This window comes from Barbus barbus (genome assembly GCF_936440315.1).
Source record: "Barbus barbus genome assembly, chromosome: 11".
NCBI classification, from domain to species: Eukaryota; Metazoa; Chordata; class Actinopteri; order Cypriniformes; family Cyprinidae; genus Barbus; species Barbus barbus.
Window position 1 is genome coordinate 3,641,881 of NC_136739.1, and position 139,988 is coordinate 3,781,868.

At 37.3% G+C, this 139,988-nt stretch overlaps 4 protein-coding genes across 5 annotated transcripts; 2 read left to right on the forward strand and 2 right to left on the reverse strand.

Moving 5' to 3' along the window:
* Positions 1-5,601: 5,601 nt before the first annotated feature.
* LOC306876765 (parapinopsin-like) lies at positions 5,602-39,043 on the forward strand (the record flags this gene model as incomplete). The annotated part of the gene is made up of 4 exons (XM_079428167.1): positions 5,602-5,971; positions 27,935-28,260; positions 32,737-32,970; positions 38,828-39,043. 4 exons carry the CDS (start codon positions 5,602-5,604, stop codon positions 39,041-39,043), a joined length of 1,146 nt encoding a protein of 381 aa, XP_079284293.1.
* On the reverse strand, positions 33,602-88,814 carry LOC306876764 (beta-galactoside alpha-2,6-sialyltransferase 2). Its single transcript, XM_079428166.1, has 6 exons — positions 88,592-88,814; positions 51,128-52,108; positions 45,522-45,619; positions 44,617-44,718; positions 42,767-42,941; positions 33,602-36,690 (listed from the first exon to the last, which is right to left on the reverse strand). Exons 2-6 carry the CDS (start codon positions 52,035-52,037, stop codon positions 36,443-36,445), a joined length of 1,533 nt encoding a protein of 510 aa, XP_079284292.1. The 5' UTR covers positions 52,038-52,108; positions 88,592-88,814; the 3' UTR covers positions 33,602-36,442.
* A 27,236-nt stretch (positions 88,815-116,050) lies between these two features.
* Positions 116,051-124,645, forward strand: LOC306876881 (Golgi pH regulator-like). 2 transcript variants are annotated; one of them, XM_079428322.1, is made up of 14 exons: positions 116,051-116,239; positions 116,556-116,615; positions 116,698-116,801; positions 116,885-116,991; positions 117,263-117,364; positions 117,558-117,678; positions 117,765-117,845; positions 118,422-118,531; positions 119,065-119,153; positions 121,081-121,173; positions 121,270-121,365; positions 122,037-122,126; positions 122,360-122,425; positions 123,735-124,645. In XM_079428322.1, exons 1-14 carry the CDS (start codon positions 116,198-116,200, stop codon positions 123,939-123,941), a joined length of 1,368 nt encoding a protein of 455 aa, XP_079284448.1. In that variant the 5' UTR covers positions 116,051-116,197; the 3' UTR covers positions 123,942-124,645. The 2 variants fall into 2 exon arrangements, with proteins under 2 accessions (XP_079284448.1, XP_079284449.1); XM_079428323.1 differs by lacking the exons at positions 121,081-121,173; positions 121,270-121,365.
* Positions 124,646-128,122: 3,477 nt separating this feature from the next.
* LOC306877048 (Na(+)/H(+) exchange regulatory cofactor NHE-RF3-like) lies at positions 128,123-139,395 on the reverse strand (the record flags this gene model as incomplete). The annotated part of the gene is made up of 8 exons (XM_079428571.1): positions 128,123-128,194; positions 129,164-129,490; positions 133,073-133,270; positions 133,420-133,616; positions 137,351-137,546; positions 137,962-138,098; positions 138,848-139,076; positions 139,189-139,395. The coding sequence occupies 8 exons, from the start codon at positions 139,393-139,395 to the stop codon at positions 128,123-128,125; spliced, it is 1,563 nt and encodes a 520-aa protein (XP_079284697.1).
* Between the last annotated feature and the right edge of the window lie 593 nt (positions 139,396-139,988).

A 139,988-nucleotide genomic window follows, 5' to 3' on the forward strand; every position in this document is an offset into this window, starting at 1 on the left:
CAAGTCATGGGTATCCAAAATTGTGTTGCATTGAAAAAAAGTCAATGTACTAAATGCTTTAAAACTGCAGTAATAGTGTCTGAATTTTATTTTATTAGCACAACCTTTTTGAACACTTTTCTTTTAATCGTGAAAATACAGACTATATATTTTTGAAATAGATCATACACTGCAGTAGAATGAAAGCAAACTCTCTAATCATGTACCACAGGGCTTGGATTTCTTGGTGATCCATTAACACTCGCTTAAAGACATTAATCACTGTTTAGTCCTAAACCCATCTGCTGTGGAGGCCTTTGAGGACAACACTTTGTTAATGAACCATGCAGCAACTGCTAATGATAGAAGCACAACTTTATGAGAAGGGCTCGAGTTGTCTCGAAACTCCAGTCTGGCGATATCCTAGCAGCACTGGTTATAAACAGCTCTTTTTTCTCTGATTTCGGGAAACAATCTCTATTGCTTATTGCACATTTTGCTCACTTTTATAGTGAAATATCCATTGAGTGGCAGCAAAAAGCGTCTTCAATATTTTTCAAAACAGATGAACACGAATCTGGTAATGTTTTATTACATTGGTTAATGTATCGCAGCAATTTAAATTTTTAAATAATGCATGCCACTTACAATATACCCTAAACCTAACCGATAGTTTAAAACAGATAACAACAAATTTAATGAAACAACCATGCCATTTTAGCTTGCTTCTACAAGTCTTTCAGCTCTTTTAAGTGTTTAGCATTGCAAATGGATTGCTGTACTAGGTGAACTACTGAGCAAGTTTACATAATAAAAGCCTTTTTAGTAGAATGTACTTACGATGACGCTACTTTTACATTGATTAAAGAAAACTATTGACTGTTGAAAATATTTATTTTTGTACTTAAAGGGGTCATTAGATGCCTTTTTTTCACACACACTCCAACAAACAGATTTAATTGATTTCTTTCATAAATTGCAGTGACTGCTCTAAAATATGAAACACCAATTTTTTAGAAGTTTATAACTTCCAATAACTCTAATATTTCCTATATGGATTCAGGTATATGCTTTGTTTTTTTAAGATTAACTAATTTTTCTAAGGCATTGTTAGATCCAGTGTTTCCTGTCATAGCTATGCAAAGATTTGATTTCAAAAACAATATCATAGCTATTAAATTATTTCTTGTCATGATTTTAAATCTGTATTAGCATTATTTTAAAGCAAGTCTGATTTTGTGGTGGCTGTGCTTCAAAGGGGACATCGTATACCCATTTTCCACAAGGTTATATGATTCATAAGGGTCTTGTTGAAATGGTCTCAGTGGTCGTGTAAAACAACACCCTTTTTACCTTGCCAAAAACTGTTCACAGCAACTCATTTCGGTGCATATCTCTTTACATGCGAATGAGCACTGCTCACCCTGCCCCTCTCTTCTGTGGAAGTGATCCAACCTTGAGTTTAACTTTTTAACTTTTAAGCCTGCCTTGAATTGTCCCTCATTCAGAAAACAGTCGGGAGTAAAATGATTTGCGCAGCCAGGCACAAACAAATTTAGTGAAAGTGAAGTGACGTGTGGCCAAGTATGGTGACCCATACTCTGAATTTGTGCTCTGCATTTAACCCATCCAAAGTGCACACACACACCGTGAACACACACCCGGAGCAGTGGGCAGCCATATTGCTGCGGCGCCCCGGGGAGCAGTTGGGGGTTTGGTGCCTTGCTTAATGGTCTCACCTCAGATGTGGTATTTAAAGTGAAAGAGAGCGCTGGTTATTCACTTCAAAATCAAAATGGCTTGATAATTGAGACTGTTTATATAAACACACATTTATATTCAAACAACTTGTAAAGCGAATTTTGCATCTGATTCAAGATTTCATGATTTTTATTTGTCACATACACAATTACACAGAGTATAACAGCAGTGAAATGTAGGAAAAATAAAAGGGAAAGGGAAGTGGTGTGTGGCCAAGTATCGTGACCCATACTCGGAATTTGTGCTGTGCATTTAACCCATCTATGTGTACACATAGTAGTGAACATACACCCGGAGCAGTGGGCAGCCATCGCTAGGGCGCCCGGGGAGCAGTTGGGGGTTCGGTGCCTTGCTCAAGGGTCTCATCTCAGTCGTGGTATTGAGGGTGGAGAGAGTGTTGGTTATTCACTCCCCCACCTACAATCCCTGCAGGACCTGAGACTCAAACCCACAACCTTCAGGTTACAAGTCTGACTCTCGGTCCATTAGGCCACCCTTGTGCAAGTTTGTACCCATTTAAAGTATTTATGGATTTTTAGAAGCAGCTTGCACTTTTATCCATGAATTGATAAAACTAGACACTTTCAGCACCGCCATATGGTGCATATACTGTGACAAAATCAGAAGAGGATAATTTACATGAACTGAGGATTTATGGCACATCGCTCACACTCTCCATGTAAGTGTGTGTGAGAACAGCTCCCTGGGGTCATGTTTGGTCTCTTTGTTTTTGAGGGGTGAGAAATCTCCTCTGATCATTTAAGCATTCTGCTTACTAAACATGGCTTAAAGGCTTTATTTGAGATGCCAATGCAAGGCAGTTCTTCATGTAAAATGAACAAAGTGAATTTATAACATCAAACTAAACAGTCTTAAACCACCAATACAAACAACACCGAATGGACAACACTCTCTTTCACTATATGCATAAACTGATCGAAATCTGGACAAGGCTGCAAGTACACAATGACGAATTTGGGATTCTTCTGTGTTTATACAACAGGACCTGAATTACAAACAGACACAGAATAAAACAGTATGACAACAACTGTATAATAGAACAAGATCAACATGACAAGCTGAGTAAACACCATTCATTACAATATATTCATTTATGACATCATGTCCTCTAGATGTGACACCTTTAAATGTATAAGCTGAATAGAGTTAGCTGTATAGAAATTAAAAGAAGGTCACTGGCCTCTACAAAAATAAGCACATGTATGGAATGTTATTATTATTACCATCATCAGAAAATATATATCTTTAATTTATTTTAGTGTTTCTAATACCATTCACAAATCTTTTCTTCTTCTTGTTTAAAGCATATATATAACATTTTTATGCTTAAAAAAAAAAACTAAATAATTTGTTGATGGGGCAAGAAATAATCTAAATAACTTCTATATAAATGGTGTAGATATGTCTGGCTAACAAGGCAAAAATAATTGTTTTCAGTGAGTGCTAAATCTGATATTTCAAAATATAAAAAGAAAACAATATGTATAATATATTTTTGTCCTAAAATGTGTGGAAAAATACCATCTCTCATGAGCATTTCTAGTTTATTTTAATACAGCAACACTGAAACATGTCAATCATGAAACCAAAATAATACCTTTTCCTTTTGTGTTTAACCTCATAGCTGGCTTTTTTCCCCACATGTTCTTTCTGTAGCTTGGGTCCTTTGAACTATGGCAGTCTGAGTGCATTTAATTCAGAGCTTGGTCATTCTCTCTGACTGTTCCCATGTTTAAATATTGCAACAGCAACAATTAACCTTAACATGCATTTCTAATGAGAACAGTAACAGCTAGAGGGGCAAAAAATCACATCCTTCTGCTTACAGAGGAATATTTCTTTTGAAGTCTCAAACAATACTGCAATAAAAAAAACAACCACACACTTATCACTAAGACAAATGACCTGAGGTTCTTCCTCACTCCCTTTTTACATTGACAGATATGCAAAATGCTGAATGGTTAAGTAGGTGAAAGCGTATCCATCCGGTAGTAATCTTTGCAGGCTTTAGTCGGCAGTCAGCTATAAGCATTTAGACCTGTGATTCTGATCCCTGGCAATGTGAGCTCCCTGAGGGGATGAAAGATGTGAACAGATTTAGAGACATCAGTTTCCTACTGTTTTCATATATATATATATTTTTTTTTTTTTCACAGTACATGGAACAAACAACAGGCTTTGAGATCCTGCTATTGTTGACATTATTTGAAATGCTGGCAGGTTCTATGAAAGTGATGTACTTTACCAATACACTGATAGAGGAGTATTACAAAACTAAAAATAAACAACAGTACATCATGTGCCTAGAGCGACCATTAATATTACAACTAAATTAAGTCCAACATTACTGAGAAAACAGTAGTATGTAACCTATGGTGACACAGAGGAGAAAACATTAAAATAACATGAAATTGAGGATGGATGACGAAAGATGGGATGAAAATAAACGAAAAACAGCAAAATAGAAATCTTCATTTAAATCCATCAAAACCACAGCTTTTAAAAGTATCATCAAGAAACAATCTCCCAAAACCATCTTCTTTTATCAAACAAAACGTTGTTGCTATTAGCGTGATGTAGCTAAATCACACCAAAATATAAAAATATTTTTATGGCAAAAATATTTAAGATATTAAGTAAAGATCATGTTGCATGAAGATATTTTGTAAATTTCCTACTGTAAATATATAAAAACTTAATTTTTTATTAGAAAAATGCATTGCTAAGGACTTCATTTGGACAATTTTAAAGGTGATTTTCTCACTACTTTGATTATTTTGCTCCCTCTGATTCCAGATTTTCAAATAGCCTAGTTGTATCTCGGCCAAATATTGTCCAATCATAACAAACCATACATCATTGGAAAGCTTATTTATTCAGATACTTTCAGATTATGTATAAATCCCAATCTCAAAAAATTAACACTTATGACTGGTTTTGTGGTCACATATACAGTAATTTATGGAAGAAGAAAGAAAGAAATTTCATGTAGCCTAAATCATGTTCGTTGTATGTTATGTATAGGTTTATATCTTTATTTAATATATTCAGATGTATGTGTTATGATGTTGCTAAATAATGCACATCAATGTTTATTAGTCATTCACTGTTCATGGAAAAACAAAGTTTAATGCATTTAAATTCTGGTTTACCACCTGTATGATGGTGGTTATCTGTAGTAGCCTATTTTAACATAAAAGGCAGAATTTATAAGTTCGAGTAGGTTGGTGTACCTTGTTAAATGCATCGGAATTGCCAAAGGTAACTGAATTTGTGGTAGGTCGCTTCCTGTATGTCAATTACAATGAGCTCATATCGCTCTCTCGTGACGTCAAGATGCCTTTATATTACACGCCTGTTGCGCGTTCAGCAAAGCTCGCGCACTCAGCTGGAAAAGGGTTCACAGCTGGGACTGAGAAGAGAGAGCATTTTCCATCTAGAATGCAACAATGTGCAGACAAATAAAGTAGCACATGAACGGACACCAAACGGTCAACATTAATTTGCAGCGACACGCGCGACCGCGGTCACGCGCGCTGCGACCTCGTTAAAAGGCTGATAACAGTTCATTCAGCAACTCTGATGGATACTGCGGACTTTAATGAGCAGAACTGTCTGACTGCTACTTAATCAGTTTGCGTGCCTGTTTTGAGCGTCAAGCGAAGCCCACCTGTCAGCAGTCCAAAGGTGAAGCGCGCTGTCAGTGAAGACCATCATCTGTACCGAGTCATGATGCTGATGCGCTGAGGTGCTCATTAAACGAGAAAAACGGGTAACAGAGGCTCTTACCTCACGAAATTCAGCACTGACTCAAAACAACTTTCCTAACTATTCGCAAGGATGTTTTTCGAGCAGGCTGATTTAAACTACAGCTTTAACATGAGCGAGGAAGACCGGTTAACGCTTCTGGACGGGAACTGGAGCGACGCGCCGGTGGAGACGCTCTCACGCGCGGGCTTCACTGCTCTGTCCGTGTTCCTAGGATTCATCATGACTTTCGGCTTTCTTAATAACTTTGTTGTTTTAGTCCTCTTCTGTAAGTTTAAGACGCTCAGGACGCCGGTTAACATGCTGCTTCTCAATATTAGCGTCAGTGACATGCTGGTGTGTTTGTTTGGGACGACCCTGAGCTTCGCGTCCAGTGTGCGGGGACGGTGGCTGCTCGGGAGGCACGGCTGCATGTGGTACGGCTTCATCAACTCCTGCTTCGGTACGTAGCCTACTCAAAACACATTATTAAGCAGCTTACAGGGGTTTTGTTCACAAGTTGTAAGTATAGAGTTTCAAAACTCTCACATTTGATCACACTTGTAACAGCTCGTCATTTAAAACCTGTCGTTTTTGTGCTTTCATTGGGATGCTTTCATAAAACCATTGTTTCAAACACAAGATTGTTATGACATATACTGAGAACATTTTAATCAACACACCAAATTATTAAATTTTGAGTTGGTAGTCTATTGTCAACAATCAGGTAGTTCAATTCAAACACTTCAAAATGTTCACAAATCACATGCATTCTCTAGGAATCAAACCAATGACCTGCTGTTGCAAGCGGCATGCTCCACTGTTTCAACTACACTCATAAGTTTCCAAAACGGGGTTTTGCAATGATGCCAAGTGAAGTTATTAACGTAATTACGCCCATCTAATCTTCCAATTAATATCTGGGTATAAAAACAGCCTCTTACCATTTCCGTTGTTTATTCTTTCAGCATCCCTCCACCTCCCCATCTCCTCCTTTATGCATTCCTATAGGGGGCTATGGGAGCTTGAGTAGAATAGTCTCTCTTAGCACTCCATTGCAGACATAAAGCCAAATCCGTTTACCACTAAAGCTAAGATTATATGGGTACACGAACTCTTGAAGTACCGTTTTTGGTTTCCCAAAGAACCTTTAGTGAATATACCTTAAAAGAACCCATAATGTAAAGAACCTGAAGGACCTTTTTACCTATGAAGAACCTTTAGTGCAATGGAAAGTTTATATGAATGTTAAATGTTCATGGCACCATAGATGCCAATAAAGAACCTTTATTTTTAAGTGTGTACATAAAAAAAATCACCTTTGTCAAGTCTAAATAATCAAACATATGCAAACTGACACAAAAACCGTAATATCTTTATTATCTATCCATTGTTGTCAGCCGCAGGTCTTACACCTCAAGATGTTGAGATAATGTGGTAAACCTACTTGGATGGATATGAATGATTCTAAAACCTCCAAACATCATATCATCTTTAAAAATATCTAGAAACTGGGATGCACCATTAGAGTTTTGGTTTACTCATAAAATTTGTTGAGCTTATTTTACTTAAAAAAGGAAGTAACAAAGAAGGTATCAGCTTTTTTTCAGCCGGTCTGTACTCACATTCGGAGTATAATGGTATAGCTAGATTATTTTCTGCATTTCCAGCATTACCAAGGTAATGAGTCTAATTATAATGGAATGCATGAACTGATAAAATCTGTAGTTTGAATGCAACATAAAAGTCTCCATAATGTAAATGAATATAATTGCATTTTCATCACAGCCTTTATTTGAAATGTACTGGGGATTATCAGTCAGGAAGGATGTTAGCTAAATCATGTAATGGAAGCCTCAAGGGGAAATCTGGACTGACAGCTAAAATATGTTTTATTTAATTTTTTAAGCATAAACATGTACAATTTAATTTCCCAGTAACATTTCAACTTGCATTATTACATGCTATTTGTAGTAGCAAGGTTTATAATGCTGTTAGAGCAAAATACAAGCTGCACTAGGCTTCTGTCACAAACTAAGGATAATGTCTACAATATCTATAGAAAAACATTGATATTTGAGATTTCTTAACAAAACAGTCTAAAGTTGCAGGTTAGACAGGCAGTTTGAAATCATGTTTCATAAATTAGATCACAAAGTGAAGAGATGATTACAGCCCTATTGCTCTTTTTGATCAGGGTCTCAGGTAAGGGGTGAGAAAGAAAGTCTATCCAATATGTTGGGTAATATACTCTGCATTGCTCTAAATGCCTCAAACTACCCTTTATTCAGCTGTTTACATGTTTGAGTGTGTATTTACACTTGGAGTTCGATTCTCTTGATTCTTTTGTTCTGGACCAAAAAAAAGAAAAAAGTTAGTTCACTTAGCATTCACACTCTCAATTTTAACACCAAACCGAATTTTAATACGGAAAATGATACAAAACAGAAGGCATAAGGATGTATGTTGCTGGCCCTATTTAGAAGTGGACCGAGACCCCCTGAAAATGTCCACCGCTTTTTTGGTGTGCAACAAGGTTCAGATGGAGGCATTCACACCTATTCAAATGAACTGCACTAAAAGAGCAATCAAGTTTTTTTTTTATTATTAACCAAACCTGCCAAGTTTGAATACACCTTAAATTGGGTTATTTGGTCTGGATGCTGTTGACATTCTAGGTAAAGGTGAAAAAAGCAGGACCTACTGCCTTACTGATGATCTAAATACTACTGTGGGCGATCTGTTTTAAGCCCTAAACACACTGCACGATTTTCGGCTGTCACAGACAAAAGATTGGTATTGTGAAACAATCGTGGCAATTTCTGTGATCGTGGCTCCTAATCAGTGGTTCTGTGTTGTACAGTGAGCGAGGTTCAAAGACGGCAGTTGTCGTGATCTTGTGACCAAAGATAGCCTGCGATACAGCATGATCATCGCACAGTGTGTTTGCTGGTACGATCCATGTTTACTGACCAACCAATAAAAATTAGACATGAAATCTGGCACTAAAACATAAAACTGCTTACCTCAAGCACTTATGCATTCCTCTTTCGCTGCTTTTTCCAGCACACATAAAAAAATACATCTGCTAAAATGTGATTTATCATGCTTTTTGTTTACTACGAGCGCATGCTGATGACGTTTCATTCTTCTATAGAAACGTGCATCATAGCCTATTAGTCAATAGATGTCATCAAAGTACAGTCTACACACACGTCATAGCCAAGTTTATTAGATCCATGTCGCACAGTGTCACATCCAGTGATCTTATAGGATTTCTTATATCGTGCAGTGTATTTAGGGCTTTACAGACCTAATAACCCCAAGACAGGAAATTGGTGTATCCTTTACTGCACAGCATGTGTGTGGGTTTGTAACACGAAGATGAGAACTCTTGCAACTCACTGTATAATGATGTTTGCCCTATAGTGGGAAAGAAAATAAATGGCTACACAATTCCACACATTTACCACAACAAGTAGCTTCCCCAAGGTTTTAATTGTGTTTATGAGGAAAAGACAGGCATGAATATTTATTATATATTATGTTGTGCTTTTTCTTGCTCTAGGTGCTTGTTTTTTCAAGCTGTGATGCCTATATAGACTATATGGCAAGTTCAAACGGAAAGATGCTGTGCTTTGTCACACAGTGGTTTATGCCTTATCAGTAGATTCAGGCTGTATTCTGCAGCTTTGGCTATGTCAAAGATTGCATTTTGAGAAATCCAATCCCATCTGAAATGTAGGCTATAGTAAAATGTTGCATAAATATTAATGTAACAAAAATAGGAATGTTTTCTATTGCAAAGTTTATGATAAGAATATAAAAGGCATGCTCGAAGGTTTCAGTTTATGACTTGGATGCATATATACAGTCACTCATGGGATTGTAACATGAATGGTCTGCTGTAAAAGTCCTTGTTATCTCACTGGAGCTGTATAGAAACAGGTGGAATATATAAATCCGACAGAAAATATTTTACATTCAGTCATACTCTATCTTTGTTGTTCTTTTCTGAGCTTCTAAACCTTTTTGTCTGCCTGGTTTTTCCACCTCTCAAGCTAAAACGCAGAGAACCTTGCTGTGTAATTTAGCTATTTTACATTTGGTGGTCTTAGGTGTGCTGAACTGGCTCAACCATTAATTAAATGGAAGAGAAAACACCAAGGGCAATTTTAATAGGCAGAATTGCTGACCTCTGTTTTGGACATGGGTTTTAGCTCCAGCTTTAACGCCTCCAATGAAGCATAATTTTTTTTTTTTTATGTATTTTTGTAGCATATTTTTTTTCTTGTTCCTGAATGACTCAATGAGCTGAATAAATGATTCAATGACTCATTCATGAAGACAGTTCCTGCATCCAAGTATGCCTACTTCACTATATACGTAGATGAAAAATAGTGAAGAGAGTAGTAGCCTACATGTGACTTCACTGTGTTCCACAGTTTCACAGGAGAGGATTTATAAATGGCAGTGAAGTGATAATGCACTAATGGTGGATTTCATTCATACTACTCGCATTCATACTATATACAACAGACTTTCTATTGGTTGCAAAGTACATCTGCTTTGAATGAATCCACATTTTGAATAAGTCCGTATAGAACAGGGGTGTCAAACTCAGTTATTGGAGGGCCGCAGCCCCGCAGAGTTTAGTTCCAACCCTGCTCCAACTCACATACCATGTAGGCTGTGTCCAAATTCAGGGTCTGCATCCTTCGGAGTACTCATTTGAAGGATGTTACGTCACAGCGCCGCGACGAAGGCTGTCCAAATTCGTAGGATCCTTCAAATGCGGCCCACAAATACGTCCTCCTTTTCCCCGAATTGGAAGGATGGGTGTGGTGGATCCTTTCCCGTCCTACCTATCCCATAATTCTTTTCGGCAGAGCGTAATGGCGGACGAAGCGAGCGGTAGCGGAGTGGGAGAGGAGTTTCTCTGACAAAACAAGCTAAAGTTTATGCTTCGGCTCAATGAATTTGTAGGAGAAATTAGTAGAATACTTAAAAACAAATAAAAATAGGCTATAATGGCTTACCTGGATGTGACTGTCTTGTAGTCTGATATAAAAAACTCTCCGACAACGAGCAAAGAAAGTATTTAATTTATTTAATTGCTTTATTTCTTCCAAAAGAATTAAAATGAGGAGAATAACTCTTTGTTTGTCCATTTTCCCGCTTCTTGCTTGGTGCTGTCACGGTTGCTAGGCGACAGGATACGAGCAACGGGTAAGGGAGGGAACTGAAAGAAGGGTAGGCTGTCCAAATTCACAAACACCGACTTCCGGGTTTTGCGGACTTCGGAGGATCCCTCCTCCTTCAACCGGGTAGGAAGGATCCTAAGGAGGATGCAGACCCTGAATTTGGACACAGCCGTAGTTTTCAAATAAGCCTTAATGACTTGATTAGCTGGATCAGGTGTGTTTAATTAGGTTTGCATCTAAATTGTGCAGGGCTGTGGCCCTCCAGGAACTGAGTTTGACACCCCTGGTTTGGAATGATCCAAAACTTACAGTCTGAATAAAACAAACACAGACAAGCAGTGATACAGACAGTGAAATGTTACAGTGCTGTTGGACTGTTAAATCAGTGCTCACTGGAACACTGTTCGACCAATCAGATTCAAGGATGGTGTAACTGTCGTATAATGTGTCTTCAAAATGTCAAATGCAACTCTGAAACTAGAACACGAGAAGTCAAGCTGATGCCTAGATTAAAATATTTACTTTGCAGAAACACAACTGGCTGGCTGTGTTTTTATATACACATTTGAATATGTGTTAAATAACTGAATCTCCTGCACCCACTTCTCCTGTAGCTTTAAAGGTGTATTTCACTTAAAATGCTTAAAATCATAATAATGAAAGACTCGCACGAGAACACTGTACTTTAGTGTCTATTTTTTTGTCCTTTTTAGGTGTAACTCAAATGATATCTTTATTTAATTTCTTCCTCTCTGTTTTTCTTCTTCCATGCATTTCTTTGATTTCTAACCAGCCTTTGTGTGTTTTAATGTCTGAAACCATATGCTTGTGCAGGTATTCAGTCTTTCATAATCAGGAGTCTGCTATGAGAGATGATGAGAGGTGCTAGAGGATGAGCCCTGAATTCCAGAAGAGTCATCAGACAGATTTGCTTCATAGGGGTGTAACGGTACGCGTATCGAACCGAACGGTTCACAGGGCAAATTCCAAATGGAAGTGATCATCCCTATCCTCTTGGAGTGGGGACTTTGGAGTGAACAGGGCACGTGCGTGCCATTATGCAGTCGTTTGGAATGCACTTGGCAAAAGGAGAGATGTAATTTCCTCATTATCTGCAGCTGGGATGTTCCCGTGACAACGCAGCACGGTGTGTGTCAGTCATTCCAAACGACTGCATAATGGCACGCACGTGCCCTGTTCACTCCAAAGTCCCCACTCCAAGGGGATAGGGATGATCACTTCCATTTGGAATTTGCCCTGTGAACCGTTCAGTTCGATACGCGTACCGATACACCCCTAAAAACAACAGCTTTTCACTTCACAAGACAGTAATTGATGGACTGGAGTGGTCCACATGAAAAAATACTATAGTGTTTTTGAACCATATTAGAGTAAAGTGTATTATACTGTATATATTATATTATTTACAACCCTTTGTTAAGGAATGCTACAGCATACTGTAGTATTAAATATAGTGAACTGATAAACTGAAATAAATACTGTAGTATACTTTAGTTTTTACTACAGTAAACTGTAGTGTATTGTAGTATAATATTCCCTAGAAAACTTAGTACAGTATTGGGTAAAGTAATTTGTTTATATTACTATAGTTGTTATATTATCACAACAACTATAAAATTAGTACAACTAATTAATTTGAGTACTTTACTATAGTATGGTTCAAAAACACTATAGCATTTACTATAAATTACTATAGTATTTTTTCATGTGGGGTGGCAGTTACTTGTGGATTATTGTGGTGTTTTTATCAGCTGTTTGGACTCTCATTCTGACGGCACCCATTCACTGCAGAGGATACATTGGTGAGCAAGTTATGCAATGCTTAATTTCTCAGAATCTGTTCCCATGAAGACACAAACTAATTTTAAATAAGCTGTAAGGATGTTTAGATATTTCTGGATTTATTTAGTAGTGCAAGAAAAAAAAAACCTGAAACAAAATTATTATCTGATATTCAGTTGAAAAATATGAAAACCTATTCTTAATAATATAAAAATCTTCCTTCTAATATGATTTAGCACAACTAACTCGCCTAAATTGCTATTATATTTTATTTTAAAAGGGTTTTCAGTGAATGGCCCATGAAAATGAAAATCATAAGGCATTCTCGTTGTAATTTAATATGATTCCTTCATAGAATGTTGTGGGAAAAATCTTCCAAAAGCAGCACATCCATTATTAATCTTGCTATTTCCATTTCTTTCCTAAAATATAAAGATACAAAGCCTGAATGACTTACTTCTCATGTGAGAACTTAATACTCAAGGGTGGCATTTTACTTTGAATGTGTATGTGTTTTGAATGAGTTATTAATCTTGACTACTTGAGTGTGCATGATAAAGGACATATGCACTTTTTGAAGCCCATGCTGCTTGCAGAATTTCTCCCACAATGCCAGAGGACTTTTTCTTGTAGTGCTGGAAGACCATGTACATTTCTTCCATGTACCAAGGAACCCCTAAGAGAGCACAACATTTAAAACAGTGGTCACCAATCTTTTTAAGCCCAAGATCCCTGACCTCGACCTTTATGAAAGACAAGATCTATCTAATGAAGAATTGATAAAGGCATCCCAGATTGTACTTCCAATTTGAGGCCTTTTATTTAGTATTTTAATTAGTGATGCACCGATCATAGCCGATTTATTGGCTATTTGCTTTTTAAAATCCAAACTGGCCTTAAACAAAAATATCTGTAGCCATTTGAAATTAGTGGCAACCACTGCATTTTAATCACAATACAATCAAAGATACAACACACGTTGCACGAGAAGTTGTTTTTGATTTGAATTAGATTGTATAATTTCAGGATTTGAGACAAAAACAGAATGGTCTGACTTTAGGTTTATTTATTTATTTAATGTTTTTGCAACATAAAACATTTACATGAAACATAAACAGCGGGTCTGAATGAGACGCAGATTTATTCTCTAACAGCAGGTGGCGCTTATGAACCAGCCACGATATAGGTTACTGCTGTAAACAAAGCAGAGCTGCGTTTTATATGGAGGTAAGAGGAGAAGAAAATGCTATTTCCATTGAAACTTTTCTCAAGACAGTTCCCTTCAGCGATACATTAATATAACCCCATACTCCCAATTCATTATTTATATTTTCTTCCTATATTTCGATTCTCATGCACAGCTATTGTTCTCTTTCTGTTACAGCATTTTCTCCTCTTTGCGCTCGTCTTTAGCATCTCTGGCCTCTGTTAACATCCTGTTTACAGACTCAGGCGTGATGTGTTTTTCTATATCACTGTTCCAGTAGCGACCAAATATAACAGAAAAATACAGTACAAAGAATGGAGAAATTTTATGCATTTTTTTTTATACTTATTTTACTGTTATTTTCAGGATCTACTGGGACTGATAAAGATCTACCAGTCGATCGCGATCGACTACTGACCACTGATTTAAAGGGATAGTTGACCCAGAAATTAAAATTGTCTTTATTTACACACCCTCATATTGTTCCAAACCTGTATTAAGAACCAAACCATTTTGGTTACCATTGACTTCCATTGTATGAAAAAAAAAGTCTTCTGTCATGTCATTTTAAGAGTGCAGGGGTATGTTCTTGCAAATTGTACAGTACTTCAGCGGTCAAGTCCCAGAAAGAGAATAAGTTAGTGTTTGTATGTTTTTTTTGGCCTGCTATCCGTGTGTGTATAAGCTGTGCATTTTATTGCCTGGGTTCCTAGAGAATTGTGAAAGGCAATTCTGCTTCATCCCGATGCTTCTGTTATTCTATGGGCCACTGCTTGCCAGATTCACTTTCCTGTCTCATGTCAGTTCATATCAAAACAAGTTCTTTCTGTGCTTTTTTTGTCATCTTCCCGATCAATCCCTCCCTGCCTGACTTATACCTTAAGCTCCACCTAAACTGCAGACTTGACTGAAAGACAACAAAGCTAAGCCTTACCAGACTAAAAAGAGGCTTATCTCACAGAGTTTGAGCAAAACTGTAAAATGTTTTTTAAGGTTCATCAACAATTTAACTAATGCTACACTACAAACCTGCTCTGGGGAAGAGTTTATACACCATTCAAATGTTTGGGGTCAGTAAGACACTTGAAAATCTCTTATGCTTATTAAGGCTGCGTTTATTTGATCAAAATACTTTAAAAAAAATTTTTGTAACATATTATCAGTGTTGCAGTTGTGCAAGCAGTTATGCTTTTTTTGGTGGAAACATACTGTACATGGTACATTTTATAAAATCATAAATGTCACATTTCTCAGTAAGAATCTCAGAAGAAAATTTTACTGACTCCAAACTTTTGAAAGGTACTGGACAATAGATCCCTAAAAGATACAGGATCAATCAGCAGTGTGTGAAGTCTCTAGAATAGATCTATTTTCTTCTTTCATATAATATAGGCCTTTTCTTTATCACTTGGTATTACTACAGTAACTATAAAGATTTTGTACATTAATAATACACAGCAAAAGCAGAAAATGCGTTCTTCTCCTTTAGAAATGGATATCTATGCATTTTATCCACTGGGTGCCACCATAATGACTCCTAGCTTCCATTTCCAAAAGTATGGTGGGCCAAAAGTTTGGTGCATTTGCATGTAATAATGTTAGAAATTAGTCAAATTCAGGCACAGCACCAATGACAATGTACAATACTTCCACACAGTCCGTTTGCCCTCTTACTGGTAATGAAACAAAAGAACATCATCATCATCATCATTTGATTGGCAGCTTTGTTTACGCTGGCCTGTGAGTGTCAGATGTAAACAGACTAGCTAAAATACCTCAAATCAAATCAGTCACTGCCAGATTGCTTTAGATCCATCAGAGAAAACTTGATGTTACCAAGAAATTTTCACTCAGAAACAAAAATCAGGGAAAAGGAATTGGCCATGTCCCCATTAAGTTCAAAACTGATACACACACCTTGAGAGGCTAAAAGGATAATGCATAATAGTGTGGCAGCATCCAAAAGCTATCAGGCAAATATGTTGCAGGCTGTTTGCTCCCAAAGGTACCCGACGAAGCTGATTTCAGATGGGCTTCTGAAGCAGCATAAAGTTTTAATGATCTATGTACAACTAAATACAGAGAGCTTTGGTAATGACTAAGCTAGAAGTGAAATCAGAAGTGAAAAAACTTACATTTACACAGACTGACCATCAACCACAACTATCAAATGCTATTTTATTTTCAGCTGTACTGTCATGGAATCAAATGCACAAAATTGTGGGATTTTATAGGCAGTGAAGGATACATCTGTGTTGCCTTCAAGAAACGGATCAGATAAGGGTATCTCAGTAGACACGATCAAGGGATTCAGACATGTCTGTCTCCTTATGCTTCCTACAGAGGCTACATTTTTCAGCTTCTCAGAAATTGACAGAGCGTTTTAGCTGTTTGGATGTTATCAAAACTCCCTTCTTATTTTGTCACACTCTACATCAGTTTCACAGAAGTGCTGAGAGCATGCAGTGCACATACACTATATGAATGCACAAACCCATTTTAGTCGGCTTACGAGTGAACATAAAGAAAGCGAAAGGATAAGAAGGGAAGCTTCCAAAACATGGCTGAGAAATAGAGAGGGATTGCTATGTGAGGTTTACACACTATGTGTGATGGTTTGTTTAACTGTATTAGTTGATGGACTTATGTCATTCTTGATGTTGTATTTTTAAATGATTTTTTTGTTTGTTTTTGTTTGACAAAAAAGAAGGGCAGCTACGATTTTCAGTACCAACTTCTTTTTTGATGTGATGAGGCCGAATTCTTAGACTTGCTTTATAGTCATGTATTCAGGGTTACTTACCTAAAATGAGTTTTTGGGGATTTCTGTAAATTATTGATGAAAATGATTTAATCATTTCAAAAGTAATTTTCAAATAAAAAAATTAATTAGCAAAATGTACTGAAATTAAAGTAGTGATCATTTCTAATCAGTTAGCTTCAGTCACACTCTAAAAAAAGGTGCTATATAGCACTAAAAGTGGTTCTTGGCTCGTAATCATAGGGGAACCACTTTTGGTGCTATATAGCACCATATCTATACAGCACCTTTGTCAAATGGTGCTATGTAGAACATAAGAGGTGCCATATGGCATTGTATTTCTTCAACAAAAATGGTGCTAAACGGCACCAACAGTAGTTCTTTGGCTCGTAAAGAACCTTTAAAGGGGCTTAACAGGTTCTTTGTACAGCAGTGGTGCTATATAGCACCTTAATCACCCCAAAGAACCACTGAAGAACCATACAGGAGCTTAACAGGTTCTGTATATGGTAGCAGTGCTTTATAGCCCCTCAGTCATGTTGAAGAGCCGCTGAAGAACCACTGAAGCACGAGTTATAGGTCATAAACGGCTTAAGCATAAACCCGTCGTAGCAGGTAGTTTTTTGCCTCTTACTCCAATTTCGCGCAGCATGCTTTCTGTCAGCTTATTGAAGTGCGCATGTGTGAAAGGAATGCATTGTTAGTGCAGATTTAAGCGCATCTAGACCGAGCAAACGTCTCGCAGTAAAGAAAGAAGGAAATATGGTTGTTTTAATAAGCTGATATTTGTGATTTATCAGCTTGTCATCTGTACATGAGACTTTTCAAAATCGCAAAGAAAAAACATTTCAGTTTTTAGTACAGTTGTTGTTGTCCGATATTAGGGAGTAAAAAAAAAGCCTGATAAAGTCTGATATACCGGACGATATTCTTTGTGTACATTATAGTATAGTACCAGTCAAAAGTTTGGACACATTTCCCATTCGTGTGTCTTTTCACTGGTACTGTATATAGAATACAGTATATACATAAACAGAATATACATACATAACGGAGATATGTCTTTTAAAATTCTGGCAGTTTAATGCCTACAAAAACGGCTCGTAGGGACTACAACGAGCTACTTCCCAGGTCCGTTACGTCATGAACCCAGATAAAATATGAATTGCGATTCTGTTTTCTAACGATTCTAATGGATTCACAAGTTTCAATATCATATGTTCTAGCAGTGGTTCTTAACACTGTTCCTCACATCCCCCTGCTCTGCACACACTCTGCATCCCTCTCTCTCTCTTTGATTCAGATCGTCAGATCAGCTCCAACAAACTGTTCCAATTATACACTTATTCACACAGCAACGAGAAGCGTTATACATGGACATGTGTGCAGTTTCTGTGCTGTATTAAAGCTTTAATCAGGATAAAACCGTATATTAAAAGCTGACAGAAGCAGTAGCACTTACAAATAACAGCTTATCTAAAAGTATGAGACAACAACAAACAAAAAAAAAAACACCATTAAGGTTCTGCGCAATCCTCTTCACTAATATCCTCTGCGTCTCAATCCGGCACAAATTCATAAGCAATGTTGACAACGCCATTGTTTACAATACAACCGGAGCACATGCTGCTAAGGTGAGGGGCGGGACGTTTAGACGATTTAGCGAATCACAGCACACTGGGACAGCTAACTAATCTGAGCTCATCACGTATTTCTGAGGGAGGGGCTTCATAAAACCAGGAAATAATTGGGGTGTTTATCGGAGAAGGGACAGAGCGGTGTAGAATAAAGGTAAATTATGTGAAAAATAATGCGTTGTTAAAAAAAAAAAAAAGCACAAACACATGTTCAGCTGCACCCCATAAACACAATCAAGCCTAGAAAAAAAGTCAACCACCCCTTTAACAATTTAACAATAAACTTTATTATCCAAAAGGAGACTGACATCAGTGAACTTCACATCACTTATTATAAATACCTTTAAAACACAAAAAAAAAAAAATATTTTTTTTTTATATATATACAGTATATATATAAAACTTGAATTAAGAAAATACACAAGGTAACTGTGTAGGGCAACATGCTACTGCCTATCCAATAGGGGAAGGTTTAATAGTAAAATGAATAAATATATGAATAATATTTTTTTTCCCACAAATTCTGCGTTGTGTATTTTTTGCTAATCAAATGAACATGCAGAACAAGAGGATTCATATTAAAGTCTTTTTGCAGTTTAATATTCACAGACACTAGTCTATATTGCGATTTGATTTAAGTGTACTGACCTGTTTTAAAAATTTTCATAAAAAATATGACACATTCCGTGAAATATTAAATTATAATATGCATTTATTTTTTACCTTACTTGCTCAACGACTCCCAAACGATTCGCTCAACGATTCATTTTTCCAAACCCCTCCTTTGCGTGATGCTAATCTGTGGTGATTGGTCGATTGGTCTCATTTTCATTTCATCATGCCTGTAATGCCTGAAAAAACAGCCTTTGTGAGCTCAGTGCGGCTTTGTGTACAGCGTTAACGGGGAAACCGCTATTTTTACCGCTCCAAAAGCAGCACCTAGTGGCAAAGAATTAATTTGCATTTTCATTCAGACCAAGCAAAAAGACCAACAAGTGGGCGGGAAATATGCTAAAGTTGCATGTTGACGTCAACATGAAATGACTTGGGATTCGTTTTAAAAACGACTCGTTTCAATTATTCAGTCAACTCTCTCTTTTGAGAGACAATAACTTTAAACATGATTTAAAATTTTGCAGGATGTTTCATTCACTTAGAGCTGAGTTACTCACTGCATGAAAGTTCATTTTCAAAAATGCATAATAGGGTCACTTTAATGTTATCAGATCATGCAGCATTAATTTCTAATCTGTTGAAATGTGTATGTCTGAAAACACACCTTTCAGAGAGGAGTTTATTTTGTGTGTGTTTCCTCTTGTATCATTTACTAAAACACACTGAGATTACATAAAAAGTTCAGGAATTGTGTATTGAATAGTCCCTATGTCACAGACTTCATTATGTGCTCCTGACATTATCTGACACACACTGTTCCCCCCTGGTGATTAATTGTGACTAAGGTTGGACTGAAAGCAAATGGGTTTTGATAGCATTTACAACAAAAAAAGGGAGAGAAAAACAGCGAATACAAATCGATGAGAAGAACAGCAAGAAATTTCTCACAGCAGGCAGCAGGCAAGAAACAATGATTACAGATTATTATTATTATTATTATTTTTTGGCATTTTCAGTGTTCAGATTTTAATTAGCAAAGATTCCATAACAGACCATTTTAGCTGCTTGTTAGCACCACAATGCAGAGAAAGATACAGATAATGAAACATTTTGCTCCCATGATGCATTTGTTTTTCGCTCAGGCCTAGTCAACTAAATTTGCTTGTAGCCAGTGAAATCTGCTGTAAGTATTTTCAGATATATGCATATATCACTGAAATAAGTGTTCTGAGAAATCACATATGAAGCGATGGGGTGGTTTAATTTAGTGGCTTAGATCCAAGGCAGTGTGCCCTGTTTTTATTCTTAACATGCTACTCCAGCAAATGTATTATCCCTGTCTGTTGGGAATTAGATTGTTTTTCTTACAATTACCATGTCTTTTGTTATTGGTTTTATTTATTATGTATTTACTGTGCTTCAAAATCAGCCTGTGATATTTCTGCTCTATGATCTATTGATGATCACTCTCACAGCTGAGTGGTACTTGTGAACATTCTGAGATTACGTGCAGCTTCTTTGCTTCCAAAATTTAAGTCTTATTTTTTTAAATTAGTTTATTCTTGTATTCTTCATTTCTAATTTACTAACTTTAACATCTGAATCAATACACAGTCAGTTCATGATTCATAATGAAAATTTGCATTTAAAACTCTTATGTGACGTAATGAAATTTGGCCCAAGAATGAAATTTGAAGAAGCTTTGAGTGATAATCGATGAAATCCATGTTACATGTAATGGAATTTCTGTCTTCTGTTGGGTATAGAAGAGAGGAAGAAAAAGTTATTGGCATGAAAATTAGTCAGGCACCTGGAGCTCTGTGTTTATTGATTCCATTACAGTTTAATTGTTATTGTGTTAAATGCTTACAGTTTCATGACAAGCGAACAGACTGAGCTTCAATAACATTGATCCTTTCTAAAAGTATGGCCCTTTTATTCAGAACAACTAAGAAAGGTAAAAAGCAGACAAATAACCTGGTTTTAGGTGATTTCCCATTTGTGCATTAGCAGGCCAGATTTGTGTTATTGTGGAGAAGTCCTAGTATGACAGGGGTTTATAATCTGTCTCCTGGAGGCTCACTATACTGCAGAGTTTAGCTCCAATCCTAATTAAACCCACATGAACCAGTCAGGATCACTAGAAACTTCCAAGAAAGGTGTTGATACAGGTTTATGTTGAACTCTGCAGGACGCTGACCTTCCAGGAGCAGGTTTAGACACCTCAGTACTATTTTAAATGAGCCTTGGCCCACAGGACACAACGGCACTTCTGGACCATGCTCGCATATGGCTTACTTTTTGCATGACAGAGCTTTAGTTGGCATCTGCAGATGGCACAGCGGATTGTGTTTACCGACAGTGGTTTCTGGAAGTGTTCCTGGGCCCATTTAGTAACGCCAATGACAGAATCATGCTGATGAGTAATGCAGTGTCGTCTGAGGCCCCTTTTTTGAGACCTGTAGCAGGCATCAAATTTGAAATGAGCTAAAAAAAAGTGTAAAATGTATCTGTTTAAACATTTGTTATGTTCTCTATGTTCTATTGTGAATAAAATATTAGTTCATGTGATTTGAAAGTCTGTTAGTTCTCATTTTATTCAAATTTTAAAAATGTCCCAACATTTCCAGAATTCGGGTTGTAGTTTTATTTAAAGCTGAGCTATTCAGCTCCACGATCCACAGAGTTTAGTTTGAACCCAAATCAAACACATCTGCCTACAATAATCAAGTAATCCTAAAGACCTTTATTAGCTGATTATGATGTGCTTAATTGAAGTTAAAATGGAATTCTCCCTCCAGGAATGAAATTTAATAGCTCTGGTTTAGCTCTGGGAAGTAAAGCCTCATCACCCTGGTGGTGGTGATGACTAATAACATCCAGCCCCAGACAGCATGGAATTGTGGAATAGGTCTTAAGTAATTTTCGTAGTCCTATAAAGATAACTCACAGCTATGGCTTACTATAGCCTGCAGAATCAGAGGGACTGTATAGACTAACTGTGTCCTAACCTACTGAAGTCTACTGAAGTCTTGTGTAATGATTCTCCAGACCATTTTCTTTGTAGAACTTGGCATGTGAAATCTGATTCTGAACTTCCTTGTCTCTGCTCATCCATGTTTGATGTTTAATATACACAAGGAGTGGTACTTCGCTCCAGTGAGATTTTATTTTGTGCTGTGCTCCCCACTGTGAACACTTCAGTGAAATAGTTTTACAGCTTTTTAGTTGAGTGTTATTACTTTCTTTAGTTCTGAAGCCCCTTCACTACACATTTTTTTTTTTTGGTTTCATGTTTGGATAGGCTTTCATGGCTGATATAACTCAATATAAATGCATATGTAGTCTACATACTCCTGAGTCAATTAGTTCTCAGTGTCATCACTTTTTGCTGTGTATTTGACAGCGGCAGTCCTGTCAGAGGAAAACATGACAGCAAGGTTTTAGGGTCAGTAATCCACACGACCATTCAGTAATCACATTAACATAGGTTACTGATACTAATGTTGAAATCATGATATTTAAGTTACTGATGTTAACTCAGTAAATGCTCTGACTGACTAGCGAATTTACACCAGTAGTGGTGTATTAAAAGAACCCGCTCAAATGAGTCAGTTGTTCATGAACCTCACTGTATGTGCAGTGTGTTTGTTGCAGCTTGCAAAGACAGCATTCACACTCACAGCATTCAAACTCACATTCACAACTCAGGTAAATATTATTGGAGATTAAGCTAAGTGGAAACCCTGTCATAATTGCAATAAAACTGACATTTGAAAGCTTTTTACTTTTATATAGATATTTTGCTTTACTGAAATATTGCCCACCACATACTAGTATCATGGTTCCCTGTTTGAGACAAGCAGAGTTGCTCATGATCTCAGCTGAATGCTTGATGCTTTTGGCACCCTAAAATAGAAATAGCCTACATTTGTGAAGGCAAAAGTCGAAATCTGATTGGCTGACTTCTACAAGTTTTCAGGGGAGTGTAGTGTGCAGCAATCTTTAACAGTCCGGCGGGAAACAAAAGCAGTGTTTACACGTTCTGAGTATGCAGCAGTGAGTACTTCAGAGTACTAAATACTAGATTTAAAAAAATTTGTGAAGTTTATGGCACATTTAAACAGTTTATTTGTTTGAGGCACAGAGATGAGTTCACATGATTTAATTTGGTTAGTTATCATGACAACTCTGTCATATCCATTACTATGCTAAAATCTTCAATGTTAATGTATGTTAATGGTCTTGGCTGAATAGATGTTTCTGAATTGCTGCTGCTGTTGGTTCTAGCTGTAATTGTAGATTATTACTGCTTCTGCAAGCAAGTACGGGAACTTGCTACTGCCAATGCATACGACGATATGGTGCTGTGAATATGGAAGACATACTGTTGCTGCACAAATAGCATATAATATAACCTGCAGTAGATCTCTACAGGTGGAGCTGGGGAAGGTGGAGGGTTTCAGAGGAACTCTGAAAGCACGCTGCTAAATACTCAAGTGGTTGCAAACCAGCCATTTAAATGTAAAGCAGAAAGCACATTGGCTGCTTATTCAACATGAACCAATCAGCTTGTGCCAAGTCATTTTACACTGTGAATATCAGTTACGTTACGACCCATCAGCCTGCACCATCTAGAGTTTCATGAAAGAACTAGACGTTTGTTGTGTCACATTTATAATGGCGTATCAGGTGAAGTAACTCACTGAGAAGAGAATTTCTGTGGCATATGCAGGGAAACATTAAAGTACAGAAGTTCAAAGATGCTAAACACTCATTCCACTATAGAGCCCAGACCTTATGTTGTCAGGCAAAGGTCTGGCTACATGAGACTGTGCTGCTTGTTGATTTATCACGCTACGTCTGGTTAGGCTATGATGTAAACTCATCCTCTCTGTTCACCATCTGTCTGAAGTTGACCTGGTATTGCAGTGACAGATTGAAATATTGTCTCCAGTGTCTCTCTTATGAGTACATCTGATACATTTTCTTTTTAGTAACACACAACATTACAAACTGTTGTTCCTACCTAAATGCCTGAAATTTTCAATTTGCAATTCTTTTTAACTATTACAAATTACTCGGATCAACCCATTCTTATAGATTTCAAGGTTAGTGCTTACCTTTAATAATGGCTATTATTATGGTGAAGTCGTGACCTAATGGTTAGAGAGTCTTGTAGGACTTGTAATCCAAAGGTTGCAGTTCGAGTCTTGGGCCGGCAGGGATTGTAGGTGGGGGGAGTGAATGTCCAGCGCTCTCTCCACCCTCAATACCACGACTGAGGTGCCCTTGAGCAAGGCACCGAACCCCCAACTGCTCCCCGGGCGCTGCAGCATAAATGGCTGCCCACTGCTCCGTGTGTGTGTTCACTGCTGTGCGTGTGCACTTTGGATGGGTTAAATGCAGAGCATGAATTCCGAGTATGGGTCACCATACTTGGCCTTATGTCATGTCACTTTCACTTTTATTACTCACATTTAGGGTCTGTTCATTTGTTGCTTGGTTGATAGTGCCTCTGTCAGGAACTCTTATCACAGTGAATGATGTGTAGAATAATTTAAAGAATAAACGAAAAAAGAAAAACAAACTTTTACTACAGAGAATACTGCTGTAATGATATACTTTAATTGTTAAAGGACTATATCAGCTTAAATGTATCTTTATTTTGACAGAGACTCATTTTAATTCATCTCTCAAAGTGTAAAAACATCAAAAGAAAGACACCAGAGAAAGACTCTTAAAACTGAAGATTTTGGGGTGATCACAATAATCATTAATAATGTACAGTTTCTACGTCACCCTGTTTAATCTTAACACTTAACCGTAAATCATATCTAGCTTGCATTTTGTGTCTAGATTCAAAAATGGTTTGTCAAACCCAAGAGCCAGATATTCAAGACTTGAAATATAGTGCACGCGTTTCATGATCCACTTTTATGATATTTTAGTGGAATATTTCAGGATGTACGATCCATTCAAATCATACTATAGCAGGAGCTATAAAAGACTGTGAAAAACTAGCCTCATTGTGTTCCTACCACTCTATTTTTTTCTTCCCGTTCTGTTTTCTGTCTTTCACATGTTTTATTCTCCTCTGTTTCTCTCTCCTTATTGATTTCACCATCATGTCAGGTATCCTGTTACCATTCTTCCCTCAGTCTTCTTTCTCCCACCCATTCTTATATAAATTGAACAGATCACTCAACTTGTCTTAATATTCTGATAAAAATGTATTGCCGACAAGTTCTTCAAATACAGTAATGCTATGTGAACTTAAAAGGTTAGTTCACCCAAAAATATTAATTCTGTTGTCATTTACTCACCCATTTTTCTTAATGTTGTTACAAATCTGTATGACTTTCTTTCTTCAGTGGAAGGCAATAGAAGATAATTTGAAGAATGTTTCAACTGTTTAGTTAGCAATTTTCTTCAAAATATTTTCTGCTGTGCTCCACAGAAGAAAGAAATGACACAATTTGTTGCTTAATAATCTTTAGTACAAATTGCAGAACAACACATTAATCTCCCGTTCTACTGAGGGACCAGAGCTCATTAAGCCTGCTTCTCTAACATTTCAAGCTTATATTACATCATTATGATAATAAGAGGGCATTTGTACAAATGTGTATACAATTTTTATCAACAATTAGCCTTAAGTACATCAGTGTTTATCGAGAGGTCTGTAATGTGGATTGAAGAGCGTCATACTGTTCTGTCTTGCTACTTAGTTTTTCATTACATATACGATTAAATTGATTCTGTTGTTAAGGAGAGATAGGACCAATATTTCTGCTGTAACAGGGAGTGAAAGGACATAATGAACAAATGCTCCATTTTTAGAGATTTTTTTGATCGATTTTGAATGCAACCTTGCATTGATAACTTACTGCTATAGCTTTTTGAGCTCTTTATGGTTGATGAGTCCTGAAGGACAGGAAATTTGGAACAGAGACACAAGACACAAACTTTGTGACTAAACAGCGAAACAATAAAGAAGATGCCAAAGAAAATTTGTGTCTGTGTGTGTGTACTGAAAAGGTCTAAAGGTGAAACTGCTAAAAGGGATTTTTGTGGTGGCAAAAGCCTTGAAGTGACAAATATGAAATGGCAGTTCATGTCCCTATGTGCCTTTTTCATTGAAGACCTCTAACAAAGCTTATTTTTTCAGAGTTACACATTCACTTGTACAACCTTTTGGACTTGGCCTTCATTGGTGCACTGGAGACAATATCTACAGTGACAGGAATCTACAGCGGCCCCAAATAGTCACTGGACACCAGTCACACGAAAGTCTTAATGTCACAACAAAATATCAAACCACATGGAATCAACAAACAAATGTGGCTATGTCTGTTCTAACTAACTTCACTTTTTGTTCTTAAGGCAGCTAGTAGGTCATAAGCTCTCCGTAAAGTTATATATAGTCGCATAATATGGCATTTACCCCCAATGATTCACTAGCAGCTTTCAAGTGCATGAGCAGAAGTTGTTGAAAAGCTATGAATCTGAGTTTATGCTTAATCTTATTTTGACTCATGTAATTAACAGTAAACATGTTTTCATTGAAATGTGACACTACTTAATCAAACATCATATTATTTTTTTGCCTTTACTAGTTTTTCTGGCTTTCCTTTTCAGCTGGTGAAATTCATGTTCAATCAGATTTAAATCTGGAGATTGACTTGGGCAATCTAAGACTTTCCATTTCTTTGCCCTTATAAATTCCTTGACTGAACTGGCAGGGTGTTTTGGGTCATTGTCCTGATGCAATATGAAGCACTTCCCAGTGAATCTGGTGGCATTTTCTTGAATATTGGTAGGCAAGATGGTTTTGTACCCTTCCAAATTCATTCTGCTACTGTCATCATACATTAAGTCATCAGTAAAGTTGAGAGGGCCTGTTCCAGAGGCAGCCATGCATGCCCATGCCATGACACCACCTCCACCATGCTTTACAGATGAGGCTGTATGCTTGGGATCATTGCGGTTACCTTTTTTTAGCCACATTTTTGCTCTCCCATCACTTAGATAAAGGTTCATCTTTGTCTCATCGGTCCATAAACACAGTTCCAAAACTCTTCTGGATCACCTTTGTGCTTTTTTGCAAATTCTACTCTTGTCTTTCTATTTTTGGTGCTGGTCAGAGGTTTGCATCTTGCTGTGTAGCATCTGTAATTCTGTGTCAAAGTCTCCTGAGGACAGTAGATTGTCAGAGCATCACCCCAGCTTTCTGGAAGTTGTTGGTGATTTTACAGACACATCTTTTAGGATTCATTTTTACAGCTTTTATGATTTGTCTGTCATCAACTACTGTTGTTTTCTCAGCCAATCAGGTCATTGTTGGTTGCTGGTGTTGCTAGTGGTTTCTAAACTCTTGATTTCTCCATGCCTTTTGTTTTTGCTAGAACTCTAACTGACTTCCTCTTTTCTTTTAGCATCCAAATTGCTTGCTTTTCAATCTGTTATTTTATTCCAACCATTACTCCTCGTCAGATGCTTTTGTAAGTATTATGTTTATATGTAGAATTATATTTCAAATAAGTTTAATGATGCAATGCAAACATTTTTTAGCAGTAAGTTAGTGGCCCTTTACATGATCAACTAACATTTGACAACCACAAACTACTTGAAATGCATAATTGCTTTGTTGAAATGTTTTATTTCAATATCTAATGCAAATACAAAGTTCTGGCATGAAACATGAAAAGATGCCGCAGTCCAATAGGTCAAACTCAAGTTGACAATGATATGGAGAAGCTTGTTTTTTTTTGTACCAGCAGACAATGAGATTGCTGCTCAACATTCAAATACTTGGCTAGTGCTTGCTGTAGCAGTTGCAGTGCACTTAGATCAGCTACTGATTCACATATGCTATATGGGGGTTATTTCATATATGACATATGTGCAGTAGCAGTATTTCTTACATGCTCACAGCAGCAAGTCAGAACTTACAATCAGAACAGCGTAGCAGATCTATTCCACCAAGACCAAACACATTAACATTAACATTGTCATCTGCATCACCATGCCAATCGCTCCGAGAGTCATGACATAAATATATTTAAATATTTCTAAGCTTCACTAAAGTGCTTCGGGGTCGTTTTGAAGTCTACAGCTGCTCTTCACACAAAAATGGCCCTCAGTTTCAGCTAAGTGCCACACTTACCCTATGTTTTCTCTCTCTCTTCTCTCTCAGGCATTGTGTCTCTGATATCCTTGGTGGTTCTTTCTTACGACCGCTACAGCACATTGACGGTGTACCATAACCGCGGCCCAGACTATCGCAAACCTCTTCTGGCAGTAGGGGGTTCATGGCTCTATTCTTTGATCTGGACAGTGCCCCCTCTTCTGGGCTGGAGTAGTTATGGGCTGGAGGGGGCGGGAACCAGTTGCTCTGTATCATGGACCGAGCGCACAGCCCAGTCTCATGCCTACATCATCTGCCTGTTTATATTCTGCTTGGGCTTACCAGTGCTCATCATGGTCTACTGTTATGGGAGACTGCTATATGCCGTTAAACAGGTAAACTGCTGTTCTGTGTTGTGCGTCAAAACGGTTTGGGATTAAAAGCTTCCTTCATTTCTGTTACTGAATATGTAAAGGCTCTGACAGGATCTCTAGATGTTTGGAAGATTCTGCCAATTCTGTGAATGCACACTGATTCATCTAAACGCAGAGAAACTGAAGTGCTAATTCAGAGGAACTAGACTTTTTAATTGGTTGCTGGAACAAAAAATTGGTTATCGAACGTTGTTAACTTAGTTTAAACCCATTTTTTTGGAGTCATGAGGAGGAGAAGAAACTTGTAGAACTTTCTTTCCAATGCCTTGCATACATTTACACACAAAACAACAACAACAGAGAACTTGCCAGAAATGGGACTGCATGTTATATCATCTTAAACACTGAAGTAATTTACAGCTGCATTTTTAGCAAACGTAGTAGTGGAACAGACGCTTATTTGATCCAGTTTGCAGTATATTCTAATATTCTGGCCAAAAACAGCCAACTGGACAAGACATGTCCTCAAGACAGTTTTCTTTATTTTAACCATAGAAAAATATCCTTATCCATTTACAGCATGTTCTGTACAATTGGCTGTTCATTGAGCAACCTGTTAAGAGTTAATCAGGATTGCAGTGTGATTGGACTTTGATGCTGTATTATTTGGGTGTCCCAGTCACTGGAGTGTAATTGAGTTCAGTTGGCTGCTGTGTGGAGGATGACATACAAATTTGCACTCTGGCTTGATAGATTTATCCATCCAAGCCAGTGTGACAGTTCCCCGTGTGTGCAGTTTATCATGTTGACTTTCTGATGTAATATTAATCAAGACATTTTCTCAAATCTGTGACTTGCTGGGTGAAATATGAAGCTTATATATGATGCTTCATGTATAATGTGAAGGGTACATGCAATAAATTGGGTACTATAAGAAATTCAGACATTCATGATCCCATCTACTCAGCATCAGTCACATGCAGAGAAATTTGATTTCCACAGAATGCTTGTAATAGATAAAAGGAAGATCAGGAAGGAAGATGACTTTCTGTAAATGACAGTTATAGTGACTGTAATTATAGGGCCTTGCCAATTTCATTAGTTACGTTTACATAGAGCCTAATAATTTAAGAATTCAACTCATAACTCTTTAAGCTTGATACAAATGAAATTGTATGCATTCTTATTTATGAATTCTTATGTGTTAAGCTAGCACCATGACAAGGAAGTTTTCTTGGCATATTTTATAGATATTAAAGGGGTCATGACATGGATTTATTATTTTATTTATTTTATTATTTTAATAAGTCCCTTGAGGTTTCCTTACAATGTAAATATTCCCTATATTTTTAACCCTCATTCTGACCCTCTCTCTAAAATGACCTGTTTTAAGAGGCTTATCAGGAATCGGCCACTGTTATGATCGGCTAACGTTGTTGCATAGGAAACAGTATCAACGTCCCCTCGCTATTGCGTGTGAGTGTTTTGAAAACATGCTAAAAAAAAAAAAAAAAAGTAATTTCCAGCCAAAGCATTATTAAATAATTTACTCATGGTTTGTGATGCAGTTGCAGTCAGATCTAGTACGGCTTCATCTTTCAACAAATGTTTCTTTATGAACTCTCCATTACACCGTGCCCCGTTTACAAAACAAAATACCCCGATCAATCCTCTGACACGATCCGGGATGCCTTTAAAAATAAACTATTCTCTTGTTCCTTGCGCTAGGGTCCTTCTGATATCTGTACAGAGATACAACGTTCTTTCACTCTATTTATCCTGAAGACAGACTCGAGGGCATTGACTGTGTCAGAAAACTCTGTTTTTGGAGCTTGATTAAATAAATGTTTTGTTTATAATGAGGAGGATGTTTTAAGCCATGCAACTTGCAGAATGTTTTAATGGTACAAAGGCCTCTTATATGCCAAAGGATCAAGGCAAATTTGATTTCTCATGTCATGACCCCTTTAATGTCATTTTTTTTTTCTTTTTAGAAAAAAGTATAAATAAATGATAAAGCAATGCTTTACAAATGTATTAGGCCACCTTTCATAATTAAGAGAGAAAACTAAATTTTCTAATTTGTCAAAATCTTGTCTAAAACTAAAAATGGTATTGTCATTTATTAGGCAAATAAACTGAAACAACAACAAAATCTCCACACATAATAACCAAAAAACATTATGTGTTTTATTTTCATTTTGTATGGTCTCCTTTGGCCTTGATAGCTTGCATTCGTGCTGCCATTGTTTTTATGTACTTTTCCACATTCTCTGTTGTTATTGTTTTCCAAATATTTTCTAGCTGTTCCCAAAGACTTGCTTTTGATTCAACTTTTGTGCGATCTATATTTAAATCCCAACAATAATGATATTTTAGCATTAGAATCACTACTGTGACTAAACAGCTTACATATACTGGTGTGGATTAGCCATTTCAGAAATAGGAATTTTTTTTTTTTTGATATTTTTGGTAATCAATACTGTTAGTTTAGGGCAGCTGTGGCACAAACCTTACATTGGATGGTGGTCTAATATGTGGTCACTGTGATCAGTGAAATTTATGTATTTGAAAGAAGTCTCTTATGCTCACTAAGGCTTCATTTATTTGAATAAAAATAAAAACAGTAAAATTTGGAATTGTTATTGCAGTTTAAAATGACTATTTTCTATATTTAATAGATTTGAAAAGTTAATTTAGTGACTCTGATGACAAAACTGAATTTTCAGCATTATTACTCCAGTCTTCAGTGTCACATGATCCTTCAGAAATATTTGAATATTAATATGTTGAATTGCTGCTCAAGATATTTTCATTGAGAGTGAGTAAACAATGACAGATTTTTTTTGGTGAAATATCCCTTTAATGTTCTTGTGGAAACGGTGATCCATTTACTTTTTCAGGATTCTTTGATGAAAAAGTTCAATAGAACAGAAATTGTTTTTGTAATAGGCACTAGGGGTGTAACTGTACATAAATATGACGGTTCAGTATGTACCTCGGTTTTAACATCACAATTTGCTATGATTTTTTTTAAACAAACAGTGGTTTACTGAACAAGTTGCTCTTTCTTTAAATACGTTCAGTTATAGTTTACATTTTCTTAGTGATACAAATCGACCTCAAACTATTCTTAAAACTATAGGGAGCCAATAAGGTTACAATTAGGCCTAACAACTTAACCCAAACTTCAGACACCAGGTATGGTTGTAACATGGGGAGAGTTGTAACAAAACCATTTCCACCTACCAGGGATAAGCTAGGAGTCCTATGATAATTTCATTATTTACCTGCACCTTATTATTTACCTTGCCTGCACTCTAGGATTAAAAACATTTGTTTGACACCATTGTGACTCTGATAAAATTCATACATACACATGATCTCACATACAAATTGACAGTTTTTTTGTTAGAGCTACATATTCTTTAACTGTGTTACAACCTACCCTGGCAGTGGGGTAGATTGTAACAAGTGAACTCCATGTATTTGACATCGACTTATAAGGGCTGTGATATTCTTGCAGAGGTTTGAATTGGTGCCTTTTATAGTGAACATATGTGGGTACTTTGTATAAAATCTTTAGCACTCTAGCTCAAAAATTCAGTGAGTTACAGATGTTGAAGCAAAAAGTGTTACAACCATACCCGGTCTCCCTTATAAATGCCTTTACTGTCGTAAACCCAATAAACCCATTAATTTCTTTAAAAAGAAAAATTCTTACTGACCTCAAACTTATGACCATAGTGTATACAGCTCAAATACTCCAGTGCATTAATGGCTATTTATAGGTTGCAGTGAATTGTAAATCATACATTTTTAAGTAAATTCATTCTTTTATAGATAATGCTCTAATTTACATGAAACAGCCTACAAAAGTGAAAACCTTTAGCAAAAGTTTTTCGTTCTTAGGCATTGTGTTTGAGTGTAAAGTCACTGCATTAACTGAAAAAAACAACAACAAAAAAACAAGTGATATTAGCAACATTTAAAGGTGCAGTAGGATATCTTGGAAAATGCTAACTTTAGCCTGATAGCACTGAGAACACGAACATCCCTCCCTTTCTGCAAATCGCCGTTCAAAGCCACGCCCCGTGAACGCATGACCGCTCGCAGATCAGACGAACAGAGACAACATTACTACAATACATCATGTCATTAATTGGTGAGAAAATTTATAGCACAGTTAATAAAAGTACAATAATATCAAGAATATAATATCATATGCTGTGCAAAATAATATCAATGCTGTGCAAATTTTACTTGCTACGCCACTGGTTTTGGCCTACAAAAATGTGTCATCCATGCAGCACTCCATTTCTTTAGAATGTTCGTCAACCAATCAGAATCTATAATTCTACAGCCCTGTGGAATAATGTTCACAGATGAATTGACAAAGATGACAATAAGTCAATGTTAACATAGCAAAACACCATTTTTACAATAGATATTTCTCTAGACACATCACAGATGTCTCTCTCTCTCTCTCTCTCTCAGGTAGGGAAGATACGGAAGACAGCAGCGCGGAAACGGGAATACCATGTTTTGTTCATGGTTATCACCACGGTGGTGTGTTACCTTCTGTGCTGGATGCCGTATGGGGTCGTGGCCATGATGGCTACATTTGGCCGGCCAGGAATCATCTCACCCGTGGCCAGCGTGGTTCCGTCTCTCCTCGCCAAGAGCAGCACGGTCATCAACCCACTCATATACATCCTGATGAACAAACAGGTAACAGGCTCATATGCATGTATAAAAGTTTCATGCAGTAATTATGACACAGCTGCTTGTCAAACTACTTTTTTTATTAACAGAAGCTGTGCATTGATATATTAAATTAAATGACCATGATATACTTCCGGAAGTTTCAAGAACTGTATATTCTTAAATAAACACACGAGTTCTGGATGGGGGAAAAATAAATATAATTTCAGTTTGCATTTTAATTCGAATTCATTTTAAAGTTATGCATATATAGTTGTATTCACTATAAAAACAGTAAAATATGCATAAATACAAGCAACTAACCCTAAACCAAACCCTAGCTATGAATCCTATATTACGTACATGTAGTTAATTGAGATTACTCAGTATTTCTGTAATTACACTGGAACAACATCACATTAAATAAAGAGTTTACCTTTATATAAAAAAGTATTAATAAAAAAAAAGTTTTTTGGACTATATATATATATATATATATATATATATATATATATATATATATATATGTGTGTGTACATATACACACACACAAACGTATTTTGCATTTCTTGTATTTTATGAATTTTTTGTCAAATATTGATGTTTTTACAAAACAACCAAAGGAGACAAGAAATTGACAGGTAGCACACACAATGTTACTGGGTCAAGTAAAGGTCAAGGTTTTATTATCGAAATAATGGTCAAAAGAATACACAAAGATTTAGTGTTTTAAAAATTCGATGACAAATGTATATTAACATTAGGATAAATAAACATTATAAAACATCCCACGGCTTTTGAAAATGAACTGGCCTGTAATAGCCAAGTTATTTACAGTCTAAAGATCAAGACTTTTTCCACAGACCAAAAAAAAAAAAAGAAAGTGGTGCAGAATTTAAAAAAAAGGTTTAAGGAAAAAGGAAATATAGAAGGAGAAAAGTATATAAAAAGGAAAGTAAATTTTAAATGCAGAAATCAAAGTTGGCACAGATACACAGCACCACAAATGTAGTACCATTCAAACATTTTCTCTCCCTCCGTCTCTCTCACACACACACAGGAAAACAGCACATTTGGCACAGACCTCTGAAATGCACGACACTGCACTGAAGTTCTCCAGTGAAATCACCTGCATTTCCTCTTTTCTTTTAAAAAAAGACTGTATGCTTAAAACAGACCTAAACCTACAGACCCAGCTTACATTTCCCATTACAGACTAAATCCTAATGTTTCTAGAACTGCAAAGGTATTTACCATGAACACTAACAAGCCCTGCTTTCTGTCACATGCTCTGTGCGCCGTAATGTACATCCTCCACCCACCCCCCCAAAGTACTTATATCACCCCATGACATTAAAAAAACTATTTACAGTAAACACTTCAAATAATGAGAAACCGGGACGGGGGTTTACGCCGCTGAAACACTTCTTGTTAAAGGCTTAAGAAAAGACATTCACAGAGGAAGGACACACGACTCTGCCTCTGATCGTAGAGCATCAAAAAGAGTTTTAGTCCTTCCATTAGGTCACATGACTGATTGGCCACATTGATAAATAATTGTCAGGCAGAGCCATGGCAGTGTACATTGCTGTTCAAAATTCAAAATTCTATTTTTTTTTTAAATTCACAACGCATTTTAAATCAGCAACGACACATTAAATTGATCAAGTATGACCGTAAAAACAAGAATGTCAGAAAAGATTTCCATTTCACAAATGTTATCAATATTGATAAGAAATGTTTGTTTGAGCACTAAATCAGTGTATTAGAAATACGATGATCATGTGACACTGGAGTAATGATGCGGAAAATCCAGCTCTGCACTACAGGAATAAATTACATTTTGAAAATATATTACAATAGAAAACAGGTCATTTAAATTGTAATACTCTATTTGACCATATTAATGTTTTTACTGCGTTTTTGAACAAATAATAATAAAAGTAACGGCCCCAAATGTTTGAACAGTAGCTAGTTTATATGCCCCCCCCAGTCATTTCCTTTCCATTACTCAGTCAATAAAAAGTGTCAAAAAAGCCCAAAAAAAACCCTATTTAATTTTCCGACTGTGACAGACTGGAGGCAAGTGCGATGGACCGCGATTGGTCACACATGCCAGCCCAACACTGAGTCATACTGAGAAGACGGCACACACTGCAGGTTCAGATGCTCTAAACCGGTCATAACATTTTTACTCTTCAGTTACATCTACAATCCCCCAACATGGGGAAACAGGACAGAGTAAAGGTCAAATATTAGCTTTACACACCTCAGCCTATCATAGGACTAGAAGGAAAATGAAATATTTCACCCTGGTGAGAGAGTATTGTAAGCTCCTGAGTGAAATCATCAATTACTAGTTTTACTTCTACAACAGCGATTAAAACAGACGTTAGCTCTCCTCACCAGATCTCCAGAAAAATCAGCTTGCGAAAGTGTTCTGTCTTAATTCAAATGGCACACATTGAAACAATGCATGAGTAAATAACAATCCTTCAAGTTTTCCCCCCTGTAGAAAAGTCAAACCACAAAGTGAATCGCATTAAATGAACAACTATACATTTAAGAGAAGACCACGCAATTCATTCGCTTTTAAAGACGGCTCCAGCTGGAGTCAAGATTTTAGGGGCTACAAGATATTAAAAACCTCAGTTTACATTTAACACATAATAATCACCACTGTACTTGTTATATTGCCAGCAGCCTTAAAGTCCCAAATAAGATTTACAGTGCTGCAATGAGTCCATAGTACAAGCAATAATAACTTTTTTTGTAAACCACCTGTCTAGACGGGCTTTTCAAAGTATAAAACGACTAAAGAATCAAACGTACCGTGATCACATTCAAAAGCTCCTTTAAGCTGATTTGAATAACAGGTACATGAAAGCATTTACACAGTAAGAAAAAAAACAACTATTGATTCATTTGCCACAGTTCTGCGAGACGTACTGGAAGAGCAAAATATTCTCTTGTGAATGTGGCACAAAGTATATTACAGCAGAAAACAACACAATTTACAAAAAACAATCATGGCGAGAAGCTTTCAAATCTGTCAGTGTGTGGAAAACAAATCTATGGACAGATTAATAAAGCTAATTTCTAGTCCGAGAATAAATCTAGCCTGTGCTAAAACTTTGTGTGAATGCTTTAGTTTCCCCCAACAGTGTAGCTTTCAGTGTTTATGACTAATACTTCTAACCCTGTGAAAAACAGAGTTCCATTAAAAATGATATAATAAAAAAATAAATAAAAAAGGCTTTTTTTCTGATGGCTTTTAACACCACAAATATCCACAGATCCAGAAAGCTTTTCTCAGGACGTATCTATTGCTGTTCTGACGATCTTTAAGCTTAGGCTCAGGAAATGCATTTTTGACTGAACTACAGCAGACGGTTTTGTCCCATATCTAACAAGGTCCGTTCTCAAGAGTCTCGGTGCGGTCTTGCATCAGTCTGCAGATCTCTTCTGCTTTACAAAGGCCGTTATTGCATCTTTCTGTTCAGGGTTCACAGTGGACGTTCTTGAATCCGGGGAGCGTGACCTTGCCTTTCCGTTTGAGGTCGTCCTCGGAGCCGACGTTCATGCGCTGGATGAGCATCTTCTCGTAAAGCAGGGGGTGGTACGCACCCAGAGTGCAGGCGGCGTCGTAGTAACGCTCGTGGTAGTGGCACAGGTCCGTCTGCCGCAGTGAAGGAATGTACTCGTACACGTGAACCTCTTCACATAAGGACATCATCAGCAGGATGCCTGAAAGACACAAAACTAGACATTAGCAAAGCATCCCACACAGTGACAGAAGGGTACATCAGATTAGGGTTGAGAGGAGAAAAAAAAAAATGTATTAAATAAAATATGAAAATATTCTGAAAATTAAGTATACAATTTAAATAGAAAGTCATCTAAATATAAATTACATAATTAAATGAATGATAATACTAATATATACACCATATTTTCTAGAATATTTATCATCTGAAATGTGCTGCGGCTTACATTTCAAAGCAAATTAATGCAATTAAAGTCAAGCGCATTTCCCAAATGCTGATCGTTTCAGTTTCACTATTAATAAACTAGTTTAGGTCTGGCCTTTATAATTAATGTTTCAAATTAATGTTACTATAAATTTGGTTATAGGCTGCTTATATTTGGTTCAGAATACGGTTATATTTTGAGGCTTTGTTGTAGAGTGATTTAGAACTAAAAACAAAACGTTTTTGTGCTGTTTATACATTCAAGGGTTTAAATTTTATTTAGTAGTATTTTACATTATTTCAGGGTAATAAAATTGGACATAGCCAGATGCAAATTTTGGAACTTGTTAAATGAGAATATATAATACATACCAAAAGAATTATATTTATTCTGAGTTCATGATGTTCTGTTAATGGTTACCACAGCATAGAAATAGTTTTAACAGTTGTGAACTTGCAGTCTGAATCATGTGTGATGAGATCGACTGGATGCCCATAAAAATAATGAAAAATAATAATTCTATGCCGTGGCCCATGTGGGCTGCATGCAATAACAGAGCAGCGTGGTCCAATTCAACAGTGAGGAACTGGTCAGTCACTAACTCACATAAATTTAAGCTGACAGTCAGTGAATGAGAAAATAAGAGAACAAGCAGACAAAAGGACCATTCAGGAAGCAGAATCTGTGACATGATTAAAAAGATGAGAAAACTAGGCTTGTAAATGCAATTTTCATTTAATTAATTTCGCTCAGCCAAGATCTACAAGAACATTCAGATTTAACGGAATAACCTTTTTGCTGCAGTTAAGGAATCTATGGACGTCAGTCTGTCAGTTTTAGAGAAGTCATTATATTTTGATAAAATATAAATATAATATCATGATAGATCAAGATGGTGCTGCGCATGGCAGCCATTGCGCTTGGCTCTCCAGTTGTTTTAGTTCGTTTTTCCTGTTTTTTGTTAACAATAAACATGAAACACAACACTATTATACTTATGTTTATTTTACACACATACTTATTACATTTCAAATTTGAACCTAACATACCTGTACTAATTTGAACCTAACATACCTGTAATAATTGTCTATTTTGTATATTGTGTTTGTGCTATTTGGCACATTGCCCATTTTTGTATATTTGTACATTTAATTTATTTATATTTTATATATATTTTTACTATCTGTGTCCTGTCCTGTTGCTGTCATTATCACACTGTGGAGCTACTGTCACTAAAACAAATTCCTCGTATGTGCAAACATACCTGGCAATAAAGCTAATTCTGATTCTAAAAGACTTTTCATATTTTATGTATTATTAAGAAATCAAATTGGTAAATTTTAATTTCAGGTTAACATTTAGGCCTATTAACACGAGCATCAAGAACAAAACTTTTCACCAATCTCTAAGCAATTTCAGCATACAAAAGCAATATGCATTCTGGTTTGAAATGTGCTTTAAGGTGCGATGGCATTTGCTGTTGATCTGCGTAAGGAAATAGGAATCCACACGAGGACGAGAAAGTTGGTTTCACAAATTCACCGCTTTGACCAACATAAAAATGCATCGCTTGAAAGTGACATCTACACTCTAAAAAAAATGCTGGGTAAAATATGGACGAACTCGGCGATTGGGTTACTGCCCAGAACTGTTGGTTGAAAACAAGCCAGTGTTCTGTCCAATATTTACCCAACACAGGGTTGTATTTAACCCAGCATTTTTTTTGTGTATGTAAGCTGTGCCAAATGCATTGCCACACTAGTTTGACAACAGACCTTTTTTGCTAATGTGACCACACTTTTTTTTATTAATCTTCTTGTGCTGAAAATTTGCTGTTTAAAAAGCCTTTACATTTTTGAGACAAAGTGTTTCCCAGGTCTAAGGTGTCTCCTCTCTTGTTTTTTGTCCAAAGTTCTACAGGTGTTTCTGCATCTTGTTCTGCTGTCAGAGGAGTTCGATGCAGAACGGTCATTCCTCTATGCCCTCCAAGACCACAGTCATCCAGCTCAACCGTAGAGTCCACAGTAACACCGTTGTCTGCACCGCTCACATCTCCACCGGCATCCACAACCACGACTGCAGCACTCCGGCCACAGAGAGGACCAACCCTCCAGAAGTCACCACCTAACCTGACCCGGCCCAGCCCAGCAGTCACGACATCGTACATAACGTAGACAATGTGGGATATGGTCAACCCTGCCTTTTTTCCTGTGCTTGCTGCTTCTTCAGTTGCAACAATGAATTGTTAATTAGAAACAAAAGTGGATAGTCAATGCATTTCATTGCTGATAAGTGCAGTCTTTTCGCTGTGCATGAAGAACCTTGAGTGATCACACTTTGTAGTAATAAAACAACGAAACAAACACTTGCAGAATACTAGAGGCTGCAGAACAAGGTGGAATGTCAAAAAAGAAAAAAAAAGGGCACACAGAAAGAAGTCTGAAGCACAAGAGCACAATATATGATATGCTTCATATGAAGCTATAAGCATATGGTTCCATGTGGCCAGGCTGCCTCAAACAAAGAGTTCAATTCAGTTGTTTACCAAATTAATTCATAAAATCTAAATTGTGTTATTTTATTAGAAACATTGATAAAATTGTCCCAACATTTATAAAGCTAAAAAACAAAAAACTTTTCAGTAAGGACTCATTAAAATCGAACAAATTGACATCGGAGACATTTTTTATATATTTCTCCCTTAAAGAAATGCTGATCTTTTTAATCATACTTTTTCTGGCTGCTAAACATTCAGTTTTGCCATCACAGGAATAACTTGCACACAAAAACAATAACCGTTCTGCTGCTTTTCAAATGTGATCTGCACATTATATTGCAACCTTTGTATAGTATTTGAAAATTTTTGCACAAAACATGAAGCATGCTATTTTTTTTTTACTTAATTTGCACATTTGGCAAGATGTTAAATATTGGAGTAAGAAATTGAAATCAATTATTCAATTATTGGCAGCCGTACTTTAATTTATTTTAAAATACATATACTTTTATCTTTTATTGTCTTAAAAGGTTTAAAATGATAATTCTCTTATTGTTCACGTTTCATTTGACTTAGTTAAGAGTATTCTGTATGATATTATTTGAAGGGTGTGTTAAATGTCAAAATTGTCATTTTCCCTTTGATGAAGAACACAGATATTGCACAAAAAAGGAAAGCAGTATTTCCTTAAAATGTGGTTGTTAAATGTGTTGTTGCATACTACTGAAACTATTTCATGAATTATATTTATTACTTGAGCTTAAGAGGATTTGTTCTCAGCTAGAACAAAATTGAACATTATGTGTTCCCAATACCAAAGAAAGAGTAGTCTTATCTGTTCCGTCTTGCCTCAAATTGTCCCAAATTGAGTTACATTGCTATCTGAGCCCATATCACTGATGCATGGAAAATTATTTTGCCATAAAGTAGAGGCACACTGATCCAGATCACTTCACATCTGTGACAATGACAGTTTCAGGAACTACGCAATAAGTAAAGAACTGTTTTTCCAAAGGGGGAACCTTCATCCCAAAAGACTAAACACCTTATGAAGTGAAGTTAAGTGACATAAGGCCAAGTAATTATGCATAAAACCGAGATGAACATTTCACTTGGGATCCAGAACAAGGATTTCCAAAAGTGTGCTGAATGTATGCCTGGGGTTGAATAGTGTCTCTAAGGACTCAATGACACTGCTCATCAATCGCCATCGTACTGAAAGGACCATGTATAAAGTGCCAAACACACCAAGGGGACCAATGTGAGCATTTCTGCATTTAATTATCCGTTTCTTTGTAAAGGTTAAAAAGAAATTACCCAGAAATTCTCTGTAATTGTCATGACATTACAAACTGGATGTTTGTCTGTCGATCTGTTGTGCCATTTGTTGTTCAAGTATAAATTCAGATCAATCTATGAATAGAGCACCACAGATTGATCTCAGAAGACACTATGAATGGGGGAGGCATGAACAGCCTTAAATGATTGTGAATGGTCTTTTCATGACACAAGATCAGGGTCACATTTTGAATACTAACCTTTTAAAACAAGTAATTATAGCTGGTTTCCACAGTGTACAAAACATCTAAGCAGCATTACATACTAGACTTGCCACATTATAATTTTTCACAGTTACGATATTCAAGTTTAAACCGATTAAACCAGTATTAGTGCTGGCTGGATCATGTTTTCAATTTATTTCAAGTTTGAATGTGATGTAACAAAGCAGTGATTTCTAAGTGGGCGAGTGGTTTACTTTTGTAGTTCTCATTAACTCCATTATTTCTTCATTCAGATTTGCTAATGTATGAAGTGTACGAAAACGAGAGGCAGATTTAAAGGGTTACACCACCCCAAAATTAAAATTGTGTCAATCACTTACCTCCATGTCGTTCCAAACCCGTAAAAGCAGTACAGTACAAATTGTTTGGCAGTCAATGGGACAGTCACAAGCCTCCCGGTTTTCATCCAAAATATCTTAAATTGTGTTCCGAAGACGAACGAAGCTTTTACGGGTTTGGAACGACATGGGGGTAAGTGATTAATGGCAAAATTTTGATTTTGGGGTGGTGTAACCCTTTTAACATGTGACAACTATAATAAGCCAATCATAGTTCAGAGGAGGCACTGCCTCCTTTTTTCCATCCAATGAATAAAAAGATGCATTTAGATGCCACACCACACTTCTCTGTGGCTCTACATCTGTAAGGAAAGTCTGGATGTGTCTGCAATATGACCGGATATCTAACACCTGTTCAACAAGATCTGTAGCTACAGGCAATTACTTTCTGAGCCCGAAGCCGTATCAATTTCTATAGCTCTTACAGTGAACAATTAATCTGTGTGTAGCTGCTTCCTTTTTAAATAAATAACCTCATTAGGTTGAATCTAAATATCATAACTGGACCTTCTGGTAAAAATGACAGACTTCTCTGGTGACATGTGCCAGACTTAAAGCCTGCATTCGGATTTATTTCCAGCCTATCAACATCTGATCCGCTCTACATTCATTCTTTGTCGATAATCTGCTACACTTGGATGTACATCACAATATGTAAGAAAAGATTTGTCTCGACTTGTTTTAAATCGCAACTGTAATAGATCATAAAATCAGTACACGTGGTCAGAGTGATTTTGTTGGTGCCGAAATGTGGGTCAGATTCTCCTTGGCTCTAGTTCAACACAAACTCCATTGCTGGATGAAAACATGGTGTGTCCATCTGCTCCTCTCTCTCCCTGTGGTTTCAGCCAACACCAACTGAGCAGACATCCCACAACCTCCTGACAGAGCCAAAGACATACCTACAAACCCATCATGACAAGTCAATCTGCTAAAGGTCGCTTTACATTATCAGGGTGTTTTCACACCAGAGTATGGCGCAAAATCAAGTTAATTTGACATCAGAGGTCAGTTTGTTAAAGTTTGGCTTTTTCCACTGACAGCCATTCTGAATTAGGCATGTGCAAACAATTCTTTGTCAAATGCCTGACAGCCACAAGTGCCTTTTTGTGAGCTGTATATTTTAGTTACAAAACCAAAAGGACAAAAACATGAATAGAAATGTGAAGTGGACAATGCATTCCACTTGTAGTGTCTCGAGTTGTCAACTAGCTGTCACTACTAGCATTAATTGTAGTACTCTTTTGATGACAAACGTGACAATTGAAAGGAAAGTAAAACACTTGTGTTGTCTTCAAGCACAGATTCCTAAAAAAATACTGGCAAAGGTTTGGGTTGGAACTGTGAAAGAGGTTTGGAAATAGTCATTGTTGAAATTATACTTTTTATTGTTTGCCACTGAAATTGCACCTTTGAGTTTTGTACCAGTAGCACAGAGTATGTGTGTGTCTTACCTATGAACCCTGAGGAGGGCGGGTTGGGCTGGATGTTCTCCAGATTGTTAGCCTGAATCACATCCCATAACTGCCAGATGTATCTCGGGTGCAGGATGTAGAAAGGCTGCGCGGGGAAGTGCATCCTGTGCTCCATATATGGAGTGAACAGGTTGTAGTCTGGATTTGAGTACCACTACAAAAACAAACACACAACAACAACTACATGAGCAAAATGGCTCTGAAGGAACTAAATTTGGATTCATTTCATCCAGTAAGGTTGAAAGTGAAAGGCTGTCCTTCAAACTGTTAGCACTGAGAAAGAATTGTTCAGAAAAAAAAGCCTTACAGTCCACTAGAATCATTTATTGCACATGTTCCTGCAGTAACCTCAATGTTATTTAGCAGATACAACAGAACACCTTTAATCTGTGACCTCTGACACTGTAGTCCAGATTCATTCCTCTACACCAAGCTTTCGCAAAATGTAGTTCATAAAGGTACTGAACAGGGTTGATGAAAAGCTAATAATTTTTTAAATGCAATATTTATTTTCCTGCATGTCATTTGACCATAAACAACCATCAAAGAGCCATTATCATGCAAAAATGTTAAATTATTGAAATACTTAAATTATTCAAGTAATCTTCAAGTAAAGAGGGCAAGCTGTGAGATTACTGTGATCACGGTATACTATATCCTGTAGACTGCTTACTGTTATATATATAAAGAAAATCAAAAGTAAAACTGTCAGCATTAAACTGATCAACACAGACTCCATGCATAATTATTTTTTAAACATTAAAAAAAAAAAAAAAAAAAAAAAAAAACACTGGTTTGAAGAAATATAATTCCTAGCTTGTATTAAACTAAACCTAAAATTAATTAGCACAAAATGAATTAAATTTTGTACTTCTGTTCTCTGCACACAAACAAGCAGGTTCATTGTGTTAACTGTATGTTAATTGCATAGTTCTCAAAATGCTCCACAGCATCGTTCATGTGCTTTATGAGACGTATTATTGTATTCTTGAATAGACAAGGGGAAAAAAAAGCATAGCTATGAAAACAGACAAAATTGACTACAGAAATATCCACTGGCCTTGCACCATACTCATAGACCCAACTCCTGCCAACATATTGACCTTCTAGTCAAGAAAAATGTCTCTTTATTGGAAAGGAAAGGAAAGCTCTGCAGTTTAATTGGCTCTCAGGTGGTCCACATGGCCAGACACGCATTCTTTCTTCCTTTTCTAAAGACCTGCTATGGAAAGTACAATTGTCATGTCTCCTTCACATAATAACGGGGTCGTGAGATGGCACACATCATGAAGGAACATGTTGTTACTTTGTGGGAGTAGTCAGTCAAGGCAAAGCAGCATAGAGATGGCCATCTACTCCGTGTGCATCTTGTGAATGCCCTATTTCATGTCTACATTAATGGGTGAGGATGGGATTGGGGACATCAGAAATGGTGTTTTAAGGCGGTTTCAATGAGGTAAGGCACAAAGGACAGATTGAAAGCATTTATAGTAATCCGTTCTGATCTTTTTTCCCCCTGCTTATAGTGGTTTATGATTCACAGCGGTGTGTGAGCAAAAAGCGCTCAGACCAGACAAATGAAAGCCTTCCCGCATGGCGCCTGCACACACTCACAGCACTGCACTCATCTGAATTGCAATAGTAACACGTCACCTGCTCTCTGTACATGTGCAAGGGAATTTTTTTTTTATAATTTTACAGCGTTTTGATTGCACAGAAGGTTTGAAGACAAAGCACAACTTCAGTGTTAATTTGTTTTGTTGAGAACAGTTGCATAGGTGAAACCATTGTTGTGTGCGTGTTTAATGTGTTTTTGGGTAGTTACTCACTTTGTGCAGGTTGAGGGTATATGGAGCAGGATCCCATGCCACCAGCGTTACATTCTTATACAATGAGCTTGTGTTGAACTGATGCTTGGGATTCGCCAGGATCTGCACACAAAACAGACAATGTGTTACACTGAGAAGACAAACAAAACTAGTTGAGTGCAACCAACTTCTTGGTTAGGCAGTCAATGATACGTAATAGCATCATTGACTAACGTAACCAGGCACAATCTGATGCGCTTTCCATGAAGGGACTCTAACACTAAACATGCTGCATAGTAAGCAGCTCCTGACCAGAAATAGTTACTTCAAAAACCCTTGTTGCAGAGGAACAATGTAACGATCCAATATCGAAGCTATTTTAATAATCAAAGTCGCGGGGCAGCGTTGGCAATTTTTTGTTCTCCTGAATGTTTCTGTGCGTGCGCAGGGCAATTCTCTCTGTGTTTGTGGGCATCCATGAAAGTAGCGCATTAATATAGAACGGTGATTAAACTGACTTAGAAATACCGGTCCATTAAACTGTTTTAATGCATACCTGCCAGCCAAATAATATAGTAAATGTCAAAACAATTATTTTCCAAGTGTACTTTCTCAGACACTACTTTGCAATAAACCACCAAGCATCATTTCTGTTTACACTGATCTGTCCATTCATGAAATCTGACCAAGAACAGAGCACATCCTACAACTTGAACGCAGAGCAGTATCGGTTCTGCATAGTGTGTTTTGTTACCTGGTGAGCTTGTGTCCACTAGGACATGATGACTCAGATCTAGCTGAATACACTCACAGCCAGAGGACATGAGCCAGAGGGTGTTCAAATGAGGTCTGCTTCAGTTATGTGGCTGATTCACAGAAAGTCACAGTACTAACACAGTAAGAACTGAACATCAAACATCGCTCACCTGAGAGTTGATGATGCGTATTGTGGTTTTATTCCCAACGTCTCTTTCATAACTCTTGGTAGGAGCTGTATTAAAACGCAGCACTGCATCATGGGAGTCTGGAATTACAAAAATTGGAGCTTTAATCACACTGTGCCTTGGACCGAGTCATGATTTATAAAAAAAAAAAAAAAAAAAAAAAAAAAAAAAAGTGAACAAAAGCATTTCACTCCTGCATATCTTCAGATAGCAAGACAAAAAAAAAACATTGAGAAGCATAGAGAAAATCCATTAACAACACCTACATATACAGTGAAGAGAAAAAAAAAAAAAAGTTTCTCTCTCAATGGATGGCTTTTAACACACGGAGCAAGAACAGAAATCGAAAACACATGTACATTGCAGTGTATTGGAGGAAATGTGAGGACGCAGTGGTCACCGATCAATAAGAGTGAACAGCAGCATGTTCCTCACACTGCTCAACCCTGTAATCTGTTGTTAGGAACTGTGCAAGCAGCTTGTTTAACACAAAGTTAGACAGCATTTATTACTGGGTTCACCCTCTGAGGGCTTTTTATTGATTGGATATCTCCCACTTAATCTGCCATGAGATTGAGTGACTTTAGAGGTCACGCAGAGTTCACTCAAAAATGAGAATTGCCCTCTACTGTGGCTTTCAAATATCATTCAAATTTCCACCTATTCAAAATTGGTGCTTCACATTCAGGTATGACACAGGTGAAAATCAATGGTGTTTGGAATGAAATGACAATTTTCATTTTTGGGGGGTTAACGATGCCTGTATGATGTCCTCTAAATCATTTTCACTCCCTATCAGTGCATTAGAGCAGGTCAAGTGATTAGGCAAGAATTCTCAGCTGCAAAACCCTCAGTTTGTGAATCAGGCTTGTGATTGAGATATAAATGCCAAAAGAGAATTACATTTTTTTTTTTTGAAATAATTTTAATGTGTAGTTAACTACTGAGTAATATTAGTTGACAACATTTACTCATAGGGTTAAGACCGATTTAATTTAGGGTTAGTTTCTAATTAGGCATAATTTATGGTTATTACTATAGTTAATACATGTGACATTTAAAAAAGATACTGTAAAATAAATGTTACCACAAATAATAATTAAATCAACTTAAAAAAAAAAAAAAAAAAAGTCAATAAAATATACAACTTTTATTAACAAAAATAAAAATGATAAGCTTAATGACAACGTAATTTAAAGAAATAATAAATAGAAATAATCATACAATCAAATTTATTTGAAAAATCAAATCAAACAACTAAATTTCAATTTATTTAAATTTATAATATAGTATTATGCTTATTCAAATTAATTTTATACACACAGGGATGTTATTTTAGTCAAATCAAGTCATTTTAAAATATCATTCAACATTACAAACTAAAAACAAACACTTATTCAGAGAATAATGCTGAGGTCTAAAGCAACAGTGCACTCTAGTGGACAAACTGTTTACGGTAATAGAGAGAGAGAGAGAGAGAGAGAGAGAGAGGACATGACGTGACAATGACAGATCTTATGAAGGAAGCCCCTCACCTCCTCATCCATCTCTCCGTTCAGCTGGCATGCCGTTTATTGGCCTTCATAAACCAGCAATATTTTCAAAGCAGTATATTTGAGCGTGACATTGAGCATGTCCCCACTATTTTGACAGGGACATCAATTTCCTGAGAGAATATAATCCACATCAGGAGAGGAAGAGAGCCCACGCATGTGTGTACGAAAGAGAGAAATGGTGAGAAATTATATAGACAGGATGTGAAAAGAAGATCCAAATGTTAAAAGCACAGAAAGCCCTCTGAAAATGATGAACAATTATATCGTTTTATCCATTTGTGCTTTGTGGAGAGATGTTGCAATACCACTAGGTGGCAGGTGAAGACCAACAACTAGAGTACTAACAGTCTCATTGAACCAGACCTTTGACGGCTCAAGGTTTAGTCCACATTGCAGCTTATTCTGGTAAAGTACCACCTACTCAGACTTTCTTTTCTCAGGAGTGCTTGGTGAAATTAACCCACAAACCTTACGCTGCATGCTGACTGATAACAACCTGTGTGCTCCAACTTCCACAAAATCAACTACATTAGAGCTTGCAGGAAAGAGAAAATACTTTCCCATTTTGGTGAGCAATAGTCATCAGACATTCAGCAAACGGACTGTGGGTGTCCGTAGGCGTTTTGTCTGAGACTAGGATGGTAGACGTATTTGGAGCCAAAAAAAGAAACAGCTGAGAGATTGCACAGCATTGCATATGATAATGTGAATCAAAGCGGAAATCTCTCTGGAAAAACTAACGTGAGAAACTACAAACTACAGTGTTAATAACAGAGTGGTATTTCCCAAACAAAACATTGAGTGAAAAATATATATATATATTTTTTTAAATGCATTGATGAATGTTCAGGGAAATAATACGGTTTAGATGAGCTGAGCCGGAGACAGGCTTCTCATGGAGAGCTCTGGCAGATCTGCTCTTGGCTGTGCTGTGGATTTGCTGGCTCTCTGGCTCGTCCTTGGGTATATTTGGAGGGCACACTAGGTTGGCAAGACCGATGGGAAATGTTTAGACAAGACAAGCTGAATTTAATAGACCGGCTAAAGGAGCTGTGGAGGAATATAACCTGATCAAAACTGGCCTCTAAATTAAAATGTAAGGAAAATCAATGCAAGCCTTCTATATTGAGAGTGAAGTAATACTGCTACTCTACAACAACTGTAACAAGCAGTTCAATCAATACAGCTGCATGCAGCTATTACAGAGTGCAGTGCATCAGTGGCATGAACGCTATAATGATTTGTTTGGTCTTGGCACACCTTGTTCCAGCAACTAAACACCCAACATAATGTAAACTCATGAACAACAAAAGGGTACAACTTCTGGATTCCCTCATTGAAGTTTCAAACCTGCAATCTTGAACACTATTTCTTATAAACGCAAAGCTTGTCACTTCACTAGATGTTAATTGATGGACTGGAGTTGTGTGGATTGTAATATTTTTATAAGCTGTTTAAACTCTCATTCTGACGGCACCCATTCACTGTAGAGCAGGGCTCCTCAAATCTTACCCTGGAGGTCCAATCTGCTGCAGAGTTTAGCTCCAACCCAAATCAAACTCACCTACCTGTGATTTTCTAATGATCTTTAAGACTCTGATTAGCACGCTCAGGTGTGTTTGATAAGAGTTAGAGCTAAACTCTGCAGGATTGGGCCAGATTTGAGGATGCCTGCTGTAGAGGATCCATTGATGAGGAAGTGATGCAATGCTAAATTTCTCCAAATCTGTTCCCTAAGAAGAAACAAACTCATCTAATCTTGGAAAGCCAGTGAGGGCAAGTACATTTTCAGCATTTTTTTTCTTTTTGGGAGAACTATTGCTTTAACGGTTGTCCATTTTAGCAAAATGGCATCTAACTTTTCTAAACTAAATTCACCCCAATTGATTGATTGACAGTCGAACGGACTAATCATAACGCCAAATTTGCCATTTTAATGTCTTTCCACAGTTTAAATAAAATACGTTCTGATGTATTCATGCTTATTTTGTGCTTTAAGTAAATATGAAAAGACGATTGGTTCATGTGTGCCGCTACAGTGATCGGTCACGGCATATTAAAGAGCCACAAAACAGCAGAAGTAACCTGCTCTGTCTTGTCTGTCAACGTGTTGTCAGTTTCTTCTTTGCTCCGCAACGTATTTTTCACTGCGTGAGAACATATGTGTTGAGAGAGCGGCATGGCTTGTCGGACATAGCAACAGTAACTAAGGAGGGCGGGTCTTTGCAAAAGGTCAATTAGTACCCCAGTTTCCACAACGTTTTAATTCATTTTAATTCAAAAAGTCATATTTAATCCTTCAGTGAAATGACACTTCTCTCTGGTTGTGAATACCAGATTTGTCCAATAAATTAGTCGGCTTATATCAAGCCCCCATCGTATATTTTTTCTCCTTTTCCGATAATCCGTGTCACAATACAGCAGAAAAATGTGTCTCCACTCAACATAACTTGAAATACAGTTCAATGGACTAAGAAAAATCTGGCAAAATAAAAACAGAGCTACAGTTATGTCTCACTTTAATAACAGCAAACTATTTATAATATACACAAATGCTGACAGCTCTATCATAACAATGGCAATAAAATATAAATATTGGAGGAAAGTAAGTTGCCCAACAGGGAAATTTAGTGATATTTAGTGCAATTGTGAAGCGAGAGGAAACCCTCGAGTACAAGTACAAGTGTAATTAGAATCGTGATAGAAAAGATGGTTCGAAATCATCTACTCTGCAAATGACTGAATCTATTTGTCTCATCACCACCAAATGCTTTCATGAGACGGCACAGTCACCATTATCCTGAGAAACAACAAAAGCTGTGCCATCACCATGGAAACCCGTCCTCTGTGCCCACTACCGCTCTGCCACCATAGATGCCAAAGCTGGAAGAATCTGGGCTCTTTGTGTGCTCGGTGATACTTGTGGTTATGTAACCGTAAAGGGCATCGGTATCCCACTGACCCTTTCAGAGAAACTGGCATCACCACGGAAACAAAAAACCACAAGTGAAGAGAATGAGAAACAGAACGGATCCTAAACTCAACCAAAAACAAGGCCTCTCTTCAAAGGCCAGTTTCACATCTCTGAATCTTCTGGTTTTGAAGCAACTATGATGGAAAAGATAAGGAATCCCAAGCATCAATAAAAACAAAACGAAAGAAAACACACAAGCAAATATTAAGCCATTGACAACTTCTTAAAAGTAATAGTAATGACTCTAAAATCTGGCTGGATGAGTCCCAACCAAAACAGTCTGACACTTAGCAAACATAAACGGCCTACAGTCAGGCTAATGAACTATATTAGAGAGAAAAATTGATCATTCTGGTCCACCGTTTTATAAAACCAATCAGCAGGGATAAACCAGTCTAAAAAATCTGAACGCTACTGATAAGCATTTCATTTATTATTTTATGGAAGAAATCATGTAAGGCAGACATCAGATTTTAAAACTATTCTCTATTAAAAAATAAATGCTTCTAGTGAATTTAGGCATCACAACACCATAAAGTACAGATTATGCATTAAAATATGCTTAATATTTTTAAATGCATGTTAATATTGAGATTTATTACATTTGTATTTTTAAGAATTGATGGCAAAATAAGCCTAAATGTAAACAAATAAAAAAATGCTTATATAATAATAAAACTAATAACTATTATTAATTTAAATAAAAATATGATTGATAATGTGCATGTTATATTTATATTCAAAATAATTACTACTTTGCATTCTTTTGCCCAATGTAATAATAATATAATAAATCATCATTATCATAACAATAATAATAATAATTATTATTAAATTAGGCAAAGATAATATTTAGCAAGCTGTCAATTGTGCTTTACACAAAACGAACAAAAACAAACATGCATCATACAATTAAGTAAAATTGTGCATGCATAACAATAAACCACTCAAATTTTCTGATAATTATTTTCAAGTTATTCATACAGCAATACAATTATTAAGGGTGTTGTAGATGGGTTTCCCAAATTAAAATCTTTCATTTTTCAACTTTAACTCACCAATCTCCTTGCCAAGTCCCGAGTGAAGCATGGCTCCAGCAGAGGTGACCACAGCGCAGGTCTGCAAGCCTGGCCCGTAGAGCTGGGTGAAAGGTAAGGCAGGTACAATCTTCTGCCAGCCTAAATTGGAGAAAGGCATCTCGGCCCCATCCAAAGTCCGAACCTTTTCGCCCTTCTTCAGCTCACACAACACCTGTCGGCCGCTCTGTTGAGCCTTCCGGTGCCCCCTGTAGGCCACGCCGTGTTTATTATTATTCAGATAGTCTTTCATAGCTCTCTGCAGGCGAGGACTGAGCATGCCCACGGACAAACTCCCTTTCCACATGCCGCGCACTACGGATTTTGACCTGGGAACGTAGTACTCATCCGGGTCAGAGTCTTCACGTATAGCCACTCGTTTAGTCTTCCTTCTCCTGCCCTCATCTCCCTCCTCCTCATCTTCCTCTTCTCCTCCCACCACCTCTTCATCCTGTTGAGGTGAATCCTGATTATACTCATGTCTCTCACGGTTGCGACTCACAGGGGCTGATCGGGAGCCCACGTCTTGGGTGCCGAATGCAGACCATGCTGCCAGGCTCTGAGGGTCGGGATAGGGGTAGGCCTCCTGGCTGAGCGGACTGGGCTGGGGGTCAGCGCTGGGGTTTTCCTCCTGGCTTTGTTCCTGTTGGGTGTTGCTGGAGGCAGGGGGGGGTGAGGAGGTAGCAAGCACCAAATGAGTGGCCATAATGGTGCGGGGGTTGCCCTGCAGCGAGGTCAGGCGGCGCGTGTCCGTGTAGGAGAGAGCGGCCGCTGAGTGCGGGTCATCCACTCGGGACTCCATGAAGTAGGATAGGAACGCCAGGAACAGCAGCACCCAGACCAGCATGAGGCCAAGGGCGATCCGCCGCCATTGTTTCAGACTGGACTTCATCTTTCAGAAGTCCTCTCGGCCCCGCACGCCGCTGCACTCCAGACCCAACTGGAGAAGGGTCAGCAGGAGGCCTACAACAGGACAGGAATGGTTAACCTCATATCCTCGTTCCACAATTTGAGCTACAGATCACTAACTTTGAAAATAAATGAATCATATGTTGACCTAATATTCTAAACACAAATTTACATTTTAATTTGATTTCCTACAAGATAAAGAAAATGAACACATTAACCTTAAAATGACTTAACTCTTGAATTAATTTGAGTTTCCACAATTGGATTAAACTGTATATTAAATTTCAAGAAAAACAAACTACATTCACTATTGTGAAAGTTATTTTTTGTAACTTATTTCAAAAAGTGAAACTTTCATGTATTCTAGATTCATTACACGTAAAGTAAAACATTACAAAAGGTTTTTTGTTTTAATATTGATTCGAGCTTACAGATCATGCAAGTCAAAAATCCAGTATCTCAAAATATTAGATTATTTCCTAAGATCAAACAAAAAAAGGATTTGCAAAACAGAAATGTTCAAGTTCTTTAAAGTATGTTCATTTATGCACTCAATCCTTGGCCGGGACTCCTTTAGCACAAACTCCAGCATCAGTGAGGAATGGCATGGAAGCGATCAGCCTGAGGCACTATTGAGTCTTCAGCTCGTCTGTATTGTTGGACTGACTGTTTCTCATCTTTCTCTTGAAAATATCCCATAGATCCCATATGGGGTTCAGGTCAGGCATGTTGGCTGGCCAATCAAGCACAGTAATATCATGGTCAGCAAACCACTTGGAAGTGGTTTTGGCACTGTGGGCAGGTGCTAAAGTCCTGCTGGAAAAGGAAATCAGCATCTCCATAAAGCTTGTCAGCAGAAGGAAGCATAAAGTGCTCCAAAATCTTCTGCTAAACAGCTGAATTTACTTTGTACTTGATAAAACACAATGGACCAACACCAGAAGATGTCACGGCACCACAAATTACCTCTGACTTCGGAAACTTCACACTGGACTTCAAGCAGCTTGGATTCTGTGCCTCTCCACTCTTCCTCCAGACTCCGGACCTTGATTTCCAAATAAAAAGCAAAATGTACTTTTATCTGAAAAGAGGACTTTGGACCACTGAGCAACAGTCCGGTTCCTTTTCTCCTTAGCCCAGGTAAGATGCTTCTGAAATCGTTTCGGTTTCAGAAGTGGCTTGATATCGCTTTTCCAGAAGACGTCTGAGCGCGGTGACTCTTGATGCACTGACTCCAGCTTCATTCCACTCCTTGAGAAGCTCTCCCCAAGTGTTTGAATCAGCTTTGCTTGACAGTATTCTCAAGCTTGCGGTCATAATTGCTTGTGCACCTTTTCCTACCCAATTTCTTCCTTACATTCAACTTTGCATTTAATATGCTTTGATACAGCACTCTGTGAACAGCCTTTCAAGGGGTCTTTCAGTGGTGACCTTCTGTGACTTACCCTCTTTGTGGAGGGTGTTAATGATTGTCTTCTGGACCATTGCCAAGTCAGCAGTCTTCCCCATTATTGTGGTTTCAAAGAACAAGGGTTACCCGGAATTTATACTTCAGGGATGGTCATTTAATGAAACTCAAATGTAAATATGCTAATATTTTGAGGTACTGGATTTTTGACTTTCATGAGCTGTAAGCTCGAATCAAAGTAAATAAATAATAATATAAAAAACCTTTGAAATGTTTTACTTTACATGTAATGAATCTAGAATATATGGAAGTTACACCCGTGCCGATATACAGCTATATCTCACATCTACTTGTGAGATATGGCTACTACTGTGATATTGCTTTTATCTTTTTTTATACATATTAATTGGGTCACATCGCAATGTTGGAAATATTTAATGTTTTAAACTATGAAGGTGAGCCTATATATAGTGCCCTCCAAAAGTATTGGAACAGTAAAAACAAAATTGCTCTGTTGGCTGTGGAGTCAAGACATTTACAAATATGATTAAAAGATGAATATGAGACAAAACTACAGAATGTCACATTTTATTATTGGGTGATTCAACACACAGATGTTTTACCAGTTAAGTAGTTCAGCACTTTTATAGTTTCATCCCTCTATCTGATGTGAGCATAAGTATTGGAACAGTTGCCTCACGGGTCTTTCTAAGTGACCAGCTGTGTCCTGTTGCATTAATTCTTCAGATATTAAAAACAGGGAATGTGTCGTATCAGTTATATCCCTTACTTCTGTGTTCTGAATCTTGCATTCGATGATGACACACACAAACCAGGATGAAGACGAGGGAGCTGACTTTGAGAGAAAAGCAAGCAATTTGGATGCTAAAAGAAAAGAGGAAGTCAGTTAGAGTTCTAGCAAAAACAAAGGGCATGGAGAAATCAAGAGTTTGGAAACCACCAGCGACACCAGCAACCAACAACGACCTGATCGGCTGAGAAAACAACAGTAGTTGATGACAGACAAATCATAAAAGCTGTAAAATGAATCCTAAAAGATGTGTCTGTAAAATCACCAACAACTTCCAGAAAGCTGGGGTGATTCTCTGACAATCTACTGTCCTCAGGAGACTTTGACACAGAATTACAGATGCTACACAGCAAGATGCAAACCTCTGACCAGCACCAAAAATAGAAAGGCAAGATTAGAATTTGCAAAAAAGCACAAAGGTGATCCAGAAGATTTTGGAACTGTGTTTATGGACCGATGAGACAAAGATGAACCTTTATCTAAGTGATGGGAGAGCAAATATGTGGAGAAAAAAAGGGAACTGCAATGATCCCAAGCATACAGCCTCATCTGTAAAGCATGGTGGAGGTGGTGTCATGGCATGGGCATGCATGGCTGCCTCTGGAACAGGCCCTCTCAACTTTACTGATGACTTAATGTATGATGACAGTAGCAGAATGAATTTGGAAGGGTACAAAACCATTTCACCTACCAATATTCAAGAAAATGCCACCAGATTCATTGGGAAGTGATTCATATTGCATCAGGACAATGACCCAAAACACCCTGCCAGTTCAGTCAAGGAATTTATAAGGGCAAAGAAATGGAAAGTCTTAGATTGCCCAAGTCAATCTCCAGATTTAAGTCCGATTGAACATGAATTTCACCAGCTGAAGAGGAGAGTAAAGGCAGAAACTCCCCAAAACAAGCAACAATTGGAATTGGCTGCATTAAAGGCTGCCAAAAGTATTTCAAAGGATGAGACCAAGAGTCCGGTGATGTCTATGGGTCACAGACTCACTGCTGTGATTGTGTGCAAGGGATCTGCAATTAAATAATAGCTTTTAATCTTTTATATCTGCCTTATGTTCAACGGTCTCAATACTTATGCTCACATTAATGAGTGGGATGAACTCAAAGTGCTGTTCTTTTTATTTGGTAAAACATGTATGTGTTGAAACGGCTAATAATAATAATAATAATAATAATAACAACATTCTGTTCATAGCATCATAGCATCCAAATTGCTTGCTTTTCTCTCAAAGTCAGCTCCCTCGTCTTCATCCTGGTTTGTGTGTGTCATCATCGAATGCAAGATTCAGAACACAGAAGTAAGGGATATAACTGATACGACACATTCCCTGCTTTTAATATCTGAAGAATTAATGCAACAGGACACAGCTGATCACTTAGAAAGACCCGTGAGGCAACTGCTCCAATACTTATGCTCACATCAGATAGAGGGATGAAACTATAAAAGTGCTGATCTTCTTATCTGGTAAAACATCTGTGTTGAATCAACCAATAATAAAATGTGACATTCTGTAGTTTTGTCTCATTCATCTTTTAATCATATTTGCAAATGTCTTGACTCCACAGCCAACAGAGATATTTTGTCTTTACTGTTCCAATACTTATGGAGGGCACTGTGTGTGTGTGTGTGTATACACACACACACACTTATATGTACAGTCATGGCCAAAAATATCGGCACCCTTGGTAAATATAATCAAAGGCGGCTGTGAAAATTAATCTGCATTGTTAATCCTTTTGATTTTATAAAAAAAAAAAAAAAAAAAAAAAAACACCCCACAAAAATCTAATCTTTCATTGGAGAATAAGAATTTAAAATGGGGTGAATATCATTATGAAAAATGTTTCTCAAATACATGTTGGACACAATTATTGGCACCCCTAGAAATTCTAAAATAGTAAAACATCTCTGAAGTATATTCCCATTCATATTCAAAATTGAGCACTCCAGGGCGATTATGAACATGAAATTATCCAGCCATGGCTTCCTGTTTCACAGAAATATAAATAAAAAGGGAAAACAAAGCCCACATTCCCTTAATCATCCATCACAATGAGAAAAACCAAATAATATATTTCCGATGTGCAGCAAAAGATAATTGAGCTTCACAAATTAGTGAAGTGGCTTTTAGAAAAGAACTACAGCAGTGAAAATTCCCATTTTTACCATCAGGGCAATAATTAAGAATCCAATCAACATAAAATATTACGAAACTGCCTGGAAGAGGACATGTGTCTATATCAGGTGTGTCCAATACTGCTCCTGGCGATCGACTGGCCTGCAAAGTTCAGCTCCAACTCTAATCAAACACACCTGCCTTTGATTTTCAAGCGATCCTGAAGACCTTAATTAGTTGCTTCGGGTGTGTTTGATTAGAGTTGGAGCTGAACTTTGCAGGCCAGTCGATCGCCAGGAACAGGATAGGGCACCCCTGGTCAATATAGTCCTAATGCACGGTGAGGAGGAGAGTTTGAGTGGCTAAAGACTCCAAGGACCACAGCTGGAGAACTGCAGAAAATAGTTGAGTCTCGGGGGCAGAAAACCTTAAAAAAAAAAAAAACAGCACCTACATCACATGTTGTTTGGGAGGGTTTCAAGAAAAATTATCCTAGCTCAAAACAAACACAAACCTCAAAAGCAACACAAAAATGGGTCACGGAGCACAAAACCATGCTTCTGCTGGCCATTCCAGTCCTCTGACCTGAACTCTATAGGAAATGAGTGAGGTGACCTGAAGAGAAGCACCACCAACATGGAGTCTGAAAGGGTCTGGAGTGATTCTGGATGAAGGAATGGTCTCTGATCTCTTGTCAGGTGTTCTCTAACCTCATCAGGCATTAGAGGAGAACATTTAGAGCTGTTAAACTGGCAAATGGAGGTTTCAAAAAGTATTGAATAAAAGGATGCCGTTAATTGTGGCCAATGTGTATTAGAGAAAAACAGTTATTTCATAATGATATTTCCCCCCATTTTAAATTCTTATCCAATGAAAGGTTAGATGTGATTTTTAAAAAAATAAAAGATCAAAAGGATTAACAATGTAGATTAATTTTCACAGCTGCCTTTGATCATATTTACCAAGGGTGCCGATATTTTTAGCCATGACACACATACACCCCCCCCCCCCCCCATCGTAATCTATACCCATTCAAATGTTGTTATATTTATAAACATTGTTTTGTATCTGATGGAGCAGAGCCATACTGAGTGACTGGTGAGAAAAAAAAATATATATTCTGAGGGAGAAGAAACAACAACAACAACGTTTACCTGGTACATAAACTTATTTCTATCACTTTAGAGCCAGTTTAGTCCCATGCATTAAACAAACAAATGGCCCACATATTCATCACGATTTAATACAGTTATAAAGTTATAGTTGCTAACTATTGTACAACAATAACTGTTCTTGGGAGAGTAATTTCTCATGATTTCAAATATCTAATAAATCACAGTTTAGTTTAAAGTATGCACTTGACAAGCTGCATAGGAACATATACAGTAACCTAGACAGTAATCATTTCTGTCAAAAACAGGAAAGACATTCTCTCATGACAGCTCTCTCTTTGTACGTCCCTCTGATACCACTCAAGATACACCATTAGTTACCTGTATCGTTTCACTAGTCTCTGTCTGCAGATCTCAATTTAGACATGAAAACACCTTCAGTCATAATACACTTTCCACTGTCTAAAAAAAGAAAAGTAACTAGAACGGAAACCACTGTCATGCATATTTATCAGTCAGAAAAACAGTTAAGATTTATGTAATCAAATTAATAAACTGAATTTGAATACACAACCTGGTTTATATATAATAATAAAAAAAAAACTAAATTAATATTGCTTTTCACACATCTAGCCATATTTTAACCATGTTATTACTATTTAAATTGAATAAATGTAATTTTCAAAGTGAACAGATTTATGCCGATTCCATTTAAATAAATGCACTTTTGAATAAAATCAAAGAGATGTAAATAGGTAATAAAACTGTTATGATTGTAATGCAGAAGTCTTACCGGTTTCTTGCCCATTTCATTAATTCCAACTTCCAACAGAAATCATAGAATCTCTATGATTCTATTTCTATGATCCAATCATAGAAACTCCCAAAATGTAGATTTAAAAAAAAAAAAAAAAAAAAAAAAAAAGTACCTGGCCTCCTTCAGCTGGTCATCACAAAAACCAGCTGAAAAAAAACACTTTTTTTCCCCCCGATGAATGTGATGACACTCAAGAAGCTTCTAACCAAACGAGACTTTGAAAGAGACTTCATGGGTCTCTTCCATTGAACAAACACTCACAGACTGGACATGTGGTTTTGGTTTTGTTATGTGCACTTTTGCCAGGAAGGTCTAGTTTGAAAGAGGAAGTGAAGTGGATTCCCCAACTTCAGTACACTACAGTGCTGGCTGTGACAATAACACGCTGCCGGTGTGGCAGGACAAAACAAATCCTCAGAGGCCATCTCAGCGAAACATCCAGACTCTTCATCCAACAACAGATCAGTGGATTAATGAATCTAAAACCCTTGCTTTTAAAAGGAGATACATTTGTCCAATAACTGACAGACTAACAGTAATGAAGTTTGGGCTCTTGCTACAGCAATCAGAACAGTGCTTGTGAACAATTTCTATCATTCTTCAACAAAACATTCTGCTGTGGGACTTCGAATGGTCTACGCTGAGCAAAGCTTCCATTATGCAGGATTCACAGGGTTATTTGCGAGGTGTAGTGTTGAGGTTAAAGGACAGTGTCTTGTGTATTTCTCAGAATGCTTAAAAAAAAAAAAAAAAAAGGCTCAAACTGCAGGACGTTGAGAAATAGATTTTGTGCACACATGATATTTATAATCAGTTCAGACTGACTTCATACTCAGAAAACGGATTTATCCATAACGATATGTATCCCAAATCTGGAATTATTCTCACATGTGGAGACTGACAAACTAGCCGACCAACTGGTATAACATGGTAGAAACACACGACAACACGCTTCCTGTGCTTTAGACTTACTTCTCTCTTTTGCTCATTCACACACAAATGGAAGAGAATGTGTTCACAGCAAGGCATAACCAAGTCATAGCTGTATAAGAACACCAGAAATGAAAAAGAAAGAGACCAACATGAAGCACAGTTTTGAATTGACATTATAATGTAATCCACAAATACTACTACAAAGGTACAGGTATAATTTAAAAGTTAGGCCATGTGTTTTTAGACCCTTTTTACTAGGTGATGTGCACTACGGCTAATTTGACGTCGTTTAAACCCCCCCCCAAAAAATAACAATAAAAGTGCGTGTCTATATAACAGCCTACACTTGAAATACTTAATCTTTGAATCACAGTCAAATCTCTCAATGAATTCGGCTAAAAATAGGTCACGATTATGCCGTATGCTTGCCTTATCCTCATTTAATTTTAGGCGGTCGTTAAACAGAAAAAAAAAAAAAAAAAAAAAAAAAAAAGGAAGAGCACACTCAAACCAGTGCATAACTTATTTATTCAGATCGGCTGGAGCGATGCAGAAATGGAAAATCAATCATAGACTGACAGAATTCTTCATTTTCATATAACATTAGCCAACATATTAAAACAAGTAAAAAAAAACAATAAAAATGGTTGGAGTCCAAAGATATACAAGTTTGCAATTCTAGGCTTTCAAGCTTTAGGGGGGTTCAGACTTTTATCTGAATATGAGATATTGAGAAAATAATAGTTTCAAGTTGACTACATGATCATTTCCTTATTAGAAGTTACACATAAGCCATAACACAGGATATGGTTTGGGTTGATACAAAAAAAAAGTCTTGCAAAAGAGCGTGTAACAGACATGGTCTGCTTAACAGCAGAAATCTACATAAAACCTCAAGTGCAAGTCAATACGACTAGGCCAAGACATGGTAAAAGAAGCGAATAGACAGAAATAGAGAGGCCGTACAAATAGAGGGAAGGACATAACAAGGGGCAACGGCAGTGAAAGAGCGGAGAGAAGCGTGGGAGTTACACGGCACATCCATTACATTATTCATTAGACTCAAGACCCATCAAACCGGGTGACTTCCCAGAGCTCTTTCAGGTCATTATGCAAGCCACTCTCACACACACACTAAAACGCACAAGCAAAAACAAACACACACACACACACACCTTATTCCCTAGAAACATCAGCAGTGGCTTCGGACAAATTAATATCATGTGTAGAAGTATTACAGCACCCATTCTGGACCTGCACTGCAGTTTAGCGTGAAAAACCACAGCTTCATTAGCTGCACCGGTTTCATTTCACCGCTTTAAACAGGTGTCAGACTAAACATCACTGGAATATAGGCCTTTACTTTCTCTTTAAAGCAAATAAATACTAATTTCCAAATTTCCCTGTATTTTTATTTCAGGAATATACATCCAGTACATAAACACCACACACACACACAAAAAAAAGTGTATATATGTATATTCAAATTTGATATAACTACAGAAGTATGACTGATCTAAACCGGCATAGCTTGACATTTGAGCTTGAACACATCGAATAGAACACGCTATAAACATGTTTGTCCACAGAATCACAAAGTAGACTAAGCAAATCAATGAGTGAATTACCCACTGCTTTAAAACCTCTATTGGACATGATTCAAGTTAGACGCACATGGTTTGCTCCGCCCAGGAGTTAACTGATGTTAACTAAACTTACAGTTAATACAGGTTTATGCTAAATGACTAGAACCTTTTCTTCCACAGAAATCAGAGAGCGAGAGCACATCGCACTTCTGGCGGTCCCACAGAAATCTGTTAGACCATTTTATTCTCCCACGCTGACAAACCCACAAGCGTTTCATCAATTTCACCAAAGACAACGTTTGCACTCGAGGCTTGTTCTGTCCTTGTGGAGGGCAATCAATATACAAGACGAGAAGCAAAAGTGAGAACAGAAGAGATAAAGGGATTTCTGAGAAGACAACCTTCAGACTGCCGGTCTCAATTCAGTCCGTCTCTGGGTGACCCTGTTTCACGTTTACAGTGCTCTCCATTATGGATGACCAGACAAGTGCCCTCTGAAAGCTTCCCCGCCGCAGTGCAGGGTTGAGGGGAAATCAACACAGAGGTCATTTGACTGCATGTACATGTAGAGCGGATTGATGAGCAAACACATGCTCACTGCTACACACTGAACCCATTAACCTGAACCCTTCATCTACACTGCTAATGCACTCCGGTAACCCAATCCACCACCAGACATTTCTACAGTCGCGCAAGATTCTTTAGACGTCACCAAATCCAGTGTCTTCTTCAAAAGCGCAGCCATGGCATTAACCCGAGCCATGCAGTCCGGCTACAACCTCTCCAACACTGGTGGAGAAAGAAATCTCACCTGCGCCTCTGATCTGGCGTCCATTTAGCACTGCACAAATGCACATGAGCTGTACAAATGTGCTGCCTTCACCCAGCTGGAAAAATGTCTTAAATAAACCAACACAGATTTCACCAGCAACCAGAAATAAAGCCACCATCTGGACCATGTCCCTGAGAAAGAACAGAGACAGGCAGAGGAAAGGACAAAGATGACAGCACAGAAGGAAGGTGTTGAAGAGAGGTTCCTCTGAATCACTGGTGTGTGGGCAACTAACTAACTAACTAACTAACTCAGTCATGCTATTTTGCAGTGCTGAATAAACTGGAAAAATGGCACATTGTGTCATAGATGCACACACAGAGCGAGCTGAAGTTTAAATTAAAGCATTTTGCATTAAATGCTTCAAAGACCCTCATAAGCATAAAATTTCACGTGGGTTGCCATGTCAGGTGCTTTGACAGATTGGTTTTGCAGTCTAATGGAGTGAGATGTTTCTTCTAGCACATAACTGTAGCTCATTTCACAAAACAGTAAGTCACAGAAAAACGTCTTGACAGAGCGAGCAAGTGCTCATGCACATCAAGCAAACGGAATGCAACAATGTCCAACGCTAACAGTGCAGCAGGTCAACGAAATTCTCATTACAATCAAATATTTGTTGTTGGATGAGAGTAATGATGAGAAAAACAAAATGACAGTAATATGTTCAAAGGAGGGAATGTTCCGAAGGTGTGAATCTACAAAAAAAAACAAAAAAAAAAAAAACAAAATTAAACCAACTAATCATGAAATCTTCAGTTATAAATCCACATGCACTACTGTAAGATTCTATAATAAAAAAAAAAAAAAAAGGAAAAACAGTAAACTGTATATTCTGAAATATTTTTCTTCAAGATGTGATGTTATGATCAAACATTTGCATTAAAATTGCGTAAAACTGTGGAAACGTGAAACAATTTATTTCAAGATTCTGAGGAATATCATTTTTTTGAAAAAGCATAAATTAAATAGAAATATTTTGCAACATTACAAATGTCTTCACTATTGCTTTTTATTTACTGCTTCCTTGCTAAAATATTAACACTCCAGTGTTATTTTAGTATCATTTCACTAATATTTTTCATATTTTTATTATATTTGCTTTATTGTAATTAAAAATGATCAAAATGCACAACAAAAATTATGAAAAAAAAAAAAAACTATTATTATTAGTTTTATTTTAGTTAACACTTATTTTATTCCAAGTAACAAATATGTTCTTTATGGTTTTACTTTTAGGAAACTATAATAATCCCGATACATGCACACAAAAATAAGAAAATCTAAATTATCCAAAATAGTGACTTTATTTAGATGCATTAATTAGGCACACTAATGGATTGTTAAGAGCCGTTTGTTGGAGCTCAGGCACACATAAACAGCCACTAGTGGCTCAAAACTGAAACCATTAATGGAAGAGGAAAATGGGAATGGAAGACAAATGTGTGGCGTGAAAGCACTCGTTTGAAATGATGGGAAAAGGCCAGCTTGTAAAAGTTCTGGTTGAATTCACACCTCCCTTAGCAACAAGCCCCGTTCCCACACGTCCATTATTCATAGATTTCGGTCTGATGCCTCTCCAAATGTTTAACGGAATAATCTACGTAATCTAACAGAATAAAATAAACTCTGACGGGGAGATGAGTTTCTGGGATGTTGGCAGGCTTTCGTAAATGCCAAGCACCTTTAATTTAGACCCTGTCATGCACTTTAAAGTAAGATAAAGAATAATTTCTTCACACGTATGCTTAAAGGCTGCGTGCTGGAGGACGTTCAGAAGGATATTGCTCTTCATCCATTTTGTCACAGGATTGTGAAGCATCCATTTAAATAGCTAATGTGCGAGCCTAGCCGGCACACATCACAGGACGCTTCAGAAATGGAGGATACGGGCTGCCAGGGGCGTAAACATCCTATTTGCTTTTATAAGGTAATTAGAAAGCACTTTCTGAAGGTATGAGACCACGAGCAATCTGATTATATAACAATACCTGGATGCATTGTTTTAAAAGGATGTCGACCTTGAGAAATGAGCATCCAGATGAAATGTAATGGATCTCATTTGGACCGAGATGCCTTGCGTATTTACTATGTAATGGATCTCATTTGGACGGCACCACTTTACGAGATGGCATACTTCTTTACAGGCAGGCAATTCTACCCGCACAAGAACAAAACGTATAACAGGGAAATAACTGGGTTCACGACAGAAGGAAAATGTTTTAACACATACTCATGCATCTGATCGGTCTAGACTTTGTGAAAAGTGTTTCAAAAGCAGCAAGCGTTTATAACATGACAGACATTTATCTTTGCAGATGGCTTTATGAAAACAATGAAAGATTTCAGAAAACCAGAGAAAGTCAAATCTGATGTTTGCAAACGTGATGCACAATTTCACCAACTGTGTGTAGCCTATACTAACGAAAACGAGTGGGTGGGTGGATGTGCAGAGGTCTGATAAAATACAGCTGATTGCCATATTGACTTTGCTTAAGTTTCAAAAGTAGCAATAGTAACAACTTTGAAGATAGTTGCGATCTATTTCAGTTTTTTTTTTTCCTCTCTAATCTGTTTGTACACTCTATTACAATAAAACACCATAAACACAGATTAATGTATATGTGCAATGTTAGATATATATATATATATATATATATAGTATAATGTTAGAGTGCATATTTCAGCTTATCTTCTATCGCTTATCTGTTTGAAAGAGCAGCCAGCAAGACATTTGTAAATAAGAAAAATATGCATACATTATAAAATAGAAATATTTAAAATTTAGTGTACTTTTTGTATTATTCGATCAAATCATTTTGCATGTAAATGTCTCCTATCCCTTCATTAAAGAGAAACAAAGTTCATTCGATGCAAAGTTGTTTCTATGTGCTTCTAAATTAACTTAGGACTATATGTGCTCATTTGGAAAAGTAAGCATCAAGCCCTGCATCTAAACCACTGAGAATCCAGAAGATAATTGTACAGCATATTTTTTTAGGAGTTTTAAATATTCATAACTTTACATGATAACTCTCCCATAAACATTGCTAAGTCAGGGTCAAAAGGGGTATGTAAAAGCCAGCTTCTTCTGGACATTTCAAAGTCACATTAAATGTGACTTAACAGCAGATCACTTAAGTGCAGTAAAAAAAAAAAACATGTTGCAGCACACAACCTACAGTAGCAATCACGTCTGATGTGCACAGGATATGATTTGGCACATACAAAAATTTATTATTTATATACATAAATTAACTATAAAAAAGGCACCCAGTGAGAAAGATTAAAAGTTTTTAATTTAGGCTATATGGTACTTGTCTACCAAAAAAAAAAAAAAAAAAAAAAAAAACTACATACAATTAAAAATAAAACAAATGTTTTAATCAGTGCAACTGCGTTCTGTGTTGTGACTGATCTTCAAAAGGACAAATGTCCAAAGTTTAAAATTTAAATAAACAGCTTTTGCTGGTGGTTTTAAATAAAAGTAAAATGTTCATTTAAATACATATTTACATACATCTACACATTAAATAACCACCTTGCCATGTACTATGTCAAATTATTATTTTCAGTTAAGCTGGGAACGGAGAGTTAAATAATAACTGCATATCTTTTAATATTTAAAATAATTACCACTTGTCATTTGATCTCAAAACGATGTAGTATGTATGCCAGACCAGTATGTAGTGCTGTAATTCTGCCAAAGGGATACACTAAAAACAGAGGAGACGACTTGGACTATGCGCATAAACCGTGCGAACTGTAGAAAAAACAAACATGGAACAATACATTTATTAATCTGTGTTAGTTAATAAAAAGACAATTGTTCAGTGTTTTTTCGTGTTATTGGTGCGTGACGTAGCGGTGTCTGACCAGGGGCGAGAAGTGGGGTGATGACATCATTTCACAAAATATACGGATTGGCTGTACATACAAAAGCACAAGGGTGTCGTTTTCAGATTCATCCTCTCTGGGATCCGGTTTCACTCTCCCAAAACGCCAGATCCGTCTGGACAAAACGCTTATACGATACAAAATGTTTTGCATATATAGCCAATCGTGTGGTCAGGCTAATCATCAAAATAATTATATAACAGTGACTTGGGCTGAGTGAAACAATGAAATGAGCAGGACATCAATGCAGAGGTCTTTGCTTGACATGTTGCAGCACTAAAGGAGCAACACTTTCATTAGAGAGCTGTAATTCATACAGCGTATTGATCCGTCTGCAGTTTATGACGGAAACACGAGCGCCTTCAAATCAGAGTCAAAATGAGCGATTCAATACCTCAGCGGAAAAAGGGAAAAGAGGGCTGAAGAGAACCTGAGAGAAAATAAAATCAATCCAGAAACTAATGCCTAATTAAAGAAGTAGTTTGACGAAAATCGTCATAATTTACTCCCACGTGTTTTTCCAAAACCGGTAAAACTCTTGCTTTTTCGTACAATGAAAGTGAATGAGGACCGGAGCTCTCAAGCAAGACTTTCAGACATTCAGGTCACCATTCACTTCGATTATTATGGAAAAGAGCAGCATGAACATTCTTCAAAACATCTCCTTTTGTGTTCCACGGAAGAATACACGGGTTGAAAGTCTTGCAGGGGAGTAAAATGACAAATTAGATATTTAGGTCAAAGAACTCCTTTGAGCCAAGATGAGAGTTCATCTTTTCTTTTGTTTGAGTAATCACCTACATATAAAAGGATGAGGAGGAGCACAATCACGCTGCTATTGAATCTCCAACCACATGCTCCCCTCTCTCCCGAGGCCCTGTGGAACATGAGAGCAGACTCATATCTGCACACAGTGTCACTCAAGACCACTCGAATGAGGAATGATTCATGTTCATACGTAACTCAACACCATAAAAAGAGAAGGAAAAAACAATAACTTGATAACAAAAAGCACCACTGTTAATGCTTTTTGATGTTTGTCTTGCAGGTGTGTTAGTGCCGTGGAGTGGAATGTTTAAGTTGTGGTGCCTCCCAACAAATTCGATTATATACACTCTCTCACACACACACACACACACACACACACACACACACACACACACACACACACACACACACACACACTGCTCCTAACCTCTGCTGCAGCTGATCCAGAGAGCCTCACAGGCCCTGGGAAAAGAGGGCAGGACAGGACCCCTATGAAGTCGAGTCAAAGGGGCTTTAAACACCGAACATGGACAGCTGTGAAGCGTTCCGCTCCCATTCCTCTCTTGTTTCTCCTCTATCTGTCTGAGAGTGAGGGATCTCTGGTTTCAGCACTATTTTTGATCAGGACTAAATCACATTGGAATAAGTCTGGCTCTGCTCTGCTTCTGATCCTCATATTGAACCTGAACAGAAGCCTGAACAGGAAGGGCTGCTATAATCCACATAAAAAGCAGTGTGACCTAAAGGTTGGCAGTAACACTAGAACGCTGACATCTGAACATACTGAGCTGTTCCAAAACCTAAAGAACATTAAAGGCAACATTAAAGACATCCTATGCATTATCATGAGGTAAAGACTGAGAAAAAAAAAAAAACCTTAAAGGGATAGTTCACCTAAAACTGAAAGTTCTGTCATTATTAGTCATTTAATCTAGGGCTGGGCGATATATCGAATGCGATGATCATGCGTATCTCGTTAGTAAAGCCGGTTCCATGATTAGTAGTAAATCTCCATCACCTGCTTTCAAATGGAGTGGCATTTAATACACCGAGCCGTAGATCACTGACAAGCTACGCAATATCGCGTTCATTATCGAAGGTGACACAGTAGAGCGGTCGTGATTTGTCGATTATAGTCGACTATTCGATTTTTTTAAATCGTCGACATTTTGCTTGCGTCGACTAACCGAAGTGGCGCCTTTCACGGACGAGAATCCATAAAACACATTATTAGACTGTTTTCCAAGGCTGCATGATATATTAAACCCATTTAAAAATAATTAAGCATAATTGTGAATTCACAAACACTATGATTTTATTAAATAATAATATGCGATGCAGTTCTAATACCGTATATGCGCTTTATTTACATGCGTGTGGGTTACGTACGTGTGTCTCACAGCCGTTCACAGTAGTTCCACAGAAACTTATTTACATGTGTGGAGCGTCTCAAACTCCATCTCTGCGTGTTGTGGTGCGTTTGGGTTAATTATAATGTTCATTTGGGAACGCAACGTGCACCATTTCAACAGATTGGTAAGGTAAATAATTTAGAAATCTATGCAAACACAGGAGAATACATTGCGGTTTCAAGATAAAAGCTCAAACCAGTTTTGATGTCCACATATTCATATAATTACAGTGGCTATAGCATTTCTGTCCTAAAGAAGTGGCCAAATATGAAAGATTAAGTGGATATTTGAATTAAATGGTGCTTGGTCAATATGAAACGAGGATTAGATCGCACAGTAATGTGTAAAAACAATCATCAGGCCATTGGCACCCCATGCAGGCCTTTGTTGTTATGCGTAATGTCCTATGGTTTATAATACATTATGTATTTTAACAGTTTTGTTCAATAAAACCATTTCTTGCTTTTGATACTTTGAACTAATTATTGCATCATTGCTATTATATATGTATTTTAAGTCATTTTAAAAAGCTATTGTTCTCTTACATTTATTTTTATTGACTCAAAATAAAATAATTATAGTTTATTTATAACTGTGTTTTATTTCCAAATTCAGTTTTTTCCATTTTTCTATACTGTTTTGTTAATGGTTAAATTTAAATTGTAATAATCAAACGCATCTCCAATTAATTGATTTTGTATTTTAAAAAGTATGTGTTTATTTTTATTTTTTATTCTCCAGAAACACTGCACATTTACATTTTTCACCAAAATAAATTCTGGTAAATAATATTTATGGTAAATATTCCTTTAAAAAGTTAGACTAGAACACGTGGATTTGTCGTCATGCTTACACAATAATACTGAACTTTGATTTCAGTCATTTGGACACTTGCTTCTTGAACGGTGCTGCACTTTAAAAAAAGGATTTCAAAAGAAATTTGGATTTCATTTGGTTTAATAAAATATTCGTAAGTAAAATCGTAGATTTTTTTTGCAGGAAATTAATCATTTAGATTAATCGATTAATCAATAAATTAGTTGATAGATTAAAATGAAATAAAAATAGTCGTTATTGGCAGCCCTACACCACATTGAGGTTTGTTCTCTCGTGGCACAAAACCACATTCGAGTTTGAGTTTTCACAAAAATCAATGTAACATAACAGGAAGTATGGTTCTGCTTCGGTTTACTATATGTGATGTGCAAAAAAAGTCTGGTAATCAAAGCGATACAGGGATGCACAATATACAGGTATTATATTGTTAATTGGTTGATATTTAAGATTTTTTTTTTTTTTTAATTAATCAGTAAATATTGAATATATATTGGCTGTTATTGGATTAATTGTGCTGCTCATTTCCCCTGTTGACATTTACCTTCTTATCTAACATTCACTTAAAGTTCATTTTTTAAAACACTAATAATATATTAAATGTAATATTAAGCAAATCTCAAAATTAATCTGTTTTTCACATCTAAAAAGACTGATTTTAATTTAATGAATTAAATGCATTTAGCAAAACAGCATAGATTTATAATAACAGTTATTTATATGGATAAAAAAAAAAGGTATATTATATATATATATATATATATATAAATAAATAAGAGGTCTTTGCTAGAATCTAAACATCTGTGCACCCAAAATAAATAAATAAAAAATTTAAATCCAAGATGTTATAGAGTTTGTTAATTGTTTGATAATTTCACTCAGTTCTGAGAAGAATTGAACACTACAATATAATATAATAAGCACATGTAGTTGTTTTCTATGTAGAGCAGGGCTCTGTAACTCCAGTCTCCTGCTGAGTCTAGCATGAATCTTAATGACACACCCCTGAACACGCTAATCACGGTGTTCAGAATTACTTTCACATTACAGACAGGTGTGTTTAATTAAAGTTAGAGTGAGAGTCTACAGGACACCAGCCCCCCATCCCCCCATGACTGGAGTTGAAGAGCCCTGATGCAGTGCTCCAGATCAAACACTTATGTGGTTTTTCTTCAGCTAGGCGGTGCCTTTGAAGGCAGCTACCTATCTAGGCAGTAGGTTTAGGTTTACCCATCTAGGCAGTCCACTAGGTTTTGGAACAGAGCTAGTATGTGTGCCAAGTTGGAGCTCAACACGAGGTATTGCACTAACCCTGCAGGTGACCGTTTCAGCCCTCATTCCAGCCATCTCACAGGCAGTCAGTCATACACACACACACACACACACACACACACACACAAATGGCAAGCTCCCTGCCCGTTTTTAAAGTCTTCCATAAGGGCTCTCCTCAGTGTGACGCACATACACAGCAACCATCTCAGAGGAAAGAAAGCAAACAGCTTTGGATCATGTCAGAGCAGAGAAAAAAAAGAAAATCTCCCTCTTGGGACTCTCTGGGATCTCAAAAAAGAAAAAAAGTGCTACAGTGTCTCCTGTATAGGTTCGTTTTGATGATATAACTGCAAATTTATAATTTCTACAACTGAATGAAACAAAACGCATGGGATCTCTGGGTATTTAATATTTCAAATAATTTTAACTTGACACATGGTCTTAATGTGTAGCTCGTGATGTAAGGCTACATCCACACAAAGCCAGAGCTTTCCCGATCCAACCCCCACCCTCCCCGTCTTAAGAAATATCTGCGACACAAAACGATGTGGTATACATGCCAGACCAGCATGTGGTGTTGTAATATGCAAACAAACATGGAACAATACATTTATTAATCTGTATTAAAGTTAGTTAATAAAAATGTTTGCCTGACGAAGGTCTTTGACCGAAACGTTGCCACTTAACTTTTTTTTTTTTTTTTAATAAAGGGAGAATAACTGTGCAGATATTTTTTCTATTATTTGATGTCCCTTTTGATCTTGAAACTGGCCAGGACATTTTTGGATGTGCGTGCTCTAACCCTTCTTTTATGTACAACTTGTTTTTTGACCAAAATTAGAGATTAAACAGCTGGTATTGGCTGATATTGGACCAGCGTTATTTGAGTATCACTGAGATACTATTAATATTTTGAGGCGTTTTTTTTTATACATTTTCTCTTTTCAATTTGGTATTTAGCGGAGATTTTATTGTTTGTTTTTTATATGTCTATACGGTTTTATTTTTATTTCAGTTTTAGCTATTGTATGACAAAGTTTAACAAAACTTTGCCTTGCCAGCCAGCTGTAATAAAGTATAAAAAACAAAAAAAACAAATGGGTTAACATTTCTTTTATTTAAAGTAACAGGCTACTTTTTTTAATGGTCTTAATTTGTGTTGCAATTTTAGTTAACTATAATAACTCAACTGAACTTTGTACAGTGCTCATTTCCTGTATTACATTTAGGCTAACTTTCACTTTCATCTAATACTCACTTATTCTCTCTCTCCATCTATACTGCTCCGGGTGTGCGTTCACCGTGTGTGTGTGTACTTTGGATGGGTTAATTGCAGAGCTCGAATTCCAAGTATGGGTCACCATACTTGGCCGTATGTCACTTTCACTATATCTTTATAATCTACATATAGCTATATAAAAACACAAATTTAATAACAGTGTTGAATGTATTCTTTGGCAAAACCCAAAAGTAATACATTTTTCACACTGTACATTACAATGTCATACTCATTTCTGTTTTTTACTGGTTATCTATGGAATGCCAATCCTGCCATAATTAGAAAAAAAAAAAAAAAAAAAAGTACAAAGTAAAAAAAAACTAATAATTTATACGTTTCCTTATTTATGTATTTTTTTAAATGTTTTTTGCACATTTATTTATTTCTACATTTCTTTGTCCATAGGGTAATGAGCAGTGCTTAATTTGTAAATTTCGAGGTCCCGGAACAAAGCGGGGTGATTGATCCGGCATGTGATTAGAGGAGGGAGAGGTAACAGAGCATTCAGCCGATCACATTGGTGGACAAGTTTAAGTGAGAGGGGGTATGGTTAGGCTACTAAAAAAAAAAAAAAAAAAGGAATTTTATTTCACAAATCTCTGTAATAGAGTTATAATAAATCCTGTCTAGAATTTTGCGGGGGTTGTGTGTATATCACAGTTTTACTCATCCCCGCAGCTTTCAAGTTTATAATAAGGGAAATTCTAGCAAACATTTATTCAATATAGCAAGTATGGCAGGGCTCTAGACTGCGACCATTTTTTGAGAATGTGCAAGTTAAAATTTGACGTGGTCGCACTTGTGCGAGTGCATGGTCTGCGCTGCTCCAAAGTGTCTGCTTCATACAGCGCGCGGTGCAGAGCCACGGCACATTGTAGCAGGAGTCAGATTTCACTGATCACATGAAGAGGGGCGCTTTCAGCGCGAGCGCTTCAGGTGTAGAGCCTGCGAAGGTGCGCGCAGCAGACTGAGTGCAATGGAGAATTTTGCTTTCAAACTGAAGTAAAAGACCGCTTCTTAAACCAGAGAAGGTTAACGTTGATATTCTTGTAGAAAAAAACATGCAAGTCCTGTCAGCGACAGCCAGTTTAGTTTTACTTTTATTTGTTTTCGTTTTGAAAAGCTTGTCATCTTTGCGGTTTACCTCACATTATGCTATCGAGGCTTTCCTTATTTGTTTTTTTTATAATACTATTTATTATAATTCCTCAGCTAAACATTCTGTAATTTAGGCTATTAGTCGGTAAATAATACAGCATGTGATGTGTCTTATGACTCGTCTTATTCGTTTTTGTTAATAAATGTTATGTAAGCTAGTTTGTCATTGTAACCTACTGTTTTATTGTTGTGCTTTTTAATTAAGAATAACAATGAATCCATCTTTGTCTTAAAAAGTGAAAAGTGTATAGATACAAGCAAAACAGACAATTATCTTTTCTTGTAAAACGTGACACCAAGATCGTGAATTTGAAAGTGAAAGCGCACGAAAAAAAGAATTCCTGATCACAAAATTTAAAATCATAAATACAGATGAAAAAGAACGGGTTGAATGTTGAACACTTTCGTTACCATATAACTATAATATAAACTACGATAAGAGTTCATCAGCATGCATTGATTAATCAAATGTTGTAGCAAAAAAAAAAAAAAAAAAAAAAAAAAAAAAAAAAAAAAGACCAAATTATGTGCTTGTGTGACAAACTGTGAAAGTTAGTCGCAAAAGTGCGACCAGTGGGAATTACGCAAAAATGGCCGTCCTGGCCAGTATCCAGGTTTTTTCTTAAGTAAATGTGAACAGCTGAGAAAGAAAACGCATGTGTATAGGCTATGGATCCGTGCATTATGTCTTGTGAGAGCAGAGCAGTTCACATGTTACGTCTTTTGCGTGCTCAGGTTCTTTATTTCAAATGTAGATGTGCCGCAAGCCTCGCCTACTCTGGCTCGATTGCTATTCCTGAGGTAAAACATGCCCTCCTCATTACCCTACGGACAAAGAAATGTAGAAATAAGTAAATGTGAAAATCAAATAAAAAAAAATACATAGAGGAAATACAATTATAAACTATTTATTTTTGTTTTTTACATTTCTTTGTACATTTTATTTCTAATTATGGCAGGATTGGCATTCCATAGTTATCGGCCATAACAAAGAAAATTGGCATTCTATGGTCCAGAATTTTTATATCAGTTAGTAACTGACTGACAACAAATACTGACCCTACAGAGGGTTATAAAATTAGAGTTTTATAACAATATAATCTGTATGGTAGAAATAAGAGAAACACACCAAAACACCAAACAAACAGAGAGCAAAGCTTGTTCAGGTGAAGATGGAAGAATCACAGGGACTGCACACACACCTGTACTCATGCCGAGCTCCATCTGTTCCACAGGAAACAGGATGAACTCTGACCCGGAGGAGTGGCGGTTTAGAAAGCCACTGTGTACCTGGGCACAGGATGACGTCTGTTATTCAAGCGGGAGGAGACAGACAGTCTCCCAACTGTTCTGATGAACAGAAGCCAATTCTCACATACAAGACAAATGGCAATCACACCCAAATCGCCACCCACAAATACAACACCGTCCACTACCATGAACCTGGAAGAATATATGAACACACACTCACATGAATACACATGCAGGGCAGATTGAGGGCTTATTATAGCTGCCACCTGGTATAACTAAAGGGAGCGTTTACCCAAAAATAATAATTTACTTACCCTCATGTTGTTCCAAACCTGTCTGACTGACTCCTGCAGGCCACAAAAGATGATATTTCAAAATGTGTTTTTTTTTTCTTCAGACAATGCAAGCCAATGAAAATCAATGTAATTTAGACCCCAAAGTCCTTCAAAATGTGTCCCACAAAAGAAACTCATACAGTCTAGCAACATGAGGGTGAGAGTATATTTTTTTTTTGTTGTTTTCAACAACACTACAGTTCTGTTTTCGAAAGAAATAAACACTTATTCATCAAGCATTCACTTTAGATAACTACAAAATATATTAAATAATAGCTGTTCTTTTGAACTATATAAGAATCAAGAAAAACAATCTGACCCCTTTTTAAATATCTTTAATATATTAAAATAGAAAAGTTATTTTAAATTGTAATACTTATAATATTACTGTTTAACTGTATTTTTGAGCATGCAAAATTCATAAAAAGACACTTCAATGGGCCAAATGTGACATCACACTCTACAGCATCTATTATAAAAAATAAATTCTACATATAAATGCATGCAAAAAATATATAATCGGCTACATTTTACTGCAATGCTACGATCTTGCATATTTAAAGTTTGCATTTTTTGTAATCCAGCTAAGAGGCCACACCAATCTTCTAGTGGGCATACATCTTGAGACGGTGTTATGCGATACATAAATTCATAGGGCAGAGTTCACCAAACGTGAACACTGGAACAATCCTGTGTTCCTGTGTCCCACATCCATATGCACATGAACGGAAGTCAATGGAACAAAATCGATAGTGTGAAGGAAATGAATAAGTACTATAAACTATATTTCACCAACCCCAAAATTTTGAAAACCAGTGTGCATTAGTACACACACACACACACACACACACACACACACACACACACACACGAAAAGCGTGTGATGCAACCACAATGACAGCAATTTGCAACAAATGAGTAGGTAGCATATTTCACAATTTTCCATCTCCATTGCACATCCTTGATTTCTTCATATTCAAGATAAGGTTGAATCGTGACCACAACACACTCGCGTCAGAGGGGAAACAGCAGCAGAACAATTACATGCAATAAGGGATTTTCTAGATAAATGCAAGCAGAAAAGCAGCAGGGATATCAGAGGAAAACTTTACAAGTGAAAACGGTGCGAATTATATGCAAGGATAAAAATGTGCAAATGAGACAGATTGTTCACATATTGAGGCAGGGAATGTATTGTACAACTGACGGCTGATGGAACAAAGAATATCCCGTCTCTTTTCATGCATGGTGCAATCAGTTTGTTGCTGAATGTGCTCTTTTGTCTGAGCTGTGTGCCAAGTAAAGGGTGGCATTCATGCTACACAAGGGAGAGCTCTCCTTCAGCAATCTCCTTCAACGTGCCAAGGCAGTGTCTGATAACAGAGCAAGACTTCCTGATGACATGGTTAAACTTTATTTAGGTCTCTTTCATGCTGCCGACCAAACACACTGGCATCGGCCACAACAGACTATCAAAAACGTACATCAGCACAGACTGCAAATGCACCGTTAAAAAAAAAAAAAAAAAAAAAAAAAAAAAAGTTGCGCAAACTTAAAAAAGGCAACCAGCAGATTTGAGTTTTGTAGGAGATTTTTGAGTTCTCAACTTTTTGTCGTTTAAACTTAAAACAACAAGTTGAGAAAACTCAAATTTGCTGAAGCTGATTGGCTTAAACGTTTAAGTTCTCAATTTGTGATTAGCTTTCACATGAAGTATCGACACCTCAGACACGGAAGATTACTGGTTAGTTAATTCACGTTATCACAAAACAAGAGTTACATTATTAGTCATGACTGTACATATCATGATTGATCATATCATACACGTCTGTTTAAAAAAGGTTGAGGTCAGAAAACATTTACGTATTTGAAAATCACTAAGGCTGCATTACTCCGGTCTTTCGTATCACATGGTCCTTCAGAAATCATTCTAATATGCTGATGTGATGCTCAAGTAGGACTGGTTATTGGAGTTCAATACTTCTTAGGCACCAACTGAATTGCCTCGATACCATCGAGTATCAAAAAACGTCCAACCCTAATTAAACCCACCTGATCTAGCTAATCAGGGTCTTTAGGCTTATTTGAAAGCTACATGGTATGCGTGTTGGAGCAAGTTTTTTTTTTAGATAATGTAATCTTGTTCATTTATTTCATAAAATTGGTATTGAAAAAAAAAGTATCGTTCAGGAAATGGTATCGAAGTCAAGCTATCGGTATCAAAAGTTTTTGAACGATACCCAGCCCTATGCTCAAGAAACATTTCTTATCAAATGTTGAAAACGGTTATATACTGCACACTGCAGTGTTAACTGCAGACACATTTTAAAAATTAATTATGGCTTTACAGCAATAACAATAAATGTTGTATGAAGTGACAGCATGAATAATGAAGTAATTATGGTATTTTGGAATTAACTATGGTTGCCATGGTGAATATCTTTAAGGGCATTTAATGCAACTAAATAGAAAACAAGTCTTGATCAATTCAAATCACATTTTTGTGGCATTTTAATTCCTTTCTAGATTGTTTTGGCCTGCTACTGCTCTCAAATATATATATTTTCCCTGAGAAAATAGCCCTCTTATTAAAAAGCACTATATTATATAATATATTATAGGATTGAGTTGTGTTGGTTTCTTTTCTCTGTGGCAGGTTCTGTGATTTATACATTAAATATATAATTGTTACGAACTGTACACTGTTTTTCCTTGTGTATGTTCTCTTGTTCTATTTTCTGTTTAGCGCTTCTAGGTACCGCCTATTTTCAGAACACTATTGGTGGATGTGCCTGTCAATCATCGTTGGTCATCTGTGACGTCGTGGGATCTCCGCCAATTGCGCTCTGTTCTGATGCCTTTAAAACGGAAGCGGCGACTGGAAGAAAACAGGCTTCTGACTTGGCGTGTCACTGGTTGTGTTGTTTTCTCTGTTTTCTGCTACTACTTTAAATGCTTACGAGACTTCCGTGAGAGTTGTTAAGATCTGTGTAAAGTTTGTCATTGGTGACATTTGTGTTCTTGTTGAACGAGTGTCTTTGACACTTTTAGCCCGCTGGAGCTCCACCTAAACTAACTACTGTCTTTCAGACAATGGAGATGTGGAACAGCATAGTAAGTCACGTGACATACACACCTTGCACGTAGGATTTTTTTATGTATTAGATACACTAGCATAGTGAAGTGCGCTACCAATGTATTTTTGTGTTTCTTTAGTTAGAGTAGGTTTAGGGCGCATTGTGCGCTGAAGATTTTTCCTTTCATATTTTTGTTTTCTTATTTAGAGGACGGGGAGGAGACAGTGGGCTTCTTTTTGTTATATTTATTGCTTTGATTTTCTAGCGCCACTTTCAGTTCCCTCTCCTGTTTGTTTTGGTTACATAATTTACTATTGGTTATTATTCTTGGTTTTCTTCAATGTTTGTAAATGTTCATGGTTGTGGGAGCAATAAATCTTTTTTGGTGCTAACTTTATTGTCCCGTGTATCTCTTGCCACATACTTAAGCCTCTTCTTTTGGTCATCTCAATGTTACTCTTTTTATTTAATTCCTAGACAAAAACTTCCATCAAAGGTCGTAACAATAATATTATTAAAGAAAATAATAATAATAAATATAGCTGCAAAGAGCGATTACCGGGATTCAAGCACTTAAGGTGGTCTTGGCCAACCTGGATGTATGGCTGACAGTTAAACAAATCCAAAATTGAGAATAGGCTTACAGACACACACACACACACTAAATCATTTAACTAGTATTCATATTAATATTCTATAAGGATATTTACACACACACACAAATTTTGTTGCAGAGATATATATTTGAAATAAATGATCAGTGACAATACTTATTACAAGTCTTCTCTTTTTAAGAGTTTATTTGTCATTTTAAGGTTTAAATCATAATCTGGTTTAATTGTAAAAAAACTGATAGCTACAGGGTTTCTGCAGGATTTTTAAGCTCAAATTTAAGACCTTTAAGACCTGCGCAAGTAAAATTAATACCATATAAGCAGGGTAGGGTAATATCTATAGTACCATATTAAACTGTAAAACTACTGCCAAAAGCATTCAGATACAAGTTCACAAAAACTTTTATAAAATTATAAACTTTACATTTCAGCCTTTAAACCATTTAAGAAAAAAAAAAAAAAAAAAAAAGTCAAAAGTATTAATTATATTGATTTTAACTATCATCAATAAATGATTATATAAATTAAATAACATGAATTAGGGGTGTGCGAAATTGACCAAAAAAAAAGATAATTAGACGATATTTAACAATAATTAGACGATATTTTGCTGAGTGTGTTATTGTGCTGGTATCTAAAAGATTACCATGGACAGCTAACTCCTGAATTTATTTTGATATTCTTCATATTCTGTGTGGTCAGTTCAAATCAGTACAAACTGAACTTCCCAGTAGTAGTCTCTGACAAATTACTGAGAGCTCTGCATCTCAAAGACAGCGTTCTACTTCTGCTAACAGCAGGATGATCGCTTCTCAAAAGATTCCTGGGAGCAACAAAGGTCTTCACACAGCACAGACTGTCATCCAGCCGACACATGACAAGCTCCCCAAGATACGTCTTGTTGAAATATATAACACTCCTGCCTATTGTAATCAGGGAGGTCTGTAATACCTGGAAAAATCCATCAGCATGCCCATATCAACAGTATATGCTGCGCCGGAGACCGCGGTTCGAATCCCGCTCGGAGCGGGTGGAGTAGAACCGGTTACATTGGCATAGGCACAATAAATAAAGCCTATACAAATATCAGCTTCAATCAAACTGGGTTGCCATATCAAACATAATACATCATGAAAGTAGGGATGGCCATTTTTGGTCACTTCTTATTTCAATCATTGATAGGTTTCAAAAACGATTAATCGAGTACTCGGGGGCGGGGCATGTGCAGGGGGCAGGGCATGACTGTAATGGAGATAATGAAAATATCTGAAGACTTATGAAAGTGAATGTTAAAAATAAAAAAAAAAGTCTATGAAAACATGATTAGATGTTAGATTATGCAGCAGCATTGTTATTAAAAAAAGAAGCATCTAAAAAAAGAATAGCTGCCTGAGGTGAAGCTGACTTTACAGGTACATCTCAAAAAAATTTGAATATCGTGAAAAAAACTCATATTTTAGATTCATTACATGTAAAGGAAAATATTTCAAAAGTTGTTTTGTTTTCATTTAGATGATTAGAGCTTACAGCTCATGAAAGTAAAAAAATCAAATCAGTATCTCAAAATATTAGAATATTTACATTTGAGTTTAAATTAATGACCATCCCTGAAGTATAAATTCCGGGTATCTCTTGTTCTTTGAAACCACAATAATGGAGAAGACTGCTGACTTGGCAATGATCCAGAAGACGAACATTGAGGCCCTCCACAAAGAGGGTAAGTCATAGAGGGTCATTACTGAAAGCTGTGGCTGTTTACAGAGTGCTGTATCAAAGCATATTAAATGCAAAGTAGACTGGAAGGAAGAATTTGGGTAGGAAAAGGTGCACAAGCAACAGGGATGACCGCAAGCTTGAGAATACTGTCCAGCAAAGCTGATTCAAACACTTGTGAGAGCTTCACAAGGAATGGACTGAAGCTGGAGTCAGTGCATCAAGAGTCACCACGCTCAGACGTCTTCAGGAAAAGGGCTACCAAGCCACTTCTGAACCAGAGACAACGTCAGAAGCATCTTACCTGGGCTGTGGAGAAAAAGAACTGGACTGTTGCTCAGAGGTCCAAAGTCCTCTTTTCAGATGAAAGTAAATTTTGCATTTCATTTGGAAATCAAGGTCCCAGAGTCTGGAGGAAGAGTGGAGAGGTACAGAATCCATGTTGCTTGAAGTCCAGTGTGAAGTTTCCACAGTCAGTGATGATTTGGGCTGCCATGTCATCTGCTGGTGTTGGTCCACTGTGTTTTCTGAAGTCCACAGTCAACGCAGCCATCTACCAGGAAATTTTTAGAGCACTTCATGCTTCCTTCTGCTGACAAGCTTTATGGAGATGCTGATTTAATTTTCCAGCAGGACCTGCCCACACTGCCAAAAGCTGGTTCAATGACCATGGTGTTACTGTGCTTGATTGGCCATGATTGATCATCGCTGTCACGGCCGCTGTCACTCGAGAGTACTCGATCGCTGTTGCACATCCCTACATGAAAGTGACTAATATGTAAAAAAATAAATAAATACTTAAGACTGTCACAACAGATACTTGAATAATGCTTTAACAAAACATCCTCTCTATAAGCACATACGTGTGAATAGGCAGGCGCATGCATTGAAAAACAGAAATGTCTGACACCATTAACCACAAGTTGCTAACTGACTGGTCTGATAGCTCCTGGGCTGCATGACATGCAGAGGTATTGTGCAAATGTAAAAATGTCTCAAGCGATTTCCGATAGATTCTTCTGTGCTGTATTGTGATTATGCAAGAACTGTTGCACATTTGCATAATATGCTTACACAATATTGTTTATAATTGGATAGATGGCTCAATCAGACTGAAAAGCCTTCATGTAAATACCTCAATCCATTCAAATGAGCTCAATCTGAATGAAATTTCAATCGGATCGGAAGGGGTGGTGTTGACCTCAAATATTTTGATAAAAAAAAAAAAAAAAAACTTGCGTCGAACTATATTTTCTCAAATATCGTGATGTGCATGAACCTCATGTGTTATGAACCGGTTAGTGGGGGAGACTAAATATTTACTAAATGTGACCCTGGACCACAAATCCAGTAATAAGGGTCATAGCTAAAAAAGCTTTCCATAGATGTATGGTTTGTTAGGATAGGACAATATTTGGCTGAGATACAACTGCGTGAAAATCTGGAATCTGAGGGTGCAAAAAAAAAAAAATAAATAAAAAAAAAAAAAAAAAAAAAAAAAAAAAAAAACCGAAATATTGAGAAAAATCACCTTTAAAGTTGTCCAAACGAAGTTCTTAGCAATGCATATTACTAACCAAAAATTAAGTTCTGATATTTATAGTTGAAATTTACAAAATATCTTCATGGAACATGATCTTTACTTAATATCCTGATTTTTGGCATAAAAGAAAAATCAATAAATTTGACCTATACATTGTTTTTTTTGGCTTTTGCTACAAACATACCCGTGCAACTTATGAGTGGTTTTGTGGTCCAGGGTAGGGATGCGCGGTATACCGGTACTGGTAAAATACCGGTATACATTATATTTCAAACGGTACGATATCAATTTTGCTCAGTTCAGTATTTCATACGCTGCTGTGGCGAAGTCCACCGGTAAGTGGCAGTGCTTCCCAAATTGCTGCGCAGCCGGTAAATGTGACAACAGAACAACGCCATGGATCAGATGAAACTATCAACACGCCTGAAATTATTAAGAGAACAGTGGAAGTGAAATATGGCATTACTCTGCATACAAAACGGATGACAAAAGGTGAACGAAGGTGACCTTACTGCACCTGTATGCAAGCGTTAGCATAAATCAAACCTTCAAGCATTAATCTCTTGCTCATCCTGATCTTTTCAGAGAATTAAGAGATCGACAGGTGAGTGCATCGCTCATAAATTCAGATTTAATTTGAACTTTTATTTACAATTGATCAACGCACATACAGGTGTGATACAGTAAGCTCAAATGTGCATGTGTGTCACGTAATATATGCCCTTGCATTTCATACAATCTAATATTAATTGAATTTGAATTAAACAAGAGTTGTGCTATATTAATTTTAGTATCAATAATATGAAGGGAATGTTTCTGCCGCGTTGCCGACCGCTAATATGAAGCAGCCGAGAGCGCGAGATTTATATTTAATGCTTTTTCTTTGGCTATCCGAGTCTGAAATCATCATGTGATTGAATGTGTTTGAACTGAAAAGATAAGGAGATTTTAATATATTTTCATTGTATTAAGTTAATAAGTATATACATATATATATATATATATATATATATATATATATATATATATATATATTTTTTTTTTTTTTCCTTCAACATCAAAATGTAACCCATGTTCCCTGTAGGTTTTTGTTACAGTTTGATACAAAGGTATTAAGATAAGAATCAATATTTATTATTATATTTATTTTTTTTATAAAATTGTTTTCAATTCTTATCTTTTGAGGCTGGTTATTTGTCACCTATGGTATCGATACCGAGGTATTAAGTTCTGGTATCGTACCGAAGCCAAAGTTATAGTATCGAGCCATCCCTAGTCCAGGGCCACAAATATTTGCTGAAATTTATCTTATGTCAGCTTTCTTTTGAGATATCTCGTCAAGGCAAAAATGGCAATTATGTCTGCAGTAGCTCCAATGACAATATTGCAGTGGTCTTCATTTCTAAACGGATTCATTCCGGCTGAAGAAAATTAGTGCATGTAAACGTACCTAATGAAACATGAAGCAAAAAGAGTTTAAAATGCTGCAAAGACATAAATATACTAACATGTGGTCAGAAGTGTGTATATTGGCTCTTCAACAACAGCTTTTGATAAAGTACCAAGGAGACTCATTCCAAATGCAAAAACAGGTATGACAGCCCTACTTTCCAAACACTCCTTTTGCTATTAATTGTAATAATACAGTGAGATAAGGGGTCCACTTGAAGATCTCATCTCACCACCATCAAGAACGATAAAGGATGCACCATGGGGCATCTTGTCTTTGATGCATTTATACAATTATCAAATAAAGCACTATTTGGGAAAAAAATAAAAACTGAAATGCTACATTGGTCTTTTGGCCCGGGTGTCATAAACTTCACACCCACTACAGTCTACAAGCAATGTAGGCGTTGTGTCTTTGATCACAAACTTGCTATGTCTGTGAGGCAAGTCATCAGCGCGTAGTATTTTTGACACTGCAGAATTAGCAATTACCTGAACATGCCACCACAGCGACCTTCCCACCACCCAGCTCAGGGGTTTACGAGCTTTCCCTTAGACTCGATTACACTCGCTTTGTGTACTTCTAATTGAAGTTCATTCAATTTCATTGAGGTCCAAAGCCCACCCCAGATAAATTTACCCTCTTGGCGCTCAGAGGTCTGGCCAGGAACCTCAGCGTTTGCCCGTCATCTGAAATTACACTCCTGTCTCCCCTGGGCCAGAGTCTGGCTGGTGTTATGCAGCGGCTGCCCCTGACACCTGACAGCCCATTAGACAGCACCACAGAGAGCAGTGTAAAGCAGCGACACACAGGCCTGTGTGAAAGCCATCCATCCCTCAGTCACAGTAATGGACGGCTCGGCGGCTTCATGCTCCAACAAGGAAATAAGCACTGAACCAACACAAGTCAAATTTGTAGGGATGTCAAATGTACCAGTACTTTGGTAAGACCAAAAAAAAAAACACAAATATGATTCCTATATTTTGACTGTACTTCTTTAAAGCTTTAGAAACAAGTATTGCACAAGAGTATAGTGTTAAGTAAAACATTTAAATGCGTTTAAAATAATGGCTCATTTTGACCCACTTTCCACTCTCACTGCGAATATTATACTAATATAATCAGGCCTTTTACTCCCTCTATACGAGTCCTAAAAGGAACTTTATGCACTTTAATTGTGGTTTATAATATTTCAGGAGTGTTGCATGAAGACACCGTATGAGAACATAAGGACGCTCAATAAGCATTTCACATGTTTCAGATCAATTCAAATAATTACATTAAGGCGATACATCACAACAAGTATAAAAAATTGAGAAATTTCACTTCCAGTCTGCGAATGACAAAGACGACATGAATTAAAGATGTGCTTTGTAAAAATAATAACAGTCCGTATAATTCATACCGGAGTAATTTATAAACAGCACTTCTGTATACTCATTCAAATGCTATCAGGAGCTCAGGTTTTCAAAGATGCTGTATTTTAATTTATATTCAAGTTTTCATTTGTTTGGTGCATGTTTCATTTAATAAAGGTTTATACATTTTTCAGTTCGGTGCTAAAGTTTGACATGTTTTAGACTACCACACATTTTACTTTTTATACACAAAATTATTTAGAGTTAAATTTACAAATATAATCTAAAATAGACTAATATGACATAAATTATCGACTCATACCAAGATGCTTGGCTTTAGAGAATCAAGAAATTTCACTAAACAGTATTAGGAATTAATACAGGCATAGAATAGAGATAATCTCAAAGAACAGACGGAGATGTCAATGCTCGGAAATGATTGACAATCACACTTCTTGCATTAAGACCAGAGAGACTATGACTCACTGCCAGAGAACAGCACAGCGTTGAGTTCAAACAGAGACTCCTTTATCTCAATTCCTCAAAGTGTGGGACTTGAATGAGACCGTCAACGCTTCAATCACACGCTAATAAAACTATAGCGAACAACCTCAGAGAAGGGAAAGAAAACATTGTTAACATGCAATGATTCGTTTCTGTTTGAGTCTTTAGAAGTCTCTTTCCAGAGTTTACAACAGCAGGAGCTTTTCATTTCAGTTCTGGGCTTTTAGATGTGCTCAGCTCCTGAAATTGTCGAGACATGCTCATGGGAACGTAATACTTTACCGGCCGCAAGCAAACTACAAAGGAGAGTTCAGATTCATGTACATACAGCTCGTTGTTCTCTGTGTGTCACATACAACAGACTTTGGGCCGTAGCTTGAAGGTTAAAGCAGAAGCTCAAGTCTAATCCCAAGCAACGGTGATCCAGGAACTCAAGACTTACGGTGATCAAGATCTAGCCTGTTCCTATTGTGCCACTGTGCAGTGCATTTAACCTTAGGGTGCTCCATGGGACTCAGATCTATAATTAGCATACTGTAAATCAGACTGGATGAAATGCCCTAAAACTAAACAAGCACTGGCATTTTATGAGATAGAGAGAGACCAATTCAACCATCTCTACCACATATCTGTTAGCTCTTAACAGGACTGTATATAGAAATGCAAGCCAACGTAATCAGGACGGCTAATGCAATAAGATACAAAAACCAATATTATATGTTTGTGCCATTTTGTTACATTAAAATGTGAGCATGTAATTTATGCACAAAGAACTGAAACAAGTGTAAATCAACCCAAAAACTACAGCGACCGCACCATTGTGTGAATCTGGGCACTGTTGAGCATAAAACTCAATTTTCATCAACTGAGCAGCCAGACTCAAACTCAATAGATAAACACTGACACTCCATTTATCAGAAGACATAAGAGCGTTGACAACTGTGGCTGCCACATTACATAAAACAGGCGGCGAAATCAGTACAGTACCATACAGAGAGAGCTAAAGCGGAGACACCAAAAGGGATACGCAACAAACGGGTATCAGAATACTTCTTAAAAAGCATGTCCTACAAATAACCAAAACACACAATTCCAACCATAAAACCAGAGGAACGAAAATTATATATGTAACCCAGGTTACAAACACTCAACTGTGTGGGAGTAGTTCTTTTCTTGAGCTCTGAAACAGCCAATCAGAGTATTTTGCATATTGAAGAATTGACCAATCACAAGTGAGAGCGTTGGTTAGTGCAATTATTTTTTTTCTCTCTGGAGAGATCGCACGCGGATCTCTCTCTTGCTTCGTCGGAACAGAAGTGAACGGAGGCATTTCAGGTCTCTCCGATTAAAATGTGAGAATTGGTTAAAAAAAAAAAAACGATTCTCATTTTAACAGCCTGCCAACTTCCAAACAACAGCAATTACTTCTCGTCATGTCATTCCAAAGCTATATGATTTTCATTCCTCTTTGAAACACAAATGAAGATGGTTTTAATGAAAAAAAGTTTTTTTAATTCCATGCAACCAATACATCACTCCATTATATGGATTACTTTCACAATGCCTTTGTACTTTTTAATGCATTAAAGTTTTAGTTGCGTGGAACTTCAATGAAAGAACAAAAATATCTTCATTTGTGTTCCAAGACAAACAGACGTCTTATGAGTTTGGAAAGACACAAAGGTGAGCAAATGACAATTTTCACTTTGAGTGAACCATCCCCTTAAAACACCCAGTGAGTCGTCAATGTAAAACGGTCCTCAGTAGACACCAGACTGTGAAAAACACTAGTGTTGTACGCCTCAACAAATGGGTAGCTGCACCACTAAACGGCAGGACAAATTGTGCTCAAATAGCCAACAAAACCTTTGGTCCTTAACACTGAATTTGGCTAGCGTGTAATAACATCCATTACGCTGTCTGTTCCAGCTCTGACGTTTGTGCGGTCTGTCTGAAATGACCTTGTAGTAGTTAAGTGATTTTATTGTTTGGCAGGTTAAGGTTTCAGCGGTTGTTGTGTGGTAATTACATTTGCCTGATATTCTTTGTGTACACTGGGATGTAATGACTTATGACTGATTAAATCTGCAAATCAGCTGTGCTGAAGTTCTTCACCCTGCTGCCTTTTCTAATTACCTCAACCTGATTGCAGCTCCGCTGTTCTCTTTTTTTCAATTGTGCAAAACACCCACACAACAAAGACTGCTCCATTGCTTCAAATAAGAAAAGAAGTCTGCCATGTGACAATGTTACATTCAACATGCAAAACAAAACCCTTATGGCCATTTCAAGACAAGAAAGATGAAAGAGGAAGAACAAAAAAGGATGAGTAAGAGGTGTTCGGGATTGAAAATGCTTAGTTTTCATTTACCACATTAATACATAACATTATATCCATATCAGTCCAGTTGACAAAACTGCCACCACCACCATGTTACCGATAACTATAGCTAGCCATCATAAGTTTTTGTTGGAACTGCAATATTTGGAAGAAAATATGGATAATCTTGGAAGTATCAGTTAAAATGGGAAATTTAAATTTATTTGATGACGAGCAGGAAAAACCCTTTTTGTAGAGTCCTACAACAAACATCTATAACATGTTACAATGTGGGGGGCAAACGCATATGGAACATATAGAGAAGCAAAGAACTCTGACCTGAAAACTATTAAAAGACCACAAAATGTTCCATTGACCCCACTTATAATCTATACAACATAAAACCCGCATGATCATTGATCAGGAACTGCAAGATACAGTGACGGTCAATAAGTGAAGTGACATTCAGCCACATGTCTGAAACTTTTATCTGACCGAGTGGACAAAAAAGCCTGTGTGTGTCAGGTTTCATTTGAAAAATTAACTCCAACAGCAATCCTACAGCATCTACAGCCAGTGCCTTCATATGCAGATCATACAGTCGCTCCTCTGAGAGCTGGCCTGGAATCAGGATATCTCAAGACCCATGAGCTATGTTAATAGCTCATGCATTTAATAGCTGCTTTAAACTCAACATTATGTATGACATACCTAGAAGTCATTAAGACTTTACTGATTAACCAGATTTTCCATCTGACAAAGAGGACACAGACATCACCTTGCACACAAAGCACTAACAAACACTGCATCCAGTATGAACGCCTGGAATTAAATAGCTGTATACGTCAATACTTAATAGATTTATTTGATTTTAAATGCATTACCTTATTTAGTCTGCATTGTGTATACATGATTGTGCTTTTAGCACAATGTAGGCTTTGTTTCTAGTCTTGCAGTTCTGCTACAGCTAGTTTAAAACCACATCCATAGTCTCTAGACACTATTTCCCATATAGGCATTTTTGTTCCTACTCCAGAAAATGTCCCATTGTTCTTGTGACTTCATCTGGATCGAGTCTGTCACACTGCTTGTTGTTCTTGTCATACGGGAAAATTGCCTAGATTCAGCCAGATGCACACACAAACATAGACACCTATACTTGCATAAACCTTCCATGGTCTTCTACAGCTCCTGATGTAACTATACAAAATAATTTATTAATAACAACAATACGTTTCATCACCAGAGGATAAGCACATCACACGTCGCCAACCTATGATGTGTCAACAGCTGCACAAATCATACAGAATTCATCAAAAGGATGCAAACAGACCAGTATTATTATTGTTGTTAACTATTAAAAACTGTTTTCATTAATTGAAATACAGCCCAAATTAAATATTAATATTAGATTTCAAAGTAACCAAAAAAATAAGCCAAATATATTAAAGAGCACATCAAATTAAATGAAAATAATATCTAATTCAAATCATGTATACAATTTATTAAATCATAGGTTATATGATCATCACTAGTATGCCTATATATAAAAATATTTTTTTTTTATAACCAAGAAAGCAACACACTCTTTCAATTAGGTCTCCATTTATGGTCATCTTAACAAAGGACATTTTCAGCTGTGTATCTATCATACATGCATCCATATATGTAGCATCTAACAACACTGAAACCTGGAAGTGAGCCTATCCTTTTAAAACTTCCACCCCTACCACCACATGTTCTACAAGTCTGCTCACCTGACAGATAAAAAGGGTTTTGCATATCCTGTAGATACCATCAGACTGCACTTGAGGGCTGCCGTGAGGGATTTAATTGAACTTCAGCATGCATTGCAAACGAAGCACTGTGATGTTGTGCAGCCATCACTGCAAAACTGCACCGCGAGCTCAAAGGAGCTCATATCTTACATTGTGTCCACAGAGGCGACAGAACAACGTGGAGTAAATCAGCGAGCATGGATGTAACGCAATAAAAACAATCATGCAAAAAAAAAAAAAATCCTAATAACATGTCCATCATATACTAATCGCCGTGATTTAAGGGTTATTATATGTTGCGCTCACAAATCGCTGCTAATATAACGGAGAGGGGCGCGCGGCTTACCTGAGAAATCAGCCCGCGTTCATTGTTCTGTTAAGAGGGTAATATAAGGGTAATATATTCCTCTCGATCCTTTCCAGCCGCTATTGTTTGCGTGCTCTGATTAAGACAGTGCTGGAGGCGTGTTGCGGGATTGGTAGTGCTGCTCCAGCGGTAACGGAGGACCGTGCAGTCGGTGTCTTTGATTCCTCCAGCTCTCGGTCGTGTTTTATCAGATGAGTTTTGTGGAGGGGGCGGAGCCTCGGAGCTGTTTGATTGACAGTTAGCGGCGCTCTAACCATCCCAGCCGCTCTATTGGATTAGCTAGGTTTCAAGGTGATACGGCGAATATCCTACAAACGTATAGAAGAGCTTTAAGGTTAGTCAAGAGCTGCCATGACTAGTTGCATGTTTTGTTTTGATCAGTAAAATGTGGTCTTTTACTATTTTCAAGAAGAGTGATGTGAATGGTGATCATTGCTGGGTAGAAATGCTGACAACCTGAAACAACATCATGAAGATGTGTGCCAAAGTACTCTTGTGTATTTGGTGAAATTTAATCATAGATATGTTAGATAACTTGTTTGTCATATCCATCTTCATGTAAAAGCAGCATTTTTTCAAATGCACCCACTTCCCTTGCAACAACAAATAGTCTTTATGCTGATTACTGTTCCATGTTGGACTTTTTCACTCCATACTCTTATAGACATTTAATGCAAGACTAGCTAATTATAGCAAAAGTTATTTTATTAGGACACACTCATTTGAAATTTGCAAGATACTTTAATTATGCAATGCGTGTATTCAAAAACTGCTGTTATCTGAACTAACGTTTTTCATAAAAAAAATGCTGGGTATGATATGGCAGGAAGCTTCTGCTATATGATATGCTGTGGTGCAACACAAGCTAACCTCCCCTTGTGAAAACAGTCTGCCTCTTAATGGTGTCATTACTAAATGTCAATAAGTAAATGTCTTGCCAGTCTGCGGTCATTCATTCATTTGTGTGTCATTACAGGTTATTGCATCATTGGCAGCACAATTACATTGATGCAGTGAAATTCCAGCTATGACTGCATGTGTTATTTGATTGGAAAGGTCATTGGAGAAGAGAGACCTAGATGACAATGCTCGCCACGCTGGTAGTGTTGATGATGGGCGGGAGAGAGTGTGCAATTGCTCCTCCAGGGTGATAAGAAAATTTAACCATTTGCTTGGCATTGAAATTGAACACCTGTGTGGAAAAAAAAAAAAAAAAGTTGTGTAGCCAGGTGCATTTGAGTTTACACAGCTGAACTACTGCATGCTAATCCAGTTATTTTATTTCATATTTATAACTCAGGCCAAAAATATATTTACGATACAAATATGTACAATGCATCATTTGCTTAAACAGCACAGCGTTAGCATGCTGCGATCTTGGCTTTATTTTCCCATGAAATGCACAAACCTAAAAGATACATAAAATGTATTCTTTGAATGCAATATTAGTCCCGTTTGGATAACCAAATGTGTACTTAATGCAATGATTCATTCACAAAAATTAATTTGTCACAGAATAAATAAACACTATAATTTTGGTCTGTTCATCATCATCATCATCATCATGTTCCTCGAACCACTCCTTGACAATTCTGGCAGTCTGGCATAGCACATTATCCTGTTGGTAATGACTCTTGGTCCACAATGATGTTTCAATACCTGACAGCTGTCAGAAATTATGCTGTTGGGTTGTCGTTTGTTCATCCATGCACCACTTTTGATACACTCACTAACGGCATGTGAACAACCTACAAGGCCATGCTGTGCCTTCACAATATAGTCTTTATCAAACTCAGATAAAATAGGTAGCTTTTCCCATTCTGACACATAAAAACACTCTTCTGATTGAAAGCTGATCCTGGTGATCTGCTAAACGCACCTTATATAGACCTGGGTGTTAACATACTTACATTTGTTTGATGATGGTTTTTACTTTCTGGTTTGTGGACCAGTTGGTATTTCCTTGTTTACTCTGCCCTAGTTTCTAGTTTGGTGTCTGTTTTTCTTACTTGTGTTTAGTTCCTTATTATCTACTCTGTATTTAAGCCACGCGTTTGGTTCTGTTTATTGTCCAGTATTGTCTTTGTGTTAGCTGCAAAGCTGTTGCATTAGTTGCTCCTGCGGTCAAAGATCAGTTTTCAGTGTTTTTTGTAAACAGCTGTTATAGATTCACCTCCTCTTGTCCTCTTCTTTTGCCTCACCTGATGTGATGTAAAATGCTCTTTATGTTCGTTCTTGGAGCTCTAATTAATTTTTTTTTCTTTGTGTTCCTTCAAGTCATTCAAGTTTGAGACGACATGTCAATCAGTAAATAATAACAGAATTAAAAAAAAATGTTGGCCTGAGCTACTCCTTTAAACCTTATTTACTCATCAAACCCTTGTTTCGATATAACCAAGTTTGAGTTTTCTGGGTTAAAACCAGGTCTAGACTCTCAGGGAGAACATTCAGCCCCCTTTAAAGGCATCTCTCCACCTTTTATCCCTCCCTACCCGGTAATCCCTCATTAGTCAAAGCCTCCTCTCCTTTCTTCCCACTTTGCTCGCCTCTCACTGGGCCGACTTGTTGGTAGCAGAACATAGTTATAGCTGCTACTTCTATATTTTCCGCCTCATTACCTTTCAAATCTTTTGAGCTCCTGCATCCTGTACCTTTGAAATGTTACTGCTCTAGCTATTTTCTTACTCTGTGCTCACATCAAAGATGAGGTGCTTTAAAGTCTCAGCACTTTTGGAGACAGCACATTATGTAGTGAGGGTCTGAAGTAATGAGACTCTTCCACTGGATGACCATCTGTTATTTATCAACACAAGCCATTTGTTCACCGCTGTGGTAAATGATCCTGCAGTCTAATGGCTTACTGTATGGTTTATTCTCTGTTCCCCATATGCTCTCATATCCACATTAGCATAGACTCTGAACTTGGATCAAAGAATAAACATCAAGCAGGAGTACTTTCTTTTGTTCCTTATAGAATACCAGCATTATTGTGATCAGAATTGCTTAGCGTCTTCATTATCATCACAGCCACCAGTAACTCTCCAATCAGCTTTATTATCATCATCATCATCATCATCATCCTTATAATCATCTGCAGAACAGTATATTCTGCATCTGTTTAATATTTCCATTCATTCCAGTGACTCACAGGAAGAAAAGATAGGGAATTTGCTTCTAATGTTTGCCTAACATCTGCCCAGTGCCCTGATTTATTTCTGTTTGTTGTGTTTAAGGATGATAATTAGGGCAGTTTGAGAGCTGAATGAGTAACGGTAACCATAGGGATAGAGAGATTGTGTCACTCAGGCTTTTTTGGCGAGCCACAAAAAAGACATTTTAGCCAATGAGACCTATCTGCTCTGATCAGTGTCCTCTGATTGAATGTAATGTGGGTCAGTTCATTTCAAAGAGGCCCATTTTAACCCCTCAGAGTCGGCCTTTACTTATCTTAACATGCACATTCAAACCTTCACTTGTTTGGAATCTGAAAAGCAGAATGAAATGGTTTATTTCTCAAATTCTAAAGGCAACCTCCAAAGGTTATTGTAGCGTCCAAGAAGTGAAAATGTCAGCACCACTAGAAGCCTCTCGCTTTCAGTACATTTTTTGTTCCTTTATTGCTGGCGGCTGTAAAAGTGGTTCAGACTGAGCCAAATGGTGTTGTGTATTGCCCGTTGAAAGCTCTCCTACAGTTAGCAGATCACCAGCTGAGCTCATCCATCCTTTACAGCCTCCTACTGGGCCCCAACAGCCTCTTCCTGCTGTCCTGAGATGGAGCTATTTGGCAGAACCAGCATAAACTGGTGCAGACAGCTCTCCTAACATAAACATGCAATGCCGGGAACAGGAAATGTTGCACATGGCACTGACATGAGCTCTCAGTTCTGAATAACTGCTTTTTATCTGGTGTTGCTTTGTCTGCCTACAAAGTGGTTACACTGCCTTTTTTTTAAAATCCAAAACATGGTCTGGGTGTCTAGGGATTGGACAAGAATAACTTGGAAAAATGATAACTGAACCTCCTATGCTCTCATAGATTTGGACACAACTGACTGAATTTCTCATAATTATGAGACAATATATTTAATCAAAAGACTAATGCTTCAAGGCTTGACATTTATTTGTACTATTTAGTCCACAAATTGTGGCTGTAAAGGAATTTCTTTACTAAACACTATATTTATTCTTTTTAAACAACCAACAAGTGTTTAAAAATAATTTAGTGTTCCAAAATAATATCCTTTATTGACATCCACATCGAGGACCACCGCGCTTGGGGCGAGCCGATCATAGATGACGTTCAGACCGGACACAGAGGCAGGGAAACACAGAGCTTATAAACATGGGGGAATCAACGAGGAACAGGTGAGGACTAATCAAACGGGGCTCGGGACTAATTAACTAATGATCACAAGAACGAGGAAGGTCAAATAGAGACACGAGAGGAGGGACACGGGACTGTCAATGAGTCCATAATATTTGTTAATTTGTTCAGTTTTCATACTTCCATTTCATAGCTTTGAGTTATTATTCTAAAATGTGGGGCATAATAAAAATAAATATGGATGCAACAATAAAAAAAATTCTGGTCTATACAAGTCAACCGTCATGAATAATAACTGATTAAATTCTTAATCAGTTAATTCTTAATTTAAATTCTATTCCATTTTGTTAAAATAATTTAAATGTATTCTTATGACAAAAAGTCATTATGTAATCAAATGCATCACCATATTCAACGGTTTAGTATCATCAGTATCCAAAACCGAGATTATATCGCTTTGTCATGCATCCTTAACAAAGCAACTGAGAACTCTCCTTAAATGTTCCCTCACTTACACATCACTGAATTTTCTCATCATTGTACATTTACTCTGATGTCATCATATAAAGATGAAATTAAAATTCCCGTCTATCTGAAGGAATCCCTGCCAAAATTCCAAGATATTTAGTAGAGATCCTTAAGAGAGACGTAATGCATTTTGATCCTAATGTCTGGGAGATAATGTCTTATCTTATTAGATCATCATAATCGTGTTGATACACAGCTCCATCATGATTCTCTTGTCTCAGCATCTCTCTCTCTCTGAATGCCCAGTGTGTCAGATCTGGCTCATTTACTTATCAGCTTGGTCTATGATAATGTGTTCATTATCAAATCAGCACTGCCAGATTAACTACTCCTAACTAATGGGCTTTGAAAGAAAGCGTTATCTTCAATGTTTAACATTACGCTAATGTCTTCTGGTATTTTTACCATCCATAATTGTTTACAGTATTTCTAACAATGTTTGTTCATATGTCTAGTGCATCATTTCTGCTATACGCTAGGCAAAGCATCTCAGCTTAATGTGAAAGCAGGAAAAAAGTTAATGGGGAAGAATTGCCTTTCATAGATTAGCCGCTTTAGCTCCAGAAGTCCTGATCATCTTATCCATACGTAAGTACTTAGGAGGTGGGAAATGTTCTAGTGTAAAACCTCCCATCTCTAGAGCCTTCTGACTGTCTGTTAAGTTCTCAGTGATTAGATGAGCCAAGCTCTCCAGCTCTCTCCCCTTAACCGGCGGGAACTAGGTTGTTACCATGGCGACAAAGGCAGTGACGGACACGACTGCGTGCGTTATGTGTGCTGGTCCAACATAAAAGTGGCCTTGAGTGGAATCCCAATGAGGAAGGGGAAGTGAATAATCCTGCAATCTAAAAATCGTGCCGCACGGCCACAACACACTCATCTTGGCATATCAATTCATCCAGTGTGGAATGAACTGCACAAAATGGCAATCTGGACATGCGAAGCGTGGAGGTATTTTCTGCATATTTTCCTCATCTGTTATACAACTCGTCCACTGAAACTGGCCCAAGATAATCTCAGTATTTTTGTTTCTTCCTTTTACTTTTGTTTCTCCCACCCCCTCCCCCAGTGTCGAAGAGCTACACACATCTGTTTTGAGTGGCTGGTAAGCATTTATGTGGTAATTATCTACAACAGGCCATGGTTACACACGCCGAAATACAGCTAGTCTTCATCAGTGCTGGTTTCCCACAGCCTGTGCTTTTATACAATACAATAGCATATATTAAACCAAATATTATTACTAGTATTTATTCTCTAAAGAGATCATATGCAGTAGATATAATTTAAGTAGCCATCAAATTTGAACATGTAGTGTTGAATTCAGCGTATGATAAATGACGTTTTTGTTTCTTGTAAAATGAGTCCTAGATTATATAAAACCACTGAACTACATTTTGAACTAGATCTATATTTCTTAAACGAAATACTAGTGCTTGCAAGGCAACAATAATGTTATGGTTTTACATAAGTGTGGGTTTTAGGCTTTTGCTCTGGAGAAATCGACCACTGCAATTAGGCAGAAAACAATCAGTAGAAAAACAGATATTGTTCTGGTAGAAAATTAACAGTACATTTTCCATTAAGTTTACGGACATTTCCCTCAACCCTAAAGCACAACAATATACATACGAGTATAATACCTGTGAAAAAAATGATATGGAAAGTTCCTTGATATTACACAATACATTAGGACTTTTCTTAGAATGTAGACTGAAAAAATAATTGGTGTAGAAAGAATTTTCACTCAGAAATGTCATAATCAATTACAAGCAAACAGCAAAAAACACACTGAATTAAATGTACAATTTTGAAGTAGTAAAACTGAAATAGTATTTTCTTGTAAAACGTGTATACTCCAATAATCTTTCATTTTATTTACTACTTCAAAAATATCACTTTTTACAGTGTAAAAAAACTTGTCGTGAAACAACAATCAACACATAGCCTGAATATGTCTGACTAGGGATATTTCCTTACAGTTTAGCATGCAAAAAAATCAGTACATCAGTACAGAGGCTAAGGAGGAGGACGACGGGCAGAGACCAGGGAGGCGACGAAGGAGGGAGGAGCCAGGGAGACGACAGGAGGGAGCTGGAACAGGAGGAGCACAGCAGGACCCAGGCCACAGCCATGATGACGGCCCACGGTGGAGCCAACAGAGGGAGGAGCCATGGAGGAGGAATGCCTGCTGACCCCAGGGGGCTGACCAGCGGCGGCGGAGCAGGAGAGGAGAGGAGGGAGCTAGGAGCCATGGTGGAGCCGACAGGTCAACGGGCCGAGGCGGTGTCCGGAGCTTAGAGGTGGAATGAAGGGATACTCCGACCATGGCGACGCTGGAGGATGGCAGTACCGCGGAGCTTGTACCGTATATATGGTGGGCTGAGGGCGAGCAGAGGTGCTGCCAGACGACAGCGGAGGAGGAGGCAGGAGCGGGTGGGAGGGTGGGCATTTGTAAGCCTCCGGGCTTTCAGACCTGAACTCAGGAACGGGAGCCCTCTCTGGGCTTAAGTCTGGAACGGGATCCCTCTCTTCCTTGGTGTGGAACAGTCGCAGCGCCATACTCAGCTCACCCTCAGCTGTGGTGCAGGGGGCTGAGCCCCTCTCCACGCTCTCACTGTCCGCGGCATTCTCCCTCGAGGCGGACGTTGTTGCCAGCTCACGCACCTGGACTGACATCACTAGCAGCTCCAACTCTGCGGCGATCCGTGGCTCTGTGGCTCCGTGCGGCGATGGATCATTGGTCGCAGTGGGCTCTGGCTCTCCATCAGCAGTGGGCTCAAGCATGCGCTCCGCTCTGCATGCGGTGTTTAAACTTACGTCGTAGAATCCACAGAGAGCGTTGTCCAGGTAGCTAAGTGGTGTTAGCTAGCATCAGGAACAGTCTCGTATGGTCCTTGAGAGCTTTGTCCCCCTGATCCAGCAGGAGGAGGAATTTGGGAATCCATACGGGGAACACAATGGACACAAAAACACTGAGTGAAAACGATAAACAAAAACGTAGGGTAGACACGGAGGTAACTGTGTCGGTCGGGTCTACTGTAACGTTACGCTGTTGCAGGAACACGTTGGATGCACGAGGAAACGATTAGCAGTATTTAATCAAGGAAACACGGGGAATCAATCACAACAGGAGCTTCAGCAACACACGAAGAGACAAGTAGACCCGACAAACATGAACTGAACAGACTGGGGCTTATAAACTCAGGATAACGAGGGACAGACAGGTACAGGGAATCAACTAATGATCAAACTAAACAAGGACAGGAAGGTGACCAAATAAGGCAAAACAGGAACTGAAACAGATGTCAAAATGGGTCCAATCCTGACATTTATTTTCAAAATATATACTGTATGTGTGTGTATTTATGTATACATAATAAATATAAACAGTATACACATATATTATGTAAAGAAAAACTTTTATTTTAGATGCGATTAATTGCGATTAATCATTTGACCGCACTAGTTTAAAATAATATTATGGTTTTATTCATATTTTGAAATAGCTTTTTATTTATATTTCATTTTTCTTTAAAATTTGTATCTTTTTATTAGTTTTTTGTAGTGTTATTTTTGTAATTTTTATTAGTTTTGTTTTATATATTTCTAAATAGTTTTAATTGATATTTATTTCAGTTTAAAGCTTATTTCAGTTAGTAATTGTAACTTATTTTAATTAGTTGCCCAGGCAAGTAGTTTTTCTATTTTATTGTTTCATCTTTGTCTTAATTAACAATATTTTTTTATTTTAGTTTTAGTTAACGATAACAACACTGGTTTAAAAGCTACAGTATATTAATAAAACAATAAAGTGTACAATACCTGGATGACCTATGTATCTGCAGTGATTCTCAAATGCACAGCCGATGGATACTTTACTGTAAAACTTCGGAAAGCTGAAAAAAACTGTGAGTAAATATATATATTGTGCAATGTAAAAAAGAATCTGTAAATGGTAAAACATTATTGACAGTATGACACGTGCAAACACAATTCAGTATTCAAAATATTTACATTTTTACCTTGTCAGTTACATTTGCAATACTGATCGATGTAAATCAGTGAGAGAGCCTTAAATCAGTCAGTTTAAAAAGTATAAATCTTACAAAAAAAGTGCACCTAATGCTAAAATGATCTACAAAACAGCTTTGAATAAAGCTGTTGACTTGTTTAGGCTGAATTAATTGCAAAGGTTTCAAGCTGGTCAGAGGTTTAGTACAAACCCTGAGCAGAATGTGTGAGGAATATCAATGCAGTGTTGCCTTACAAACCTTGTAGAACTAAAAGCTAAAAACAGCGAATGATGAAACACCCAAGAGTGCACATCACTCTATGAAGTCCTTTTAACTACAATAACCAGTGGTTGCAGGCAGAACATGTTTTAAATGAGCACATGTAATTTCTCATTTCGCCTGGGTCAGTTAAAGTACTGCAGTGCTTTCTCCTTTAACAACCTCCAAATGACTGACGGACGGTGCTATAGGGAGACTTAAATTGAAGCCAGACAGGAAAAAATAAAAATAGCAAAGCACAATTTGGGAGACTGAGGTAGTCAGTAATTTATAACTGGCATAATATATTTAGCAGAGCCAGGAACAATTACAAAGCTCGGTGCAGGAGGCCCTATGCATGTACAAGCTCAAAATCTCAAATTTTCTGGTCTCATTTTACATTTGTATGCCTAAAGGCCCAGTCACACTAAGAACCAGTGTTGGGAAGGTTACTTTGAAACTGTAATAATGGGTTACAGATTACACATTAACTTATTTAAAATGTAATAAGTATTGTAACTATTTCAATTATTTTATCAAAGTAATATAACATTTGATTAGGGCTACTTTTCTACATTTTTAAACACATGTTTTTCAATTTTAAAGCAGGCAGGGTTAACCTTACAGTATACTACTCAACACTGATTCCTACTGTCAGACTATCAAAATCTTTCATCACTTGAATTTAGATTCTAATAATTTAGTTTTAAAGCACAGCACTGAAACACAATTTTAAAGCACTGGAGTGCATTTTTATCACTTGCCATGACGGCAATGCTCAGACAGGTTGTATCCTAAAGCTTTCAGCGACAGATGTGAATGTGCATTGATATGATTGGCAGATGTGGCACACTGCAAATTCAAAGAAGAGAACCAATCGAAAGGACGTGCTTTTCCAGGAGGGGGGCAAAATGTCACGCTTAGTTCTGTTTCTGTTCTGTTTTGGTTCAGTTTGCCCCTGCGTTCCATTCGGAAGGGCTCATCCCTATGCCCTAATCCCTTCAAAGGGTTTACCCTCTGAAGTGAGAGCTTTGAAGGTTAGAAGGGTGTAGGAGACCAAACAACTGTTTCTTGAAGTGCCCTTCTGTGTCATTATGTCGTGCCCACACGGTGGCGCTGTCATCATGGAAAGAATCGGCGCAAAGGCCCGAAGTGTCCATCAGTTGTACCCTTCGAAATCCTTCATTCTGAAGGGCCCTTTGAAGTGGCCAGTTTTGAGCACTTCGGTTTGGAACGACCCTTCAATATGGTGGCCATGATTGTTTTCACTCCGAAGTGCCCTTTGGAGAGCGATATATCCCGTTTGGAATGCTAATGTTGATTGACAGGCTCGAAGTAATGTTACATGCATAAAATGCTGTATAATAATTGCCTTAATATAGAATGTATCCCCTCCAAATGTTGATTTAGAATGTTACAAGTTGTGGAGCAATTCAGGTGAGGAAAGAAGATCATATGTCTATTCTCAGAATAAACAAAACGAACACAACAGGACCATATAAAGGCTATTTATGTGAGCACATTTAAACTAAAGGATTTAACGTATAGCCTACTTTGTTAATTTGATCCACTACTCCACATAGAAAAACAAACAAAAAAAACAGACACACTAGTTACTGACCTGATGCAAACACATAGCTGAAGCGGATTGATATCATCTTGGTGGAGCGACGTTCACGTAAGGTAACGTGAAAATAAGTGGGGCAGTCTCAAATCTGCCCCAATGGCTCTCAATTATACCCCTTTTACACCAAGGCATTTCCAGTGCTGGTTCAGAGCCAGAGCCTAGTTTCAAACCGGTTCTTTGTCTTTCGACACCCAAAGCACCAGCTCCGAACCAGTAAAAGCGGTTCGTAAGTAGCACCAAAACATTGCTGGGCTAGAAGGAATAACCGCTTGCGTCAGGGGCTGGGGGCGAGGTTACCGTGACCAACAAGACGACAGAAACTTTGGACCGCCATATTTGAAATGGCAACTAAACACGAATACGTTGGATTCGCCGTGTTTGGATGCCGATGTAGGTTCGCAAAGCCATGAACATCAATGGCAACGCAACGTCCGCCATCGTTGATAGTTTGTTTAGGCTTGTTCGGGATGGATCGGCGCTGCGCGGACCGTTCGGTGCGAGGCATCAGGGTGCTGCGGGAGCAACTGAAAAGCTAACGGCTCTTGCTTTGGATGCTTTTGGATCGCTCTCGCGGTGCTTTAGTGTGTTGTGTGCTGATCGATCAATCTGTCTGCGTGGCGCTGATGCACCTCGAACAAGTCTGTTGTGCCGCGCTAGTGAATCGAAACATGAAATGTATTCAGTGACGTAAGTCCTGGCTCTCTAGCCTGTGGAAAAGCAACCGGTTCTTAAAGGGCTCGCCAGTTGAACCAACTAAGAACTGACAATAGCACTGGCTCTGAACTAGCACCTGATTCCTGCTGGTGGAGAGGGGGTCTTAGAGTGCTCTGCAGGTTCCCTTTTCACCACAGGTTTCCGTTGCAAAATTGTGGGGCGCCGTTGAGCTCGGGAGGTCTCAGGTACCGTCTGCCCCACTTAGTATCATGTATACATGCCTGCTAAAACCATATGCGGGATTTTAATATATACTGCTTACTTTACGACTTAAAATAGTCTAGACAATCAGAAATAAATTTGTTGCAGAATGCTGAACACATTTACAATTTATTATTGATTCAGTTTATATAGAGGTCTATGTTTTGGATGAATATTGTGGTATTAAATATATTTGTATGAATATATTTGGCCCATATAGACGAGCCACGTCTGGTGGTAGTTGTCTCCTGTGTTCTCCAGTATTTTGCTCTTGTATTTATAATTAAATGCTCTATTTTGGATTACCCCTTCGCTGTGTGCTTCATCCTAACCTACCTGTGATAAATGTTTTCTCTCACTGTATATCAATGTTATAAGAACGTTCCATACATATAAGAATTTTGTCCTAACATTTATGTTTTTTTTTTTAAAACATTAGTAAATGTTGTTTGAATGTTCCCTGTTAGCATCCACACCAACACACCGTAACATTCTTTTTATTATAATTGCACTGCAGTTTCATCATCTGCCACTTTAAATGCTCAAGCTTTTTAAAGCCAGGTTGATTCTAATGGGCTGTCACTGTTTTTATCGTTCAACAGTGGGACAACAATTCTGAAAGTGAATCCAGCGATATTATTTCTCTGTGCTATTTTCACGATAGCTGTGGTGTGGACTCTGCTATTATTTTAAATTTAGAACAATTTTTAAAACTATATCTTTACTGTTATCATTATAATTATCATCACTGGTTTGAACGATCTTGACTGTTTTTAGACAGAACCCAAACCCGATCTCTCATTTCTTTACATTACTCTGCCAAGAGTGAATACATCAAGCATGATAATGAATGCTAAGCACAAAGAAAGGGTGAGTAAGAGAGAACAGCACTGCACATCCTCTGAGCTGGAGTTCATACGGCAATGAAATATGCATGCGCTAACCATTAACCCTACTGTCCTCTAGTGTGCTGCACCAGAGTTCGGTGGAGATGTTCTTTCAGGGCTCAACGTTCACTAATCACACACACTCTTCTCAAACCGAGTGTCTTCAACCTGGCAGATCACGTTACAACATCTGCAGCTGCAAAAACAGAAATTCTGCTGTAAAATATGGGAGGAAAGTCAAAATATACGGAAGGAGCAGCATCAGTCACATGCAAGTGGCTGTAATAAACATGTTAACTCTACAGACCTCCATAATAATTACAGTTATAATTTAATTGTATAATTACATTGTAATAGATGCTTTATTATCAATGAAATGCCATTTCTGCATCACTATACCATCTAGTGTTACCAGACAAAACAATTCAACAAACAATTACTGTTTTCAAATAGGTTTCTCACATTACACTAGATACCGTATATGTTATCCTGAAGCACAAAATCAGTCATAAGTAGCACAGGTATATTTGTAGCAATAGCCAACAATACATTGTATAGGTCATAATTATAGATATTTTTTTATGCCAAAAATCATTAGGATATTAAGTAAAGATCATGTTCCATGAAAATATTTTGTAAATTTCCTACCATAAATATATCAAAACTTATTTTTTTTTTATTTTGTAATATGCATTGTTAATAACTTAATTTGGACAACTTCAAAGGTGATTTTCGCAATATTTTGATTATTTTTGCACCCTCAGATTCCAGATTTTCAAATAGTTGTATCTCGGCCAAATATTGTTCTATTTTCAGACAAAGCAATAGTGACCACGTAATAAAAACAGTTACTCACACTTGTGTTTTGCGACATTACTGTCGGATTCAATATAGTTGGAACAGCATTGTCTTTTAGTTTCAATCATTCTGAAAATCCCATGTCGAATTGTTTGTTGTTTGCAAACAAATCCATTGGAAAATTAAGTGAACAAAGGACCGAGTTCTTACTGATGCGGTCTGGAACTTCATAAAAAATAAAGTTCATTCACTCTTTCCTAACGTTGGGATCAGAAGAAAGGCAAAGCAAAGACATTGCAATTCCACATCTTGGCACTGCACAGCATCTTGTTGTATTCAAAGCCATCTTTATTATTTGATTTCTGCTTAGACTAGCGTTAGCCCTTCTTGTTATTTACACTACATGCGTGAAAAATCGGTGGGTGGGGCTAAACAGGCAGCACTGTAGAATCAGTGGGCGGGGTTAAACAGGCAGCGCTGTAGAATCAGTGGGCGGGGTTAAACAAGCAGCGCTGTAGAATCAGTGGGCGGGGTTAAACAGGCAGCACTGTAGAATCAGTGGGCGGGGTTAAACAGGCAGCGCTGTAGAATCAGTGGGCGGGGTTAAACAGGCAGCGCTGTAGAATCAGGCGTTGATCTTCTATGGAGGCTGTGCTTATTCACACTATTAAACCATAGATTAGAACATTCCACAAGCTATTGTTTTGACAGACTGCCTTCAGTATAAGCTGTTTTTAGACTAACGACAAAGTTTTGAGTTCTAAACTTAGAGGATGTTTTAATAGTACAATGTCCTCTTATGATATAAAAGATCAAGGGAATTGTAGTTTATTAGTTCGTGACCCCTTTAAAAAATTTATTTGAAATTGTCTTAACTGTCTTTTTTTAATTAAATTACTTGCTGAATAAAAGTATTAATTTATTTTAAAAAAAGAAGCATATTTTAACATTTAAAATGTTCATTCTACCTCATGCTTTCTGAAGAAGCCAGATAACAAACACTGGAAACATATTACTCATTTGAAATGTCTTAACTTTCGTAATGTTTGTTTTACCCATTTAGTTTTGTGTAATTCTGGTCTGCTTTGTATTTGACCATATAACCTCAACACTTATTTGAATGCTGCTGTCATGTCAGCTACACATCATTACAGCGTTTTTAAGGAAATTTAGTATGGTGGCTTTTACAACACATTTACAATGTACCTATAGAAAAATACACACCTAAAATGTGGTTTAGCTTAAAAGGGTTATACAGGGGTCAGTTTTAAGAAACCCTTGCTCTTCTATCATTCAGTAAATAAATAAATGTTTTATCCTTCCTTTTTCAGGATCAAAGAAATCTATAGACTATGACATTTTAATTTAATTGTAATAGTTGATTTTTATTTTTTTGAGGGCACAGTAAAATAGCTAGATATATTACCTACAAGTATCTTTATTTGTCCTTTTTTTTGTAAAAAAAAAAAAAAGCAAATAAAAAAAAAGTACTATGGTGGCACCATGGTACCGTGATGGTAGAATATTTTCTTCAGTGTTCTTTTTCTCTCTTTCTGTATGTTAGATTAAGCAAGCACCATCTTTACCGCTACCTGAAATGACTCTCACTGATCTGAGTAATGCAAGGCCAAGCAATCCAATTCAATCTACAAAGCCAAAGCCTTACATCCTCATTGTGAATGTAAACACATTTACTGTAAACACTGCTGCGTGTATGCATGAGCGGAAGGAAAGGAAATAGAGATACAGAGAGAAGGTACCTTGAGAATACATAAACACTCAGAGGGGAATTCACTAAGAATCAATTGTGCACACTGATAGGGTTGTCTGTGTTGTTTTATCCTCAGTTCACTAAAGGAATTATGTAAATCACGTAATAGCATGAACAATTAGTGCTGAACAAAAATTCCACGGTATACATCCCATCTTGCATTGTGGTTCTGGTCCTGGGGTGCATTTCCTGAACAACGATGAACTCGCTGCTTAACTACCACAGTATGATGCATTGATCAAGAAACTAACTACGACTATTTCCCAAATATATGGGAACTTTTGAGAGTCCAAACAGCTAATAAAAGCATCACAATAATCAACAAAAATTCCACACGACTCCAGTCTTGTAAAAAAAAAAATGAATGAATATATGACCAATATGACCTACAGTGCTATGGGTGTAATATGGGTAATGTGTTTAGCACAGATCCCCAGACAGAGCGGATGTTTCTTATCTGTCATCCACCTGACTGCCTTCCAGTAAAAGATTTTCCCCTTTAGGCTCCATTACAGAGAATGAAACAGCAGCGGGATAAGAGCTTCTGTGTTTGCTCATCAGTGTGTGAGGGGCCAGAGAATGGAGCTCGCCCCCTGCTTCACTGACTGCTCATAGCAAAGGTGCCAGGCTGGCACAGGGCGTTCAAATGACTGGAAGTCCTTGAGATAACATTTTCCCAACTTTAATGTCCTATTAAACAGCTGTGGACAGAGAACCTGCTGGCCAAAGGGCTGTTTCAGGAGGGGGAATGATTTTGAGGGAAATTATCAGAATGAGAAAAAAAAAAGCTTTATCAGCTTGTCACTGGGGCAATACAGTTAAAAGGACATATTTGTACCTCATTCATCTCTAAAACATTCAAAGTAGTATCATAAGGGTATCGCTAATACACCTTTTAGGGGTAGAAAAGGTATAAAGTCATCTCTTTAAGGGTACTGCCCCAGCGTCCTGCGTTATATATAAATGTTATATCTGCATGTTCAAAATGCCCGGTTAAAAGTTTGTTTCCCTAGATGGAATGGAATAGATACGTTCCATTCCATTTTATCATTTTGTATTTAGAATTTTCCTGTGGTCTCTCAACCTTCTGAAACAAGTAGCAACATTTAAAGACCATAAGACGAACGTCCAATTAAAACATTTTGGAAAAAAGTGAAATGACAAAATTATAAATGAATAATGTTTTGTGCTAATGTTTTAAGAACATTATTAAAGACCAGATAACTTTGAACAAACTTTCTATTAGCATTACTGGTAAATTTTAAACATATCATAATTAACGTTACATGATTTCCATATTTCCTTTATGCTTCCTTTCCTCTAGGATTCTTTATAGTAGGGTCTAAAAAGTGAAAATTTTATTGTTGATTTTTGGAAAAAAAATTTTTTTCTAATTTTATAAAATTTTTAATTGCAAACTATTTAATCAGCAAAACAGTTTGGATTAAAATATGAACTGTAAATTTATTTCAGAATACCCGAGTCACATGATCAATTTCACAAATTTACTTTTGATTAATGACCCAGAAATAGTGTTGAATCTGTAATATTTACATGCTTTGAATTTTAAGAAATTTAACCCTATGTCATGAGTAAACATATTTTATGGGTTGGAGTTTTTGTATGAATTTGTTAAATTTGATGAGTACCAAAAAAAAGAAAGAAAGAAAAAAAAAAGAATGTCCAATGAAGGTCCAACCATGCACCTAACCCTCAGTGGGACTACACATTTGATTATACAAATTTATACAAATTCACAACTAATTCACCAAAATGTAAAATAGTTATGAATTTACATGAGAGTGAAATGAGTTGTGAAATAGTTAAGCTTTCCTTTCAAATTCCGACTCGTATGTGATATCAGGATTATTCTCTTGAGCAAGATATTTGACTCCAATGGGACATGCCCTATAGGTGTACACTGGATTTAAAAAAAAAAAAACATCAGTTAAATGATGACCTATTTACTACTTACCTGGCAATGTCTGGCAGAAATAGTATTAAAGTATAATATTTTAAGCAGCTTTTATTCCAGTATTGGTTTCTTCTTACTCCACATTCTTGTCTCATGAGTCCTGAGGTGCAAAAAAAAAAACTGCAGCTCAGCTCCACTATCACTTACTGACACTGTACTCTGATGCTTGCCCGAGGAGGCAAAAATGAGAGATTGAGTTCTTTGCAGGTATAGAACCACAATAAACAAACACATCTACTGTAAGCAAAAGCTGCATACAGTAAACACTATAAATAGGTCACTGTGGATAGGCACGTTCTTAAACCTGAAAAGTGGAACCTAATACCTGGAAACAACTTTCGTTATGTCGAGAAAATTAAGTCGTGATCACGAGAAAACAAGACAGAAATATTATAATAATGCATGGCCGCTTAGAACTTCCGTACTGATAACATTAATCAAAGTACCTAAAAATCCGAAGCCCTGACGTTTGGTTCTCATCTGTTTTTTCTTCAGGATTTCCCATTGAACAACACAAAAAAATGTTTTCTTGCCAGAATGTTCTGAGAATGTTCCCTGTTAGCTGGGAATACAGTACAAAAACACAATACAAAAATTAAAAATAAATGTCCTTCAATTAAAACACTGATTGAGATTGAGGCCAAACACTGTTCAAATAATTAACATTATATCAGCTGTATTGTAATACCAAAACCAAAAGTAGATGGCTGTGACAGTGTCAGCCCTCATGTTTATATTTTCTTTGTGCACAAAAAGTATTCTCGTAGCTTTGGTTGAACCAGTGATATCACATGGACTAATTTAATGTTGCCCTTACTACCTTTCTGGGCCTTGAACGTGGTAGTTGCATTGCTATCTATGCAGGGTCAGAAAGCTCTCGGATTTCATTATAAATATCTTAATTTGGGTTCAAAATATGAACGAAGGTCTTATGGGTTTGGAACAACATGAAGGTGAGCAATTAATGACAGAATTTTCATTTTTGGACAAACTACCCCTTTAAACAAATGGGTTTATTTAGTTAATTTAAGCCAAAGTTGTTACTCTGTTAGTTGCCATTTATGTTCAGAAACAAACAAGACAACAACCTGGAGGGGCAAGAAACTAGCTTGAAGCCCTAACGACTTAAGGCTGATTTATACTTCTGTGTCGGCACGGCGTGCGTCAGTTTTAATTTATACTTCTCCGTCGACGTGCAGTACACATGTGGACCACTAGTCTGCGGTGTCCATGGGCATGTTGCTGGTGTAGCCCACAGTACAACGGCAAAAGCCGAAGAACAAGCAGCTCGTCAGAAAAGCCGTGACGGCGGCGTATAAATATCAAATCATTATTTAAAACTACAAAAAGGAGACAACAGTACGGAACAGGAGAAGATGGCATTCTTTCAATCTCCACAAGGACGTGTACCACGGCAGATCAACATTGTTTGTCACGGACAACTAACCTACCGTAGGTTCGACGCAGAAGTATAAATTGGGCTTTAACATTAGTGCAGTTTTCCCTGTTGCTGTAGGCCTCATAAGTGTAGGTGCTCAAAACCTGTACTGCTGTCCAAATGCTCCTATGAGGAGCTGCTGTCAAAACTCTCGTTCCCAGTGCTTATCGCCTCAGGGCCTGTGAGCTCATTTCTTCACCCATGTTCAGACTGATCCAGTGTCAGCTGGTCCCAGCAAGCCTCAGAGCTCAACATTACCCCTTCCAGACCTCTGGGGTGGGGCTGAGGTGGGTGGAGTTGGTGGGGAAATGAATGTTAGCATGTTATCCACTGTTATATCTGTATTCACAGCTCCTTGACACATGATGCAGTATATTAGATAAATGTTTATTCAGATCAAATAAAAGAGAAGACACTAAATGAGTGATAAGGTTTGCATTAGCTTTAGCCAGCTCTTTGTTTTTTTAATCATAATGATTTATTCAGTTCTTGGGCAGTCGTGGCCTAATGGTTAGAGAGTCGGACTCGTAATCGAAAGGTTGCGAGTTCGAGTCCCCGGCCGGCAGGAATTGTAGGTGGGGGGAGTCTCTCCACCCTCAATACCACGACTGAGGTGCCCTTGAGCAAGGCACCGAACCCCCAACTGCTCCCCGGGCGCCGCAGCATGGCTGCCCACTGCTCCGGGTGTGTGTTCACGGTGTGTGTGTGTGTGTGCATTAGTTCACTACTCACTGCTGTGTGTGTGCGCACTTGGATGGGTTAAACGCAGAGCACCAATTTCGAGTATGGGTCACCATACTTGACAATACGTCACGACTTTACTTTTTCGACTTTACTTTTCTTTAGTAGTGATTTAACATGCAAGATCTAGAGGCATGGTTTTTATAAAATCCAAACTTCTTTTAATTTGAGCACCAAAACTTGAATAACACAATGTCATGTGCAAGACCTGAGCACAACGGTCAAACGCATTTGTCCTTTATGGATTCTTTTTCCACTGTGACACTACAAAAATGAATGCTGAATGAATAAGTGGCTGAATTAAGAACAGCATACTGCATTGTTCATTAAAAGGCATAAATAAATAAATAGCATATAATATATAAATATATAAAATAAATATATAAATAACATATACGTATATGTATACATAACGGTTGAGTGAAATCACATCAAACCATGCTAATTATAATTGCTATACTTTGCGTGACTATGTGTATTTAGTGTGTATTAGCATTACCTGTGTCTACTGGTGACTACGGGTGAATCTCCAGTTGTCACTGATGGTTTTTGGACCTTTCAGGGTTTCAATCCGCCATCAAAATGATAAATTGAATTATTCCAGCTGCTGTGAGAAAAGGCTATTAATGATCTGCCACCTGCAGCATCCTCATGTGCAATAAAGCCTACTAGCCAGGACGCTTTCTTTGTTTACAGATGTGACATAATGACGCAAAGACGAACACTGACATGCTTGTATTTCCCGCGAAAATTAGAAAACATTATTTCAAGCTTACCGTTGTGAATTGAGCTAAGGTAAGGAGATTGTTTTGAACTCTGGGGTCATTCTTTTAGCTCAGTGCTTCAATATGGCTTAACTCATTTCAGCTCTAGTATATCTGATTCTGATTGGTAAGCTTGTATAACTACTAGGGCTGCAAAACGATTAATCGCATTATGAATGTTTATGAATTTTAATATATATATAAAGTTTATGTTTACATACTATATGTGTGTTTACTGTGTATATTTATTATGTATATATAAATATACACACTTTGTATATATATACGTATATATATATTTAAAATCACCTTTGTCACTGGCAACCTCTTTTATATAGTGGCATTTTTTTAAATGTAATACTTTTTTAAAATATAAATTCAATGAACAATTTAATAAATTTAACTTGAATTCCATTTGTCTATGTGTAATCATCATGATTTGAGAATGAAAGGGCATGCTTCAATCTGTGCAAAAAGTCACATGATCACACAAATTTTATAATTTAATTAATGACTATCTAATGATAATTAAATTGTACAATGAGGGTCATTCCATATATGAGCAAATTGCAAAACCATAATATGTTACCTCATCTAGACCAGCATTCTGGGGACTTTCCAGACTTCTATTACAGTCATACTGACCAAACAATATTTTCTATCACCTAACCCAACCCGAATCCTAAACCTACCCCTTACAGAAAACCTGTTTGCATTGATATACTTTCAGATAAACATCATTTACTGTTTTTAATCATGTTTTCCCCTCATGGGGACCACAGGCCGGTCCCCACAATGTCAAAAATACGTGTACAAACACACACACTATCATTTTCGTAATGTATGTAAACTAAATCTATTAGGACAAATCCCATTTTCCACCCATATTTCTTATATGCACATACTGAAAAAAAATCACTAGTTTCCTATATATGGAAACATGTTATTTAATATATTGCATTATATTTCCAGTATAACCCCATATATTGTTTCGTAAGGGATGCTAGTTAATACATTAACCAATACATTGTGCTACCCATTTACTCATACACGGTACTCATGTACAGTCATATTACTTCACGTTGTTCAAGTGAGACACAGAGGATGAGGGTGAGCCCACATGCGGGATTTATTGTGAGGACGGGGATACAGAGGTGGGTAATACAGGTGGGTATGCAGACACACACGGTCTCATAAATGCTCAAAGAGGATGATACAGGAGCACAGGTGAGCGATCACAGGTATGCAGGGACACACAGGAAAGCACCAAGAATTTCACAGGGATCGTCACAACTCATCTTCTTAGGAACACCCGTTGCAGATACAGGTATAGAGATTGCAGGGAATTTCTGGAGAAACAGGATATAGACTGTAGATATAGAGTTTAATAGCCAGTCCTGATGAGTGGGTGACCAGGTCCAGTTGTGTGTGATTAATCTGTAACCACAGAACAAAGACAACAACAGGACAAAATAAGAGTCCAAGAACAAAATACAGGTGAGACAATCTAAGAAATGTATAATGTAATTTATGGTTACAGTATCATTAAAGGTCCAAACTACTTGTGAACTATATTATAACTTATTTTAAGTCATACAATAGCTTTGTGAATTGTTCCCTATTATAAGCCTCACACACACTATAGAGCACATGAAACATGGTAAACAGAAGCACAAACATTCAAACAAAAGAGCTTGCCATGCGTGAATATGGCTTGCATATGATCTTTTTTACCATATTTTATGTGCTTTATGTAAGTGCGAATTAAAGCAATTTAAAATTTGAAGAATTGAATTAAAGCATAAGTCATATGGATATATATATATATATATATATATATATATATATATATATATATATATATCTGAGGGAAAGTCATTGATAACAAAATATAAATTATTGGGTGAACTATCCCTTTAATGGCTGTGACCAGATCACTGAATCAGTGAAATGAACTTGAAAATCAATAAATGAATCATACAGATTTTTCAGGTTTTGTGAGCTATATCAAGTGATACACTGAAATGTTATCAATGATAAATGAATAATATAAATAAAATAAAAAATAATATAAATGAATTATAAATTATTAGAATTTTTCAATAGAACAAATGATGATGTTGTGTGTGTATACTGGGGTGATTTATTTGAGATATTCCCTGATGCAGCAGAAAAAGTGCTGCAGCTGCACTGTCTGTTTTTCCCTTCCTGAGAGCCTGAGACAGCAGGGCATGACACACACTGAACTAGAGTATGAGAGACAGGAAGACAGAGATATAGACTGGCAGACAGACAAAACAATTGAAGTATCATAAACGGGAAAAATAATGCAATAACTCTGAAAGAAGCTAAGAAAAAAAAGGATCCAAAACAGTTTTAGGGAGTGATAACTGTCAAACCACAGAAGTGAGATGTGTGCAAAAATATTGCGAGATGACTGCCTGCAGGAATTATTTTTTTTTCAGCCTTTTCTTCGTATCCTACAAGTATAGGATGTGTATTTTAAAAAGACCTCAGAATAAACATTTACATCTTTCAAAGTCTTTATTTATCATTGTGTTTATTTATATACGTCAACTAAATTTAACATTAACTAACAAAATGTTTTAGTTTTGTTTTTATCTTAAAATTGTGCTTTCATGTTATAGCTAATGTAGCTTATCTTCAAAAAATAAAAATAAAATCTAAAGAGCAAAATAAATAAAATAAAAAATAAATATAAAAAACAAACACATAAATAAATAAATAAAATACAATAAAAATATTGACATATGTTAAGTAATATTTTAGCCTCTGTCTAAAAAGAATATTTGGTATTTATATTTTTATTATTTTATTTAATTATACATTTACATTTAGTCATTTAGCAGACGCTTTTATCCAAAGCGACTTACAAATAAAACGAGTAGACAGAATATAGAACATTTTTTTTTTTATTTAAATATAAAAAGAAGACAGATATAGAATAGAATTAGAATAGAGAGTGCTAGAGTAAGCAGGTCAAATAAAGATGTGTTTTTAGCCGTTTCTTGAAGATGGCTACCCTTAGAACAGGGTATCTGCTTGTAAACAGAAATATTTTATTCTAGCTTCATGCTTTATAATATGCAGATTAGAAACAATGGAGGGGAAGAAAGCATTGCATTTCCGGGGAAAACACAACTCGCTGCCACGAGTCTCTGTTCTTTACCCTCATCCAGAAACGGCGAGAACGCGACGGCAGCGTATAGGCAAACAAATTCCATCACATTTCTATGGTGCCGAAAAAGCCTGGAATACAGCTATACAAAATCATTATGCATTAGAAGTAAATAAATTAAAACAGCAGCCAGTAAACAATCTGCTCTTTCTGTGTCCATCATTTGTGCTGTGCAATGGGGTATGTGAATAATGGCAGTAAAAAAACAAATACCACAATTCTTAGCGAATAATAAGAATAATGGAAATACTCCAAGATTTCCTCTCCACAAGGAGGAAGGAAGAGGAAGATAGTGAAAGGCAGTTCCTCCGTAGCAGGATCTGGATTTCTTTCACAGAAATGTGATATGAAGATCTTGAAAACTGGCTTCAGTGTGACCAATAGTAAGAGTCATCAGAATAAAACTTGTGGGTTTAACCGCTTCTTTCTTCTGCTTAAAGGACAGAGGGGATCCTATGATTCAATCTCATATACTGTATGTACATTTAAAACCCCTGTCAAGGAGGGTGGGAGAAAAGAGCAGGATGGAAGTATAAAACAAAATGAATGAGATTCTTGGGTAGACACTGAGACATCATGAAAAGGCTCTGGATTTTATGTGGATCACGAAGACCATGTTGAAATGGGAAACTGGTGATTTCTCCTGTAATCATGAGATAGACGTCCTCTCATTAGTACCTGAAAAAGCCCAGACTAACAGACTTTGGTTACAACCAAGAGAGAAACACAAAATGAGAGAGAAAGAGAGAACAGATTAATAGTGAGTCTTAGATAAGCTTAATACTTGACTCAAACATCTAGACATTTTTACAGAACTAACCACTTTTCTGAGCAAATCTGAGTTGTGTAGTGCTATGAGTCGGACTCACAGGGAGTATTAGAGAAATCACTCAACATCTGGAGGAGAGAGAGAGAGAGAGAGACACCGAAGGATGGCCAAAGCTCAGGGCATAAAGCTGAAAGTGAGATGAGTGCTTGACGTAACTCATCACTAAGAGATTAACCATTTTTAGCAGGCAGATTTTGACCCTGTAATCTCTCACATAGGCCTGTACGCAGTGGTGTATAAAGTATCTGAAAGCCATACTCAAGTAAAAGTGCAGATACCTTACCAGGAAATGACTTTGGTAGAAGGTAAAGTCACGTTTAGAATATTACTTTGTAGTAAGTAACGAATATGCTTCAGGGAAATGTATCGGAGTAAAAGTATTCATTTTAATTAGGAAATGTAGTGGATGTAGCAGTTGTTCCTCTGCGTTGTGTTATTTTGATGTTAATAATAAAAGATTTTCCACACAAATCTGGTTGTGCCAAAGTCCATCATATTAAAAAACTAGAATATTTGTCTTTAGTATGCTTATTCTGAAAAACTGAAGTAAAGTACAGATACAGGGAAGTCGTGGCCTAATGGTTAGGGAGTCGGACTCGTAATCCACAGGTTGAAAGGTTCTAACTCTATGAACTTTATTTGAACTCAGACCTCATCTCTGTTCTTTTCATTCACTCTGACTTTGAAGTCCAGAGGACCTTGGATCATTTGCCCAATAAAAGTTTTTCTATCTCACTACACAGATTTTAAATTAGGTGTGATAATCCTCATTGACCTCTTCTTTCATCCAAACAGATGTAGAGACTAGTCAGAACCTCATAGAATAAACTTTACATTGAAAACCACTTAACCCATCCGGTTTAATGTTATTTCACATGTCTGTACAATGTGTATTTTACTGGATGAAGTCAGATTTCCTTGCATACACATTAATTGTTACTATATCCAACAATTTTATGGCAATTTACTATTTTATGTTTTGGCAAATTGGTGGCTAATTCATATTAATCTGTGTAATTTCATATATACATTTTTTTTCAATCTGTTTACTTAGGTTTAGGAAAAGTTTTTATTTCTGTCTCCTAAAAATCACACGTTTTCATATGATTCACTTGATTCAAATTCCTACATATACTTGTTGTGCAGTATTGTGTTTATCGTTTCGAATTAGCATATACAAAGCATATTCACATAAAAAAATACCACAAGACAATCAATGTGTTGCTGTATTAATTTGTAAAATATGAAAATAAAACCAAACAAAGGTGAAAGAGGCCTGAGAGACTGTTTCTTTCTTTTGCTCGCTCACATTCAAACAATATTGCCTTCCCAAGAGTCCCAAAAGCTCATCAGAAACACTTTATCGCTTCATAGTCTCCACAGCGGATACACACCGGTCCTAGACTCCTGCAGTATATAAATAAATCAGCCAATGAATTAGAAAACTCTCTGACAACTCCAATTGTGTGCTGACAGTGCTGTGGGACACCTGAGCATCTGTTTCAATTCACACCTCAGCGCTGTCAAGAAGCTCTTCAGGGGCCGTGAGGAAGTCGAGCCTTTTGTGGTGTTGTGGGAGGTCTTGACTTAATGCTTATTTTCTTTGGGCGAGTTGTAGCAAAGGGAGAGTGATGATGGGCTAAAACAGCTGTTCACAACGGGTTTTTCTTCAAGTTTTTATTGCTTAGAAGTTGCTTTTTGAAGCTCAAAGGATCTCACATATGTTCTAGTCAACTTTCTATCAGATGCTTCTCCTAAGGTTTTTTTTTTTTTGATAATTGTTGACATACAGTAAAGTAAAGTGCTACAGTTTTTTAATCGCCAGGACCCATCTTAGGTAGCTCTTTCAGAACTGTTCACAACAACAGTCTATATGGGCTAAACCGTGAATCATTCATCATTGCTTTGGCACAATATGCATTCAGTGGCTACATCTTTAAAATTGCATTATTCCTTTTTCACTTAAACGCAATTATATAAAGACAATTTGAATGTTTACCCCCCCTCCCAATGTTAAAATTAAAGGGATAGTTTAATTCACTGCTAAACTGGTAATTCATTGGTAAACAAACAGTTTCTGGTCCCCATTTATATATATATATATATATATATATATATATATATATATACACACTATGGAATTCAGTGGGGACCAGCAACTGCTTATGTTAAGTTCAATAATACAAAACTGAATAAGACAGAACTCTGCTACATTTCTGCAATATTAAAATATATTCCAAATATAAAAAATGAAATGCTATCGAAACAATTAGATACGTGTTAGCCTTTTAATTTCATTATGTTCTATACAAAAGGGGACAATTGTTCTGTAATTGTTGTACTATAAATGAATTCTAACAGTAGAGAGCTGTCATTCTTGTTTTGTAAAGACATTTTATTAACCCCCCAAAAAACATATACTTTGTTCTTAGTGTTTTTACATCACTGTATTATGAGAGACAGCGACAACCTTTGCAAGAGTTATGGAAAAATTACTAAAAACTGACATAACTATTGAGAAATAAGTTTTATACCAACGGGGGGGGGGGGGGGGGGGGGGGGGGGGGGGGAGATAAACAAACAAACAAACAAAAAACACTTAATGTGGATAGCATACAGACAAATTTGATGAAAAAAAAGCTCATATTGAAATCTCAGATTTTTCATTGCGGACTTTATGTGTTTAGATCTCCTCTGAAAATCCAAATAATCTAAATCCAATAAAGTCTCCATTTGATCACAGTTTAATATTGTTGCTCATAACAAACAATTCCTGTAATAGTTATCAAAAAGATCCATCAATATGCAAAATACACCATGTATATTATGATTTTTTTTGCTTGTAACTAAACATACTGACACAAAGAAAAGGAACTGAAAATGATGTAAGTAAGGTTTTGATATAATTATATGATATGAAAATAACCCGACAGGCTGAATGGAAGTGTAATCTGTTGGGGACCAAGCCATTGGGACTGCTGTGTGGCGACAGCTTTCACAGGATGTGATTTAGCCAAGACTCCCATGTTCTCTGTTCCATATGTGCTTCAGTCTGATGAGGCTTTCCATCTTAATAATGAAACCCCCAGCCCCTGGCCTCAGTCACACACCATGGCTCTCTCTCGCTCTCTGTTGTTTTTGGTCTCTCTTAGTAAAATAGCAGCTCTGCACTGGCAAAGCATTAGTACATAAATAAATAATTACACATGTATTATTATTAATGCTACTACTGCTACTAATAAACAACAATAATAATAATAAAAAAAATTCTGTGGCTCTTTAATCATGTTTTAAGGTGGTGTCGCACTCTAGCGGTCGAATTATGAGCCAACTGATGATGACATTACTGTGCGCCGGAAAACCTTTTTACCCTTGTCATGACGTCAGCAGCTTGACAGCTCAGTCGGACAGTTGTTCTGTTCAATATTTGTTTCTTCTGGATTAACAGAGCATTTTTAACATAATGAGCTGAGGGCGCGTTTCTCATTTTCTGTATCTGAACTACACGCTACATCATGTCGTTCTTCGTAGATTCGATGATTATGTTCACTTCTCAGGTAAGTCTTATCTCTCTTTTATTAATAAATGCATATTAGCATAAACAAAGCGAACACAAATACTTCATTCACTGTACAATAAACAACACGTTACCAAGGTTAAATGCTATGAATAATAAAACAACAATTAAGTAACTTAAAAGGTGTCTTTGTTTATAACAGATGCCTAAAAAATAAAAATAAAATACCCTTAAAGTCTTTTTACTTTTGATAAAAGAATACAATATTATTTAAAATAGTTAAATATTAATATGCAACATGTTTATGTGTTTCACACGCTTGGAGGATGTGTTAAACACTGATTTTGTTTCCACAGGTGTTGTTTTTTGGCTTTGGGTGGCTGTTTTTCATGAGGCAGTTGTTTAAAGATTATGAGGTATTGTGCATAAGAGTAGATTCAGACCAGTAGTGTTGACTTTCTGTATTTATAATCCAGGTGTGTCTCAATTCCTCCTCAGGTTCGACAGTATGTTGTGCAGGTGGTCTTTTCCGTCACGTTTGCCTTTTCTTGCACTATGTTTGAGCTCATTATCTTTGAGATCCTCGGTGTGTTAAGCAGCACGTAAGTATTCGTGAGTTACATTGATCAAATCAGTGATGATAACTGTACATCAGATGCTCACATGCTGTTTGTTTTCTAAACAGGTCCAGATATTTCCACTGGAAACTGAATTTGTATGTAATATTACTGGTTCTGATATTTGTGGTGCCTTTCTACATTGGCTACTTTGTGGTCAGTAATATACGATTATGTAAGTAGATTTTGTTCTCTTTGTATTCTGTAGCTTTTTCATTTGTTTGTTTAAAGGAATAGTTCACCCAAAAATGGACGTTTGCTAAAAATAAAAGATGTAGATGTAGATTCATTTAGCATTACATCACTTGCTCAGCAGTCGAGCCTCTGCAGTGAATGGGTGCCGTCAGAACGAGTACATTTTCAGCAAATATTAATTTTTGGTGAATTATTCCTTTAAATTGGTCAAACTTTGCTTATGCACCCTACTCTTGTTTGCTCTTTTACAGTGCAGAGACAAAGGTTGCTTTTTTCATGTGTGGTCTGGTTCACATTCATGTATTTCTTCTGGAAACTGGGCGATCCTTTCCCTATACTTAGTCCAAAACACGGTAGGCAACGTCAAACTTTTCTATATATGTATTTATGAATGTAACATAATATTTAGCAAGAAAAGAAAATAAAAAACAAATATTTGGCCGGTATATGAAAAATTAGTAGATTTTGAGAACAATCATTTGTTATATTTGGAATAATGTGCACCAATGATTCAATAAATAATGAATCTTTTTCTTGTTTTCTCAGGTATTCTGTCCATAGAGCAGCTGATCAGTCGTGTGGGGGTCATTGGGGTCACACTGATGGCTCTGCTGTCTGGCTTTGGTGCTGTGAACTGCCCTTATACATACATGTCATATTTCCTGAGGTATCTGTGCTCTTAGACACATAAAATAACACATAGAAAAGCCTGTTGTTTATATTTTATACAGTTTGTTTGGTTTGTTTGCTCAGAAATGTGACAGACAGTGATATCCTGGCCCTGGAAAGAAGGCTTCTTCAGACTATCGACATGATTGTCAGTAAAAAGAAAAGGTATACCGTAAAGAGAAGAATCCAATCAGACAGGGGAATAATCACAATCATATTTATTTATTTGTTTGTTTGTTTGACACAGAGACTCAAAATGCTTATTGAATTTTTAAATAATGCAGTAGTAATTAGCATAAACATCATTTTATTCTTAGAGATAAAATATACAAAAAAATTAAAGATTTACAGAAATAAATTGCTCTATATATACACATTACTGTTCAAATGTTTCTATTTTTGTCCACCAAGACTGCATTTATTTGATTATAAAAACACAGCAAAAACAGTAATACTGTGAAATATTATTACAATTTCCAATAAGTGTTTTCTCTATTAATACATTTCAAAAATGTAATTTATTCCTGTGATGGTTAAGCTGAATTTTCAGCAACCATTACTGCAGGCTTCATTGTCACATTATCCTTATTATTTTGAAAACCTTATGTTAAAACATTGTTGAAAAAAAAAAAAAAAAAAACAATCTTTCAGACTCTACATTAATGCATGTTATATGAATCTAAAGTAGTGTATTCTTCAATTTTGTCATAACAACAAGATTTTTTTAATGTCTCTTTGTAGGATTGCCATGACAAGAAGGCAGATGTACCAGCGTGGAGAGGAGCAGAATAAACAGACGGGATTCTGGGGGATGATCAAGAGTGTGACCTCCTCACCATCAGGCAGTGAGAGTATCCTTAATGAGCCAGTTCATCTGAGGCAGCAGGCTGATAGTACAGGTCCTGAGTTAGTCATTCAGTCTCATTTAGAAGAAACCCACTGAGATCAAATTTCATCACCATTGTGCCCTAAGTGTGTGAACAAAGCACTTAACTCCTGTTCTCTCCTGGATGACTGCCACAGCAGTCTAATTTAAATCATTAGCTAATGGGGAGTAAATAATGTGTGTATGTGTGAGGATGTGCATGTTAAGTAGATTGGTTAACCTGCTGGCTACAAACAATGCTTCTCAATTGGTTATGGTTCAGAACCTAGATTTTACAATGCATCTACAAAAGCAAATAATAATTTTCATAAAGTCATACATTGAAATGTGTTAATTTTGGCTATAACTGCATATGTATATGCATTCTGGATTGTATTTTCTTTTAGTAATATTGCTCATTGTTTTCAATGAGCACTATTTTTTGGGGGGTTGTGATGCACTAGTTTAGGACCACAGCCTCCTCTCCGCGATGTTTGTTTCTTAACCGTGGCACTGCAGATCTTTCTCTGATCCAGCAGGAAGTGGATGCTCTGGAGGAGCTCAGTAGACAGCTTTTCCTGGAGACCGTGGACCTGCAAGCCACCAAGGTATTTAACAAAAAGAAAAAGTTTTATTTAAATTATAAAAAGCTTTAAGTTTTACTTAAACAGAGTGCTCCTAATCTCAGTTTGTTATCTGTATAAAAGACAACCTGTCCACAGAAGCAATCAATCAATCAGATTCCAAACTCTCCACCATGGCCAAAACCAAAGACCTGTCTAAGGATGTCAGGGACAAGATTGTAGAGCTACACAAGGCTGGAATGGGCTACAAGACCATCGCCAATCAGCTTGGTGAGAAGGTGACAACAGTTGGTGCAATTATTCGCAAATGGAAGAAACACAAAATAACCGTCAATCTCCCTCGGACTCGGGCTCCATGCAAGATTTCACCTCGTGGAGTTTCAATGATCATGAGAACGGTGAGGAATCAGCCCAGAACTACATGGGAGGATCTCGTCAATGATCTCAAGGCAGCTGGGACCATAGTCACCAAGAAAACAATTGGTAACACACTACACCGTGAAGGATTGAAATCCTGCAGCGCCCACAAGGTCCCCCTGCTCAAGAAAGCACATGTACAGACCCGTCTGAAGTTTGCCAATGAACACCTGAATGATTCAGAGGAGAACTGGTTGAAAGTGTTGTGGTCAGATGAGACCAAAATCGAGTTCTTTGACATGAACTCAACTCGCCGTGTTTGGAGGAGGAGGAATGCTGCCTATGACCCCAAGAACACCATCCCCACCGTCAAACATGGAGGTGGAAACATTATGCTTTGGGGGTGTTGTTCTGCTAAGGGGACAGGACAACTGCACCACATCAAAAGTACGATGGATGGGGCCATGTACTGTCAGGGCCAGGGCATTGAAAATGGGTCGTGGATGGGTATTCCAGCATGACAATGACCCAAAACACACAGACAAGGCAACAAGGGAAGGCTCAAGAAGAAGCACATTAAGGTCCTGGTGTGGCCTAGCCAGTCTCCAGACCTTAATCTCATAGAAAATCTGTGGAGGGAGCTGAAGGTTCGAGTTGCCAAACTTCAGCCTTAAAACCTTATTGATTTGGAGAGGATCTGCAAAGAGGGGTGGGACAAAATCCCTCCTGAGATGTGTGCTAATCTGGTGAAACGTCTGATTTCTGTGATTGCCAACAAGGGTTTTGCCACCAAGTACTAAGTCATGTTTTGTGAAGGGGTCAGATACTTATTTGACTCATTAAAATCAATTTATAACTTTTTTTGAAATGCGTTTTTCTGTTTTTTGTTTTTTCTGCCTCTCACGGTTAAAATAAACCTACCATTAAAATTATAGACTGATCATTTTTTTGCCAGTGGGCAAACGTACAAAATCAGCAGGGGATCAAATAATTTTTTTCCCCCACTGTATCAGGCAATTAAAACATTGTCCACGGCTTAAACCTAATCCCAGACTACAATGTAAGTGTGAGCTGTTTCAATTGAAAAAAACTTGCTCTGACTGATCTTAAAATATATCAGTGCCTTTATTTTGTCTCAAAAACTTACCTGGCAGGGGAGACACCATGATCAAGAAGCACTTGTGCACTTGGATGGGTTAAATGCAGAACGCAAATTCCGAGTATGGGTCACCATACTTGGCCATATGTCACTTCACTTTCACTTTTTTCACTTTCAAAATGCACACCAGTAATGTTTTTTCTAAGGCATGTTTAAAAAATTGTCCTAATTGAACCATGGCCTAATCCTGGTTTAGTCTAAGCTCTGTCTGTGAAACCTGGCCTGTAATTTCCAGGACAGACATAAAAATGAACAAAAATCCTAAAAATAAACAATTATAGTTGATCAGTTTTTTTTGCTTTCCTGTATCCAGTAAATATGCAGTAATCACAGTATAGTCATGGAAATTCTGTGGTCAAAATGTGTTGAAATCCTTTATATAAATAAAAGTACATTTTAAACCTGTATTATGATTTTATGTCTCTGTATCCCAAGGAACGGATAGAATACTCAAAAACATTTCAGGGGAAATATTTCAACTTCTTAGGGTATTTCTTCTCCATCTACTGTGTGTGGAAAATATTCATGGTAGGAATTGTTTTTGCTAATTTTGTTTGGCATGTATTATAGACCATTGTAAGATTGTGTCTTAATCAGTGACATAATGTAATGTATTCATCTTAGGCCACGATAAACATAGTGTTTGACCGTGTGGGGAAGACTGACCCCGTGACGAGAGGAATCGAGATCACAGTCAACTATCTCGGCATTCAGTTTGATGTATGTTGTCATCATCAGCTTACACCGCTTTATATATTTTGGCTAGCTAAATCTCTTTTAAGCTTCCCTATTAGACTTTTAGACTATTAGACTCATTGTTTATTCTTTCTCAACCTCCCAAACCTTCGAACAATAGTGCATGTAATGTTTTTTTGCTGATAAAACCCCTTTACATTTTTAATGTCTCTTTATCTCGTGGGTAAGTCTTCCTTCTTGTGTTTCTATGCCCTCTATTGGCCAATATATAAAACCGTAGACAAATCAGATGTTAGCGCTGCTTTGTCACAGCAGAACAAATTATCATATCAGTTGTTTGTTTACTTATTTAATGATAGTATTTTTTTATTTTTTTTTAATGACTACATTTGTTAGTCCACACTCATGTAGATAATTGTTTTGTATCCACTCTAATAGACTTTATACTCCTGACTGTGGTTGTATATACATGCTGTGATTGTGTGTGCTATGTCAACTGACATTTACTGCTTTGGTTGGCAGTTAATTGTTCCCCAGTTTGTTAAAAGACGGTTTAATCTTTCCCCATGAGGAGGTAATGATTCAGCCTCTTAAACATGTAATCTGTGTCCAGCTTCAGTCTTGCTCATCCCTTTCTAATGGATAAAGCCTTGCAATTTATGTGAAGAAGAACTTAAACCTTTGTTTTCCCACAGGTCAAGTTCTGGTCTCAGCACATTTCCTTTATCCTGGTGGGAATCATCATAGTCACGTCCATACGAGGCCTTTTAATCACACTCACCAAGGTAATGAAGGATGAACGTGTTTTTCTCATTCAATCTTATCACTTAAGGGGAAACGGTCCTATATTACTGTACGTGTGCGTAGGCTTGTTGGTTCAGCCGGTGTAGAGGGAGGAGATTATTTTCTTCAGCAAATGCAACATGGTCTTGTTTGAATTTAGTTTCTGAGAAGCATTGATGATGCTTAAAGCTCATGAAAAGCAGTTTTGGTTAATCTCTTCACGTTTTGTTCACAGTTTTTCTGTGCCATCTCCAGCAACAAGTCCTCCAATGTCATTGTGCTCGTCCTGGCTCAGATCATGGTGAGACATAAAAAAAAACTACTATTGGTTTTGTTAATGTTTGTCCAAAGCAGCAAGACCTTCGTCCATGTTCGGAACACAAATGAATATATTTTTGATGAAATCCAGGAGCTTTCTGGCTCTGCATAGACAACAAGAGTGCTACCACGTTCAAGACATAGAAAGGTGGTAAGGACATCATTAAAATAGTCCATGTGACATCAGTGGTTCAACCTTAATTTTACAAAGCTATGAGAATACTTTTTGTGCGCAAAGAAACCAAAAATAACAACATTATTCAATGAATTTATATGACTGTCCTTACCACCTTTCTGGGCCTTGAACGTGGTAGTGCCCTTGCTGTCTATGGAGGGTCATAGCGCTCACGGATTTCATAAAAAATATCTTAATTTGTGTTCCGAACACGAACAATGGTCTTACAGGTTTGGAACGACATGAGGGTGAGTAATTAATAACAGAATTGATATGATATACAAATTATTAATAAGGACACTTATAATGTTGCGAACTATTTCTATTTCTAATAAATGTTATTCTTTTTATTCATCAAAGAAAGCTGAAAAATGTATCACAGTTTCCACAAAAAATATTTACTAGTACAACCATTTTAACATTAATAATGATACATTTTTTTTTTTTAAAGTTTGAACATATTTGCATCAGCATATTTGAACGATTTCTGAGGGATCATGTGACACTGAAGCCTGGAGTAATGATGCTGAAAATTCAGCTTTGCATCACAGGAGTAAATTACATTTTAAAATATATTCAAATAGAAAAGAGTTATTTTTAATTTTAACAATGTATAACAATATTACTGTTTTTACTGTATTTCTTTATAAAAAAAAAAAACACTTGGTGAGCATAAGAGACTTTCAGAAATGTAAAAAAACAAAAACAAATTACTGACCCCAGACTTTTGAACAGTTGTGTAAAAACAGTTTAGTGTTTTTTGTTTTTATCCCAGCAGAAATAATGAATAATACTTTTTTTAAACCTGCTCTCTCTCTCTCTCTCTATATATATATTGGAAATCAGTTGTCTCATGAATTATATGACATAGACAGTAATATATGAATCATAAAGAAACTTTTCGGTTCCAATTCTGAATTCACTTCACAATATGTGTTCCAGATATATTAAAATGTTATATCGTTTGGTTCCAGTATTGTGGATATAAGTGATGGTGATTTTGAATAAGACTGTTTTTGATTCCTTATCCCACTAATATTTTGAAAATCCTCCTCATATACAAAATGATGTGACACATCTGTCTCTCTCTTCCACACTTTCTGCTGTCTGTTTGTAGGGCATGTATTTTGTGTCGTCTGTGCTCCTGATGCGGATGAGCATGCCTTTAGAGTACCGCACCATAGTGACGGAAGTACTGGGAGAACTGCAGTTTAACTTCTACCACCGCTGGTTTGACGTGATCTTCCTGGTCAGTGCTCTCTCCAGCATCCTCTTCCTCTACCTGGCCCATAAACAGGCACCTGAGAAGCACATGAACCTGTGACCTCATCAGAGAGAGACTCCTAGGACTAAAGTGTCTCTTTCTTTTGCCTCTCCTTTTAGAAGGACTTTTACGCCTCTGCCCCATAATGAGCATTATTGGGTCTGTATTTCCTGAATCAGGAGGGGCCCAGAAATGGTGCTTATTTGACTTTGGGTTAAAGAAAATGCTGATTTGCTGTATCATTTAAATACTCATATTAATAGAGGGGACAAAATCGTATACCCCCATACCAGGTGTTATTATGTTTACCACGGTAGGTGAACAAACTAAATGCTCTCACTCGTTTGTTTACCATGAAATCAGTTACCCTTGTCCTGAGCCGTCTTTTATCATTTATCATTAATAGACATCAGATCTATATCTCGGCAACACCCAGTGATGTTACAGTGGACTGTTGGACTCTTGTTTTTCTTTCAGACCGGTTAATCATTACTATCATTCCATATCTCATTAAGAAATGCAATGATTCACAAGTGGAGACTCTATTGAGCGAGAGTCATAATCTTCATGAAATCACATCAACTAGAAAGGGGTTAAGAATATATGTACATTTGGCTTTAAATATTTAGTTTTTTGGTGTTAGACAGTTGGGTGCCATTGATCTACTGAAAAGGCAATGTCTACGTGCCAGAGATGTAACTGTCTTGGATTTCCGTTCAAATACAGGAAGCTCAGCTTTCCATTAAAAGGCTTTTTCAAACATTTCCACTGCTTTTTATTGGTACATTCAGTAGATCGATGGAATAAGTTGTGTTTTATGAAGAGTCATGAGTATGATGTCTTCATCAAATTAAAAGTGTTTTAATTGTTCCATAGACAGTACATGAAAGCACATCGCTTTTACCATGAGATGTCAACATGAAGGGTCTGGGAACTGAAAAGTGGATGAGATTAAAGTATGTATTGAAATAATACAAATGATTTCAAACAGCTCATTGGCTACCGATGCAGGAGAGAACCAATCAGCTGTGACGTGATAATGATGTCATTATGTCATATTGAGTTAGATCTATCAGACTGCACCGTGTAGAGTTTCATGCCAGAACTTTGTATATAGGAGGGACCAACCAAATCTTCTGTGCTCCATGGGCACAGCCTCTTTCGACTGCACTGGGAATATTATTGCTGTGCTAAAGAGGCAGACATAGGTGCTCAATGGAGGAAAGAGGCAGGTAAAGTTGTTGCCTGTGGCAAGAGGTAGGCACAGCTGGTCCTTGTGGAAACGCTGCATGCTTGGGCACTACCTCTGGCGACAAGGCAGCATGGGGTGCCCCGTGATGAAAAATATAATTTTTTTAAAATGGAGGGACTTTTAACGGACTGGGTGCTCCGTGTGAAAAATATTTTTGAGGCTTCTACTGCTTCCACTTTCTTTTCTGTTGGGAACAAGCAGGCATGGGTGCTCCTTGTAGAAACCATGATCTCTCTGGGAAAGAAGTTTGAGGTTTTTGCTACTTTCTTCTCTTTGGGTCCCCTACAGAAACGGGTAATCCCAGTTGGAACCCTGCAGACATGGGTGCTTCTTGTGGGTAGCTGGCTGCCTGGGGCAAAAAGGTTTGATGAAGCATCTGTTGCCTTCACTTTCCTCTCTTTGGGAGGCTACACTTTCCACTCTTTGGGAGGGTGGGTAAAGATGCTCCTTGTACAAAAGAGGCGTGAGTTTTCTCCTGTCTCATTATCATGATGGATGGGGCTCTTATGATGCCAAAGTTGTGCAAGATTGCTTGTATTGCGTGTATGCAACAAACACTATCTAGATCTGTAAAATCTTGAGAGAGCAAAAAAGAATGAAGAGATTAATGGAGTAAACCCAGAAGAGCTTGGAATTTAGTTGTCGAGTCTTGTATAAATGGGCCAATTTTTATTTAACTTTTTTATTTAACAATATTTATTTTAACTCGCCTTATGCTTAAAAAGGGACCTGAATATGTTGAACAGTGTAGTTTTGGTGATCAGAGAGGCAATATGGCATCATTTATTATTTTATCAATACTATTGGGGGATATCATCTGTGTATGAGAACAAATTACCAGCAAATATATACATATAAAACATTTTTATTATTCAGATCAATCATTATTTATTGATTATCAACTTCACCTTAACATTCCAATTAATCTAATAATACATTACATCTTAAGCCTGGCGCACACTGTACAATTTTGGCCAAAATTTTGGCATAAAAAATCTTGATGAAATCTTAAATTTGCCTAGTGTGACGTTTTCCAAAAGCGAATTAATGGTTTTTGTAAGTTGCTGCCTTAAAGTTTTTCCAAGTCATTTCAACTTAAATGGCATTAAACCGATCTGAAAAATCAAGTTAAATTTCATGTAATTTAATACAACTTTCATGGGCTATAACTTATATAAAACTGCTCAACTTATTTTGATGAGCTAAAGTAATGTAAAAGAATCACTTGCCATGACTTACTGATGATACAATTTGTTACATTGTGCATAGAGAAATATCAAAACACAGATTACACGATTTCTTTCAGTTTGCAGTGAGCTTATGCCTGTATGGTGAGTAGATTTGTACACTGTTTTGGACTGCCGACTTAAACCGTTCAAACTGTCATTGAATTATCTTATAATAGGTATTCTATATATATATATATATATATATATATATATATATATATACATACATACATACATACAACCTGGATTCCGGAAATGTTGGGACGTTTTTTAAATTTGAATAAAATGAAAACTAAAAGACTTTCAAATCACATGAGCCAATATTTTGTTCTCAATAGAACATAGAGAACATGATCTATGTTCTATGTGCATAACATCATCAAAAGATTCAGAGAAACTGGTTAAATCTCTGTGTGTAAGGGACAATGCCGAAGACCTTTGTTGGATGCCCATGGTCTTTGTGCCCTCAAACGACTCATCGGCATGATTCTGTCATTGACATTACTAAATGGGCCCAGGAATACTTCCAGAAACCACTGTCGGTAAAAAGACCCCCCTGCTCTCCCCCCACTCACCATTATGAATAGCACTGTCACTGCAGTGGCGTCATTCAGATTCCTGGGCACCACCATCTCCCAAGACCTGAAGTGGGATATTCACATTGACTCCATTGTCAGAAAGGCCCAGCAGAGGTTGTACTTTCTTCGCCAGCTGAGGAAGTTCAATCTGCCACAGGAGCTGCTGAAACAGTTCTACTCCGCCGTCATTGAATCCATCCTCTGCACTTTAATAACTGTCTGGTTCAGCTCAGCTACCAAATCTGACCTCAGAAGACTACGGAGAGTAGTTCGGACAGCTGAGCGAATCATTGGTACAACCCCCTCCACTCTTCAAGAGCTGTACTATCCAGAGTGAGCAAAAGGGCTGGTAAAATCACTCTGGACCCCTCACATCCAGCACACTCCCTCTTTGAACTGTTACCGTCTGATCAACGTTACAGAGCTCTGAGCACCAGAACGACCAGACACAGAAACAGAAAATATATATATATTACAAATATAGTTTTTTATAATTTTTATTTCATGATGTTGATTTGCCTTGACTGACATTTATTTTTCTTTATGTGTAAAACGTTTCATGATTTTCATGAATAATACATGATCTATAAGTAGCCTACAATGCAAATCTGTCATTGCATGTTGAAGTGCAAATCACCTGATTTTATCCTTATCAGTGTATCCGTACAGCATTTTTCCACTTCAAGCACCGGTTATAGGTACTTACACTGCTGCTAACACTTGCTAAAGAGCTACTGAATGCACCTTTAAAATAGTAAGAATAATTTTTCACATTTGACCACACCAAATAAGGAGATTCTATTCAATGGGCATCCATGAGAAAATGACAAAACATTCTGTAGAATAAATTAAATATCAAGAAGAGTATGCATTTCCTGAAGGACCATGACTACTTGTAATTTTATATTTCATGTATGACAAGCATAAAAAAGCCAGTTAAAATAGATCATTGTTGTTGTAGATCCCAATGAAAGCAGTACAGAAATAATATGTTACATTTGATATTGTTACTATATGTAAATACACATCGAAAATATTCTTTAATCATTGATCTTACAGTCTCTTGTTCAAAGGGGCATCTCCCCTCTTAATAGATTGTACAGTAGTTGATCAGGTAAGTGCATCAACCTGTCACTAAATCACAGTATTGGAAGTATCTGTTGGTACAGAAGTGTGGTGTCCTCAGAGTTTCTCGTCCTCACTCACATGTGATGCTGAAGATGATGACGATGAAGAGGATGAAGACGACGATGACTAGGGTGCAAAAAAAGTTAGTTAGTAGCTCTTTTAGTATTTAGTCATGGCTTGTATCTTTAAAGGAATTGATAACAGATTTACCTCAGAATATGACAAAAGAAAGGCTATCACAATACACACTGCCACTAGATTTTTTTCTTATGATCACCAAGACTTATATTATTATAAATATATTTGATCAAAAATACAGTAAAGTTGCACAATATTATTACAATTTAAAAAGATGTTTAATAGTTTAATGTTTAAAATGTAATTTATTCCTGTGATGGCAAAACTGAATTTTCATCATCATTACTCCAGGCTTCAGTGTCAAATGATCATTCAGAAATCTAATGAGCTCAATACACATTTCTTATTATTATCAATGTTGATTTTTTGTGGACTTTTTTTTCCTTCAGATTTTTTGATGCATAATAATAAAAGAACAGTTCTTTAAAATAGAAACCTTTTGTAACATTATAAACATCTTTCCTGTACTTTGATTAATTTAATGCATCATAGAGTAAGAAAAGCATTATTAATGTATATTTAAATAAATACATGAATAAACTTTTGAATCAAACAGTTTAAAGGCATACTTTACACTGAAATTATATTCATATAATTTACTCATGTTTATATCATTCCAAACACAAAGTTATGTTGTGTTATGTATGATGACTCGATGAATACGTAGATGATTATGGACTACATTTAGAAATATATTTTTGGATACTTGCTTTTTTTTCTCCATTTTTTAATTCATCAACCAAGATTCCTATTCACTTTTTTTATTATGAAAAAAGGTATGGTCAGTGTACAGTTCTTCAAAATGTATTTTATGTTCCACACAAGAAAGAAAATCATACAAGTTTGGAATGACATGAGTTTTAGTAAATTATGACAAATGAAAAACTTAGTATTGTGTATTGTGAGGTATATTGTGAATATTGAAAACATTTAGAAATGCTGAAAAGCAGTACTGACCCTTGACCGGATTTGAGCAGGTGGAGTGGCCGGCCTTTCATCGTCACTTCCTGTATCTTTCCTCTCGTCCTCCTGTGCGTAGGCTGGTGCTGGGACATCTGCGGAGGGCTCTTTATCCAGCAGCTGAGGGGTGATGGCGACCCCTCGTGCTTTTAGGTGCTCATAGGCCGTCCTCTCAGCCACCAGGAAGACCAGCGTGTCCCCGCTCTTGTGGATGAGGTTCACAACCTCCTCATGTGTGCTCATTTCCACATTCACCCCATTCACCTCCACAACAATGTCATCATCCTCCAGTCCGGCTCTGTCTGCTGCTCCATTTTTCACCACCTGAGAGAAAACACATTAACAGGTTATTCCACCCCAAAATGAAAATCAGTTACTCAACCTTATGTTCTGAAGGAAGAATATCATGTCCACTTGTTTACATATAATCAAAGTGAATGGGTGAATCTATCAAATTCCAAAACTAAAATCAATTCCTTAATCACTGAAAATGTGGATCTATCCATTTGTTCGTTCATTCATTCATTTAAAAAATATGTTTTCTTATTTCTCATATATACCAGAAAATAAATCAAATTGCCATCAAAACTTCAGATTCTCAGACAAAACTGTCATAAACTCAAAAAATCTTAAAGTTTGTATTTGAATTACATATAAAATTTCCAGCCATTTGGATTACACTGTCAGTCATACATAAATGCAAAAGGTAAGAAAAAATTCTGCACTCAAACAAATCATGGCATAGTTCGTTTCTAACGATTACATCTGTTTAACTTTATTTAAAAATTTATATTTTCAAACCACATTCACTGAAATTGAAAAATAAAATAAATCAGCATAATTCTGTTCATTGTGAAAATGATGGGTTACGTAGGTAACCTAGTTCCGTGAATGAAGTCAACACGCCACAGTATGGGTCAGCCTCGCTAAGGATGAGCTTTCAGGAGACCAATTCATGCTAACAGAACATTTATTAGTTTTCCTGTCATTTACACAGTTAAATCAGAGGGTTTCCAGCACCTTGATATTGTCTATATAAGGCAGATCATGCTTGTTCTGCTGTTTGCAGGACAGTCAATGCGACTGTCGTAGCAACATCCAGACGATAGAATTTGGCTAATGTCATAGATGATGACCAACCAGCTGCTGTACACACATCCTCCAGAGATGCCCCTCTAAACAATGCCCAGGAGGCAGCCACTCCTTTTGTAGAGTGGGCCACCATTCCCTGTGGAGGAGTCATCCCTGCGCTGTGATAGGCTAGCTCTATCAGCCTGACAACCCATTTTGCCAGCCTTTGCTTGGACACCGCCTGGCCTTGTACAGAGTCTCCATAACAGACGAATAGCTGATTGCTATGCCTTATCTGCGGTGTGCAAGAGATGTATCTTCTCAGTGCCCTGACTGGACAGATCAGATGCAGTCTTGCTGATTCCGCTGAATTGTGAGGAGGTGGATGGAAGGGTTCTAGCACCAAGGGCCTGGAAACAAAGGAACGTGGCAGAACTTTTGGCAGAAATGAGGGGTTTGGAAGAAGTGAAATAGATGAGCCTTTTTTCTCTTAATCTTAAACACGCAGGGTGTATGGAGAAGGCATGGATTTCACTCACCCTCTTAACTGAAGAAACAGCCAAAAGAAAAGCGGTCTTCAATGTGAGAAATTCCATCCCTATTTCATCTAACGGTTCAAAAGGTGGTTCTGTCAGAACCTTCAAGACAATACCCAGATCCCATGAGGCAATTAGCCGAGCTCGAGATGGACGCAGTCTGCGAGCCCCCTTCAGATAACGCCTGACAAGGGGTTGAAACCCAACTGTGTTACCTCCGTAGTCTTCATGACAATCAGATATAGCAGCTACATACCCTCTCAAGGTTGATTCTGTTATTCCAGTCTCCAGCAGAAATTGGAGAAATGACAGGACTGAATCTACTTCACATCTCCATGGACTGACACCATCTAGAAAACCTTTCCCATCTAGATGCATAAAGCCGCCTTGTAGACGGGGCTTTGGCTGCCTGCAAAGTGGTTAGAACTGCTTCTCCAAGATTCCTGGCTGACTCCCGTCTAGTGGCTAGACGTGCAACCTGTACTTCCCTGAATTCGGGAGGGAGATCTGACCTTGGGCCTGAGACAGCATGTCCTGTGTGACTGGGAGACACCATGGCGACCCTCTCAGCAAAGCGATTAGATCTGGCATCCATGACTGTTGAGGCCAATCTGGTGCCACCAGCAGGACTTTGGCCTTCAAAATTCTCACCTTGGCTAGGACTGCAGGCAGAAGTGGGAAAGGAGGAAATGCATACAGGAGTACTGGGGGCCATTTGTTTGCCAGAGCATGCACCCCTAGGGGCCCTCTGGGGCCCACCATGAAATACCACAGGGGACAGTGTGTATTTTCCTGTGCGGCAAAAAGATCTACTTTGGCCTTCCCAAAACGAAGCCAGATGGCCTGTATCAGTGCTGGATGAAGTCACCATTCTCCTGGCCTGGGACCCCCCCTTGACCAAAGGACGGCTGCTACGTTGTCCTCTCCCTGTAAGTGTACAGCCCTCAGGGACACCCCTCGAGCATGTGCCCATAACAGGAGATCCCTGAACTTCCTGTGTAGGGATATTGAACGTACGCCGCCCTGTTGATTTATGTATGACACGACTGTTGTGCTGTCTGAACGAACAATCACCTGCTTCTCCTGAAGCTGAGGAAGAAAATGGATCAAGGGCCGAAATACTGTCTCCAGCGCCAAGAGGTTTATGTGTTCTCCTATCCATGAGGCATCCTATATTCCCTGTACTGGATTGCCTCGCCAGACAGCACCCCAGCCTGCCTGTGAGGCATCTGTTGTTATGGTCTCCCTTGAACATAACAGGGCCAGCTTGACTCCCTCTTTCAGGCCTGGAGTTGAGAGCCACCACTTGACTGCTGGAAGACAATCCAGGTCTCTTGGAATCAGTCGCTGTCCATTCTTGTATGGACTCATTTTAGACTTTGCTAACCATCATTGTAATGGGCGCATGTGACGCAACTGACTGGTTGCCGCCATTAGGCCAAGCAGTCTCTGACCCTACCTTACTGTAACTTTCTCCTTTTTGAGGAACTCAGACAGGCACTCCTTCAACACTGACTGCCTCAGTGGAGTCAGAGATGCTCTCATTATAATCTAATTCAAATTCAAGCCTAGGTATGTCACTACCCTTGTTCCCATACTGTGGCGTGTTGACCGACATGAAATAGAACAACTGAATTTATTTAGTTAAAAAGTATAAACATGGTTAATATTTATAAATATGGCTAGACGTGGAACAAACAATATTCAGTTAAAATATATGGGATTAAATCAAATTGGAATTATTAATGATAAATTATAAACCTGGTTATTGTGTGTTTAAAACAGATTCAGTTTAATATAGAAATCTAGTTATGACTTGCTTTATTTATGTATGGCTGACCAATATGAATCATATTATATGTATTAGTTTGTTAATGTTAAATGATTGGAATTCAAATGGGTGAAAATTTTATATACAATTCAAATATAAATAAATGAATTAATATTATTTATAAATCTATTATTATTATTATTATTGCAGACTTGGAATATAAGGCTTATGGACAACATTTATAATACATTAGTAATTCTTTTATGGTACCTTTCTGATATTTCGGAGCTTAATAGACACCAGTCCCCATTCACTTTTATTAAATAGACAAGAATAATTGGGATATTCTTTAAAAATTCTCCTTTTGTGTTCAGCTGAAGAAAGAAAGTCATACAGGCATGGAATGTCATGAGAATGAGTAAATGATGACAGACTTTTTGGGTGAACTCTTCTGAGCCTATTCAAAAACTGAACCTATAAAGGAAAACATTCTAGAAATGTCAGCACAGGTCATTTGTCAGAGCCCACCTCTTTGATGTACTGTCCGTGAACTCCCTGGATGCCATTGAGATGGAAACCAAATCCAGCTGCGGTTTTCTCCAGCCGGCACAGTTTGGGTTTGTGGTCCACATTTGCTGGAGCAGGTATGGCTTCAGCTTCATGCTCAGGATATCTGGGTGGGGATCCTCTCATTTCCTCCCAGTACAGAAGTGGAGAAACACTACCCTATTCAACATATTATTGCATATTTAATAAAGAAAGTAATCTAAGACTAAAATGTTACATTTGCAGTAACCGTGTACTCTTCAGTATCAATAAAAATGCTTCAAATCAATGCTGTATTGCGGCTATCTTAGTGAATGAAAAGGACTCACCAATTTGTACATTTTCTCTGTTTCTGCATCCAGCACCAGGAGGGAGCAATTGCTTCCTTGTTGTGATATTTTTTCCACCACCTGTTCATGTCTGCAGTTATTTATTTCCTGTCCATTTACAGCCAATAGTCTGTCCATATTCTTCAGTCCCGCTCGCTCCGCAGGGCTTCCTTTGTCTATTTCTCCAATATAATGGCCTGAGACAGAAAACAAAATACGACACGAATCAAACATAATAATCAACAACATAACAAATAATCGACCAAGCGTGGTAAGAAGGTGGAATCTACAGGGAACATTCAAAGCAATGTGTACATATACTGTATAAGGACTGTCAATAGAAAAACAAAGCCAAATCCTTGACATTTTAGAAATCCCAGTCAAGACATGTCTTTGAAAAAGCAAATGTATGGTCATCCTAATTTATCTTTTCAGCAAGTAAGTTAGTATTTATTGATTGTAATTAAGAATATGAATTTAACCAATTTAATTATTAATGTATTATTTAAATTTTTTTTATGAAAAATTGTATATATATACAGGTATATATATATATATATATATATATATATATATATATATATATACACAGTATGTATGTATATAATATGATATGATATTATATAGCACTTTATATATACATATACAGTATCTCACAGAAGTGAGTACACCCTTCACATTTCTGTAAATATTTTATTATATCTTTTCATGTGACAACACTGAAGAAATGACACTTTGCTACAATGTAAAGTAGTGAGTGTACAGCTTGTATAACAGTGTAAATTTGCTGTCCCCTCAAAATAACTCAACACACAGCCATTAATGTCTTAACCACTGGCCACAAAAGTGAGTACACCCCTAAGTGAAAATGTCCAAATTGGGCCCAAAGTGTCAATATTTTGTGTGGCCACCATTATTTTCCAGCACTGCCTTAACCCTCTTGGGCATGGAGTTCACCAGAGCTTCACAGGCTGCCTCTTCCACTCCTCCATGACGGCATCACGGAGCTGGTGGATGTTAGAGACCTTGCGCTCCTCCACCTTTCGTTTGAGGATGCCCCACAGATGCTCAATAGGGTTTAGGTCTGGAGACATGCTTATCCAGTCCATCACCTTTACCCTCAGCTTCTTTAGCAAGGCAGTGGTCGTCTTGGAGGTGTGTTTGGGGTCATTATCATGTTGGAATACTGCCCTGCGGCCCAGTTTCTGCTTCAGTATGTCACAGTACATGTCGGCATTCATGGTTCCCTCAATGAACTGTAGCTCCCCAGTGCCGGCAGCACTCATGCAGGTCCAGACCATGACACTCCCACCACCATGCTTGACTGTAGGCAAGACACACTTGTCTTTGCACTCCTCACCTAGTTGCTGCCACACACGCTTGACACCATTTGAACCAAATAAGTTTATCTTGGTCTCATCAGACCACAGGACATGGTTCCAGTATTCCATGTCCTTAGTCTGCTTGTCTTCAGCAAACTGTTTGCGGGCTTTCTTGTGCATCATCTTTAGAAGAGGCTTCCTTCTGGGACGACAGCTATGCAGACCAATTTGATGCAGTGTGCGGCGTATGGTCTGAGCACTGACAGGCTGACCCCCCACCTCTTCAAACTCTGCAGCAATGCTGGCAGCACTCATACGTCTATTTCCCAAACACAACCTCTGGATATGACGCTGAGCATGTGCACCCAACTTCTTTGGTCGACCATGGCTAGTGGAACCTGTCCTGTTAAACCGCTGTATGGTCTTGGCCACCATGCTGCAGCTCAGTTTCAGGGTCTTGGCAATCTTCTTATAGCCTACGCCATCTTTATGTAGAGCAACAATTCTTTTTTTCAGATCCTCAGAGAGTTCTTTGCCATGAAGTGTCATTTTGAACTTCCAGTGACCAGTATGAGAGAGTCAGAGCGATAACACCAAATTTAACACACCTGCTCCCCATTCACACCTGAAACCTTGTAACACTCACGAGTCACATGACACCAGGGAGAGAAAATGGCTAATCGGGCCCAAATCGGACATTATCACTTTTTCACTAATCGGGCCAAATCGGACATTTTCACATTTCAGGGGTGTACTCACTTTTGTGGCCAGCGGTTTAGACATTAAACCCCCCCCTTGATCCAGTATGCACATTCCTACTATTTGTAAATTAAATTAATTTAATTCAAATCCTTCTTCTATCGTTTTGGGTTTATTAATAGTTATTCGAATGTTAGAAAACAGCTGATTTTCCAAGTAAAAACCACCAAATAACGTAGTTAGGTTATGGTAATATTCAGAGCGTGGGGGGATGGGGGATTCCCAAGGTCTATAAGTCTCTGCATCAACTGAATTAATTTTTTTTTTTCCAGTGAGTTAAAACTCCCACCCGGATGACAATAATAGTCCCATGTAAAATACCAAAAAATAAATAATATAAATAATAATAATATCTTTAAAATATTGCCAAATAACGTTGCAAACAACAATAAAAAAAATAAAAAAAAGGACTTTAACTGTAAGCACACAAGTATACGGAAAACAAAGGTATTGTTTCCTATTTTTTCCTGATGTTTGTTATTATTTCAAATTTGATATACATTTTTATAAACTTTTATTTTTTTAATTTTTTTTATTTACTTAGACATGCTGACAATAACATCTTCAACATTGTCTATGACCAGATATGTTTTAGTGGACTTTCAAAATTTGCTTTGCTTGAGAAAGCATGAAAATATACAATTATATGATGTTTTTTTCATATGATTTCATCGAGTTAGTTTTGCATCAAACACAATGTCATTTTCGGCAGTCGAGATCTGGCAGCAACAGCTAGTGCATTTTTCTGCTTGGGCGAGCGCTTCGCGGACAGCTTACCTCCAGAACGTGCAACAATCCTGAATCACAGCAACAGATAATAATTTTACGTATGCCAACGCTTTATTAAGCTTTAAGTCACATCTCAAATGATACGGTATCAACTTATAATCATGTTTATATTAATTAGCCTGTGAACTCATTCTCTCAGACGGCCTGGGTATGCGGTGCATTCACAGCTTATATGGACGGAATGCCACTGCTGTATATATATATATATATATATATATATATATATGAATGGTAAAATAATTTGCATACATCATTTACGGTACAAAGGAACATCTTGTGATATTAAATCATATTAAAATGCTAACTTCTTTTTGTTTACAGCATTTTAAAGGCATTTCAGTAGATAACCTTTGCATATCACTGAACAGTGTCATCAAAATTCCTCTGAATCCCAGTTACCCAATGTCAATTATCTGGCATGAACACATTGCCCTTTACACTGCAATAAACCTCAGTAAATTAATTTGGCACCAGCATGCTAGAGAGAACAATAAACAGAAGAATAAAGGAAAGTAATGCAAAGTGAATCAGAGCTGCTAACACCAAATTTCCATGGGATCCAGGAAATTACAGCCCTGCTGTATTTCCCCTGAGTTCATGCCTGCGAGCAGTGCACTTTACCTCAGGTTGCTCCAGAGAGACTTCTATGCAATTAGTGTGCCATAAGTACCTTTGGATGACATAAAATAAAGAATGAAATTCTTAAAACTTACAAAAGAATGAATAAATAGCATGTGACCTATTTAAAATTCTACAACTCTTTTACATTTCTTGGCTGGTCAGATACATATGCACTGCTATAACATTTCCCTCAGCAGGAACCAAAAGATAAGCCACCGAGACAAGATCTGACAAGAACATAATACTCAGAAAATAACTTTTGGTACTTTTGGAGAGCCTCACAAATACTCTTTTTAAACTATATTTTGAACAACTGAAGCAGATTTAATTTAGACTGCAATTAGGCTAAATTTGACAGGACCTTAAATCAGTTTGATAACACAATACTGTAGGCTAAATTTGTATTTCATGCTGACTTCTACACCATGGTAAACCCTTACCTGCACATTTAGGATCTTCCTTCAGGAGAAAGCCATAACCATCTGCTCTCTTGGTCATGTCTGCAATGCGTGGCTTATGCGGGAGGTGCTTGACAGTGGCATGAGCCGTGCTTGGTCGAATGCCTTTGCTCTTGAAGAATTTGTCGGCATCCTCATCCACCAACAGAAGCATCACTTTGTCCCCGGCTGCTTTTACCTACAATAACAATGAGACTACATCATTATTATTATATTTTCCTCAAACACTGATATTGGGTAAAACAGCAGAGTGAAGGTCTTCATCAGCATCCATTCTGGCTGCACACAAAATAAGATATACTGAAGAATGTTAGGAACCAAACAATTATGGGTCCCATTGACTTCCATTGCATGGACAAAAAGCACAGAAGTCAATGGGACCTGGAACTGTTTGATTATCAACATTCTACAAAATATCATCTTTTGTGTTCCACAAAATAAAGGTTTGGAATGGCATGAGCATGAGTGAATGATGAGAGAATTCTTTAAAGCTTTTCTAAAATGGTAAAGCTACTGAATTCTTAAATTGGTGATAAAAGGTACTGTTAGACACAAGTTATTGCATTTAGAATAAAGGCATACTTTTAATTTACCTTTTTCACAATCTGATCATGTGAGAGACTCTCAACATTCTCACTGTTTATCTCCACTATACGATCACCCAGCTTCACACCGGCCTGATCAGCGACTCCTCCAGACGCCACTTCTGTCATGAATACGCCCTTAGTACCTGAGAGAAAACAGGGTTCGATCAAATAACTCAGTTTAGTACTTAATCTTACGTGTCATCTGAAACAATTCCAACAATGATAAACATATTGGTTGATTTATCCATAACAGGCCTAAGAAATTAGTTAATGTTTGACTTTCTCAGCCTTGGATGATCATTCGCTTATTGACGACAGCACTGGAAAAGATTTTCTTGAGCTGGCAAGCTCTAATCCGTTTAGCGCGCCATGATAATTTTTGAGAAAAACCTAATGACAGGATTTACCAATGATTTACTGCTTTGTTTTCTGTATTATAGCTGTGAAACAATCTGTATTTACAACTCTAAAAAAAAAAGAAAGACTATATATATATATATATATATATATATGTGTGTGTGTTTATTAAATTGGCATTTATGAGGTATTTGGTATTAAGAGTCTTTAACATCCATGGACCCTTCAGATGAAATGTTTTTCAGATTATTAAACTGTTCTTAAAACTAAGAAAAAACAAACAAAAAAACATCTTTTGAGAAGGCTCTTTGAGGAACCTAAAATGGTTATTCTATGGCATTACTGCAAACCCTTCTTTTGAAACCTTTACGTTTTAAGTCTCTAAATGGTATATAGAAATTAATCAAACATGCTGCTTTAAATGTTGGTCAGATGGTCTATTCTAAGTAGTCAGTTCTTGGCCCAAATAAGCATTACTGTTAAAAATATCTTATGATGTTACTTAAGGATCTGGCTATGGGAGTATTTGGCTTACCTTTGGTGGATTTTAAGGAGAAACCAAATCCACTGCTGGATTTTTGCAGATAACAAAGCTTGGCTTTAGCGGCTGGTGCAGACACTCCATTCATGGTGGGCTGGCTCTGACCCGACTGGGACTGAGTTTCAGCAAGATTCACACCTTTGGTTTTGGCTGTCTTGTATGCCTCTTCTCCAAGGACATGCAATGTGACGCTCAACCCACTCTTTCTCACCAAATCTGCAACCTGACCCGTGAAAAAGACAAACCTCTAGGTCTACCACCAAACTACTGCAATAAAATATATTGAAATAAATAATACAGGATTTACAGAAAGTCGATTTTCAAAAGCATCAAACCTGGCTGTGCTCCAAATTGTCCACAAAAGTTCCATTGACTCTGACTATGCGGTCACCGTCCTTCAGACCGGCCAGTTCAGCCATGCCGCCCATCTCCAGGGCTCGGATCAGGTGACCCTCCTCGCCGTGCTCCACTCGGAGGTAGAAGCCATAGCCCTGACCCTCTCGCTTAGTCAGAGTAATTATACGTGGTTTTGGCCCAGCCATTTTCCCTGTTAGGAAACATCTATAGATCAATGTTGCTTTCACACCGAGGTCATCTCCTCTTCTTGGTACATCTGATGTTATCTTACCATAGATGCACACAATTCATTATATACCAGTCATCTGGTGATAAAATTGGTAATTACAATCCAGCAACATGCCAATAAAGTGTGGAGACCAAATTAATTTCTCACAACATATAGCAGTGTTATAATGACAAAATATATTGTGAGTTAAATCACAGGTGTTAGTAATCAATGGCAGCAGATTGGTGTAGACACAGAGGTGAACGTGATTATGTAATCTCATGTTCTTGAAACAGAGTGATAACTGGGGTAATACAGAATTATCAAAGGCCATATAATCACTGCCCTGTGTGAGGGTGCATTTGCTGAACTAAATCACTGAAGGTTTAGAGTTGATGTTAAATGATATTTGTAAAATAATTTACTTATATTTCTGTGCGAAACAGTATTCAAAAATACATAAGATAAAAAATAATAATAATTCAGACGCAGAGCAAGTATACATTCTTAATTAAATATAAATTACAAATTAAAATAGTTACTAAATTTAATTAGTTATTAATTACGTAA

What these genes read in the sequence shown, in the direction of transcription:
- LOC306876881 (XM_079428322.1), top strand. Translation starts at nt 116,198, where the DNA reads ATGTCGTTCTTCGTAGATTCGATGATTATGTTCACTTCTCAG. An exon ending in TGATTATGTTCACTTCTCAG is followed by an intron (nt 116,240 to 116,555) that starts GTAAGTCTTATC and finishes TTGTTTCCACAG; the next exon opens with GTGTTGTTTTTTGGCTTTGG. An exon ending in TACATGTCATATTTCCTGAG is followed by an intron (nt 117,679 to 117,764) that starts GTATCTGTGCTC and finishes TTGTTTGCTCAG; the next exon opens with AAATGTGACAGACAGTGATA.
- LOC306876764 (XM_079428166.1), bottom strand. Translation starts at nt 52,037, where the DNA reads ATGAAGTCCAGTCTGAAACAATGGCGGCGGATCGCCCTTGGCCTCATG. An exon ending in TACGCATCATCAACTCTCAG is followed by an intron (nt 44,719 to 45,521) that starts GTGAGCGATGTT and finishes TTTTGTGTGCAG; the next exon opens with ATCCTGGCGAATCCCAAGCA. An exon ending in ATACCCTCAACCTGCACAAA is followed by an intron (nt 42,942 to 44,616) that starts GTGAGTAACTAC and finishes TTGTTTTTGTAG; the next exon opens with TGGTACTCAAATCCAGACTA.